At 40.8% G+C, this 101085-nt stretch overlaps 8 protein-coding genes across 18 annotated transcripts; 6 read left to right on the plus strand and 2 right to left on the minus strand.

Annotated features, from left to right (window-relative positions):
• Nucleotides 1–259: 259 nt before the first annotated feature.
• Nucleotides 260–4902, plus strand: emilin3a (elastin microfibril interfacer 3a). Of its 2 annotated transcripts, XM_042097969.1 has the most exons (5): nucleotides 260–611; nucleotides 974–1093; nucleotides 1593–1732; nucleotides 1775–2332; nucleotides 2488–4902. In XM_042097969.1, exons 1-5 carry the CDS (start codon nucleotides 466–468, stop codon nucleotides 4464–4466), a joined length of 2943 nt encoding a protein of 980 aa, XP_041953903.1. In that variant the 5' UTR covers nucleotides 260–465; the 3' UTR covers nucleotides 4467–4902. The 2 variants fall into 2 exon arrangements, with proteins under 2 accessions (XP_041953903.1, XP_041953902.1); XM_042097968.1 differs by having other exon boundaries at nucleotides 1593–2332.
• Nucleotides 4903–9046: 4144 nt separating this feature from the next.
• Nucleotides 9047–13498, plus strand: LOC121713606 (phospholipase A and acyltransferase 2-like). 2 transcript variants are annotated; one of them, XM_042098300.1, is made up of 5 exons: nucleotides 9047–9164; nucleotides 9902–9965; nucleotides 10247–10367; nucleotides 12528–12829; nucleotides 12951–13498. In XM_042098300.1, the coding sequence occupies exons 2-5, from the start codon at nucleotides 9948–9950 to the stop codon at nucleotides 13017–13019; spliced, it is 510 nt and encodes a 169-aa protein (XP_041954234.1). In that variant the 5' UTR covers nucleotides 9047–9164; nucleotides 9902–9947; the 3' UTR covers nucleotides 13020–13498. The 2 variants fall into 2 exon arrangements, with proteins under 2 accessions (XP_041954234.1, XP_041954235.1); XM_042098301.1 differs by lacking the exon at nucleotides 9047–9164 and adding an exon at nucleotides 9295–9398.
• A 602-nt stretch (nucleotides 13499–14100) lies between these two features.
• LOC121714124 (phospholipase A and acyltransferase 2-like) lies at nucleotides 14101–16168 on the plus strand. Its single transcript, XM_042099323.1, has 4 exons — nucleotides 14101–14180; nucleotides 14608–14728; nucleotides 15326–15624; nucleotides 15732–16168. The coding sequence occupies exons 1-4, from the start codon at nucleotides 14163–14165 to the stop codon at nucleotides 15798–15800; spliced, it is 507 nt and encodes a 168-aa protein (XP_041955257.1). The 5' UTR covers nucleotides 14101–14162; the 3' UTR covers nucleotides 15801–16168.
• A 61-nt stretch (nucleotides 16169–16229) lies between these two features.
• On the plus strand, nucleotides 16230–23235 carry dedd (death effector domain containing). 2 transcript variants are annotated; one of them, XM_042099320.1, is made up of 5 exons: nucleotides 16230–16436; nucleotides 17634–18361; nucleotides 18715–18825; nucleotides 19360–19497; nucleotides 19897–23235. In XM_042099320.1, exons 2-5 carry the CDS (start codon nucleotides 17770–17772, stop codon nucleotides 20325–20327), a joined length of 1272 nt encoding a protein of 423 aa, XP_041955254.1. In that variant the 5' UTR covers nucleotides 16230–16436; nucleotides 17634–17769; the 3' UTR covers nucleotides 20328–23235. The 2 variants fall into 2 exon arrangements, with proteins under 2 accessions (XP_041955254.1, XP_041955255.1); XM_042099321.1 differs by having other exon boundaries at nucleotides 16231–16436; nucleotides 18715–18819.
• An 89-nt stretch (nucleotides 23236–23324) lies between these two features.
• On the minus strand, nucleotides 23325–27221 carry ugt5e1 (UDP glucuronosyltransferase 5 family, polypeptide E1). Its single transcript, XM_042099314.1, has 2 exons — nucleotides 27060–27221; nucleotides 23325–25082 (listed from the first exon to the last, which is right to left on the minus strand). The coding sequence occupies exon 2, from the start codon at nucleotides 25073–25075 to the stop codon at nucleotides 23444–23446; it is 1632 nt and encodes a 543-aa protein (XP_041955248.1). The 5' UTR covers nucleotides 25076–25082; nucleotides 27060–27221; the 3' UTR covers nucleotides 23325–23443.
• A 2849-nt stretch (nucleotides 27222–30070) lies between these two features.
• Nucleotides 30071–59418, plus strand: LOC121714119 (plasma membrane calcium-transporting ATPase 3-like). 5 transcript variants are annotated; one of them, XM_042099313.1, is made up of 23 exons: nucleotides 30071–30614; nucleotides 32762–33436; nucleotides 36093–36290; nucleotides 37295–37552; nucleotides 37956–38081; nucleotides 41005–41139; nucleotides 42219–42287; nucleotides 42729–42767; nucleotides 43009–43173; nucleotides 43494–43708; nucleotides 45330–45572; nucleotides 45848–46089; nucleotides 46449–46683; nucleotides 47255–47434; nucleotides 47633–47720; nucleotides 47968–48074; nucleotides 48507–48698; nucleotides 49824–50037; nucleotides 50937–51148; nucleotides 51622–51729; nucleotides 52367–52549; nucleotides 53551–53637; nucleotides 58883–59418. In XM_042099313.1, exons 2-23 carry the CDS (start codon nucleotides 33208–33210, stop codon nucleotides 59291–59293), a joined length of 3936 nt encoding a protein of 1311 aa, XP_041955247.1. In that variant the 5' UTR covers nucleotides 30071–30614; nucleotides 32762–33207; the 3' UTR covers nucleotides 59294–59418. The 5 variants fall into 5 exon arrangements, with proteins under 5 accessions (XP_041955247.1, XP_041955245.1, XP_041955243.1 ...); XM_042099311.1 differs by having other exon boundaries at nucleotides 30073–30614; nucleotides 53551–53704; nucleotides 58883–59041; XM_042099309.1 differs by lacking the exon at nucleotides 53551–53637 and having other exon boundaries at nucleotides 30073–30614.
• Nucleotides 59419–60026: 608 nt separating this feature from the next.
• LOC121714123 lies at nucleotides 60027–63946 on the minus strand. Its single transcript, XM_042099322.1, has 12 exons — nucleotides 63419–63946; nucleotides 63152–63204; nucleotides 62863–62913; nucleotides 62672–62752; nucleotides 62169–62279; nucleotides 62003–62083; nucleotides 61752–61829; nucleotides 61473–61562; nucleotides 61346–61384; nucleotides 61121–61189; nucleotides 60998–61030; nucleotides 60027–60882 (listed from the first exon to the last, which is right to left on the minus strand). Exons 2-12 carry the CDS (start codon nucleotides 63198–63200, stop codon nucleotides 60821–60823), a joined length of 744 nt encoding a protein of 247 aa, XP_041955256.1. The 5' UTR covers nucleotides 63201–63204; nucleotides 63419–63946; the 3' UTR covers nucleotides 60027–60820.
• A 30966-nt stretch (nucleotides 63947–94912) lies between these two features.
• Nucleotides 94913–98284, plus strand: si:ch211-150o23.3. 4 transcript variants are annotated; one of them, XM_042099318.1, is made up of 8 exons: nucleotides 94913–95626; nucleotides 95729–95839; nucleotides 95973–96008; nucleotides 96117–96413; nucleotides 96517–96813; nucleotides 97144–97458; nucleotides 97986–98138; nucleotides 98216–98284. In XM_042099318.1, the coding sequence occupies exons 1-8, from the start codon at nucleotides 95599–95601 to the stop codon at nucleotides 98254–98256; spliced, it is 1278 nt and encodes a 425-aa protein (XP_041955252.1). In that variant the 5' UTR covers nucleotides 94913–95598; the 3' UTR covers nucleotides 98257–98284. The 4 variants fall into 4 exon arrangements, with proteins under 4 accessions (XP_041955252.1, XP_041955253.1, XP_041955250.1 ...); XM_042099319.1 differs by having other exon boundaries at nucleotides 94914–95626; nucleotides 95734–95839; XM_042099316.1 differs by having other exon boundaries at nucleotides 94915–95839.
• Nucleotides 98285–101085: the final 2801 nt, after the last annotated feature.

The following is a 101085-nucleotide window of genomic DNA, read 5'->3' on the forward strand; positions in this document are numbered from 1 at the left end:
CAGGACAGCACCAAAATTGGACATATACAAAGAACCGCCCCCTTCCCACCACACACACACACACACAGTCACACAACAACACTTACACACACCACACTCACATACATACAAACATACACCCTCCAAAGTCACACTTGTGCCACCTCTAACTGGCAGTGTGGGTGGGGCTACACCAATAACCACAGCAACACTGCCCTATGAGAGAGCAGAAGCTGGCTGTCAATCACCCAAGCTGACCACATAAACATCAGACCCACACCAACCAGAGTTCATGTACAGCAGTGGAGCACTTGCTAACCAGTGCCCTGAACCGACAGAGCTCAGAGCTTCAGCAGGATCTAAACCACACAGAGGGACTTTTGGTGGTATGCTCTTGGACCTAAAATAGCTGAACAAAGGACCTGGACTCCCTTTTTGGTCTGTTTTTCAAATCTCTACTGTATGGGAAACAGGAGGCTTTAGAAGATGTTTTTGACAGCCCACCATACACTTTTCCTCACCTTGAGCTCTCTACTGTCCCTGTCCGGTGCTTTGGGGACATACCACTACAATCTTTTCAAGTCTCAACCAAATCCCCAGCATCATGCTGCAAAACCCATGGGTCGACACAAGTGAGTACTTCAATCCATAATGGATTATTATTCTAACTGAGCTAAGATAAATATGTGTATATGAGAAATACATGCACTGTACCACTGTAACTCAAAACTTAGAAGTGTCACCACTGATCAAATCAAAGCTGACCTCATCTATAATGAATCATTCATGGGGGGAACAAATTTGTTTTTCAACGCAAAAATAACTACATTCAGGAGAATACTGTTTAGTGTGATCCAAGTCATCATTTAAAATGCATTTTTTGGATTTATGTCATACTTTCTATTGTTGTAATGGAAGTCCTGATCCATTAATATTTATTCAATTGATATGTTATCATTCAGTGACATTTTATCTCCTTTTGTTGATTTCACAGAAACCACTGTGCTTATGTTGTGGAGAAGAGTGTCTCATTCACCGTACAGGATGGAGTAGCACCCTACGTCAAGGCAGAATACAACAAATGTTCCTGGGGTCAAAAGTGTCCTACACTGATGTGAGTTGAACGTGCTGGTTACAATTAAGTTACAATAATCAACGCTGACTTTTAATCATATGAGAATGACTATGGTGAACATTTTTAGTACATTTCAATCTAGAATATTTCAATCATAACAATATAAACATAGAGGGCTCTTTCTCAACTCAAGGTCTGAGACAAGACTATTAAGGCCCATGCAGCATTGGGATTAGCCCATAGCCAAACCTTTTAAAGATAACAATGTGCAAATGTAGGATACTGTATGGACAAAAGTGATCTAAAATCCACAAAATGTGTTGGTTTCACTCCTAGATGAAGGCTTGATGGCGAGTTTTTAACATTAAACATTAAAATGTCCAAGTCATGGAAATAAAGGCTTTTTAACTATTTAAAAAGAGAGTGCCTTGGAGTTCTTTTTGTTTTGGATATCCACAAAATGTGCTTTTAAACAAAACACGGAAAAGATGTTCACAAACTGTAACATTACGGATCTCTATTCTGTTTTCTCCTATAGGTATCGCTTGTTCCATAAACCCTTGTACAAGGTTGCCTACAAGACAGTGACAGAGCTGGAATGGCGCTGTTGTCCAGGATTTTCTGGTTTTGGGTGTAAAATTGGACCCATGCATAAAGGTCCTATGCCTATGCATAAAGGTCCTATGCCTATGCATAAAGGCCCTATGCCTATGCATAAAGGCCCTATGCCTATGCATAAAGGCCCTATGCTAATGTACAAAGGCCCTATGCCAATGCAAAAGGGACCCATGCCTCCATTCAAAGGCCCAATGCCACCATTTAAGGGACCGATGCCTTCCTTTAAGGGACCAATGCCTCCTTTCAAAGGACCAATGCCCCCATTCAAAGGAGGTCACTGGGGGCAGAACCCAATGAACACTAGACCTAATAATAATTTTGGTCAAAATGGCGGTTCTTACCCAAATCCTTCCTACTCGTCCATCTCAAATCCTCAAGATCCCTTAAATGGTCATCCTGATGGCATCCCAGACCATCACGATTCGTCACCAGAACACCATGATCCCACTCTGGATCATCAAGACCCAATGCTGGATCACCATGAGCCCTCACTGGATCACCATGATCCTTCATTGGACCATCATGATCCATCTACGGACCATCTCAATCCAAATCCAGACCATGATGCTGACCCTGAACCTCATCCCATTAGAGTGAATGTTGAGGCAGAGCTGATTCCTGAAGAGCAAGCACCTTCTGCAGACATTCATCCAAACTATGGTAAGAATGAATACTCTTCAGTCGGTATTTAAGACCTATTGTAACCTATTGGTAAACTATACCTAATAGTTAAATTGTAAGAGACCTAGTATTCTGTTCTATTCCAAGTAGTCAATAGTAATTTATCATGCTTATTTGTGTCTGTTCACTGACAGATCAGGACCTTGATGGTGTGAATGTCGAGAGACTTGACAGGATGGAAGATGACGTGCAACGTCTGTCTCGTGGCTTGGAGACGCTACGAGGCACAGTGACTGGTCTGGAGGACAGCCTCCGCGCATCGCTGCGTGAAGACGCAAACAGGATGCTCTCTGCCCTCCTCTCTGCAGCTCCGGCCGCAGGGCCACACACAGCCGGGGCCTCTAGCGCCTCCACGGTGGGATTTGGAGACCTTCCTGGGGTGGCCCCTGAGGTTGTGGGCCTGGATGGTGTGCAGTTTCCAGGTCTGAGCGAGCTGGTTAGTAAGGTAGCCGATCTCCGCAGCGAGCTCCAAGCCAAGGCAAACGAGCTAGATGAGCTCCGGGGGACTGTGCTGGGGCACGATGTCGCCCTGAAGATGCTGACCAACTCAACGAACTCCCTCACAGGGAGCCCTCTTGCGCCAGACGCTCAAAGAGCCATGGAGAAGATAGTGGACACCAAGCTGAGCGGTGCCCGCACAGCCATCCTGGGTGGCTTTGAAAGGCGTGTGGAGATTGCAGAGTATCGGTGCGAGGAGAGAGCCGGGGAGGTCCGGCGACAGTGCCAGAAGGACCAGATGGATGGGCAGAGTCAGATGGAGGACAATCTGGGCGGAAGCATGGCTGACCTGAGGAAGCAACTGGCAGACCTCCAGGCCCAGATCCAGTCTCTCTCTCCAGAGGATGGCTGCTGCCATGGGGTCTCCGGCTTAACTGAGAGGGTGGTTCTCCTGGAGCAGTCAATGGATGGGCTGAACCAGTCACAGAAACATCTCAAGGCTGAGCTGGGAGGGCACAAGGACCATGTGGAAGGCATGTTGGAAGGTCGTCTGGGTTACGTAGAAGCGAAACTAAACATCACTCTGGACCTGCTGCGAGGAGCAGGACCAAGAGGAGAGCCTCAGAGGAGCTTAGACTCCAGACTAGAGGAGAAGCTCAAGGCCTTGGAGGAGCGTCTCTTTGCAGCAGTGGAGGAGCTGGGTAATGCAACGGCTCCTGCTCTTCTGGAAGGACAGGGGGTGCCGACCCTGGAGACTGAGGTCGAGTCGCTTCGAAAAAGGGTAGCAATAGACGTAGACCGGGTGCAGAGGCAGCTGTCCAATTTGGAGCTCCTGTGCTCTTCAAACTGTGCCCCGGTGCCTGCACTCGAGGGAACCACTAATATACAGGTTACTAAAGAGGACAGCAGTCAAGCGGACAACCACACAAAGATGCTGGACCTGCAGGCTGAAAGGCTAAACCGTCTCAATGCAACCCTGGCACTTCTCCTTCACAAAATAACCGAGAGAGAGGAGGCACAGGCTGAAGGCCTTCACGGGGAGGTAACGCTGCTCAAGGTGAGTGTGCGTTCAGTGAACCACACCCTGCTCGGCTTGAGGGACTCCCTAGGTGCAGTGGTGCAGGAGGTCAGCCGGGCGAACACCACTTGGCAGGGTCGTGAGGAGCGACTGGCCCAGCAGGTGAAGGGTGTGGTGCAACTGGTGGGTAAGCAGGCCTCGATGCTGAGCAGTGGAGAGAAGAGGCTTGCCCGTCTGAAGGGCGAACTACAGGAGCTGAGGCGCCGGCTGGCCGGTGAGCTCCAGGGTTGCCGCTCGGCCGCTCTGGGCGTCCAGAAGGAGGTGAGTGAGGTGGGTGGCAGGGTGGCTCGCGTAGAGGGCCAGTGCGGCGGCTTGACACACCTTGCAGACGACCTGGAGAGAATCCGCGGAGAGCTTGAGGGACACTCGGATGGGTACCTGGCCCAGTTCAACAGCACTCTGACCAGTCACTCGCTGCAGCTGTCAGAGCTGAAAGAGGGACTGAAAAACTGCACAGGAAATACTGGGCTGGCTCAGGCACTGAGTGTCCTTCACATAGAGCCAACCCACAAGACATCTGAGGAGCATATAGAGGTACCAGCTGAGCCAAGAGGAGACCAGTTTGCAGCGCCGATTCACCCCAAAAAACTACATTAGATATAAGGCACCGGTTTCAGAAAAGTCTTACTAGTAAGCCACAGTAACTGCACAGAATAAGAATAGAATGAAATGATGGGTTTCAAAACCAGTGAATCCAACACCAGCATAGACAAACTTGAGTATGTCAATGAGAGACTGATATGGGAATGGTTGTATGGGGTAGGGATGGGTCAGAAATGTGATGTCATGTGTCTGTATAGAGCTTAAGCCTAAAAACTCTGTCTCATTCTTTCTGAACTCCTATTGTTGATTGTTGTTTTATTTTGTTCAATTTTTATACTGATTTTTACTGATCATAATTATGACATTGGTGTTGGGGAACATGTGTGTATTGTGCTATTATGCATGTCATTTAATGTCTTTTTTGCTGTTGTTTCAATATTGTGTTTACTTTGTAATTACATGTTTATAATAAAACCACAAAATGAACTGACAATTTATAATTGTGCTTAATTACGAAGGTAGGAGATAGACCATTAAACATTAAACATCACAACAGAGGCAGTCTGATGAGATAAGATGTTGGGAAAGCTCGGAAATAACTCACAAAGACAATGTGTCAACATTTCAGATTAGAATCAAAGACCTTTACGCATACATGCAAATTATTTAGGTAGTGCTTGAACCTACCAATAGTTAACCAATTTTAGCTAGCCAGTGTGTCTGACAAAGTTAAAGGGACACCAGGTAACGTTTTCGTGTTAATTAATCATCTTCGTAAGTCGGTATATGGTTAAATGATTCATTACGGGGCGAATGAAGGCTCTCTCGCCCGCCCCTACTGCCTGTAGGAAGAATATCCCACTTGCAAGTTTGGTGTATCCTACCCGCCGACCGAAGCAGGATCAGTTTACAGCACAGAGGCAGGCTAACTAAACGCTAGAGATTGTTGCAAACGTGTGTATAATGGCAGAGCCGGCGAAGAAGCAGCGAAAACCCTTGACGGAAGACGCAAAGAAAAGGAAAAGAGCTTCAGACGCGAGCGAGGGGGAGTTTCGTAGAGAAAAAGCATCAGGCTTGCCTGGTGTCCCTTTAAAACATTTGGTGCGAGGCAAAGGACCAAAGACCACAGTGTTGGTACAGGGGGGAGACCGGGTATGGTTGTAACATGGGGAGAGTTGTAACATCACCAATTCCACCAATCAGGGATAAGATATGAGCCATGTGACAGTTTCTGACTGCTCAGACTTCCTTAACGATCACACATGGACATTTTCAAGTTGTTAGTGCCATTTATCCCGGAGTAAGGAGAAAAATTCAACATCTGAGGTAAGAAAGTAACTTTTTTTTTTTTTTTATTATTTTTTCTAGTGCTTTTACCATTGTAGATACAGTTGTATGAGTTACATCAGGTCAAACTATAGTTTCTCTAGTAAAGAATGGTGTAGCTCTCTCTTGCTAATGTCAAAGCACCATGCTAATACAGCTAGCTAAACAATGGATGATAGTGGTGGGGTAGGTTGTAACACAATTTTTGAATATGTTACAACCTGTGGAATGGGGCTAGTAGACCCATTTAATGTCTGTTTAATTTCATCTTTGTGTGTGTGACTGTTCAGCCCTCTCTCTCTTTCCATGAGAGACACAAATACATACACACACAAAAGTATAAACGCTGTGGTTTTTATATTTAGTTTAAAACGTTTATATGATCTTCATTCTCTATGTGAAGAACGGATTGTATGGTATAAAATATGTTGGTGAATCTATTTTCACACCTTGTGTACCCTGTTTATGCAATAAATCAGTATATCAAATGGAATTCCATTGTTTTTCTGCATTTTTTTGTACCTGTTACAATCTACCCCAATAGGTGTTACAATCTACCCCAGTAGTGGGGTAGGTTGTAACAAAGGTACACACTGTATTTGTCATAATCTCACAAATTCTGTAATATAGTTGAAGAGATTTAAATGGTTGTCACTTGTAGTAGACAAATGTGGTTACTTTGCCAAAAAGTTCCAGAACTGTAGCTTTAAAAGAAATGGTAGTTTTAGGTGCTGAAGAAAAATGTGTTACAACCATACCCGGTCTCCCCTACAGTGCAGTGATTGAAGTGCAGTGGCAGTAATTCCTGGGCTAGCTGGTGGGTCATACAGTTCGAGGAAGGAATGCAACACTGTCATGTCATTGGTGCATGCTAAGATGCATTACTAGCTGTCCAAAAAGGATACGCATACTGAGCATTTTGAGATGATAAGAACCCCATTGGCGAATAATTCCTCTTAATGTTATATTCTTTACTTGCACATATCCGCTATGCTTTTGATTCATATAAATATTATCTACAGCATCTATATCCTCTACAGCATTTAACAGCATCTCCCTGGTGATCTCTTAAGGTTTGTGATGGATTTGTGGATTGCAAGCATACTCATTTTAACTATGGGGCCTGCATGCCAATTGAACCGTGGTACCATTTTCAACCAGAATTTGAAGCTACGGGTTCATGAAATATATACAATACACACATAATTATTATACTAATGCTTTATAAAGTGAACAAAACATGTCAACAGCAACACACCAATCAAGTACATGATTATGCATGATGTAGTTATGTGTGCAACCACTACTGAGTAAGTTACAGTCACATTAAGTATAAGTATAGTATAATATACTCTTTTGATCCCGTGAGGGAAATTTGGTCTCTGCATTTATCCCAATCCATGAATTAGTGAAACACACTCAGCACACAGTGAACACAGAGGGCCAGATGTACGTACATTTGCGAACATAGCGTTATCAGCGTCATGGACAAAGCGCAGATTGGGAAAGCTGTCAGACCCAAGTTTCCGTCGTATTTATCAAACTAGTGTAAACTGGCCTTTCTGCCTTTCTCCGCCCAAAAAACGCAATTTACGAACGTCCACAACTGAACGGCAGAGCCTACACACATACAAGCGCAGTTGAATGAAGTTAACTGATGACATCATTAAAAAGAATCAAACGTTTAGCGATCATGAAATAATACCATACATGATAAGATGTCTACAAGCAGGGAGATAATGAAGATCAGTAGTTTTACTCAAACTACTTGTGCACATAGGCTATGGAAAATTGGTCAAATCTAGCAAGTAGGAAAGTTTAAGTGAATGATGTGAAAGTGAAAGTAAGACATTCGAAAGGCCAAAGAAAGTTAGGGTTGCTTTTGATAGTACAAATACTTGTACTACATTGTGCTCTAAATAGCGATTCTGTTGTCTTTGAAAGGTTCTCTTATTGACGCATTGGACTGCAATTTGGATTAACACCTGCTTTTACAAGGCGGAAGTATTTAGGCGCAGAATAGACGTGCGCTTTCAGGAGCAGTCTTTGTACATACCGAATACATAATTAGGCGCTCTTTACGCTTCCCCTCCCATCTTTTTACGCTAAACTCCTACAGAGAATGTCTAATAAGGGGGAGAACCGCCACTGTCGGGAAACTTCCGGTTTCTGAACTGGTTGCAGTTCCTTTTCTGGTTCCACATGGGGGCGCTCACGAATAAGTGCAGAATTAATGGAGGTCTATGGAGCTGTACCCCTCAAATCCACTTTTCTCGGGATATAATTTTTTGCCCAGAAATTTGAATGTTGCACGCGAAAGAGGGGACAGAGAAAATACACACCGCTGAGTATTATATTTTTTGAGTCACGTATTTGTTCTATAAAGTCTTTTGACGTCATTCATTAGCAGAAAGCTAGTGTGTTGTGGGCAACAACGACCCAACCTGTAAGAAATCGAAAGGACGTAAGTACTCGTTCATTCAACTTTTGACCTATAATCCATAGTGAGCTTGCAGAAACCACAATCAAATCTTCAATTTCTCAACGACAACCAGGTGAAAGAGACAAATTTAGCCGTCTAGCTCCATAGACCCCCATTGTTTTTGCACTTATTCGTGATCGCCCCTAGCGGAACTGCAACAGATTGCAGGTACAATGGAGTTAATAGGGAGTGATCCGGCTCTCTGTAAACGGGCTCTGACTCCCACTTTCCCCTGGATCCTCCCATGAATGCATTATGCATGACACGAATAACGCAATTAGCCCTTTTCAGCTCCCCGCGACAGGCAGTTTGCACTTTTACATCATTGCGGCCTGTTTGTACACACCTCTCAATGATTTTACACGCACGTTGCGAAACAAATACGTCTGACTAGATGCTAGATGGGGGGCCTGTGGCAATGGGCTCCCAGTCATCTCGGGCCCTTATGCAAACCTTTATGAGTTACCTCTCACCATAACTTTGGAAACACCTCTATGAGTTATTTCTTTGTATACCTGTAACCTTGATATTGTGTCTTATAAGCTGAAAAGTCTGTTGAATTATGTCAACATCTGTGCCTATAGAATAATCTGCAAATTATACAATTCATTATCTGTGATATGTAATTATCTTTAGCCTACTTTAAATTTATTTTCTATTTGTTTGATTCATATTATAATTTTGGCTAATTGTGTATTAATTACACAATGTCTCACCTGTAAGTCTGAAAAACAATTAGCAGTAAAATTTGCCAGTAAAATAAACAAGTGGAAATACCTGGTCATAGAGGGGTAATAAAAGTGGTTAAAAATTGACAGACAACCACATACCGGGAACAGACCTACATACAGCTACAGTACCATAGGACTAACTTGAAAACACATTTTGTTTGGACAATTATTCTGAACCACACCACTGAGGGCAATTCACAAAAGACAAGTGACGTAAGTGAAAATATATCTCTCTTTTACACAACTGATCTCTCTCAAAACGGAATGGAGGTGAAAGGGTGATCTCTATGTACTGTGTTGGTCACAATACCTAGATTTTACAACTTGTCATTGTGTTGGTTTTCTATTGTATGATCTGGTCACTGGTCTTTGTTGGGAGTATCAGATTATCCTCATTACTTTGACACGTACAGTCGAAATTTGATTTTGCAACTCTTTATGACACAGGTTGGTATTTACCATGAGAAGTTTCATACACAATAATCTTTTTAATATATATATTTTTTTATCTCATGCTTGCTTGATAATATCAGTGAAATGATCTTGAAGGCTGTTCTGTTGGTGATGTTCTTTTGCTTACAAAGATTGCTTTAGTGGTGATTTTGTTTTTGATGGTAAGCTTAGTTGTTGATTGGCCGCTGTGGGAGTCCCCTTACCAATAGCACTAGAAATATCTCCTATGTTTATCTGAAATTACTCATATCAGTGAAAAAACTGAGGTGATGGAGGTCAATCAAGCGTGTTTCTGGGTCTATACTTGTTTTTTTTATTTTATTCATTACTTCATTCATTAAATTTGTGTGAGTGACAATGAATGCTTAAATTCATAATATTATATTCAATTTTGGCTGAAAAGCTGATATTCAATTGAAGTTCTTGTGAAGGTCAAACATGAAATGTTGCTCAGTTAAAGATTTATAATAATAGACCTAAATGTGTCATTCTTCCAGACGCAAGTGGAGAGACAGCTACTCACGTCTAGGGGTAAAAAGTGCAATGGAATATTACCAGCAGGTAGGCTACAAGCTTTTCACATATACTTTAATTTACAATGCAGCTTTTTATTGTTTATTTTATATTTTCTCTTTTCACTTTCATTCCTTGTCCACTTGCATTGTGAATCGCCTTGCCATCAAAGTGCCACACTAATAGTAGAAAATATAAAAAATCATTGTTTTGTAAACTTGTCAAACTTATAAAAAGCATTGTCAGTGAAGTGGTCAAGCATGCATTAGATAGAGTATGGTCACCGTGAGATGAATTCTCAGAGCAAACTATATTTTGTATTAACACAGATTCAATACATTGAGGACAATGCCCGGTTTGGTGATTTGATTGAGTTCTCTTATCCTGTTGGATTTTCTCACTGGGGTGTTTATGATGGAGAAGGCTATGTCATCCATTTTGCCGTTGCAGGTAAGACTATTGAGACAGAACTTGACCTCTTAAACCTTAAAGATGACATAGAATGGAGGAACGGAGTAGCCTATGTTATCTTGTTCTCTGATGTTAACATAGAAGTTATGCAACTTTGGTCTGTCAAAAACATGCTGATGAGATGAAAAGTAACTAATTAGAAATACTTAAGTACAGTACTTAAGTATGAATGGGGAGTACAGTATCAGTACTTTACTTGAGTTTTTATTTTTCTTCCTACTTTTACTTTACTACATTTTTAAAATTGAATGTATACTTTTACTCCACTACATTTTCATTAGCAGCATTAAGTAGAAGTATAGGCTAAGATAATGTGCTAATGAAAACAAAAGCCACAGTTCCCATTCAGCATGTTTGCTGACCTCATGTCACCACGGGACACAGCAATGAATGAAGACATAGTGACAGAGTTAAGGCCTAGCAAATATAGCTAATATTAAGCCATAGCACACCAAGGCCTATGTACTGCCTGTAGTAAGTAGCTGAATTCAATTCAATTAAATGCCTTTCAAAGCATGTTTAAGGAGTGTAATGTAGCTGCCTTTCTAAACATGTTGGATAAACTTCATCATAGGCCTATAAAAGGAAGCTGCAGTGAAAAATGAATGGCAACCATGCCTTTGTTCAGGCTTCGAAGACATTGTGTATGGAGTGTAGGCACCACGTTTTAAAGTTCTGCATGAACTTAATAGCTTATCCAAAGTTCTGACTGCTTTCTTTTTTAATAAAATGCAAAGGAGAGGGTTGTCAGTGTCACCCCAATTGGCCTTGAAAGCTTGTATTAGGACTTTGTACTTCTACTTTAAGTATGTTTTATAATGGGCTACTTAGATAGATAGATAGATAGATAGATAGATAGATAGATAGATAGATAGATAGATAGATAGATAGATAGATACTTTATTGATCCCTAGGAGAAATTCAAGGTCACAGTAGCATACAGACAACATACACACACATTCACTAACAGCAAAAACTTGTCATACTTAAGTACTGTAAATAATAGATACTTTAAGACTTTTACTTAAGTGGTATGCTTATAAATTACTTTTACTTTTACTTAAGTCATTTTCTGATCAAATGTATGTACTTCTACTGAAGTGTGGGTTTCTGATACTTCATACAACTCTGCTATTGTATTTTACAATCCAATCATTAGGTTGGGGAATAAGCAGATACAGTGCATACGTAAAGTATTCACAGCGCTTCACTTTTTCCACATTTCGTTTGGTGGACTCCAAAGTTGTAGAAGCATCTCAAGGACCATTTATAGAAGTAGGATGCACCAGAGCTCAATGGTGTCATAACAAAGGGTCTGAATACTTATGTAAAAAACAATTTTTTTATATACATTTACAAAACACTCCAAACACTTGCTTTTTTGTGGAGTATTGGGTGTAGATTGATGAGAAAACAAAGATGAGTCTGAAACATAATGAAATGTGAAAAAAGTGAAACGCTGAATACTTTCCGTATGCACTGTACGTGGCACCTACGTGAATAATGAAGTGAGATCTACGCTGATTGGCTGCCTTGCAGCCAAAGACCGTTCACAATAAGCTTCAGTAACATCTACCTGCATCTCTAACTCAAAATGGTAACATAAAATGGTAACGTGATGAGAGAGATGGTGTGCGTCACAGTCTGTATTTACATTACAGTCTGTCTTGGTTCAGATTCGCCTTTTTCAAGTTCAAGCTATGCATATACAGAAGGAAACAACCATGTTTCCAGTTTAAGTATAGCTTTGTGGCCATGCACCAAACTCTCCTTATTCAACAAATCCAAGGTAAAAACAGTTTTCCATTCTATGTCTGGTTTAACGTCTTCTGGAAAATCCATATTGAGACTCAGAATAAGGATATCTCTCATATAGATGTTTTTGTACCGACAAAAGAGTTTTTCACTCTTAAAATAAAGCTCATATTATGTATGGATTTAAAACGACATTTTATCTCTTTATAGATGCAGCCATAGTCCTTTTGATTTACATTGAATTCATGTATTACCTTAGTATTTGAATGTACATTAATAAACAAAAAATACAAAACAAAACTTGGGACAGTGGTGCCTAATTTGCCTTTGTATATACAGTCTGCAGTTTATTCATTCATGAATTGCTACATATGTTATTCCCAGATGAAGGAAAGTTGACGAGAAAGTTTCGAAAGTTAGTCCTGCAAAAGCTGGTCCCTCTGAGTGGAGATATACTGCTGGGGGAAACAAAAATACGCCGGCAGCACATAGCTGACATCAATGTACCGAGAGGAGCCCATGTCACCATCAGCAACAATCTCCATGCCCGCAGGCCATCTCCAGAATGTGACATCCGACAGCGCCGAACCGCTCTTCTGGGCCATGACCTGCACTACAAATTGCTCTCTGTGAACTGTGAACACTTTGCCACATTTGTACGATATGGAGTCAGTATTTGTAACCAGGTAATGCACAAAATGCATCAAAATGAAAGTATTTTAGTATCTCCTGTTTTTTATATCCATTGCATTGTTTTCAACATAACTTGTCATCCCATTTCTCTCTTATATTTTACCACCTTAACAGATCCCTGGTAGAACCAAGAATAAGGAATGTCAAGAGGCAACGAAAACCTTCCAGAGATTAATGTCATGACAGTTGCAGTCATGTTAGTGCAAACAAGATGTAAATAGGCTTTATAGATGTACATGTGTTATACAGTACATATTTTCCCACATCAACCTATTTATTACTCTGTAAATCCTCTAACAACTTTTAAAGGAAAAATAACAGATAGAACAGTTATGGGTAACAGTGACCTCTGGTGGATGTGGTCCAAATTACAAGCACATTTAAAGATTCCTAAAAAAAAAAAAAAATTGAGAAAAATAATAAAATGATACATTATTGATTATATCATGTCACTTCATTATGCTCATTAACTTTTTTTAATGTTATTTCTGTTTTATATAATGTTTTTTAAGTTGCGTTGGACAAACTTATCAGCTAAATTAACTAACTATAACATGTTCAGCTCAACACACACCCATACACCTCACAGGACACACCTCATGGGAGACGAGAGTAGATTTATTGATTGATTTATGTAAAGCACATTGAATGACCTCTGTGTATGAAATGCGCTATATAAACTTGATCTGACTTGACTTGACTATGTATTGTCTGTTTCCTTGCTGGTCCATGATTTATTATTCATTCTGACACTATTCTTTTAAGATTTTACATACAGTAGGGGAATAATGCATCTGAAAAGATTTGGAAATGGTGAGATATGGGGGTGGGTCCTTTCTTCTTGGTGAAATGAATTAACTTCGGACTCTCTATCTCTCTTTTTAGCAACTTGTACTCTATTCACATTTTCTTCTCAAAGAACTTTAATTGTGAAATTTGTGACCAAAAGGCTGACCATTCAATTTTTCTATGCTATAAATGTAACAAGTCATACCACCAACTGCCACACTTCACACTCAATTTCATGTGGTTATTCTGGCACTTCTATATTAAATTAAAACTATTTTGAAGCCTTATAGGTCGGTATTCAGATTCACAGCCTGAATGGTCAGTAAATGTGGACTATACTGTACCACAACTTTTGACTAATTGTGCAGAATGGTTAATGGTTGCTCATGTTGAAATATCTAATTGTTGACAGAGCATTAGGTATGTTACCTAACTCACATCATAATAGGCCCACGGTTGACATTTCCTCTCCTAGACCACGCCCATCCCATGAGTGCATAGACAAATGTTTGAACACGTTACGGGGAAAGCAGCGCAATGGACTTTCAACAGCAGGTAACTTAAACTTAAACAGTAATAGATGACATCATACAATGGCAAAAGTCTCTGCTGAGATAAAACAAAATGATTTTCATGTTTCACTATGTTTGTTTCAAAACTATACATCTGCCTTCAGCTTCTCTTGCAAGGTTTTTGTATCAGCAGAGCTACTTCTTACTATCCAATGACAAATGTATTTTTCTTTGGCTGATTAATATGCAGAAAATATAAATGATGAATGTGTATGGATGTTTTTACATTTGTTGTGCTCACTTTTTTACTTAATAAATTGAAAGCTTTAAAGCATTTCTTAAATGGTTTTCTGCACCTTTTGCGAACTCAATCAGAAACCATGCAGCCAAACCTGTTTTAGATCCTGAACACACCGAGCATGTTTCTTGGTTACTGAAGGAAAGGGCATGTTTACTGGTTACCCCTACAGGTTGAAGACATTATTGCCAACGCCCAATTTGGTGATTTGATTGAGTTCTCTTACCCTGTTGGATTTTCACATTGGGGCGTGTATGATGGAGATGGTCATGTGATCCATTTTGCGGTTGCAGGTGAGACTTTCACCATTTTAAAAAATGATATGCAATTGTAAACATCTAGATCCACCAAATGAGAAATGTGACTAGTGTCATGAAGAATAAGAAATTTTAGATTGTGAGGGGAAAATGACAAAGATGGACTTTAACCTTTGATTTGATACTGTGTTTCTGTAAAATCCTACACTTTTGAATTGACCAAGTCGTGTGTGTGCAGAGAAGGTGTAATGATACAATTATACCGTGTGAGGTATAAATGTGTGTGTGAGAAATAACTGATCGTCTCTTTGGTGCACAGACTTTGCCTCTGTATCCTGATTGCCTGATGCTTATGAGACCTCTCTGCGCAGAGATTAATAAAATACTAACGATAAAGACAAAACCTTATTTTAGACTCTCAGTATTTATAGATCTTTAAGCTAAATTTCTTCCACTCTTAGGTATCCACAATTTCTCATTTGGCAAGCATGGAAGCACTGATATGGTTGATGTTGCACATTTGCATAAAATGGATTGTGTAGCAGTAATGTATGACGGGGCCCTGACAAATTGTTCAGGGCTACTTCTGTCTGTATAATGCAAAATCACAGATTTTCTCTCCAATGTTTCCAGATGAAGGAGATGTGATGAAAAGATTCCGTGGTTGCCTGCAAACAGTGTTCCCCTTGTGTGGAGACTTGCTGCTTGGGGATACAAAAATACGTCGACAACCCTTAGCAGAGATTAATGTACCAGATGGAGCTCATATCCTGATCAGCAACAATCGCCATACCTTTAAGCCATCAGAAGAGCCTATAATGAGACTGCGTAGAAATTTACTTCTGGAAAAGGAGTTACCTTACAATCTATTCAAACTGAACTGTGAACACTTTGCCACATTTATTCGATATGGAAAGGCTGTGTGCAATCAGGTAATATACAGTTAAGTTCAAGTGAGTGTATGATTAACCAATCTTATAGAGTTACCCCTAATATATTAAAAGCTTATATTTTGTTCATAATTTTCTGACATACACAGATCCCTGGCAAGACCAAGAACAAGGAACAAGAAGAAGCAACAGAAACTTTCCAAAAACTTGTGTCCTAACTCGTGTTCTTATCATTCAAGCGTATAGAGCATTTTTATATTGAATTGGTTACTTTTATTCCAGTAGTAGTCGTTTTACAAATAATTTGTCTTTCCTGTAATGTCTCTTCTATTATGCTGATATTGTATGCTTCAATATTCTCACGTGAAATATAAACTAGGCCCACTAGGCCCACACAGAAATTAACTCCTGCAATCAATGTTAGAATAGAACAGCAAACTTACTCAGGCACCCTTAATCGTCATTAGGCTACTTACCATTATGACAATAGAAAATAATTTAAATTACTTAAAATAACGACTAACAATTACCTTGTATTTCATTTGAAACTGTATCCTGGTTACACATTAAAGATGATGGCCCTTTATTTGCCCTTTGCCTTGATCATCGCCTACAGCCGCTTACAGCCAAACTCTTATCATTGCCCGGATGCTGTGCTGAGCATCTACGTCTCCCGGATGTGCCTTCATTTTAGCTGTGAAACAAAAATGGGCATGTTATTGGTTAGCCTCTGGGAGCAAGAGAAAAATACCAACTTTCTAATGTTTTAAGCCTGTGGTTACCAAATTCTTCAAACGTATAAGTTCAAGCTTCAATATACTGGCAGTCTACAGAAGATAAATGAAATCACAAGGGTGAGAAAACAGACACACAGTTGCTAACGATATCCAGTTGTCATTATGTACCAAGCCAACTAGGATAGCACTGTCTTACAATGCTAGCTAATAGATTCGGCAAGCTTGCTAGCTGGCTAACGATATTTCAAGCAAAATGCTAACTAGCTCATTGGAAGGCAGTCCTCGTGAAATTTACAACTATTGATATGTAATACACTAGACTTTGTTGTCACTCTTAATGTGCATTTTTACTGTTGGTGAATGAATACGTTTGTAATATTGAAGCTCTCCTTTGTTTGGAGACATGCTAGCTAAGTGTAACGTCAGCTGTGTTATGATTACTAGAGCAAGCTGATACCAAAGCTAACATTACCTAGCCATCTAGGTGAGGTGAACAAACGGTAGCCAGTGTAGTCTCAGCGTGTTAACAGTAACTTTTGCTTGCCTCTTCTTAGTCATTTGGTTGAGAAATGTTGAAGTGGTTGTCGAAGTTCCATGAAGTCATGTTTTGCACACTTCTTATTAGCTATCTTAGTATGGTGTCATTGTGTTTGCTCGCTACTCGCTAGCTAGCGATATTAGGCTAAGTTAACATTAACGTTAGTGTCGCCAGGTGTTTGAGTTAGGAAACGTTGAGTCAAAGATAACGTTAGCAGATACATATGTGACTCCCCAGATAATCCATTGAATTATCTAGACAGAGTAAAGTTGTTAGTTCTGGTTGGTTGGAAGCTAGCGTCTGGTGGTTCGTAAGATGGAGCAACATCCAACGAGCATTACTCAACTGTTTGTTGGTTGTTAGAGATGTCCTTTCTGGGAATGTCAGGGGTTCTCTTCCCTCACAGAAGCAATTAATGTCAGTACTCTCAATGCTGTTTACTTTTAGATGGATACATTTCATCTAGTCATCTTGATTGCTAATTTATCGTTCTGGAATTACTTAAAGCAGTCAAATCTGACTTAGCCTCTTGTCAACAAGGCGCTCTTATTGGTGCATTATCTGCTATTGAACTTGACAATTCATCATATGACTATAACGATGTCGTATGGTGTTCATATTATGGTGTTGTTTGCTGGAAGCCAACCATTATTATCCAGAGACCGACTAATGTGTAACATAATTTCTATATGGCCCTAGATGTTTTATTAAGCGAACGTAAGCTTCTTTCACATTTTCAAGAACCACATGTACCTGTTTTTTTTTTTTATATATAGAAAAACAGAGGTGAGTTCTGGTCAAGTGCTGGGAGAGTAGAGGTAACTTGAACCTCAGGTTGGACTTCACCTTCAAATTGTTGACAGGGATTTTGCCATCCCCCCTTCCCTGTCCACCACCTTTGGGCGCAGAGTGATGACTTCACATCAGAATGACAATTTCAGCCCTCCCTTGCTTGTACCACAGAACTCTTCCACCCATCAAGGTAGGCCTCACACACAGCCCAACCAGCTGGACTCATCCCACAACAGCAGCAGTGGTAGCGGCAGCAGTAGTAACAGCAGTGTAGCTGCATCCACGGCACATAGAGGAGCCATGGGGGGTATGTCTTCCTCACCTCTCACCCCAAGCACGGTGGCCCTGAACAGGGCCGCCTCAGCCTCCTGTAGCACCTCAGCTTCGTCGAGGAGACCCACGTCTGGACGTTACGAGCCCTGGCCAGAGGAGGCCGTGGACAATGCCTACGGGCTGTACTCGCTGCATCGCATGTTTGACATTGTCGGGGCGCAGCTCACAAACCGCGATGTGCGCGTGCTGTCGTTCCTGTTTGTGGACGTCATTGATGAATACGAGCGCGGTGGCATTCGCAATGGAAGGGACTTCCTGCTGGCACTGGAGAGGCAGGGCCGGTGTGACGAGACCAACTTCAGACATGTGCTCCAGCTGCTCCGCATCATCACCCGACACGACCTGCTGCCCTACGTCACGCTCAGAAAGAGACAGACAGGTGAGGGCAACCGCAGCTAGGAGAGGCTACTCTTCCAAAGCTTACATACATTTATGCACTGTTGCTTCCATGGTTGTATTCTGTAATTACAGGTAATATTTTACAGTTGTGTGAAACCATTATGATAAGTCTAGATCTGACATTTAAGATGCCTGTCAGTATATCAAGCTTAAACCAGCCAACCATCAGAATTTACATGGTCACTGCTTATCATAGGTAAACCCTAATGCCTTGTACATGCAATTTATAAGTGAGCAAAAAAGTTATACAAATCTTTTTTAAAAATCTGAGATACATCTAGTGATTACGATGCTTAATGTGATTCAGTGTAATAAGACTGTGTGTGTGTTCAGTGTGTCCAGACCCAGTGGATAAGTACTTGGAGGAGACGTCCGTGCGTTATGTATCCCCCAGAGGCTCTGGGGAGAACAGAGAAGGCCCCTCGCACAGAAGGACAGGTCTGGGTGGGCTATATATACTCTTTTCCTACTGCATCCAAGCTTGCATGCTAACTAATGTATTGTTGCTGGTAACGGCAACAGACACAGTAAAATTGAATTTGGTAAATGTTTTATACAGTAACCTGCCTTTCCTGTTTTTTTTTTGTTTGTTTGTTTGTTTTCCAGTCTTTACATGTCAATAATTGTTGAACTAGACTTTGTCCAAAACTTTGACTGGTGTTTGAGAGGAGCTACTGTTTCAGAACTACTGCTTAGTGCAGTGTAGTGCTTGTTTACTGTTTACTTTCATCAGAATGTGTTTATTGTGTTATTTACTGCTGAGTTTACATAACTCTAATCACTGTAGTGTTATTCCATCACATTGGCTATGCTCATTGCACAAGACCTCTCCCAATAAGCCCCAAAACATACAATCACCAAATCATCTTCAAAAATGCTATCCAATCCAGAGAGGTTGACAGAAAAGCACAGTAAATGCATTCTAAACCAAACTGACATGCTGCTTCCTGCTGTAACGGTGTTGTTGTTCGTCCTCAGGGCCCCAGCCTCTGATATGCTGCTCCCCCTCGGGTCCCCGCGTGTGCCCCCCACGTGCCAAACCAGGGCCCTCGGCCCCCAGCCGCAAGAGGAAGAGGGCCCACTCCAGTGCAGACTGCAGGGAGAAGCAGACATGTGGTGAGGTCACAGACTAGCTGTTGGGTAACCAAAGTTATTGTGGTAAAGCACAATGAAGTTTTGGAGTTTTGCTAACTGTTCTATGGTGTATGAGGCAATTCTCCTCTCCTCAAATACTTTTGATTTAATATTTGGGAGCCTATTAGGAAGTCACAGTTGTGTTATATTTTGTAAACTTTGTGTGACATTAGTGTTTCCTGAATGAAACCATTTAAATTAGGCAGACAATAATGTGAATAATACTTTAATTAAAACAATAAGTCAAAGCCTTGTTGCAACATAATTATTCTTTTTTTAATCTTGAATATTTCTATGCCTCTGTATTGTAAGAGTTATTTATATGAACAATTGTAAATATGATTTTGTCCACCCCTCCATGTGTCTTTTTGCATACTCCAGACATTCGTCTCCGCGTGCGTGCCGAATACTGCCAGCACGAGTCGGCCCTGCAGGGCAACGTCTTCTCCAACAAGCAGGAGGCCCTGGAGCGGCAGTTTGAGCGCTTCAACCAGGCCAACACCATTCTCAAGTCGCGCGACCTCGGCTCCATCATCTGCGACATCAAGTTCTCCGAGCTGACCTACCTGGACGCCTTCTGGCGGGACTACATCAACGGCTCCTTGCTGGAGGCGCTCAAGGGCGTCTTCATCACGGACTCGCTCAAGCAGGCTGTGGGCCACGAGGCTATCAAGCTCCTCGTCAACGTGGATGAGGAGGACTATCAGGCCGGACGCCGCAAGCTTTTGCGGAACCTCATGGCCGGCGGCGGCAGTAGCGGGGCGGTGGCGGCAGCAGCCGGATCCAGCGGGAGCAGAGAAACGACGTCGTAGTCACCGTGTTGCAAGAATGTTTCTGTTGTGGTGGTAGGAACGAGCAGAGATGGAAAGTGGGGGGATTCGAGTGAAGGGCAGTGTGGATGTTGGCTTCATAGAAGAAGAAGGAGAAGAAGATGAAGTGGGAGGGTTTGAGAATTTTTTCGCACACTGAGGGAAACGTATATGTGTGGTATGAAGCGCAGTGCAACCAATGACTGAAGTATTTTGGGAGGCGTCGTACAAAGTTGAGTGCCAGGTGCCACTAAGCTATGAGCCTTTTAAAGACCCATGGAAGAAGTCATTTTGAGGGATAGTGAAGGGCAATGGAGACATTTGAAGCATGGAGACATTTAGTTTTGGGCTTTCTTTATCTAGTTCAGCGTGATTTTCTTTCGTAACCTAAATCATGAAACATACTTATTACACATTTTCATTGTGTACTGCCCAGTCGTCTGCTTTTACAACTGTTCCCGAAGTGATTTTGTTGGAGGTGGAGATGTTCCTGTTTAACTGTTAGATCCAGAGGGGAGCTTGCCACAGTATTTTGGATTTTGTATACGGAAATAAGTTTTTACCATCTTCAAATGGGTTTATATCTAAAGTTTATATTCTCATAAGTAATTACTTGTATAAACTCCAGTTAATACCCAGAACAAGTTATAATTTCAAGCAGTCATAGTTTTTGTTTAAGGAAAATATGGAAAGACATGTTCTTTCGAGGGTATGTTGGAAGGTTCAAGGTTCAGAGCAGTGTGTTTCTAAGTTGAATAACTAATGCCTTCACATGAGCCAGAGGCTATTATTCCCTGTTCAGTTTAGTAGTTAACCAGTTAAGTGCACTGAATGATCATTATTTGATTTTAAGTTTGGGAGTAGTGTATGTGTACTTAAGTTAATAGCAGAAAGAATTGACTTGTCATGGAACATATTGTAAAATAAAGCCTTCCAGTTGCCCAAAGGCCATTTTGAACAATCACTCTCAGCAAGCAGATTATGTTAGCTATATAATGAATGAAAAGGCAAATGGCACCAATTCCATATTATTTAAACAATCAATTTATAGTGTAGGGAATAAAATTGAAGGTCAATTTTAAAGGACAGTTGTTATTTGGACCAAATCCAACCTCGTTGTAAATCTTTTATTTTCTGTCTCCTTTTTTAATGGACAGTAACATCTTCGAGTCATGTCCAGTTTATTTTCACTAGAAGAAATTTCTTTGTCAATCTCACTAAACCACATTTTCCTAAACAGTCATAGTTATACACAAATAAATGATGAATTCATTTAAAAAGGACTATTTGTTAAATAAATAAGTCGTTTTTATGGTTTATTCACATCTCAACATGTAAATCAGGATATGGCTTAAACAGAACCATTGTCTATTGATGCGTTGTCATTTGGCCATTTAAACCTCTCGTCGTTTCGATCAAACGGCACCACAACTGGCCATCAGAGATTCTGCATAATACTACAATAGTGTAAATGTTATGGTTGTCATGACTTTAGCCGTTTGTCACTGGCGGGACTTTAGACTGCCCTGGGGTGCTACTTGGGCAGCTGTCTTGAATGGGCCCGTATGTAATGGAGAGCATTTGGTTTTAGTGGTTGGATTAGCGTGCTTTAGGACGTTGCCCTGATTTTTATTTGTACTTCTCACCACCCACATACTCGCATACCTACTTAAATGTGTGTTACACCTCTTCTGACGTTACACTTGGTTCTGATGTGTGCACCTGAAAAGGTTGTTTTTTGGGAGGGGGGGGGGGTTGGTTGTTTGCAGTCCCATGTGCTCTTTGAGAAAATGCTGTACACCTGTATGTGGTCAAATTGTGTTCACTCCCCCAAATAATCTTCATGATCTGGATAATCCCCAATTTATAGCTATCTTTGGAGGTGACCATATCACTTGTGTGGTGATTTCTGTTTCATTTTAGCTCATGTTTAGTTTTTTACAATTTTTTGACCCCCCCCCCCCCCCCCCCCCCCTTATAATTGTACCTAGTCTTTCACTTGTGGAATCGACTTGTTAACAAACAAATTCATCGGTGTCTTATGTTTACCCTTACTAAAACAAAATGGCAAGAATCTTTTTGAAATTTTGGAGACAAGATGGGCTGTTGCACCTAAAATACCAAAGCTGTTCTCTAAACTAGGACTAATGGATGGTGTCTTTCTCCCCAGCCTTTTTCAAGTTGCTTTTCGATTTCCCAACAGTTGCTCGTTAACTTGTCAAAAAAAAAAAAAAACTGAATCTGAAAGAAGAGAAAGACTGGGAACTGGTGTCCAATGGTCTCTTGGTTTGTGGCTTTTGCTGACACAAGGCCACGTGTTAGCATTACTGAAAACTTAACCATACAAAGGAAAAAAATGACTCTGTTTTCCTAATGGAATTAACAAAATGTTACAATCTGGTATCTATTATATAGGTTATATGTTCTATCGATTGTGTTCGAGTGTGTCTTTATAACTTGCATGTATATGATGTTGATCCCCCACAAACACCACAGAGAAAGGAAAAAAAGAAAAGAGAAAAAACATGAAACATAACAAACTGTGTTCTCTGTAGGTTTAAAGATTCTAGTTGTTTCTAACATTTTTATTTTCTTTCCCAAGAGAAAATTTGGACTGCCGTGTTGAAAAAGTGTACTGTCCACTTACTAGAAGAGATCAGAAGGGAGCACTTTATTTTTTACTGTTGCAGATATTCACCTTTAGTATCAATGCATAGTCATATACGTCATTCCGAAAACCTAGGAGATGTTGAGCAGCATTTGCCTTATGTTGCATTATGACTTTGCTTTTTGAATATTCTTATTTGTGTTGACCAAGAAAGAGATTGTGTTCAGTGAATATTTACATACATAATAGTAGACTGATGCATTCAATGTCCGTACAAATCAATAAAACAAGCAGTTAAGAAAATAAAATAAGTGCAGGTTTCATCACTACTACATTATTATATGATTCTTTTTAATTTGATGTCTGGTCTCTTTTTTTTTTTTTCTTTGTATGTTTTTTGTTTTATTTTTATATCTCTATATAAACCCAAATTAAGTGGAAAATTGGCAGAATACAAATCCAACCAACATTTCTAAAAGTACCCCCAAATGTTTATTTCATTTGATACAAGCTATTGGAGTTTGTCTTTTGTCTGCTTTTTCCGACACACAATTTTACAGAGCGCCCTGCAGGTCATCAAAAACAGAAAAACAATTGCGAGGACAAAGCCAAGAATAAATGCTAGCACATCCACGTTATAATAGGCATACCACGGTAACTTGTAGGACTCTGTGCGCAAGTGTGCAGCCCCCTTATGGCGCACTACAAACTCCAGCCAGAAGATGGCAGTGTCCATGGGCTTCATCGGCTGGTCGTGGTGCAGCACTGACAGTCTGCGCATGTTCTCCCTGTATGGTTTCTTTTTGTCTAGGATGTCTCGCAGAGCTTGTGTCAGGGTGTCAACATCCAAGGCTGTCACTTCCAGTGCTTTAGCCACCCCTCTGGATGTCAGACGAACCATATTGTCAAACTGGTCAAAGATGAGAGGCAGCCCAAGAATGGGGACTCCGTGGTAGATTGCCTCGTAGATTCCGTTGGTGCCTCCATGAGTTACGAAAGCTCGAGTCTTGGGGTGACCTAGCAGGTCATTCTGTGGAAGCCAGTCCACTACCAGTGTGTTGTTACCCAGAGTAGAGGGCCTCTCTCCGAGATGCCTCCAAACGACTTTCTGAGGCAGTCTGGCAAAGGCCGCTGCAATGACTTCTGATATTTCTGGCAATAGGCTTCCGAGGAGAGTGCCCAAGGACATAACAATCACCCCATGCTCCCCTGAACTCTGCATGAACTCCTCCAACTCTGAAGGTAGAGGCTTGGAGGGTTTACATTGAAAACCTCCCATGTAAACTACATTAGGCATAGTGGGACGTGGGAACTCAAAGACAAAATCCACGCGCATTAGCCACAAGTCTGCCCCTTGAATCAAGGAGTAAACATTGGCATTTGGATCAATGAACTCACTGATGACACCCTGGTATAGGGGTCTGGTAATGCCATGGTCAATATACTGACCTATTCCATAGTGCAATAAGTTTTTCAGCTTATTTGCAAAGCTCATTTTGTCTGAGACCTGAGAACCAATGGTTGGGATATAAGATAGTGGAGAGGGTGCAATTGCAAAGTGACCTTCAGCATTTGTTATCCAGCGGACATTGAAAACCATGGGCAGATCTAGATAGCGTCCTAACACAACTCCCCCTGCAAATCCAGGATCGGTCAACATAATGTCATAGCCCGTGTTCTTTAGTGACCTCACCAGGTCTTTGTTGTGGAGGATGTCCCGAACCATTTCAGCAGAGGCCTTGTGAGCCTCCATCAGCAAGGTCAGAGTCTCTTGCTGAAGGGCAATGAAAGACAAAATGGACCCATCACCACTGCGTATTTCAATGTTCCTTTTTAAGAAAGCTGCCATGTATTCAGGGTCCTCCAGGTTGCTTGCGTGGGTGGTGGGAATAGTGATGGACGTGTAGTGGTCCGCTTGTTCGGGGATGTACCAGCTAGTGGACGAGCGCACCACAGTTAGCTCGTGTCCACGTTTGTGTAGCTCGTGCAGGAGAATGTTCATGTTTAGCCAGTGGCTGCCATCTACGGGATACACAAGGATCTTGCCAGCATAACACTGAGTTGGTAGACTCATGAGAAGGCACACTACAACGGTACAAAGCTGGCATGGGAAGGGGATGGTCACAGCTCTGCACCACAGCATGGCTTGTCTAAGATGAGATAAAACAAGATAAGATTCAACTTTATTAATCTCCTGAAAGGATATTTAAGTGTTACAGCAGCAGGCCACATACAAAAAACAGACAGAATGTAAATAATGATCACAAACAGCAAACAAATAGCAGCCATTAGTACACAACTAATGGAGATAAAGGAAATGATTGCTAAACAGGCTGAGCATTATTTTATCATTATAATGAGTAATAACTAAGTAAAAGCATGACAGATAATTCCACTGAGGCATTATTTCGTTAAGTGTACTTTTATTTATTTATTTATTTATTTATTTTATTTTGTTCCTCAAATGACCAGATAATGAACATGACCTCATGAAACCTGTTCAGCATGCCCTTAGAGGCTTATGAAAGGATTAGAGGGTTTTTTTCTTCAGAAAGAACACCAGTACCATCTACTACAATCACGAATAACCAAAAAAAAAAGCAACTCTAAAATTAGGCCTACTGTATTAACTGGAAGCATTACTGAATGAAATGAAAACAAAAAAAAATATTGTTCCCCTTTGTGAAAGGTACATTCCTCGGCAAGAATTACAATAAAACCTGACTTAACTTACCTCACATCCATTCACAGTCAACCCTGAATAATAGAGCTATGGACACCACACTGAAAATGACTTCAAAGCCCTTTTTGTATGCCATCACTACCCAAATATCATATCAGATTCATTCGTCAACTTGTGGCAGCAAGTGAAAGAACTTCCAGATTTCCAAAACAGAAAATTGCTTAGATAGTTTGCATGAACTGCTAGATACATGTTCATACTGTATGTATAGCAGACATTATGACTAGACAGGCTCTCATCGGCATTTTGTTTTGCTATCTTTGGCAAAGCCTACATAGTACATGTGGTCAGTCAGTGCCTTCGGTATGTTGGTCATCAGTGCTTCCTTGTGTTCCTGGTGAATGTAGTAGTGCATGGCTGGGGAAATAATGTCACTTAGCAGAATGACAATAGTATGTGCCAATCTCCGAGACAGATCTCTGTCTGTGTTAGGGTGTTTAGCGTATTCAAAATGCTGATGTGAAAATGCTGTTAATGTATAGTTAAAAATATATTTTGATTTAAAATCTCTTTAAATAAACATTCAAATATGCCACCAGGATGTTACAATAAGGCCCCTTTGGCAAGATTAAGCATCAATATGTTGTAAAGATCTCTACTCATTGTGTTTCAGTGTCAGAGAGGCTATTCTCATGTATGTTTTACAAGAATGTGCACAATTGATTTTATTACATCAGTTTTGCTTTTTTCCCTTAAAGATAGGAGTCAGGGAAATCTTATCATGCAAAGAAATATCTGCATTTTCTGGAAGCATTCCCTGTATCATTAAAGTTTTGAAGACCATCCTCTGCCAGGGAATTTACTTGCAAAAGCTACTCAGCATTGCAACAGTCGAGCTTTTGCACTCGCACCGTTAGTTGTAGATAAGAAGAGAGATTGTATGACTCTGGACAAGAGTGAAGGAAAGCAATGCACCAAGTGAACTTAACAGCCTAACTGTAAATGCTAGCAGTTTTATCATCCACCCAAAAGAGATAAACACAGGTACTGTATGTAGAGCAAAACATGCCTGTGCTGGAATCATCATAGCACTAGATGTTATGTCATTAGACCTGCATGGCTGCCCAAGATTAACATTTTCAAAGGATTAATAAAAAACAAAGGTTGAGGAATATTTAGCCTGCGCTGTTAATCATTCACAAAATAATGTTAACAACTTATGGCTATGGCATCAATAAATGAGTACATAATTTATTATGTAAACACTGTTGACGGCTCATAGTAGCAATCCATTACACAGCATCTATAAATCTCTGAAAACTGCTACCTTATTTATTATTAACTTCTGTCCATGAATCTGAGTAAACTGACTATAGTCTTCCAAAGAAGAAAGACTATGTACACCTTTGATACAACACAGAAGAGCAGAATATAGACACTGTACCTGGGTCTTGAGCAACTGCTGCAGATCTGCTGTCGAGTCACTCGTTACTTTGCCAAACGTGGGCCTGCCTCCAGCAAATTAGAGCGTGTCTCGCTGGCAATTAAATTCAGACGTTTGTCCACCAAAATGGGTCCCTCACTGCTCAGTGTGTTTGGATCCACAGTAACTATACTGTATGTCCAAAGGAAAAAGGCAATGAACTTTGACCCAGTCCTTTACTTCCTTTAGGTGTTTATATAGCAGGGAAAAGGGGGTGGGCTTGATCTGAAGCATGTGTTTTGAGCAGAGCCAGTCCAAAGAAACTGATTATGTGCAGTGGATTATTTCCAATGCATTCCTCTCAGGGTAAGCCGGTTGTGCTCCTATATGGGTTACCTAAAAGAGCATTGTTGCCTAGCACAATGCCCTCAGTTACAACATTACACCGTTTATTAACTACATAGCAACCAATAGGAGCATTGCTCTGTTAATGTACAGGAATCCCCTGGCCCATCAACAAGGTTATGCATTCCTGATTTCAACAAGTAACTTTTGTTCAGATGTCCTGCCCAACCTTGAAGTCACATATCATATCCACATAATTTTCCGGGAAGTGGGCACTGACAACTTGCATTTTCTCTGCACTAATGTTTCAAGTGACTGAGACTGACACATCATACAGTAGAGATCAACGAGTCACTGACACATCATACAGTAGAGATCAACGAGTCACTGACACATTGTAAGTAGAGAATATACCCTTACTGCCATTACCTTTTGTACTATGCCAATACTGCATTATAAACAATACACTGATTGATTGATTGATTGATTGATTGATTGATTGATTGATTGATTGATTGATTGATTGATTGTGACTTAATAATGACAAACTTCTTGCCTTATTTTGCCAACACAGACTTGTAAAGCCAATCATTTCTTTGCTGCTATTGACTGTACAAATACAGGGTGGCCAAACAAATGCACATGTTCTAGTTATTAAATTATAAACATGCTGGTTGTATTGTGTTTCAATTGTTAAATAAATGGAAGTCCTTTTTCAAGGGCATGTCAAGTTCAGGAGTTTAAATATGTCACTAGAAATGTACCTCCAATGCACCATCTATTCATTTACATCTATTGTGTAAAGAGCAAGAGCAATTTCTCTCACGGGATCAAAAGAGTATATATACTTTAAGAGCACCACCACTGTGAGAGACACTGAGCACACTGAGCTAGTGTGAAGTTCACACTGGATTTCTACCAGGAATCCTGCTACAGCATCAGAAGTCCTATCCAACCAAATAGTGTTTTTGTCTGAGTCGAGAAACCTCCAAACCCAACGCTACTCTCACCTTACATGATTGAAGCATATATATGGAATGCTCGATTGGAATGATTCATTGAACATAATAATACTGTGTTTAATACACTAGATATAAATAAATAATAAAAGTAGACTGGTTTATGTAAATGTAAGCTAATATGGTTTCAGAAATTGACCAGCCCTTTTTATAGCGTAATGATAAATGGACATTGCCGATATTTGTCCAGGGGTCAAAAGTCATCAGTCATAGCTTCTCAACCTGAACTCTCCCATGGATTGGGTGTAACCAGACACTCAGGGCCTGAACCAGTGGCCACCACAACAAAGAGGAATGACTGACGAATTTGTTGGTATTTTCTGGTAAGACAATCATGGAGCGGGATGGGTCTGGGATGCCAGACAGCACTGTTGAGCCTTCTGGAGGTGTCGTGGTGCCTAAAAAATTAAGCACTGAAGAAAGGTACCTGCTTGATAACCCCAGTGAAATGCTCACAAAGGCTGCTCTGTTTTTTGTTTATGTTAAATAGGCTTGGTTGCTGATTGGCTGCTGTGGGAAATCCCCTACCTATAACACAAGGAATTTGTCACCTCCCATGTGTATCTGAAATGTTCACATCCTGCATTCTTTGAGTATCTAATTCCTGGATTCAGACATCTCCCCTGTGACAGAGAGAAGCTCCAAATGTCTGGGATTCCCAAGTATTTTTATGCCTATGAATATAACATATTCCTGTTTGGATTTTAGATGGATTTTGAATGGACTCTTTGACATGGACAGCTGTCTGATCACGGTTTCATTGCAATCTGAAGTAGGCTACCAGCAACACCTGGGCATTCCAAGATGTCCTGGATTGGTGGGGTAGAATGTTATCTGAGCCCATCAGGGGCAGAATGTGGCCGTAAGTACACAGATCAATTGACATTTTCCAAAATATTCATGATTGCCTTCTACTGTCCCATAAAGTTCTGACAACCGTGACCCTTCCTGTCAGATGTTTCCTGTCTGTTAACATGTTGGCTGGTAACATGTTGGCTGTCCTTACAGTGGTCTTGTGGTTGAACCAGATGAAGGTCACAGTCTCAATCACTTCCAGCCGCCTTCCTCCTGCAACTCCTGTCGAGTGTGTAATGTTTTATTAATGTCCATGTAGCTGAATGTACGCGCAGGCTTTATAATTAATGCCCGACACTAGCCACACACGGAAGAGGTCTTGAGAGAGAGCAGTTCGGGAGAGCTGATTAATTTCATTTCGGCCACTGATGGATGACCAGTGCAGGTATGAGGCTGAAGGAGTAGGAATGGTCAAAGCTAATGTCAAATCTTCGTCGTAGGCTACTGTATGTGCACTGACGCAATACATAATTTGAAATCTAATAATAATAATAATAATAATAATATCACTCATCACAACAATTATTATTATTATTATTATTAAATGATTATAATAATAAATTAGGCCTGTTATTATTATTATTATTATTATTATTATTATTATTATTATTATTATTTAGGTAACTGCATGTCTATAATATTATTTTGTTAAATGCAGGCATTCATATGAAAACAATGGTTTATCAACTGTAATCTTCTGTTTCTATCTGCTGGTAGGGATGTGAGCTTTCCGGCCCTCTGTCCCGGTGTGTACTGTGGTTTATCATGACTGTGCGGGCAGGCCAGGGGAGGGGTTGAAGCGAGCGGAGAGAGGAGAGGAGACAGAGAGGAGGGGAGCGTCGAGCGCGGCGGCATCCTTCCACCCCTCCCCCTCGCACTCGTCGCAGAGAGCAGCCCCGTTCGGATGGTGCCATCATCCTAGTCGGCGCGTTACGGGCTTCCAGCATGTAGAACCGAACCGCGCATCACCTACTCAACCGGAGCCTGGTTAGTCTGATCAACCCGCGAAAAAGAGACATTGCAACAAAAATATGTCATCGACACCGGCAAACGTGACAACAACTTGGTGTTGGATTTGTTATAATGTATGCGGACGTGTTAATATGTAATCTGCATCATTCATTTTCTTCCGCATAAAATGAATTCCACACAAACGTCAGCTCAGTTTTAGCCTAGGCTACTATTATAACACGTTTTGATTTATAGAGTATCAACTGATGGAATATTGCGTCGGTCGACTCATCCCATCATCCAGACGGACTTTATCTGCCGGATTTAAATTAAAATTGAAGAATAAAACGCTGGATTTCCCCGGTTTTTCCAACCTAACCGTTAAACGTCCTTGGAGCATGGCCTGGTGAGTGGGTACATTTTATATTAATACACGGCTCACATCCTGTGCATGCATGCAATCTGACCATATTTCTGCTCCCTCACACCATCATTTTCAAATTGATGTAGCTTAACACTATATCTTGTTTACGTTTTGTAGGCCACAGGTCAAACTATTAATCTCCTAAGCATCACTATTAATATATATTGTCTGACCTAGCAGTTCGCGCCTAATTTGTTACACTGAATCACAGTTTTAACAAACATGATGATACCCAATCAGTATTTGTCTTCTTATGGGGGAGAAAAAAAGACTAAAATCCTGAACAACCTTGGGTCTTGGTAAATGTCTCTTCCTACGTGACGTGAACTCATGCAGGATTTAGATATCGATAATTGACACTTGGTATGCTGTTGTGTCAGCACAAATACTTCTTATGATTCAGTGTTTGGACACCAGCCGGTTTTCATGTCATGCAACCTACGTTTGCGTGCTTCAGGGAATAAAATAGATTCATGCGTGGACGCCAACATCAGATACTATTAGTGCACTGTATTTGCGAAATAAATTTCGCTCCATGTTGAAATAGCTGTATATTGATAGATTCGTTAGGTTATAAATATTCAACACGGTGTCCATTAGTAACCTTGCAGAAGAGGCAACTCCTAATTCACATTGGTGTGACACTCTGTCCGGCATTCTGCTGAGATCATATTTAGCAAATTTTGTGAGAGTGTAAAAAAAATGCATCATTCCTTGCAATCACGTTGATGCACTCTGTATGTGCGTATCCTTTTGCGCATTCATGCCATGCATTTATTCTTTGACAAAAGCTGCAAAATACACAAGACTTAATAAACCAAATAGAAAGCTAAGTACTAAACCCTGATATATATGCCTAGAGAGTTGGGTGAATCCAGATTGAGCGAGTTGTGGACCAAGGTGATCTTTGAAGGTGACAAGTAAAGGGCATGTTTTATATGGCCCATCATTTGAGGTCAGCTCGGAGCGAAATAATAAGCAAACGGTGAATGGCTTTCAGATATGCTATTGTTATATGTGGATGGGTAATTTTCGTGCCATTTATGTCTATGCGCCTCCGAAATTTGCGTAGCAAACACCAGGAAAGGTACAGATGCTCAGTTCAATGGTTGGGAAACGATGCTGATACCCTAAATTGTAGGGCATGATGGTAGTGAGCGTCACCTTCGTAAATCCTCTCCCTCGTTGGGATTGGCTAATTCTGTGTAAACGTCAAGTACGGCCCCTCACTTCTATTGGCGTTGGGCATTTTTATTCGCTCAGAAGGCGGCATTGTGGGCAAATCCGACAGAGGTGATTGAAATGTCCACACTGGCCACTGTGACCAATCAGGGCCCACTGTGCTATCCCTTTATGGGGTGTTTCGTGATACCATTAATTAATTGTGGCTGAAATCTGGGCTAAGTTTTTATGTCTCTATACTGAATTAAATGTCTATCCTGAATACATAAAGGTTCCTTTCTCGGTCGTTTAAGGTCATTTGACATACATAATGTTAGTTTTAGCCTATTCAGTAGTTTAACATCCAAGAATATGTTCTTTGAATTGAATCTTAGAATTCTTAAAATTCTTATTTTCAGTGGTTAACACATTACCCACTTTTGTGTTTTTATTTGTATTTAACTAAACATCAATCAGTGACAAATCTCTCCAAACCTTATGACAAAAACCAAATGATTTATGCATGATAAATTGGTGTGCTGAAACTAAAATAACTGCTAGATTGACAGGCATAAAATATCTGATGTCACCATGTAATTAGTGCTGAAACTTGTCATTGCATTCTATGAAATGTGAGCAATCATGATTGTCGGGTGTCCCTCTTTGTCAACCCTCCTGCCATGCTGTTTAAAGGCAAAGAGGCTTTAAACTTCCCAGCTTAGGCAATCAATACACTCCACATCAATACAACTCATACATAAGTTATGCTGTTTGCCATTTTTGTCTCACTTTTTTCCTCCCCTTGGGTGGTCTGATACATCACATACAGATAGTGAAACCAGGCATCCTCCGTCCAAATATTGCACCTCTTTTGAAATGCTAAGTATTGTTATGAATGGAGAAGGACTATGTTCTAAATTTCCCATGCACTTGTAGAATTGTAATCGCACATTATTTGTCCTCTACAGATTCTATGAACCCTCTCAGCACTTCACGCATCAAAGTCCCACCTCTCCACTGTCAAAGTCACACATAATAATTTAATTTAGAAGAATAGTAATATTTTCATTGCTCAGCTCAGTAGATTTCAACTGCAGATGACTTGGTATTATGTCCACCATTCTGGGGAATACACGCTCAGAAGGAGATAGAAGCCAGCACTGCACTAACTTAAACAACAGGCTAGCGCATCAGCCACAGACAACTCAACTGGTTCCCGCACACGGTTCCTGAAATGGCGTGCCAAAGGCAAGGTATTGGGGGGAGTGGAATGGGGGAAGACTAAAAGACAGAACCCATTAGAACCGACCAGTTCATGTTCTCTCCTTATCTCGCACACACTACCACTCTTAGATCCCTTTACATACAGTACTCAGTATAAGGAGCCAGCCGTCTTCCATCTCCACACGGCACCATGGGGGACATAGCGAACAGCTCAGTTCAGTTTTACCCCAAGAAGAAGAGAGTCAGCGGGGCAGCTGGAGGCGGAGGAGAGGTTAACCATGCAGGGGATTTCGGGGCCACCCTGGAGGAGCTCCGGGACCTCATGGAGCTCAGGGGTCCGGAAGCTCTGCAGAAGATCGAGGAGATCTACGACAGCACTGAGGGCCTCTGCCAGAGACTCAAGACTTCACCCAACGAAGGTGAGCAGTACAGCTCTCTGTGGGTGGGTGTACTAGTGAGTTAGAAGACTATTCAAAAACTGTTTTTTATTGAAACAGAAACTTTACAGGAGTTTTTCTTATCTCCTCCTGCTTACCTCTATATACCTCCATTTCTACCTGAACTTTGGATGTGTTTGCATTGTTGTCTAGTGTGAAGTATTCACTTGCAGTCTGTCAGATGTGTCTTATGTGACACATAGGCTATTACATGGTTTTAAATGGTAACATCATGAGATGAACCTGAAAGGCTTTACAGTTAAGGCATCTGTGGAGTGATATATTTTCTTCCCCTCTGTTCTGATCTGGAAAATTGTATGCTGTTGGATTTGCTCTCTGGTCACTCAAGTGCCCACATATCTCCACTGGTGCTGCCACAAGGTCAAGAGATCCGTTTGGTGAAGCACATACAGCTTCCTCCAATTACGTGCCATATCTCTATTATAAGCAGCATTGCGTAGCATCCATATGTTAGATGATAAATCTATACTAATCCATTACACGTTGCTGTCTAGTTCCCCGGAACAGTGTCCATGTCCTAGCTGACCTCAGTGTCTCGAACACAGTTGTATGTCAGTCCATTCAGCGGCTCATGCGGTCCCCTTTGACTCCTGTGTTCACCACTCTGCTCCACCCCTCGCGCTGCCATCTCCCTTTGTGTGGGGCATCATCAGCTAGCAGTCCCCGACTGTCCACACGCGCTTTCATGTCATGTTGCTAAGCTACAGAAGCGCGAGTGATCTGGTGGGTGTGAGAATGAGAAGCAGACGCGTCCTCCTGTTCATCAATGAAGCCCACAGTCAAATCCACACTGCTAGAAAAGACTTTCAGTGGAAGCAGTGGAGTCTGTAGGGACATATCACATTTCAATATGGGCTTCTGGAAGCAGGGTATATTAGAATTAGTCAGTGTCAACCTAAAATCAATCTGCTTGAAAGAAACAAATGTTATTGTAAAGCTGTTGCATGTTTGAGGTATGATGTATTTATTGCAATTGTGGTATAAATCATAGTGACAGTCAGATTTTTAATTTGATAAGTGTCATAAAGATTAAAAAAAAAACGAAACAGGTATTTCTCTGAATGTGGTACAAAGCATTTATTCTTAAATCATAGTGCTAATTTTATGAAGAATTAGACTTGTACTGTTAAAGTGAGAGGTTATTTTTTCAGAAGCAAATGATTTAAACTATTCAATGAACATGAAGATAAACAGTTTGATTAAAGAAAAGCCATTTGTGCATGAACCTATATTACCATGGCAACTGTTGGCAAATTATGTGAATGAGTAATACGTAAAGGTGACATCTTGGCAAGAAATGGCCTGTTTTTTTTATTGGATCTTTTTTGTCTTATTTCTTATAATTTCACTCGCATTGTTAATTTCTTCATTTTTGCTGTATTTGTACTCAGAAAGTTTATTCTTAGACAATACTCTTTGATAAGAGCAAACTTAAATGAAAATGCCTGTACATATTTAATGATTTTAGAGGCCGCATTAATCATACATTTGTGAGAGGTTTGGGAAGGTAAATTAAGTGATGAGCGAGAGTGTGTGTGTGTGTGTGTGTACGTGTGTGAAAGAGAGACAGTGAGAGGGGGGGGGGGTTGAGAGATAGGGGCAATGCCAGCAGCAGCAGGTGAGGATTGGCAGGGGACGACATGAGAAGTGTGTGACAGTCTGCCCAAGCGGCACTGCCAAAGCTCCCGCCCCAGAGAGAGGCAAACACACGCTGACTCCGCCATCTGCCCCGGGCCCGCCCCTCCCCCACCCCCCCCACCCCAACTCCTCACCGGTGAGCCGAGCCGAGCCGAGTCGAGCCGCACCTTTGTCAGCATTAGTACTCTTTTCACTCAACTGATCCTTGTGATGATGAATGAACATGGCCGAGAACCATCAGTAAAATGAAAGCTGCCCCAAGCTGCCCAACCCACTGGCCGTCTCCCTGCCGAATGAGATTAAATGGCATATATATCCACACCGTGACAAACCCAGGGAAGCTCTTGGGTGATATTATGTTTTAATGGTACCAGTTGTTTATACAACGTGGCAGAAGACGGCAGGACTCTGTTTTCAGCATGTACACTTTATGCAAAAGGGATTTGTACAAAAAGAACAATAACACAGTAATGCTGTATTTTCATTTACAGGAAGAAGTAAATGATCTACTGATCTATACTAGGGCAATTCCACACAAAACTGTCACGTCCATAACGCCAACACAATGCTATGGCATGGTATGATGTGAATGATGATTACTTGAAATTTGAGCATTCACTTCTTGGTTGTAGAACTTAAATGAAAAAAAAAAAACTTTTTACATAATCATTCTCATACAAATACCATCGCATTTAGTTGGCGTTATGGACGTGACCGCTTTGCATGGAATTGCCTACTAGTATCTACTATACTATCCCGTTTACAGAAAATGAAAATTCTTAATTGTGCTGTGTTTAAATGCAAGCAACAATGATTCTATTACAATTTACAGTTTGGTAAAAGGTATTTGTGATCCCTCCACCTCTGGGTATCCATGAAACCATCAATAGTGTATGTGTGGGGTAATTGCCATTGTTGTGTGTGGGGTAACTGTCATTGGTGGGTGTGAGGTAACCATGGTCTGCTCCTTACCTGAAAGGTCTGTCGGATAACGCTGTGGATCTGGAGAAGCGCAGGGAGGTGTTTGGGCAGAACTTCATCCCACCTAAGAAGGCCAAGACGTTCCTGGAGCTGGTGTGGGAAGCCCTGCAGGACGTGACCCTCATCATCCTGGAAGTCGCCGCTCTCATCTCTCTGGGCCTGTCCTTCTACCAGCCACCAGGGGAGGAGAGTGAAGGTAAGGGGAGAGAAGGAGGGGGGGGGGGGCGGCAGAGTGAGAGAGAGAGAGAGAAATATATAGATGGAGAGAGAAGAAAAAGAAAAGGAGAGATAGAGATAGAAAATGATGTAGAGATGCAGAGGAAGAGAGAAAGACAAACAGAATGGCAGAGGCAGAGATGGAAACTTAGAAAGAGTTCCGCACACTGACCATTCTGCAAGCAATTATTTTTTATTAGAAATTGCAACGTTTCGGTCTTAGACCTTCATCAGGTAAATCTACAGGCAGAGATGGAAAAAAATAGTGTAAGGAAGATTAAAGAAGCGATGGAAGAGAGAGAGAGAGAGAGAGAGAGAGAGAGAGAGAGAGGGAGGGAGGTAAAGAGAGGAGACCTAAATAACCTGTGCAGAGGAGTCAGAGCGAGGAAGAGCATGAAGATAAGGCCAGGATAAAGCAGGGGGTGAACAGCCCAGCACACTGTGCGGGGATTACTGCTATCATCTCCCCCAGCCGCTGACTCCAGCAGCACCCTGGAAGCAGGGTACATTAGCGGATGAGGGTGCATGGAGGGAGTGAGAAAGAGTGAGAGAGTGTCGAATAAAAAAAGGAGTACTAAATGACAGGTTGAGGTAAAAAGGAGGAAAAAGGGGCAGTGAAAAGCCAGACTGATGTAGAGCATGGATCAGGGAAGAGAGGAAGGGAGGAGGCAGTGGGAAGGACAGAGACTCTGGCCGAGCAGCAGGCTCTGATCATAGAGGATGGGCACACGATGGTCCACCCATGTGATTCTGTGTTAACCCTAATCTCTGGTTATGTAGCTCATACTGAGAGGCCAGAGGAGAGAGAGAGGCTACGTGGACCAAGTGGAAATAAATATGTTGAGATGATCAGAGATCAGTGATGTAGGCAGGCAGGGATGAGGAGTGCACACAGATGGATTCCTACTCCCCCCCCCCCCACCTCCTTTCTTTCTTTATGCATGTCTTTCTTCTGTTCTCCCTCCCCGTCGTTCCCTACTCCAGCCTGTGGGAATGTTGCATCCGGTGCGGAGGACGAGGGCGAGGCCGAGGCAGGCTGGATCGAGGGGGCGGCCATCTTGCTGTCGGTGGTGTGTGTGGTGCTGGTGACGGCCTTCAACGACTGGAGCAAGGAGAAGCAGTTCCGCGGGCTGCAGAGCCGCATCGAGCAGGAGCAGCGCTTCGCCGTGGTGCGCAACGGGACGGTCATCCAGATCCCCGTGGCTGAGCTGGTGGTGGGGGACGTGGCTCAGGTCAAATACGGTCAGTCTTGCCCAGTCAATCGACCACTGTTATATTTTATACTGGGAAAAATAAATAAAATCAGTGCTAGTAGTATTATTTAACAAGACCTGAATAGACTCTCTACTACACCGCTGTGTCTTGATTTTTACAGAGTCCTTTGTCAACTAAAATATGCATTTAGCTGAGCCACAAATGTAATGCTGTATACTAGCTTTGATCAGTACGTACGCCATGTGGTGGTATGCCCTGCTGTAGACCTCATGTGACTGCCTTATAAGCGAGGTCATTTTGGGTATATGTATTTTTTTCTTCAAAAATAAAGAAGAAATAGAAGAATTGGCTGAAATGGCCAACTGTACATTTTCTTGTGCATGCAGAGAACTGCAGTCTCATTTGTCATTCTCTTATATTTCTACTGTAGGTGACCTCCTGCCAGCCGACGGAATACTGATCCAGGGTAATGACCTGAAGATCGATGAGAGCTCACTGACTGGAGAGTCTGATCATGTCCGCAAAGATGCCGACAAGGACCCCATGTTGCTCTCAGGTAAATGTTAAAAGAGGAATGAGTACCGGTACTAAGACAATGAATGTGTATGAATTACTGTGTGTGTATGTGTGTGTGTGTGTGTGTGTGTGTGTGTGTGTGTGTGCATTCTGTGGTGTGTGCATATGTGCATAATTAGGTAAGCATGTGTATTCATATGGTTACATAAAATGTATTTAAATGATGGTATTTGTCCTGTTTTTGGCCTATTGGTCTAGATGTGTGTCTGTACTCGTAGCTCTGTATTATGTGAAGTGTCAGTGATGTGTCACTATATATGTGTACTGTATCCATGCATGTTCATGTTCTATACAGTTCTAAAGCCTAAGATTATCTTAGCCTGAGCCTGTTTATGTTGGGAATCCTCATTGGGTTTCATAGAGATTAAGGAAAACTAGTCTGGGTTTGTGGGGCCGAGGGTTGCTTGCAAACAATCATCTGGCAATTTATGATTTCATATCATATTAATGATCATATTCAGGTGTTAGAGAAAATACTTAGAACCCCCCAGCTAATGCACATTCTGTATGTAAGATTAAACATACTTCACTGAACACCCAGTAGCTATTTATCAGTAGAAAAGCTTTTCTAAAAGTGGACGGAGAGAAAAGAAGAGAAAAGAGAGGAGCTATGGAGTGGGGGAAGTTTGTCTTGCTGGAGTAGACCATGTAATGATAATGATTACCATAAATTTCATTATGAGGAAACAGGTGGTTATCTGGGAGTGAAATGGCTTTTTCCTGGCAGACTGCTAATTGGCTAAAATGCATTTGGGGCCATACGTTATTCCTGATAGACCAACACTTGTCACAAGCTTTCCAGTGTGAGTTATGATTGTGCAAATTAGCAAGAGAATGTGACCCTGTTTTGTCATTGAACAAGCTATATTTTATGACCGTCCTCTCCAGTGTCAGTAAGTTGCAGGATCTTGTGAGGAATAAATCTTGATGTCCACCTAAACTGCTTTCATAAGTCAGCTTAAGATAGATTGCACTTTAAGTTTGTTTATTCAATCTATGCGGTTTTAGAAATCTTTAGACCCACACAGCACAAATGTAAATCCAGGGAAGCCCTTTGTTTGCAAACTCTAAATCACTGCAGTGCAAGAGCCAACTGCCATATGAGACAAACCTATGCAGTGCACAGAAATGTGTGTTTAAAGTTGACCATTTTGTCTCTGTTTAATGGTCACTGTAGAGGCCTTTATGGAACATGTTTTATCTTGGGACATGTCTATAAAAAGCTACACATTTACAAATAAGCGAGCAGCCATTTTCTAAAAGCACTAAACTTCATGAGCTCCGTGTTCATTATTCCACCGGAAGCCAGGCGTGATCCTTCAAATATTAGCTGGATTCTTTGTTGTTGGCAGAGTACCGGGCCCCTCTTTTTCCTGCCCCGTCGTCCCCATTTTTCATCCGTTTTAAAAAATATTACTGTGGCAGGTGGCTCTCCCAAGCCTAAGCCCGTAAATATGAGCCTGTGTGTGTGCGAGTGTGTATATCTGCGTGTGTGTGTGTGTGTGTGTGTGTGTGTGTGAGCTGGTGATGGAGGAGCCGTCGCAGTAAATGCTGTGTCTGGTGTGTCACTATGTCTCTCGACGGCCGGGGTAAAATCTCATTGCCTCAGCCTGTGCTCTCTGACTGACTGGCTCCACCCTTCTCCCCAGTGCATGATAATGGCTAATCAGATTCAGGCGTCCTTTACCCCCCCCCCCCCCCCCCCCTCCCCAAACACACACACACACACACAGACACAAACACACATACACAGACTCACACAGCCCCTGTCCATCCCCATTTTGGTTTCCTGTGGAGCGGGTCACTGCTGCGTTAAGCCCACGAGGGACCCTTGCTCATCCCTTTAATGACAGCCGCCCTGAAAAACACAATTTGTCCTTAGTCTGGGCTGCACTCGTTTAATTGACTGACCACTGATGCCTCCTGGTGCAGTGAGAAAGGATATGCAGCACAAACACGCACGCAATAATACATAACTCATTTGTTTGGACTCATTTGCTTGCGGGTAGTTCTGGTAATGTTTTGTTGAATGGGATCAAATCGAACATTGCAATTGCATGTCAGACAGTGGTATACGGGATGTGAAGCTAGTGGCGAGGGTTTAGCTTTAATGCCTTTGTGAAGAATGTCTTAGAGGCGTGTACCCAGGCTGCAGCCAGCAGTCGTGGTATTTTTCCTGCCCTTGATATGTCTCTGGCAAATGTCCACCGAAAAATCTCCCGTCGCCCTGGCTCAGTCACGTGGCCCCTGAAAGGTTCTTAAATTCACATTGATCTCTGCCGGTTCAAATTCCCCTATTTCCTCTGCAGCCAAATGATCGGGAGAGAGAGAGAAAGAGAGAGAGGGAGGGAGAGAGTGAGAATGAGAGAAAGAGAGGGAGAGGACAACAGCACTTCTACCTGGTGTGGATCCATGTTTTCACTGTCATGTCCCGTTCTCTTGCGTTCTCTCAACACATGGTAGCCTTAATTAATTAAAACCACAAAGGAGCTTTCTAGCGCACGGTTAATTAGATCACATGCTAATAGCACTGGCCAGAGAGAGGAGGGATTGCTTTTGGTCCTTATCTGAGAACCTCAATTAGGAGACTGCAAAATACATTATAGAGTTAGATGCATATCAGTGTGTCATTTATTGAAATGTATAACAGGCTGTAATCCTGTGTGTAACAACTTCAACTCACTTATGTCGTCCTGAGACATGTGTTGACAGAACTTGTTTGTGTACTTGAATTAATACTGGGATACAAGTTGTTTTTTGGTATGAAATGTTTCATTGATTCATACTGGTATGAGAGCTGTCTCTTGTGAAATTCGTGTGTGATGAATGTCTGGCTTATTCTTAATTCATGCATTCATTATGCGTCTATGAGTACATACCGTATGTATCTGTGTGTCTTTTAGGCACTCACGTTATGGAAGGATCCGGAAGGATGGTGGTCACTGCAGTGGGGGTCAACTCTCAGACCGGCATCATTTTCACTCTCCTGGGTGCAGGCGAGGCAGAGGAGGAGAAAGAAAAGAAGGAACCGAAGAAAGGTAAAAAAAATGAAAGAAAAATACAATGTGAAAAAAGGCTATTGAGACAGGGCCTAGTGGTTAATACCTGCGTCTATGTGCAGAATATGCATACTGACTCACAAATTATACCTTCCACCATTATAAACCCTTTGCCTCTCTTTAGCATTCATCTGACTCATAGTCATTCTCACAGCTTATTGAAGGACTTCAAATTCTCCCACATGTCTATTGAAGTGCTAATGGCGTGCGTCGGAGCTGTGCATTTGGACCTGAGCAATGCAGTTGTATGTGGAAATGTACTAGGGATATGTACACAACACAAGGGCTTGCTGCAAGACCAGACCTATTCCTCTTCAGCCTCTGTCTGTCTCTCTCGACTGTCTTGATGGAGGGAGAAGGTGGCTGCTGAATAATTTGCGCCAGAGAGAAGCGCAGCTCCACTGCAGCATATAAATCTCAATTATTGAAAAGGGGGGGAAAGGGCGTAGGCAGAAGCGAATGGCAACCAGATTTTGTTGAAGCAGAGTCTCTAAGTGCTCAGTCTGTCTGAAGTTGTACTCAAAAAACAGTATACGTAAACAGTATTTATGAGCAATAATAAGTGGCTCTGCAGTCAGGAGAATGGCGAATAAAAGCGAATAATAATTATGTATTATAATGGTGTAACAGGGATCTTTTTTGCAGTTTGACATGATTGACAGGACTGTTGACCTCATACTCCTGAGCTAGACCACTAACTGCAGTCGAGGTTTTTCAGTTCGAGAACTGATGTGCAATTATGGCATAATGGGGTTAATTTCCAATGTAGATGTAGTAAGAATGCTCATGCATTGTTCCTCATGTCATTATGGATATCGTGTATCTGTGGATTGTGAAAATAAATCAGACAGCTCAGCATCTAGCTGTGCTGTATTACAGTCATTCATTCATTTTTAGTCATTCTCCAGTCATGTTGTTTTTGTTTACTTTTATGTGGTTGGTTTTTGGAAAGAATTTATTTGTTCATTCTTTTCTTCTTATTATTATTATTTTGTTAAAAACTGTCATCGCCCCTCTTGTATCTCCCACCTCCCCCCCCAAACTTCCAATCCCTTCAGAGGGCAGTAATAGCTCATCTATGCTGTATCCCCCTGCAGTCGAGGCCAAACAGATGACCATCACCAATGGTACGTGATGCCTTCACCAGGGGCTCAGTGTGCTACTCTAGGCTAGTCTCTGTCCAGGAATAGTCCATAGGTCTTCTTTGGGATTATGGTGGTTTTTCGCTTTTTTTTTTTTTTGTCAATTCCACTCTAGTCTTCTTCTTCTTCTAAATGCTAAATGCTCAGGCATGTGCAAGTGTAGGATTTCTGGTCTACACATCACACAGCTCATCTGTTCATACTCATCTGTGATGTGCCACTGCTTCGTCTTTCTCACCTCTCATCATTTTGCCCTGTGGTGGTAGCTGTTGGACACTTTTTTTCTTTTATTTTCTTCCTTCCTTCTTTCTTTTCTTCCTTCCTTTCTTCCTTCCACAGTATTATTCTGTAATTCTAGAAATATCCCTTCAAAAGATCATTAATTCACTTGAATTCACACAAACAACGTCATGTTTCTGATTATAGGAAAGCAAGATGGGACTCTGGAAAATAACCCTAATAAAGGTAATGATCATAAAACAGACAATAACAGAAACATATAATGCCAACACCTTTTCACAACATCACTCCTCAAATATGATTGAGGAATAAGCACACAGTACTTTTACATTTAGGCCTATTCATTTGGCATACTTCTCGTTGTTAATATCTACCTGTGATGGGTAGAATTGCGGAGGATTAAAGCAGAAAGTGCTTCCATTCTTATCCCACCTGCTGAGTAACTTTGTGACACACCCTGCTCCAGCCAAGAAACAGGATGAAGCCGTCGCCATGGAGATGCAGCCTCTGAAGAGTGCGGAGGGCGGAGAGGTGGAGGAGAAGGAGAAGAAGAAAGCCAACGTGTCCAAAAAAGAGAAGTCTGTGCTTCAGGGCAAACTGACTAAGCTAGCGGTGCAGATCGGGAAAGCAGGCAAGAAAGCCACTCTCTCACTCTTGCAAATTTCCACAGTGCTGCCATATAGCATCGCGCCATTTGGAGTGACAAATCATGGGGACAGTCATTCCCACATTTTTGGAATTAATATAAATAACCGTAACTGAAGAAAAAGAGTATTAATTCACAATTCTGTCTGAAATACTGGTTATTTGAAAAGTATAGCCAATTGTTAAGGCGGACAATATGTAGGCCTACCATTCTGGATATTTTGGATATTTCTGTATCTTTTGTTCTCCATCCATAGTTAATGTAATCCCTCTTCATGTATGTTAATATGTCTTTTCCTCACTCAGGACTGGTCATGTCGGCCATCACGGTCATCATCCTGGTGCTGTACTTTGTGATCGAGACATTTGTGGTCCAGGGCCGTGAATGGAAGGCCGAGTGCACCCCGGTGTATGTTCAGTATTTCGTCAAGTTCTTCATCATCGGCGTGACCGTGCTGGTGGTGGCCGTTCCAGAGGGCCTGCCCCTGGCCGTCACCATCTCGCTAGCCTACTCCGTCAAGGTGAGCGCCCAGACAACATCATCATTTAAAACCTCGGCTGGCATTGCACTGTTATTTTCTGAGGCGTGAAGATTTAGGGTGGCAGAGCCCAGATTGCAGGGCTGTGGCTGTCTAATTTCTCAGTGCCCATGAGCAAGGCTGGAGCTGATAGTTAACCCTGGCCCACTGGCAAGCTTCATGGAGCTGCTGCAATACAAAATTGTTTCAGATATATTCAAGCATCCCACACAGTGTGTGTGTGTATGTTTGTGCATAAGTGTGTGTGTGTGTGTGTGTGTGTGTGTGTTTGGATTAATACTAATTTGACAAGGGAGAAAGCAGGAAATATTGGAAAAGCAGCACGTTTGGATAAACATGTGTGAAACACTTTGAAAATAACAGTGTGGTAGAATTTCCTCAACTCTTCTGGACCATTCACAGTTTTTGTAATTGTTGTCCTTGATGGCTGCTGGGCCTTGGACAGCCCTCTGAGAAACCTGAAGGTTTCTGTCAATGCAACAGTAAGCCTTGCACTAAGTGGCTAGACTCATTCACTCTGCTGTTTGGCACTGACTTCAAAGGATCTGTGCTCAGCTCCTCTCTGTACTTCAGCTCTCCAAATACTGGAGTTGTTGAACCTCCAGGCTATCCCTATGACAATTTGTTTGGATGTCTCTGCTGTTCCCTAATTGCTCCTGTGAGGATAGATAATAATTTTTTTTTTGTTCAGATTAATTCATTACAGTGACTGTGTGGACCGCTGTTATGTTTGTTAATAGATTTCAGAAATTCATTGTCATTTCCACATTTTATATGGAAGACTAGTTATTCTGAATAGACTGTTTCTGACAAATTTGTATGTGTGGAAGACACTTGGATCAGAATATATATCGAGAAATTAAAATATAAGCAGAGAGGGTTGAAGCGGAGCGAGAAACTGTCCCGTCTTGTATTGCTCTATCTTGGTAGTAATCAAGGATCGTTGAGCCATAGCATAAATTATAACCACTGAAACAGAGTGAAAGAGCTGAAACTCACCAAAAGCTGAGGTATGCATCTGGTCACTGATAAAAGCCACAATTGTGGTCTTAGGGCTTGTGTTGGATACAATTTACATGTGCATTAGGGAAAGTGTGTATGGTGTGTCTGTTGAACCCTAGGAGAGCTACCCCCCCCATTTACAGAATAAGAGGAATGTGTGGTGCTCAAATGGAAGCACTCATGTATGCATGATTAATGCTTTACTGGAACAGAGTTCTGACCAGACAGTCTGTGTGCCTACTGCTATTAGTAAACCTTTGTAAAAATAACCATCCCCACTCTAAATAAAGTTAAATAGAAAAGAAAATCATTGAAAATCCAAATATTTTAATTTACAGAAAACAACTATTTTGAGTGACTTGGTGTTGTTAGTATATTGACATTGTTGATAAATTGGTATTAAAGGGTCATTAATATAAGTATATTATATCTTAATTTGATGAGGGAAATATGTTTGTTGTACTTTTTGTACTTTGACCAATATTATATACAGTATGTATGTATATATATATATATGCATATTCACAGATATGGATTGCCAATTGTTATTTCCCAAGTCTCTGTTGGTCTCTGTTAACCCATAACCTTATCTTTTTTATAGAAAATGATGAAGGACAATAACTTGGTGCGCCACTTGGATGCCTGTGAGACCATGGGCAATGCTACGGCCATTTGCTCTGACAAGACCGGGACCCTGACGACCAACCGTATGACAGTGGTCCAGGCCTTTGTGGGTGACCAACTCTTCACTGCGGTTCCTGACCCCAACCAGATTAACTCCAAGACCTTAGAGCTGATAGTCAGTGCCATTGCTATCAACTGTGCCTACACATCTAAGATCATGGTGAGAGCTCTCAATGCAACATCTTTGCAGCATCTAAAGTTAATGTGTTTGGACTTAAATAATATCATACAGAACAATTGATTTTACATTACATTACATTTTTATCATAGGTTTCAAACATAACATTTTGATGCATTTTATATTGCTATACAAGTACAGCATACTTCATACGTCATATAAATACAGTCAACGTTACATAGATGTACAGATGTCATGGCTCCTAATGTTTCTCACTGTTTTATAATACAAATGTGTGTCTTAATTCCCTCCTCCAGGCGGCTGATCAGGAAGGTGGTCTGCCCAAGCAGGTGGGCAATAAGACAGAGTGTGGCCTGCTGGGCTTTGTGTTGGACCTGAAGCAGGACTACGCCCCTGTGAGGGAGCAGATCCCAGAGGAAAAGCTCTACAAGGTCTACACCTTTAACTCCGTCCGCAAGTCCATGAGCACCGTCATCCAGCTCCCCGACCGTTCCTTCCGCCTCTACAGCAAAGGAGCCTCCGAGATTCTGCTCAAGAAGTGAGTTAGTCGCTCAAAACGTCTGTTGATGTTATGTTCTGACCTATAGTGTGTGTGGATATTCTGTGAAGTTGTATTTTGGCCTTTATTTAGCATACAAATCCTTAATTTCTTCATTAATATGCCATGTTTCAGCAGCTGTACACATCTCTATGGACGCAGCATTACTGCCAATGGTGTAAAGCTAATAGTTTAATTTTCCTCAGGTTCCTCAATTGAATATTAAGTTAATAGTTTAATTTTCCTCAGGTTTATTTTTGAGAGCAGATCAGGTCAGATTTATTTCAAATGGCAATTTCTTTTTGGTGTTCTCTCTCACTTTCTCTCTTTCTCTCTCTCTCTCTCTCTCTCTCTCTCAGATGCGCGTCCATCTTGGATGCCGGGGGGGAACCGCGCAACTTCCGGCCGCGAGACCGGGACGATATGGTGAAGAACGTGATTGAGCCCATGGCCTGTGACGGCCTCCGCACCATCTGCGTGGCCTACAGGGACCTGCCGGCCAGCCCGGAGCCCGACTGGGAAAACGAGGCCGACATCATCACCAACCTCGTCTGCATCACCGTGGTTGGCATCGAGGATCCAGTCCGCCCTGAGGTAGCGCACAACCCCAGGCCACAGTAGGAGTCATGAAATGAATAGGAGATAGGATGCATTTTGGAAAAACAGTACAAGGTTTCAAGTTGTGCTGTAATACTATATATAATAGAAGTTCAGTAATTATACTAAAATGGAAATACAAAGAATATTATGAATACAATAAAAATAGAAGGAATATTATACCCCTACTTATATGGGCATCTCAGATTCTATTTGACCTGAGGCACATGGAAAGCCTTTAAAAACACTGCAGATGTGGATGGTAGTGAGCTCTACTTGTATGATACACATGTGCTGAATTTACAGTATGTCGTCAGTGTCAGGGGTAGTCATGACGATAACGATTTGTGATATGATGTGATATAATGTAAATATATTGGCAAGGATATGTAAATGTAGCGCATAATATGATAGTATGTCATAGCCTTTGACACCTAGTCAAGGACTCAATACAAATAGTGCTGGATGATATATGATCGGGGAGAGAAATTGCTGGGTGAACTCAGTGGCCAGTGTGTATTGATGGTATTGATCCCTCTGTGCCTCTCTCCTCCGCTCTGTCCCACAGGTGCCTGATGCTATCGTGAGGTGCCAGAGGGCAGGCATCACAGTGCGCATGGTGACAGGAGACAACATCAACACAGCGCGCGCCATCGCTGCCAAGTGCGGCATCATCCAACCCGGAGACGACTTCATCTGCCTGGAGGGCAAAGACTTCAATCGCCGAATTAGAAACGAGAAAGGAGAGGTACACATATAATGCAGTTCAGGCCACTTTAGCTTGGCTGTAGAAGATGAGGCCACACACCAGGTTCATAGGGGAATATGAATGAAATGAAACGCAGTGGCTTTTTTGACACTTACACTTATGTCATCATTAAGGCTTCAAAGCTCCGAATGTGGTATTGTGTGGCTGATCAGGATGCTCTGTCTAAATGTTTAACAGATTGAACAGGAGAGAATTGACAAGATTTGGCCCAAACTGCGAGTATTGGCCCGATCCTCTCCCACAGACAAACACACACTGGTCAAAGGTGGGTCAACATTCCAAAAGGTTTTTGAAATATAGCATATATATATATATATATATATATATATATATATATATATATATGGATATATGGATACAATGAATATCCTATTTAATTCATGTTTTAGCAGTAATTTGCTGATACATTAAACGTAGTTAGTTCAGAGGGCAGTGTATTACTCCATTATTTGTGTATGTTCAAATGATTTACACTTGATTAGTGTTTACAGGAGTATGTTTTGTTTCTGCAGGCATCATAGACAGCACTGTATGTGAACAACGCCAGGTTGTTGCTGTAACAGGAGATGGGACCAATGATGGGCCTGCACTTAAGAAGGCTGATGTTGGCTTCGCCATGGTAAATTGAACCCTCTGACTGAGCGCCATTACATACTGCTGGTTTAAAGGGGCCTTACAGAAAGAGAGCGAGAGAGAGAGAGAGAGAGAGAGAGAGAGAGAGAGAGAGAGAGAGAGAAGAAAGAGAGGCTCTCTGGTGTTTATTTATAGACCCATATTGTAATGAATATTTTTGTTTTGCATTCAGGAGGTCTAGCTCTTAATGGTATGCAGTGTAACATTACTAAGCTAATGGGTTTGATTCTCAGGGAGCACTAACAATAAAACATGTAGACATACTCTGCATTCTATTAAAAGTGTTTGCTAAAAGGCAGTCTGCTGTTCCATGTGAAGCTTTTGTCTTGGAATCTGCTAAATCAGAACAGTTACTCTGCAAGACCTCTGGGACGCGTTCCTAAAACTCACCTTGTCTTCACGCTGTTCCATTTTCTAGGGCATCGCTGGCACTGATGTGGCCAAAGAGGCCTCGGACATCATTCTGACTGACGATAACTTCTCCAGCATTGTGAAGGCCGTGATGTGGGGCCGCAACGTCTACGACAGCATCTCCAAATTCCTGCAGTTCCAGCTCACCGTCAACGTTGTGGCCGTCATTGTCGCTTTCACCGGAGCTTGCATCACACAGGTACATCAGTAGGAAAAAGACAAATGACCGAAGTCTGCGCACTACCGTATCATTTAACGAGGACACAACAATGCTGTTTGGAGACAGACCCAGTAGCCCCTAATACTTAGACAAGTACTAAAGGTATTTTCTATGGATATTTAGTTTTGCAAATTGGAGTACCTGGCAAACGAAGCTTGAAATTGTGCCTGACTCAATGACAATAAGAGGATAACCCAAAACCTAATAACCTTGACTTGAATGAAGTCAGTAAGTTTGCTTTTCAAAAACACCACTACACAACTCCAAACTGTGGGTTGTTAAAATGATCCACAGGCAGCATTGGTTCAGAACATTATGTGTTGCCAGAGCTACAACTCACCCAGCCTTGTCTCAGTGTGGTGCTAGCAGCAACACCAAAGTAATGGGCCAAATTACCACAGCAGACAGGTAGAGGTGATATAAATGCCTTTCACTGCACTACAAGTAATGAAGTAATAAAACCTGCTGCCAAATGACTCTATATCACGGTGTCTTTTGCCAGCTCTCACACTAAAAGCTGGTATGAAGTTATTATTTATTGTTTGTTGCCATTATTATTATTATGAAGTAGGTACCTGTTCAGTGATGCCTCTCATTAAGGTAGGCTCATTTCACCTTTGCTACCTTTTCTCCCTGTCTATCTTTCTGCCACTCTCCCCTTTTTGCCTGATGCTATCGCTCTCTGTCACTCTCTGCTTGGATGAGGACCTGCCACTTGAACTAATGTAGTGTGTTTGTGCCGCTCTTATGTCTATGAATAAATAAAGCCATTTCATTTGCTCAGCAGGTGTCTCATGCCGGGTCCCCCACAAACAGACATACACACTCATACATGCACATGCGCACACACACACACACACACACACACACACACACACACACACACACACACACACACACACACACACACACACACACACACACTTCCCACTCACTGTCCTCCTCTCATTCCTCACACAGCTGTGGGCATTAGGCATTACAGATGCACTGGGTGCATTATTTCCATTTATTATGTAGATAACAGTTTAAGGTGCCATTATTGAACAGTCACTCTCTTGTTTTTGTCTCTCTCGTTCTTTCTCCCTCCGTCCCTCCCTCCATCAGGACTCTCCTCTGAAGGCGGTGCAGATGCTGTGGGTGAACCTGATCATGGACACCTTCGCCTCCCTGGCTCTGGCCACTGAGCCGCCCACCGAGTCCCTGCTGCTGCGGAAGCCCTACGGCCGCAACAACCCGCTCATCTCCCTGACCATGATGAAGAACATCCTGGGCCACGCCATTTACCAGCTCATTATCATCTTCACCCTGCTCTTTGCCGGTACGTCACTATGGCAAGGGGTGGTGGGCCAGGGCATTGGTGGACCAATTGGTTGGTCTGTCTGTAGGGTGGCAGGATGTGACAGAGCATAAATGCTGGCCTGTTGTGATCAAGGCTTGCGGTTCACCTCAGACAAACATACGCTCCAACATTCCACTCAAACAGTCAGAAAGCAGCCTTCTTGTCTCTCAACTGATTTTTATATTAAGCACGTCATGATGTTAATGCAACTGTTATTATTAATATGAATGTTTATTTGATATGGATATAGCAATTACATTGGACAAACCAGATGCATTGTTTGAGTGTTTTAGCACAGGTGCTAATTCGCAACACTTGTCCATAGGCGGCTTTTGAAAAGATAGAGCAATTAAAATATCAAGAAAGGAAAAAGGAAAAACCAGACAAAGATAGAAAAAAAAACAGAAAGGAAAAAAGAGATCAAAGAAATACAAGCCATTTTCAATGTAAGGAACATAAATAAGGTACAGAGCAAAGGCAATCTGAGCAACCGGTTAAGGGACTATTCATGTGAGCACTGTTGTTTAGACTTTAGCCATTGTTTGAGTCCTTGGTAAAAGCTTTTCTGTTAGTTTCTAACTTTAGCTCAGTGGGTAGAGAGTTCCAAAGTTTGGCCCCCTTTACAGAGAGAGCAGACTGGCAGAAAGAAGTCTTGCATCTAGTACAGTACAGTACTATACAGTATATATCCATATATCACACATGCACATGCATATGTGTTGATTCATGGTGTGGTATTGTGAACTCTATCGAGGAGTCTGCTGAGTAGAACTGGTAGAATGCATGCCTGTCTGTCTGCCTGTCTGTCATTCTTGTTTCTAAAATCAATGGTTCACTCTGATCATACTCCGTTTTCCCTGACTCCTTTTCCATTTCAGGGGAGAAGATTTTCAACATTGACTGCGGGCGTAATGCTCCCCTGCACTCTCCCCCCTCTGAGCACTACACCATCATCTTCAACACCTTCGTCCTCATGCAGCTCTTCAATGAGATCAACGCCCGCAAGATCCACGGTGAGAGGAACGTGTTTGACGGCATGTTCTCCAACCCCATATTCTGCAGCATAGTGTTTGGAACGTTTGGAATACAGGTGAGTCTCAGCTGTTCCTGTCAGTGTGCAACTTCGTCTGACATAAAATGTCCTATGTGTTGCTAATCTGTATCTAACTCTAGAAAGTTACTAGTTCCCATTTAGAAAATAGATCTGTAAAAACTGAATGATAAATCTGTTGTCTCTATTGTCTATGAGAGGGTCCATTATTATGTATACTATAAAGTTGACTAACATGAATATTCTAACATAAAATATTTTACAGACCTTTCCAACATGGGTTGTGTTGAGAGTAAAATAATCATAATTTATAAAAAAGATTTAAAATGCTGAAATGTAAATCATCATCAAATGTAATGTAAATCAAATATAGTAAACCAGTAAATAATTGTAGGGTGACATTTTCTAGAGATCTACCTTTAACAAGATGTTATTACTGACAATAAATTCTTATATCCTGCTGTCTCACTTTAATAGCTGCTGTTGTGCCTTTCTCATTTCCCTCCTCTCAGATCGTAATCGTGCAGTGGGGAGGGAAGCCATTCAGCTGTGCTCCCCTGAATGTGGAGCAGTGGCTGTGGTGCCTGTTCGTGGGACTCGGGGAGCTGCTCTGGGGACAGGTGCTGCTGCTGCTAATGTTCACTCTCTGGAGCCCAGTCCACCTGTCAGACACATAAACACCCACCCAGCCACACGCCTGCTGAGTTTGGTTGCAGCTCTGCAAGAGAACAGTTGGAGAATTGATATATAGATACACAGTAGATACAGAGAGATAGAGTGTGACAGTACAGGGTGGTGGGACCTGGATTCCCACCCTGGTCTTGTGTTTAGCTGCAACTGTGCTCAGTAACTTAACTAACTCCAACATGTTTTAGTATAAAGGTTGCATGAACTTCATCAGAGTGGCAACTAAGCTCTATGAGATGGTGAATCTTCCAGAAATGGATTGGGTTGTCCTGTGGTAGCTACTTTCGATCCATTTTAACCTGTCCTCTTCAGGTGTAATATACCCTGACATAGTTAAAACCTCTGGCCTCAGGTTATTTGCCAGTGTTATTTCACCGACGTGTCCTCCAAGGTTCATTAACCATCTGGTCTTGGAGACTTAACAACATGCACATTTGACCAAGACCTTTGCCTTCATAAGTACTATAGGCCTATCCCCTTAAGTTACTCTCCATAAGCTGTTTATGTGCCTCCATGAGCTCATGTGTTGTGGTGTCGTTTTAACCGAGCTGGAATGTATTGGGGTCACAGGTCATTGCCACAGTGCCCACCAGTCAGCTAAAGTTCCTGAAGGAGGCCGGCCATGGGACGGGCCGCGATGAGATCATGGACGAAGATATGGCAGAGGATGAGGAGGAGATCGACCACGCTGAACGCGAGCTTCGCCGTGGACAGATTCTCTGGTTCCGAGGACTCAACCGTATTCAGACTCAGGTAGAGTTTATAGTTTCTAATGTTTTATCTGCCATTTCAGCAGAGTTGTCTTTTTTTTTTAACTGACTTTTTTCCCCACAGGAAGAAAAAGCTCTGAATGTACTGAGCACAAGGTTGTGCTTATTTTTCAACCAATGTTTTGTTTGACAGTATTGATTTTGTACCGACTGCCGAATTCAAGTCCAATGCTAACCTATCCCTAGTATGCCTTATAGCAAAATATATTTTGTTATTTGATACAAAATAATTATAGTAATGTCTGATATGAAATCTTAACCAGTTCTTTTCTACATTTAAAATCCTACCACATCCAATCCCCTTTCGCCCACCATTCTATGTGCCACCATTACATCTCCCCAGTCATTGTATTTATTTCAGTATGCCTTAAAAAAATCACCACCACCACACACCCCTTCCACCGTCATGCCATTGTCATACTGACCTCACAGATATCGACCTTGTTATGTTTCACTGACATCAACCCAAGGCACTTTGCCTGTGGAGGAGAAGCTGCTTCCATAGATGTGTATTTAAGGTGTCCAAAATGGACGACTGGTAAACAAATTTGACAGTAGTGCTACAGAAACCAGACACTGATAAAGCAGTAGATACGAATCACTAAAACGTTATATGTCTGCTATACGATAAAATATACTGGAGTTTATAGATATGAATCTGAAGGCTTTAAATGCCCGCTAGCGAATAGATACAAATCACTATGGCTTTGTGTGCCATGCTAAATGGTGAAGTATGCTGCTGCTTATATTTAAGTATGCCCAGCCTATATAAACAATGGATTTCCACTGAACCGCAGATATCCACTACAATAAGTAGACCAAAAATACAGATTGTTTAGCACTACTTAACACATGATCCATGTTTGTAATTGTGGGTGAACTTGACTACTGAGCAGCCCTGTTTCCTCTCCCACGTATTGAGACTCATTACGGTATGTGTGTGTGTGTGTGTGTGTGATGTTCCTCTCTCTCTCTCTCCTGCAGATGGAGGTAGTGAGTACCTTCAAGAGAAGTGGTTCCTTTCAGGGGGCTGTGCGCCGCCGGTCCTCTGTGCTCAGCCAGCTCCACGAAGTAACCAATATTTCTACCCCCACTCACGTAGTTCTCTCCACTGCCAATGCCACGGGTGCCCCAGGGAGTGAGTTCCAACTTTGCATTAAATGGCGCCCTAAACGTATAGCACAAATAGCACACTTAACCGTTCAGTTAGAGTCGGACATTAAGGACATATTAGGTGCAGTATATGTACAACTAGGCATGCATGTGTGTGCACACACATATAGATACATCTATATCTATATACAGTACTCATACCCACACATGTACGTAAATTAATTTCCTACTTCATCGCACACACACACTCACATACACACACACATACATACACACACTCACATACGCACACACACACACACACACACACACACACACACACTAACATACACGCACACACACTCACATACACACACAGAGTCCACCAACATGCATCTAGATACTGTCCGAGGAAGTGGATTCACACCAGGTGCCTGTGTCATCCTCGTTTTTGTCTTTCCATCCCAGTTTCCTTTTCCTTTTTTCTAGTTTGAGCTTCATGTTTCCGTTGGCTGTTCGGCGCTCTTTTTTGCATCCTCCCCCCTCCTCCTCCTCCTCCTCCTCCTCTTCCTCCTCCCCGTTCACTACCTCATGTTAATCTGAAGCTATTTCTTTGTCTTGCTGCTTCGTTGGGCTTTGGTGCTGCCTGTGATTTGGCTCGCTTTGCTCCTCTTGGTGCCTTGCTCCTCGTTTATTCAGTTGATTTCTGACGGTCCTGAGATATTCGTCATAAAACAAAAAAGACATTGATCATTCTGAAAGGCACAATCCATTCAGTCAAGTTTGTCGATTCCCACGAGTCATTTTCAGAAGGCAAAAGTTTCTTTCAAAACTGAGCAAGTTCCACTTTCTCTGTTTGAGAAAGGGATGTTGCAGTCATTCAAACAAAACAGAACACAACAAAAACAGATGTTAAAAATGGACAAAGAAATTTGAGATGTAGTCCTTTTATTTCTTTTTTCATTGTAGAGTCGTAGTAAACCTTCGAGTATAAGGCCATGAGCATTGTGTTGCATCAACACTAATTCTTTTCCATCCCTCTCCAGGAACGCCTGGACTTCCACAAAGAAGCTTCCAGTGTGTCTCGTGTTGTATTACGAGTGTCCTGTTCAAACTCAAGTCATTCTTATTTGTTTTATGATGTGCTGTGTTTTTCCTCTGATTATCTGTCCTTTGTGAGCTTGTTTTGTTTCTCTTTCTTGCCTCTTTCTCTTTCCCCTCCTCTTTTTCGCTCCTCTTTTTCTTTCTCTTTGTAGGTTCTGAGTGTCACATAGGGGCACATCAGTGTTACTCTGCCACGCTGTTGAATCCTGTTTCCTTTCTTACTTGTTAGTTATTTTTGACTAATTGGATTTAGTTGGAGCTACTGAATGTTGTGTTTCTTTTCTTTATCGCTTGTCCTGGTCCGTGTGCTGCCGTGATAAAGAGGAGAAACAGGAAGAGTCGAAAAATTAGAAATGAACTTTCCAACTTACACAACTCTGGAAATACATGAACATAATTGTATTTAAGATAATAATGAGATCCGTAGAAGGTCATGTTAAATGGACATACAGAGTGTGCATTGCCATGCAAAGGCCTGTTCTGCAGCTGCATGTGTGCATTTTAGCGTTGGGATGCTGATTGAAAGGTGATCTTTTGAAAGCCAACACATGGAGCTCCTCAATACAGGTAAACACAGCAGGCTTTTGCATCTCAGTGTACCTGTCCTGTATGTCAAGGTAAATGTACACAGGATAGACGTGCTTACATTTACCCATCTATCTGCATCTTAAGTTGTGTAGAATTATTAAGCCAGATATTCCTAACCTTAAACCGAGACACATACTCCTCTAATCCACTAATTATCATTCTCTTTTTTTATTTTATTATGTTTTAATACCACCATCCGCAGACATTAGAATAATTCAAGTGATTTAGTTCCTTATAAAATATAGACCCACTCTTCTTTTTCATCTCCATTTGATATGCGTGAGGTTGTCAGTTCAGTAAATTGTCTTGTCACACTAAAACTGGGACAAATATAGCAGTATATTTGTTTCTCTCTGTCCCCCGCCCTCTCTCTCCCCCTCTCTCTCTCTCTTTCTCTCTCTTTCTCTCTCTCTCTTATCCTCCTCACTGTCTGTCTGCTTGTTCTCTGTCCCCATCATTTCTGTGCTTGTCTGTCATCCAAAGCCAAATACATGTAATGCCAGGTAGAACCTGTCATATGTATCATGTAATTTGCTTACAAAACACATAAAACAGTCAATGGACAATGCTAAATGTAGTTTTGATCTGAATTTAAATATTACACCCATGGTATACCCCCCCCCGTAGTGATTTAGAGTAGTGTGATCATTTGGGACAGACAGTGTTTTTTGGTTTTGATTTATTTTGTTTTTCCCTTTTACAATATACTGTAATCCAAAATGATATAATGTCAAGCAAACTTAGTATTTCTGATTGCTTTGCCCTTGAGAGTAAAAACAGTAGCCAGCAATGTTGCAGAAAAGCCTCCATTTATTTAAACATCTCTAAATAAAATGGCATTCAGCCTCAGCACTCAGCAGGCAAGGAAGATGGTAGGGTCTTAGTCATCTAAGACTCTAAGGATCTAAGACTCTTTTGATGTACATAATTCTTTGTTTGACTTTATGTTTTCCATAAAGCTCCTACAACAGCATTGTGAAAGAACAAAATTACGTTTTAAAAATGCTCTTGTCCTCTGTGCAAAAGAGCATAAATTTTGCATTTCCATACATTTTGTGCAGTTTGACAGCTGTGGGCCTTATACTCGAAAGTTTACAATGTGCTATCCAAAGTGTTGAGGAAAACATTAGGAGGCTACTTTATTACCAGTGTTCTCTTAATGAATGTTCACAACCTGGCTTCTTGGAAAAACAAATCCACCTAGGTGCTTCAAACCGTTTCTCTGTGTTCTTTTTTAAGTAAATTTCTTCTGGAAGATTTTAGTCAGGCAGTTGTGTTGCTTCCTGTCCATTGCTTGGAGAATTTTGTTGCACATGCACCGCTGCAAGCAACTTTGCAAAAGAATGTAGCAGCACTGTATGCATGTCAAAAAGCACACCATTTATTAATCTGCTTCACTGCAACATAAATATATATCACCGGGACCATCAGACTTCCTTATAACATTATGTACGCAAAGCCCAATGATGGGCTTTCCACCCAGTAACTCACTCAGATGTTTATCTGCCTGCATAGCACACAGTGCTCATAAGATCTTGGTTTTCCTCATGAGTAATTTGAGCATGGCTGACTTTGGCTGATATCCCTTGTGCAATTTTGCCATTTTTTTAGACGTAAACAAAAAAAAAAGGGAAAAAAAGACTGTTGGTGCTGAGAAAAACAAAACTATATGTGATTGGGCAGCATCACAGAAAAAAAGAGGGGGGGGGAAATTGCTGGTGGCACCACGTGTTCTGGGCTGCAGTCATCCCTGGACGCACTCCAAATATGCACCGTACCATCTGTCAGAAACATGGATTTGGATGAATCATCTTGTGTCACACCCTGCCATTACTCTGTGGCCACCGCCGGGCATACTGGTGGTTTGTGGCCAGCAGCCGTATAATAATGACCTGCTCAAGAGTGGAGCTCCTCACAATGAAAACTCAAGATCCACCTTTTAAATATTTTTTGTTTTTTGATAAAATATTGATTAAAGCGTTGCATGCAAATGTTGCCTTGAACCCAGACAAAAGCCAGTAGGTATCACCAACAGGGAGTGTAATGTCTCATCACTTTCTTATGATGGTTTCTGTCCATTAGAGTTTTTAGACCAGCCTAGTTTTCAGGAAATCTTTACCCTATTTAGCCATCTGGCCTACCCCACAGTAGTAATCCTCCCAAGACCATTGGCAATAAAACTAGTCTCTATATATCTGCAGGGGCAGTGTAGACTATTCCAAATGTAATGTACTTGGTTACTCACTTGGTACTTGGTGACCTTTATCAAGTATGCCCCCATAAATAAGCAGTACTTATATACTGTTCCACTGTGAACAACATGCACAAAACACATTGGTTTATCTATACAGCCTCAGGTATGGTTGTGGATTAGTGGGACAGATGATGAAACCACTAGCTCTAGTGGCTCTTTTACAGGAGGAATACTATGATAATTACTGCAGACACATTTCTTTTTACAGCTTCTAAACACAATAAATCTCCATAATACCTTACTCTGCAGGCTAAGTTAGGTTGTTAATAGATATTGATTGACTTGTTAAAGCTTTCCGTTGATTATGTTTGCTCTGCATTATACCGGTAGTATGCTTGCTTTGCTTGGCAGATTGTTGCACTTTGCCTTAATATGTGCATTTTTGCTTGTATTTATTTGTTTGCTTTGTGTGCTATTGCATCCCATAAATGAATACCTGCATTTTAAGATGGGTGCCTCATTCATGATTGTGCATGTTTCTCCCTCCTGTATTTCTTTTGCCACTGGAATACAAATCATCATATTTGATTCGGAGCCTATCTGTTTACTGATATTACAGATCATGCCAAAAAGATGCATTTATATACAATGTTGTATACAACAAATAGCATAGCATTGTCAGTCACCACAATTTATCACTGTATTGTTTCTTGTGTCAGCGTCTCTGTGTGTGTGTGTGTTTGTGAGTGAGGAGGGCGTGGTGATAGGAGTGAATGTGTTTTATGTAAATGTTTAAATTCAATTTTCCATTGTTATTGTTGATTTTTATTTGCTCATAAACCACCCATTTTATTGTCCAACTGTGAACTGACAACAGCAAAAGTTGGTTTAACATTTTTGTTTTAAATTTATTTTTTGGTTCTGATTTTTATATCATTCGGTTTGTTTCCATGTTTTTACGTAATTACATCCAGAAGCACTCCTTGGTTGAGAAGCATTTTAAAGCTGCATGAGGGAGAGTGTGCCTTGCAAATGAAAGCCAAAGCAACCTGTATTGTATCAGGCCTGCATCTCCCAAGACTGAATAGGATAAATATTGGATTCTCAAGTTCTTTTACTCCTCAAATTGCCCTGCATTAGAGACGGAGAGTGGCATTGTCCAACCGTCACGATCTCCCCACTCTCTCAGGTAAAACCAGAATGGGTTGTCCTTCGCCACTCCTTGAGAAACTAAATTGCCCTCTGCTTTTCTGTTTCTTCACAACACCCCCATCTTGTACTCCCGTCCCCTTTTTTTTTTATTGTGTCCCCACCTCCCACCTTTGCATTGTTCTTTAGATCCGGGTGGTGAATGCCTTCCGTAGCTCTCTCTATGACGGCATCGAGAAGCCAGAGTCCAGGAACTCCATCCACGACTTCATGGCGCACCCTGAGTTTATCATCAACGACTCGGTGAACAGCATCCCTTTGATTGACGAGACGGACATCGACGACGAGTCGGAGCGCGCCAACCACAACCATGTGCGCCTGGCTCTGCGTCACGGAGCCCCGCCTTCCCAGGTCCCCCAACGCCCACCCCGCTCCCGCCCCCCAACCCGCCCCTACCGACAGCAGAGCCTCCCCGTGACCCTCAACTGCAACAACAATGCCGCCGAGAGTGACGTCTTTCTCACCCCGAAAGATGCAAGAAAATCCGCTGATTCCCCGATCCCAGCTAGCCCATTGCACAGCTTTGAGACGTGTTTATAATTACTTGGGAGGGAGGGAAGAGAGAAATTCACACTTTAGTTTTAAGTCAGAAAAGGCCATGAATGACCTTATTAATGGACTACCAGTGGATCTCAAAGAGATGGACCAAGGAGAATTGACCTAAAGCAGTATTATATAACTGAGAAAACTGACTTTGACACTACTGAGTTACAGATGTTTCTATCCTCCCTCACGTCCTCACCAGAAACACCTCTGTTGACCTTCCCTCTCGGCTTTCCAACATCATCATGGTATCTCCACTGCTCTTCGACCCAACAACTTAACCCCAGTGGAACTGGACGGAGAGGATAACTTCAGAGAATGAAGTGTATGGGGGTACAACAGCAGAGTGTCTGAACTGGCAAGGAACATGGACTTATAAAGGGGTTTAATCATTCCGCTTTTTAATTATTATATTACTGTTCCAATTATTATTATTATTGTGGTTACTACTGCTAAAATTACAATTGCTACTACAATTACTATATTCCAGTTAAGATGCTTTATAAATTAGCTTTATATATCCATGTATGTTTGTATGTATGATGTATGTTTGTATGTATGTGTTTATCTGTTTGTTTGTTGCTGAATTGTAGTTAATGTCTTTTTTTCTGTTTGGTTATTTTGGTTCCCATAACCTTCCTTTACTCCTGTCCACCTCACGCTTTTTCTGTGTTTGAGTGTGTAGTGTATGTCTTTAAACAGGAAAATGAAATAAAAACATACAAATAAATCAAATAGACACAGGTACATTTAATCACAGTTGATTATATCTCACAAATAAAAAGAGTATATTCATAATAAATATACAGTACGTATATAGCAAAGCCTTATTTATGGCAACTATTGACAGTGCCATTCAAATATCTGTTTGTGTGTGTTTGTGGGAGAAAGAGAGTGCAGGTATGCATGCCTGTTTAAAGCACATTACGTACATTATTTTAACATACGCACATTTTGAACCATTTTTCAAGGTAACAAGTTTTTATAACACTTTCAAATTAATTGGTAATGCTATGTAAGATTATGACAGATTAATACACCTGCCATTCCCACTATCTGGCTGGATCTGGGTTGGAAACCCCACAAAAATGTAAGAAAGTTTTTTTGCTGGGCATCACCATATTTGTTAATTGTTTTAACAGTTTAAATTAGTCATATAGCCTATACATGTGGCACTTTGAAACTGATACCAGGAGGTCTGGTGGAAGGATAAGGAGGAGAAACGTTAAAAAGACTATACATTATTTAAAGACTATTTATATAACATTATTTATTTATATAAACATTACTGAAAAGCAAAGAGGTAACTTTTCATAATCATTGAAAGTCATAATTGACGTTGAAACTGAAATTTATTGAAAATTAATTGCGCAGCCCTTTACCCAATTAAAATATGAATGCTGTAAGCTACCAGTTTTATAATTTATTCATAAAGCCTGTTTGTGTGTGTGAGAGTGAGAGAGAGTGTGTGATAAAGGGAAGATAGAGGGCATACTCCTACAGTGCTTCCAGTGATTTTCCCTCTCAGGACTTCTGGCATTTCACTGAAGCAGATATGACATTGTGGAAAAAACCAACGAAGATATCTGGTGGATATTAGGAAATGTTGAATGAATGTCAGTGTCCACTCCGAAACCCTCAGGTGGTAAAGCAACATTAGTAGGGTAAAAATACTGAAATATAGACCTTCAGTGAACATACCTTTGCTTTTTCGTTTCATCCATGCTGGTGTACCTATAAGACAAAGTCAATTTAATAAGTAGGTTATTAGTGCCTTCCACCTAGTCTAGTTACTGAATATTTGAACTTGAATAATATATTTACCCAAAATACGATTCCACATGTTAATGCAGTCTTCATCCGGGTTTCTCATTGCCGAACATTTCATGTATACTTGAAGAGACAAATGTATTAGGAAAAAACAGTTGAATATGGCTTATATGCATTTACAAGGTCTATTTAAGATGAATGTACTCTGATATTTTAACCAGTTGAAAGCAATAGTAAATTGGCTACATACAAGTCATTGAAACTAGTTATTTTGCCTACCATACGTATTCCTCTGTGCTTCCATTGCATTGTTCCATGCTGTTGGAAAAAGAACATTATTTAAGTTATAAATAGTTATTTAGTAAGAAGTTGCACACATTTAGTTGTTAAATTCAACAATTCTCACCCATTTGTTCAGCATAGTCATGGTTACTTGTATCAGTTGCAAGCGTGACAAAAATTCTCCCGATGTGAACAAACCAGCATGCCATATAGGCTATAGGACAGAACAGAAATTATAGATTTATTCCTCCAGTAGAATTCAATTCAGAATTTAATATTTCAGCACAAACAGCTATAGCATATTAAAGATATGAAACTGGACACTTGATATGCTATGTACAATTATGACATATTGATTCTTTGTGTGAGTGCCTTATAATAATAACATCAAGTTCATGCTTACCTGGATCACTGAACAGTGTAGAGCCAAACAGAGTAATTAAAGGCTCCATCTTCTCTAAGAGGTCATCAATCACACAGTCTAAGGCAGATATGCACAAATCCAATCACTTGTTACATACACATACAGTAATAGATAATGTCATGCTGTGTGCAACTTTTTAGTAGTTGTCATAAAACTTCCTAGTGACTGATGTTGCACTGTAAAATTTACATTGTGGTGGCAAATATTCAGTTGAGCATCCACTTTCTCACCAGTGAGTTGAGTTCCATTGTGAGTGTCAGGCCTCGGCCAGCATTGTAGGTAGGAGTCAGAGAAAAGGTCTAGGCCAACATCTGTGCCAACAAAATGGTATCAGGTCCCACACTCATACACTTCCTAAACAGTCCGAACACCAATTAAATGAAGATAGACACGAACCAGCATACTGTTCAGCAGTTTCTGCTATGACTTTAGCATATGCAAACGCATCCTTCGGGATCTGTTTCACACAGAGTTTTAGGGCATTTTTACAGTCGCGGGCAATGCAGCCTGGAACACAAGCAAAAAAAAACATAGAAGTGACATACACTACTCACAAAAAGTCAGGGAGATTAGGCTTTCGGGTTAAATTTCAGGATGAACCTAAAATCCACTATAACCTTTACAGGTGAACTTGACCTTCTCTAAACTTTTGAATGTGCATGCCAACAGTTCAGTATTTCAGTACTTTCTGTACTGAAACATTACATTTCACCAAAAAGCCAGATATCCCTAACTTTTTGTGAGTAGTGTATTCAACTTTCCAGTTAGACAATGGCACTGCTTTGAAATCTCTGTCTTTGCAATTACTCATGGCACTGAAAATTACAATTCATAAAATCCAAAATGAACTCCAAAACATACATCATGGCCATGTAACAAAATATTCAAAATGAACACACCTTTGGCTTTGCCTGTAAGTTCCCCCTGATTAGTTCTCAGGCAGGATTTCATCCGTACACCACATTTAGCTTCCATGCAATCTACAAAGAACATACATGTGTACAGTAACATTTGGATTATTTAGCAAAATAAACACTAAACATGATGCTCATTCAGTGACTGACTAGGACTTTCTATGCTTTTTACCTACCAGATATTAATTGGAGACCTGGAAACTGTATGGCTTCACTGGCACTCAACACTGGAGACAACACATGTAGGTTAGAGCTCTCTGTCAAAGATGACCACTTCATTTCACTTCACTTTCACTTCATTTTTTCGCATCATGCCACTTGCTGTAATGGCACTTAAAATTTGATGGAAAAAAAGCTGTGTTTCTGTAATTACTGTGTACTGTAAGTCAATGGTGTCATGATAAGAACCGCTAAGTAAGTGATTACATATTGCAGTTTAGCTTAACCAGTCAAATATAAACATACCTATGAGCACGAGGCAAAAAGCAGGGAGCTTGTACTTTGTCATTGTCATCTTTCTAGATAGACCGTGCAAGATATAAGAAATTGAATTGAATTAGAATGAGAATAAAAACAGACTTAATTGTCATGTCAAGCACGAAAATTGTTACCGATAAAATAGATAGTATACATGCAATGTGTATTGACACAATTCAATACAAGTAGAATCTTAAAATGTCCACTATGAAAAGATGTACCCAATGTTCAAAATGTTAAAAAATGATTACTAACCTTGTAAAAACGTCAAGGCAGGAAGATCAGTGCTTATTTGTGTTTGCTTTCATTTTCATTCTCAGAGTGAAATGAAAATTCTGCCAACTGCACATGCACTCTGGCATCAAGGCAGGGACACTGTTAAGGAAATCACGTGAGTTACTGTTAAGTTCTGCCCCAACTGGCCTGGCAAGATTTATGGGAACTGTCTTATTCCAGCAGTGGTACAAGAAAAGGTGAAAGTGGTTGCTATAATATTCCAGTTAAGATGCTTTCTAAACTAGCTTTACACTATCCATGCATTAGTTTTGAGATTTTCAAAAGGTATTCAAAGACTCATCTGTTTACCTTGTATATAAGTCATTCTTATTCTGTTCAAATAATTTAGTATTACTATTAATAGTATTTTTACAACCCCAACACAGAAAAAGTTGAGAGATTGTGTACATTGTGAATGATAACAGAATCTGAGACAGAAGCATGCCAACCACAACCATGTGCGCCTGGCTTTTGTTCCCATTATCTTCCTTTACTCCTGTCCACCTCACGCTTTTTCTGTGTTTGAGTGTGTAGTGTATGTCTTTAAACAGGAAAATTAAATAAAAACATACAAATAAATCAAATAAACACAGGTACATTTAATCACAGTTGATTATATCTCACAAATAAAAAGAGTATATTCACAATAAGTAGATAGCAAAGCCTTATTTATGGTTTATGGCAACTATTGACAGTGTTATTCAAATATCTGTTTGCTTGTTTGTTTGTGTGTGGTTGTGGGAGAAAGAGAGTGCAGGTATTTGCATAATAAGCACTTTATACATATTTCTTTTAACAGTTTTTGTTAAAGTTCAACAATTTAAAAGATGAGGAAAGGGTGACAAAAACAGCAAAACATCAGATGTGTAAAAAACTATATCAACCTTTACTGCTTTTATAAACGGAATCTTGGTCAATTTAATTTGGATTTTGTTTACAGTGTGTGACTACGTTTACTGTGGCTTATAAACATGGCAATGCTACATAGAAAAATGTCCCATTCTAGCTGAATTATGTGTGTGTGTGTGTGTGTGTGTGTGTGTGTGTGTGTGTGTGTGTGTGTGTGTGTGTGTGTGAAGAGAGTGAGCATATTCCTTTTCCAGTGACTTTTCTTCTCAGGACTTCTGACATTTAACTGAAGCTGATATGACATCATGGATAAAGGTAACAAGGATATCTGGTGGAGATAAGAGATTAGAACATGTTGAGTGAATATCAGTGTCTGTAGACTTTAGTCCAAGTGTTAAAGCAACATTGGTAGTGTTCAAAATTACAGAATACAGAATATACCTCAAGTGAACATACCTTTGCACTGTTGTTTCACCCATGATGGTTTATCTAAGGGTACAGAGCAAATCCATGTATAATCACCTCTCCCATTATCATGTAAATATTAAGTGTCAAACTTGATTTTATCTGTTATAATATATTTACCCAAAATTCGATTCCACATGTTAATGCAGTCATCCATATTTACCCTTGAATAACACGTTATGTATTCTTGAGGAAAAAATAGATTGGGGGGAAAGTAGAAGTAAATATGCCTTCAAAACATTTGAAAATTAAGAAGAGAAGAGCTAATGACAAAAAAACTATTACCATAGGGTTTCCTTTTTGCTTCAGTTGCCTCGTTCAGCACTATTAGGAAATGAACAATACATGTTAAAAAGAATATAGTTGTTTGATATGGCGTTACAGTTATTTAATCATGATCATTAACAACAATTCAATAACAATGCTCACCTATTTGGTTAATGAGGTCGCTGTACTTATCAGTGTCAATATATGAAGCCAACACTTTCCCGACGTGAACAATCCAGCATGCCATATAGGCTATAATAGACATTTGAAACATTATTTGTAGCATGCCATATAGGCTATAATAGACATTTGAAACATTATTTGTAATTCCAATTGCAGTTCTTGATGACATTTCTTTTTTTTTTCATTTAAACATTTAATATTTCAGTGTATTGTGAATAGCTATACAATAATGAAGATATGAAACGATTAAATATGTCACTGTTTATGCGGCGATATAAAATTAAGACATTGCGTGTGAATACTGAATAACAACTGCATGCAATGCAGGAAAAGGTATACAGGTTGATGTTTTACCTGGATCACTAAACAGGGTAGAGCCAATTAGATTGATAAAAGGTTCCATTTTCTTCAAGCCATCATCAATTACACAGTCTAAGGGAAACACACAATCCAATCATTTGTAACACAGTCATGTAGGCCAGATTGCAGCATGCTTGCTTTTAATGAAACCTGCTATTAACTTGATATTGCATCTGGATAGAATGTGAATCTACATTGAGATGAGAAATATGTTAATGAGCATCCACTTACTTACTCACCAATGAGTTTAGTTCCATTGTTAATGTCTGCGTTAAGACAGCAGAGCAGGAAGGAGTCAGAAGGAGTCAGCCAGAATAAAATCTGTATTAACAAGGGAAATGTTATCAGAGTGATGTGACAGTCACAGTCCTTTGGGACACTTCAGTCTTTAAGGAATACCCAAAAAATAAAGAAAGGCACAAACCAACATATTGTTCAGCTATTTCTGCCATGGCTGTGGCATATGCAAGCACATAATTTGGGATCTGTTTTACACATAGTTTTAGGGCATTTCTACAGTCACGGGCAATGCAACCTTGAACACAAACACATTCACATACACAGTTAGGTAGTAAGTTCAACTTCTCAGGAAGATCTGCTTTGCAACCTCTGTCTTAAATTATGCACGACTCATAAAATAAAAAACAAATGAAAAGTTTATAAAATCCCATATTATATCCAATACATACTGTGACCATATGAGAAAAGGTTCAAAGTTAACATACCTTTGGCATTGGCTGTAAGTTCCCACTCATTAGTCCTCAGGCAGGACCTCATCCGTACACCACATTTTGTTTCAAGGCAGTCTAAGAACCACATGTGTACAGTACATAATATTAATTTACACACATTTTGATTGTTCGACAAAAAGAAAAAACTAAGCAAGATCTTCATTGAATATCTGGCTGATTGGAACTTAATTGTCTGTTTTTCACATACCAGATAGCCTATTAATAACTCAAGCCCTGGAAACTGTAGGCCTATGGCTTCACTGGCACTCAGCACTAGGGACCAATAGAATAGATTAGTTGCATTGGTCAGACAATATTGTCTTTCAAGCATTACTTTCACTCCATGAGCTAACGGTTGTAATGAAGCTATACATTTTGCAAACTTCTACTTGAAAGAAATAACAGGAAAATATTTAGTAGCATAGCATAAAACAAACATACCTATGAATACAAGGAAAAGAGCTGGGAGGCTGTACTTAGGCTACGTTTATATGGTGACGATGAAAAAAGAAGACGCAGAAGTGGCGTCTCGTCTTCATTTTTTATTCGCGTTTAGACGAGCATTCTCAGGGGGAAATCTTTGTTTATATGAAGACGCAAGACTATGTGATATTCGATTGGATATGCATTCCAGACCGCTGGGTGGTGGTGTGATAGAACCCGGTACGTCACGCGCAGACATTCTAATTTGACAGTTTAGCCAGAGAGGTAATCAAGGATCTTTGGTTTAGCCAGAGAGGGTTAAAGCAGAGAATTTCTAATAGGAAGATAATTGGCACTGTCTGGTTACTTCCGGTTTCTGGACTGGGTGCAGTTCCTCCTCAGATTCCACTTGAGAGCGCTCGCAGGCGAGTGCAGAATGCATGGAGGTCTATGGAGCTTTACCCCTCAATATCCACTTTTCTCTAGATATAATTTTTTGAGTAGTAATTTGAATGTTGCATTCGCTAGGAGAGGCAAAGAAAATACACACTGTTGATTGTTATATTTTTTGAAGTCACATAAGTCTTCTAAAAAGCCTTTCAAATATGTCAATGACGTCATTCATTAGCACAATGCTAGCGTGATATGGGCAACAACGACCCAACCTGTAAGAAATGAAAAGGACATAACTACTCGTTCATTCAACTTTAGATCTAAAATCTATATTGAACCTGCATAAACTACAATAAAATCTACGATTCTTCCACGAAAAGCAGGTGAAAGAGATACATTTAGCCGTCTAGCTCCATAGACCCCCATTCAACCTGCACTCGCCCGCGATCACCCCCAGTGGAATTCTAATGGAACTGCAACCAACTTCGATGCAATGGGGCTTAATAGGAAGTGCCAAGGCTCTCCGTAGACGGGCTCTGGTTAAAGCGGAGCGAGAGGCGCAAACGTTCGACAATTTCCGCGTTCGATTATTGCAAGGGGGAGGGGGGGAAATCCACGGAGAAGTGTAATTTCTTTGAAATGACAACTAGCTGAATAACATTACTGACATTAGTTAAAGTGGATAGTTTATACTCAAGTGAATTTGCAATAGTATATTAAGTTTAAGCGAAGTCCTTCAACTACTAGTCACTTGTTAGCGCATAGCTGTATTGCCATAGCTACTCCCATCCACTTGTATAGCATTTTAAGCTAGCGTTAGCTAACTAGCTAGCTCGGTTCACATGACTAATTAAATTATTCATATCATGTCCTAAAGAATGATTCATTGGTATCATACATGATTATAGACAATAATACTGTGAACACAATTATGTGTATCTGTTCTTATTGCTTATTAAGAGAGAAAGTTTATTTAGTGACGTAAGGTGACACTCCCACTTATGCAGACCGGAACTGTCCCGTTTTGCTCCCATAGTAACGAATTACGTTGCTCTATCTTGCTTAGCCTGGCTAGCGCCACCACTTCTCAATGAGACGTGGTCTGGGAACCAAACGTTCATTTTCTCGTATTTGAAAAAAATGCCCAGATCCGTTTATTGGGTGCCACGGATGTCTATCAAATGCGTCTGTGCATAGCTCATCATCGTCTTGCTCTTCCCCCTGTTCTGTGATTGGTTCCCTATCTCAGGCGAAAATTTGCTCCATGGTCTCCAGGCTGCCTTAGCAGCGTGAATCAAATCGCGCGCAAGGCAGCATGGGAACACCCAGGCTACTATCTTGCTAGTAATCAAGGATCTTTGGTTTAGCCGTTTAGACGGAGACACAACCCGGGTCATCTTCAAAACTCTACACTTCAGATTTTTGCGTCTTCAAGCCCCGATGGCGGGGTCGCCGTGTAAACGAAAGGCACTTATGATAAAATATTTTGTCGTCTTCCTTTGCAATCGTTCTCGTATAAACAGCCCCTTAGTCATTGTAGTCTCTCAAAAGGTGTACAGTAGACACACATAGTTCGAATTACAGGGGGTACTGGGGGGTATCTGTGTTTGTGCATGTGTGTATGACTCTGTCGGTGTAGGATACTGTAGTGTTGCTGATACCCAGCTTGTTCTGGTTATCGGATTCTTGTAGGTTACCGCTCTGTAGTTCTTCTGTGGTAGTATGGTTTTTCATAGCTCCTTAATCACATTAAAGATTGCTCAGGTTTCACATATCTCCAAGTAATTGTGTTGATTTGACACTGACTACCATAGACTATAATGGAAAATTGGTTTCTGTTTATACAGTATATGAGAGGGTTGGGTCTTACCTCCAGGTCTTATGAAATCTAAAAATAAACCAAATCAATATTTCATGAAATAGGCAATAGGCTTCTTGTAAAGGTATTACTAGTAATTGTACTTTAGTAGTAATTAGAATGGAATTTCAGTGCACTTAACTTCTAACTTTTGGGAGTTCTGACAGTTCTCTTTTGGATAGGTCTATATAATAACAATGAGATATTCTGTAGCCTACTGATTATCAGTTTGTCGCATGTTTAGAGTATGTGTGTTGCACAACACATGTTGCACTTGGCGATCATGGTGGGGATTGATATGGTAGTGGACCATGATGGTCATAGAAGAAGTGAAGGAGCAGTACCCCCCAATTATGGTGGGGTAATTCGCACTCTGTAGACACAGTATACTAAGAAATTGAATACAGGGACAATAACAAATGACAAATGTAAATAGCCAATCATATAACGGTAAACAGTTAAGTAAAAAGAGATTACTGACCATGCAAGGTCTTTGAGACAGGAAGATAACACCTGTTGAGTTGAAAATCAAGGCTTTTGCCATATGATTTACTTTCATTCTCATTCTCAGAATGAAACGGACCTTTTGTGCTGGTCACTGTTGATATGTGACCATAGAGGCGGGGCACTGTGGCTAAGATATCACGAGTGCTGCTGCCCCAACGGGCCTGGCAAAATTTATAGGAAATGTCTACTACCAGTGGTAAAAGAGATTGAACTGGATTGCTTAGCATTCATGTATTTTCATTCCCCTCTGAGGCCTAGTCCACACGTACCAAACCGACCTTTTTTTCCTCCATCTTCCCTTGAACCGTATCAAGAATATTTACGTCCAAACGGATCCATCTCAACACGACTCAACACGTTACTTCATATCCCAGGCCTATAGGTGGCACTGTTTGAAATTGAAATTGACCAAAGCTTGCGCGCTGTGTAGGCCATACAACAGACAGAGTAGGCTACAACAAAACTGGGTAGTGCAAGGAAACCAGAATTGTTTGTGTGGACTTATAGTGAACTGTCAACTGTAGTCAACTGTAAAACTAATAAACTTAATTTTTACGGTTTGTGAAGGGTGCAGTACCGTCCTTTATTTGGCTAACGCAGGTACAAATAATCTCCTTTACTTTCTTTGGTTGTAGGATAGTCCGTGATTCACATTAGTTTTGGTTATCACCGCAAGTGCAAAGGCTAGGCGTACCAAAGTTCTAGGCTATTCCGCGCCACATTTATAATATTGCTATAATACCTTTGTTAGTAACAGTCGATACTTTTGCTTGCATCAAATCGCGCATTCGCATTTAGTGCGCATCTATAGGCTTAACATGAGTTCTAAGCGTCTTTGTAGTTAATGCACTATGCATGCACTCATAGTAAATGCACTATGAATGCATTTATTTATGTTGTAAGACATGTCAAATAAATGAATGACACTGGCACTACGCACAAATTAATGTAAACTTACACCGCACTTCCCTAATAACTTGTTCTCTCGCGTCACTGACAGTAGCTAGAATGCATAAAAAAACACCGGGAAAAACAGTGTTCAGTCCACCAAGTCATAAGCTATCGGCGCTGCGCAGTACCAGGTGTGATATTTATCCTACGGAGTGTAATCGTAGGTAATGTCATGTATGAAAACTAGTATTGTTAGGCAATACTATAAGGGCCCATCCACACGGAGACGCTTTTTGGGTTAAACGCAGAGGTTTTGCTTCGTCTTGACCGAGCGTCCAAACGAATCCTGTAAACGCACTGCCCGAAACCGCACTTTTTTGAAACCTGGTCCCAGAGTGGACAAATCTGAAACCGTAGCCCTTTTGAATTCGTTTGGACAGCGAAACCGCACATCCTGCGTATCGATGATGTCATCGCCACACCTCAGCTGCCCTGGACTTGACACTGGAATGATGGGATAAGATTTTTAGGTTATCCTGGATGAATTTAGCCTTGACTTGGTTTCACAAAAGAGATGGCACATAAGTTACCATGGGGATTTATTCTCTGCACCTAGCCTGGTCCCGACCAGGCTAACAGCCAAGCTAATAAGTTAATTCATAGCTGTCATTAACATCAGACCTAACTTTACTTCATTATTGCTATTATGACGCTATTTTCCGCGTCTTTTTTATTCCAACCGTGGGCACTTTGGAGCAGAAACGAGAACACGCACACATCCTGAATTACATACACCTGGCTTGACATAGTCGCTCCTACTCATCCTGGATTGGCATTAGTGAAATGAGTTGAGCTAGGATGACCAGACAAGCTATGTCAAACCTCGCTTTATCACTTATCTTGGATGTCTTAATTCTGCCTTTGTGAAATACCTCTCAGGTAGGCTATGCTGAACCACTAATTGAGCGGACCTTTAGTTGTAACGGTGCAGAGTGCAGGGGCCTGTTGCACAAAAGCAGAATTAAGACATCCGGGATAAGTTACTGAGCTGCGCTCAATGAATCCAAAACAAGAGCGTACAGGCTTAATTGGTTGCACAACGAGCAAGCCAGGATGAGCAGACACGGATTCATCAAGCCAGGTGAAACCTATCCTGGATAAGTGCGCGCTCACGGCTCCCTCAAATAGACCCTGCCACCGATCACAGATTCACCATGCCAACTAGAGCGGCTTCATTGCTTCTTCTACGGTGTGAAGTAGGTAGCGATAGCCCTTTCACAACAGAACAAACAGCAACACCTCTGTTTAGGAGAATATTGCAACTAGTGCCGCGACCACCACACGCGAAATGGTTAGGCACTCCTGTGACGTCACATTGTCGCATGACAGGTCGGGAATGGCGATATGTAAAAGTTAATTAATGATCACAAACGTTTAAATAATGACAGTGGGTCTAGTTATATGTGATAACAATGTGTAGTGGGCAGTGGAATAACGATTGGTTTCTGTTTGTGGTGACTGCTGACTGAGCAGGCTAGCTCCACAGAATAAATCGCCATGGTGATTTATACCATAACATATCCTGCTGCCCCCTATCCCGCTTTTGTGCAACTGGATCACGGATAAATTGAGCCAGGATAACCAAGATATCCTGGCTTAATCCCTTATCCTAGTTTTGTGCAATAGGCCCCAGAGCTGTGGTAAAATAATAATAATAAATAATAATACATTTTATTTAGAGCGCCTTTCATGTCACCCAAGGTCACTTCACAAATAAACAAAAACAAAAAGGTTGTAAAATTCAAAGTCATCTCAAAAATGTTTAATTAAAAGTAAAAGTAAAAATCAGTCAGTCAGTCCATAAGCCATCTTGAAGAGATATGTTGTAGCCTACCTATTCATTAGTAGCGGCGAAATGACATGCCCGGGTCACTTCCAGGCTAACGAGTTTTGACTAAAAACAGTAAAATCGAACTTTCTCAAAACACATCCGAATGACATGATTTTGATGTCAACTTAACGTATGTACTCCCAATCATCCGTAAATTGATCTAAAGTGCATTTTACTCCGGATAATTCCTTTAATGCTGGTCTTGGTTCAACAGGAGTTTTGTGATGACTGGCTGGCCCAGGACACAGAGAAGGCGCATTTCATGAAGCGCATTTTCAAGCACAGCATGGAGGCTTGCAGCAGTGTGCGGATTGAGAAGGAGCTGGTGGCGGGCCAGGGCTTCATATCTTGCGACTCCTATGCCCTGGCGGCAGCCATCGATGACAAGTTCATACTTGAAAGTGACGAGGTACCAATCACTGTGGAACTCTCTGGCAGCTACGCCCGTGGAATGATGGTATTGGACACACTGGACATACTGAAGAAGACTCACAAAGCTAAGGTCATGACGAAGGTGGACCTGGAGAAGTTCAAGCAGATGCTGATGGACTCTCTAAAATAATAAGACCTCTTAATTTGTAGAGCCTATTATGTTTCAGATTGTGGCCTTGCAATTTCTCTAACACAGCCAGCTCTGTCCAATGTGTATGTTGTTTGTGGTGAAATGTGAGAACAAGCACAATTCAAGATGTCCAAGCACTTCCCATACATTTTCAAATGGGAGCATTCCGTTCACTAGAAATAAGATAATAGAATCGTTTTGGTTGCAAATAGTTATTTCATTGCATATATACACATGCAAACTAATTATGGATAACTGACCATCATGACATTCACAGTGCTGTAATTTTATCTACATTAAGAGGAACAGAGTTAATATTTTTACTGACTTTTTGATAAGGAGTTTTGCAGAACACAATAAATGTAATTTTACCATAATTTGTTCACTGCAACTTATTAAATAAACTATATAAGGATGACATGACACAAGAGTTATACAAAACATGATAGTTTTATTTTCTCAGTCTCACTGGCATTTAGCCTACTATTTACAATTTTGCATGACATTGCTTCAGATTGTGGCGATTACAAGCTCTTGGTCAGTAGCCCTTTCTGCCTCTGAATCGAGACCTTGTGTCCAGCTAAAACGAAAAAAGGACAGACCGTAGATCAAATGGTTTAGTAATCGCGGACTATCCTACAACCAAAGAGATTATTTTTACCTGCGTTAGCCAAATAAAGGACGGGACTGCACCATTCACAAACCGTAAAAATTAAGTTTATTAGTTTTACAGTTGACTACAGTTGACAGTTCACTATAAGTCCACACAAACAATTCTGGTTTCCTTGCACTAGCCAGTTTTGTCGTAGCCTACTCTGTCTGTTGTATGGCCTACACTATGTGGCCTACACAGCACGCAAGCTTTGGTCAATTTCTGTAACAAACAGTGCCACCTATAGGCCTGGGATATGAAGTAGGGCCTAACGTGTTGAGATGGATCCGTTTGGACGCAAATATTCGGTTTGGTACATGTGGACTAGGTCTAAGCCATCATTAGCTACAACAAAATGCAACTAAATCCGAACAGCAACTTAAACTCAAAATATTGACTGAAAATAGTTTTGGCTGCTGACTTTTGATTGGCCGTTGTCACCTTGTTGTGAGCCAAATAAAACTGCAAATGCTAGCAAATGTGGCAATTCTTGAGATATTGAAATTCGGAAATTGCAGCGCCCCTGAACAGAACGGAATGAACAGAATTTCACAAAACTTGGTGTGCATCCAGACCAACCAGTCATGGTGATCTTAACATGTCAAATTTAGCGCTGTTCGAAACATCTCACAAAATATTGGCAATTGAAGCACCACATTTGCATTAAAAAAAATAGAAAAAAAATAGAAATAAAAAATGTATGACTGTGCTGTGCTAGCCCTGGTGGTGTTCAAAATTCCTATATTTCAGTTAATATGCTTTATAAATTAGCTTTATATATCCATATATATTTGTGTATGTATGTATGTATATATGTATAGCCTACATACTGTTATGTCTTGTCCTTGGGGTCCAGAACATGAGCAAAGATTTTTGAGATGGAAATGCAAAAAGAATGCAAAAAGACCACAAAGGGTAAAGTATTTAAAGTATTTATTTGACCAAAAAATTTAATAATATCAAAAAAAGAAGAATGAATCAGATATTAACACTTTGAATCCCGCGCTGTTTTCGGAAGCTTTGGCTCAGAGTGCCAGCAATCTAGATAATTGTTGATGATTTTTGTAGATCCACAGCGTATTCTATGTTATAGCTACGGACACATACTATGGCTCGTCTGAAAGGTGAGACTTTAAGCTCTCAGTGGGTACCATTTATTTCTACATGTCTCTGTTCCTGAGAAATCCCAAGCTAAACAGTGGCTAGTTTTCATCAATTTTTTTTTTCTAGAAATGGAGATATAGCGTATTTTATGAAATATGCGCTGTTTGAGCCTGTCACTCTTCTGACACTTAAATTTCGGTCAATGAACTTGTGTAAGATAAATATAGTTTTTTTGTTCACAAAACCACCTTTCTACTGCTGTCGAGCACCATAAATCCTCCTCCTCTCGGTCGGTAACGTCTGTGTCGCTATCACCGACATATTCGGCACTCTGGCAAGGACGTGCCCTCTTGCAAGCACGACTGTTGGAGATGGAACGCCCTCATCCGCACGGTGGTCAGTTACTCTTTCTAATGTTTTTGACCTGGCGTGTGGTGCCCTAGCGAGACCTGGCGAGACTGCCACCTAGTGATAAACCCACGAAAATAAATGGCCTGGTTTTGACCTGACGTGCATGCGTCACTGATTCGACCCAAAGCGGCAAACATCAAAAGCCGAGTTATGATAAAATGTCCACATAAAATGTAATATAGTTCTATTCACCATAGAGTTCCCAAAATTATTTAAAAAAAAGCTAAAAACGCAATATTGCGTTTCTGGCACTCAAAGTGTTAAGGGCCCTATCTTACATCTGACGGAAAGTTTGACGCAAGGCTTAATCTTATCTTACACTCAATAGGGTTGAATTTTTTGCTATGCACTCCAATTTTATTTAACCTTGCGCCCAGGGGTGTGGCAATTAACGACATAAAGTGTGGTCTGGCGCATGATCTACAAATTGCTATCTTACGCCCTCTAAAAATCATTACTAAAAAAACCTGGTCACAGGCTATAAAAACCCTCTATAGCGAAAGGTGTATATACAGAGCTGAAGACGCGCTGTCACAAGATGTAAGCAGCCCTTAGCAATCAGTCCCAAACATCTCCTTTACAGGACTATTTTGTAGTTGACTATGGGTGTGTTCGAAACGGGTAAAGTTGCTGCCTTTTAAGATATCTAACTGGGGAGCAAGGTAGCGAAACCGAAAAAACAAATTCTGATGCCTTTTAAGATATCTTAGAATTCCCAAATAACGGTCATTTTTGGAAGCAGCATCGATGCACACTTCATGCTCCCTCCTACCCATAATCCCTTGCGGCAACGTCTGAAACAGCTGTGAAAGGTAAACAAACATGGTGGATGACATCGGCAATGGCTGCTGAATCTGTTTAAAATGTCATTTGTGTGACCTTATTTTGCTCAGATATGTAGATTAGAGATGAGAAATAAACAATTTACTATCTGATTATGCCATTGTTGTAACCATTGATGGCGTCTGGTCTGATATATCTGCCGGCCGTAAAACTAATTTATACCGTTAGCCTGCTAGCTTACGTAAGCTAATTTAGTTTAACGTCATACCGTAGTGTTAACCAAAGATTCTAGAGTGCTACGCTCATTTTTAAAAGATGCATTTAATCCAAAGTCATGTCTAGTGAGACAGCTCTCTATGTAGGGAGGGAGGCAGTAGGCAGCTGTCTCCCGTTTCGAACACACCCTATGAGTCCACTGTGAAGTTAGATGTCTTGTGTGAAATTCCGGAATTTTTACCGTCTAAGACAGAAAGGTTGTATTCTGTAAGGGAACGGCCGCCGAGGTGTCCTGTTATACGGAGTTAATGGACTAGGGCGAGGGGCAAAGAACTCCCCGACGGGCAGCGGAGTCCATTAATTCCGTAACTGGACACACCTCGAAGGTCGTTATCCCGCTTATAGTCAGGGGGCCTATGTGGTTTCTGGGGGATTGAAATGTTAACTTTTGGAGAGTGGTTAGACTGTCTTTAGAGGTCATTGAACATAGAGAAAAATTATGTCTCCATTTTTTTTACCTGTTTTAACCCTATTTTTGTGAAATTGTATATTTCACTATAATTAACACCATACATTTCGCCTAAATCACTGGCTATGTTGAATAAAGTTCACAAAACAGTTATTTTCTTATTTTCAACAGTATGATTGTATGTCAGTTTTATGATTGTATGTCAAACAATTAGAGATAAGATCAAAAACCAATCAGTTTCACCAAATACACATACTCCATTGCTGAAAGCTAGCAAAATCACAGAATCACAGATGAGACCTCAAACAATATTTAATTCATTTACATATACACAACATATTAGATCTCACCTCCACAATTCCCTCATCAAAATCTACAACTAGTCTACTAAACCCTATTTGTACTCACCTTCTTAAGACTGGTCTCCCCTTCCTGGATAATGTTTTGCTCTAGATTATAAATAATTCTATCAGGGCATGTACCGCAGTCGTTTAAGACATCTGTTATTAAGCCCTCCCTCAAAAAAACTAGCCTTGTATCGATACTGGTCCTCCTGGACCCCAGCGCTGCCTTTGACACCATAGACCATGACATACTACTTAGGCTTGAAAATTTGATAGGCATCAAAGACTCAGCACTTGCTTGGTTTAGATCATACCTTCCTAACCGTCAACAATTTGTACAGGTCCATTATAAACCATCTACCCAGATTATGGTAAAATATGGAGTGCCTCAAGGCTCAGTACTGGGGCCCCTGTTGTTTAGCAGATGATACATAACTATACCTCTCCATAAAACCTGATGAATTAACCCCGTTAGCCAAACATGACACATGTATAAGAGATATAAAGACATGGATGACAAATAATTTCCTGCTCAGATAAAACATTAGTCATGGTTTTAGGTTCTAAAAAGATGAGGGATATCCTATCCACATCCCAGGCTACATATAGTGATCTTCCACTGACCTCATCCACAAGTGTTAAAAACCTGGGAGTTATAATTGACCAGGACCTAGCACTAAGTAATCACATAAAACAGATCACCAAAACTTAATTTTACCATTTAAGGAACATTTCAAAGATAAGGAAGTCCTTATCCTTACCAGATGCTGAGAAATTCATGTTTTGTTATCTCAAGGATAGACTATTGCAATGCAATATGAACATATTTCCCCCATCCTAGCATCTTTACACTGGCTACCTGTTAAAAGTCATTGACTTCAAAATATTACTTATAGTTCTTGATTGGTTGCCTGCATTGAAAGAGGACACCTAATGAAGACACTCTTTTGTCTGCTTCTGACAGAAGAAGCACTTATCTATGCTGCCAGCAGCTGCTGCTGAACAAGTGTACAAAGTCCCTCTCTTATCTATGCTGCCAGCAGCTGCTGCTGAACAAGTGTACAAAGTCCCTCTCATTTGCAGGTGTTGCTGCAGGTTCAGAAGATGGTCTACCACGTCTTTTCTGAAGACACTGAGTCCTGCCTGCTTCACATGATTTCTAGTAGCGAATCTTGCATGCTGCAGATGCTCACTGTTACAGGTGGATTTGTAGCAGTTCCTGTGCCAAACTGCTTTGTTCTGTTGTAAAATAACTGCACTGTGACAATGTAATCGTTGGCTGATCTGTGATCCCCATCTCCATACTCGCTCATGGACAAAAACAAGAAATTTGGCATATGTCTCTAGTGATGGGTCATTCACCAGTCCACACATATCTGCCACTGGATACATAGCCCAAAATCTGTTTCTTTTAGAATATGTGTGCCATCACCTCACTAACAGAAAGACACACCTCAGAATATAACCTAACTAGACTGTGCCACCATGAACTATGAAAATGTGCTTACTCAAATGTAGAAGGCTAGAAGGTCACTAATATCACCAACCATGAAGAACAGAGCACTATGTGCTTCAGGTTAAGTATAAGTACATATAAGTATATACTTTTTTGATCCCGTGAGGGAAATTTGGTCTCTGCATTTAACCCAATCGGTGAATTAGTGAAACACAAACAGCACACAGTGAACACACAGTGAGGTGAAGCACACACTGATCCCGGCGCAGTGAGCTGCCTGCTACAATGGCGGCGCTTGGGGAGCAGTGAGGGGTTAGGTGCCTTGCTCAAGGGCACTTCAGCAGCGACCCACTGGTCGAGGCTCGAACCGGCAACCCTCCGGTTACAAGTCCAGAGTGCTAACCAGTGGGCCACAGCTGCCCGTTATAGGTTATTCGATATTCTAAATTCTATCAGCTATCATCAGCCAACTGTCACTGGTAGTCAGGGATGGATTACTGCACGGGCCTACCGGGCCTAAGCCATTGCATGGAATCATTGCCTCAATATCAACACATCATATCAACACATAGGCTATGAATCTGATTGAATTAAAGTATTGGCCATCCCCAAAATGCACCAGAATACAGGAAATCACATCAAATAAATTTTAAAAAATGTCCCCAGCAACAATTAGTGGGGGGCCCTTAATACATCTGGGCCCAGGGGCCTGAAAGTTCATAATCCTTCCAGGCTGGTAGTGTCTCTCTTTCTCTTTCTCTCTCTTACACACACACACACACACACCTGTCTGTTTGTCTATCTGATCCTTTACCCTTTCTTTTCTTCACACTTACATAGGCTACGGAAGGCCTTTCAGACTTCAGCTGGTACTATGTAAAAGTCTATTAAACTTGATTTAACAGAGATCTCTGCACTTTGTGCTCTGAATGGGTGTAGACAAGAACTGACAGAGCAGGCTAGGCCTACACTCAAGCACACTAATAGGCATGAATTAATAGTATTGATATTGAAGTATTATTTTTTTTAAAGGTGCCATGTGTAATGTCCGCCAAAAATCAATTCATACTCCACATTCCATAAAAGATGGGGGCAGTATACCTCCAGAAAGTGAGCTGGTTTACCCTAGAGTAACAACCGAGACTCGTGTATTGCAGTTTGGCTAGCGGTTATGTTGTCCGCATACTGCCTCCCATGGCCGAAACTGGTATTATGACACCTGTCGGGCTGTGGCTAGTAATTTAGCATGCTAATTCAGGTTGATATCTCTGCAGCACTATACCTTGTTATTTTTTTAATGACATCATCGCCCATATTTCTACTCATTCTTTTGATGCGTGTAGTTCATCTTTTGGATATTTTTACCTCAATTCTTACACATGGCACCTTTAAGCGGACAATTTTGAGAATTTTAGGCACAATTTCTTGTTAAAGAGATCAATCATCAGCCTAAAAATGTTTTATAATGTTGTATTGTTTATGTGGCCCACTTTTGCACACTACCTTGTAGAATATCTTTGCTTTTTGGCACCAAACCCTATGCTATATTACCAGCAATGTGAGGTTTATGGACAAAACACCAAATCTGACCTTTTCTGAATTTGACCTTTGATTTGGGTCCTTCAAAACCTTAAAAAAAAATGGAGACATGTTTTTTTTTACTCTTAAGAACCCCTAGAACAAGGATATAATACAATATAATACAAAAATTAACATGCGAATCCCACAAGCTCCCAAATTAGACACATAGGCCCCCCTACTATTATCACCTGGTTGCCACTGTAAAGCAAAGGAAACACGCGGTTCCGTTTAAAAGGAAGCTCACTAGTTCAACTTGTACAACTTTTGTTGGCCCTATAACAGCATGGACAGTTAGCTTGTTTACAGTTGATTCCATTGTTGCGAAGCCTGCCTCCAGGCTCAACTGTCGTCCTACTATCGTTGTTATAGTTACCATTCATAAGCATTGATATGGAACGGCGATTAAACTTTTTTTTACCAGATCTACTTCATATGTGTCCCGTTATTCAGAATTAAAAGCCACCCCACCAGCCAATCAGAAAAGAGTTTTTCTTCTCTCCGGGTGATAAAAATAAATAATTGCTTGCGGAACGGTCAGTGTGCGAGATTCTTTCTAAGTTCCTAATCTGCGACCTTTGGTCATATATTACATTACATTACATTACATTACATTTAGCAGACACTTCTTGACCGAAGTGACTTACATATGTCAGCTATATTACAAGGGATCACATTGTCCCCGGAGCAACTTGGGGTTAAGTGCCTTGCTCAAGGGCACAACGGTGGAAGCCGGGAATTGAACCGACAACTTTCAGGCTACTGCACGCTAGCCCAGCTCCTTAACCACTACACTACCACCGCCCTGTCCATATCCAACACACCTGCCCGACAAAAGAGGTGTGCAAAAAGCCTTCCGCCACTCTTAGAGCAGGCAAGAGTGGTGATGATGGCATTGACTGGAGAGCGTGGCAGAGCAGCATGTGTGTGTGTGTATATGTGTGAAATGAAAACAAAAAATGGCAGATTCCAGTGACTTTTCCTCTCAGGACCGTTGGCATTTTGCCAAAACTGATATGAGATTGTGGACTCCAGCAACAAAGAAGTCTGGGGGAAAATGAGAGAAAGTTCAAGGGAGTCCATATCCTACTTATAACCTAAAACTGCAAGTTGAAGCAAACTTGCTATTCAATTCAAATTGTAGGCCTACACTACCTATAGAAAATATACTTAATGGTAACATACCTTTGGTTTGTTGTCTCATTGGTGGAGTACCTAGTGATTCCATCACACAGAATAAAGTCATACATAATAATCTCTTCCACAATCTTATAATTATCAAATATTACTTTAAATAATGACTTGGATTTTTCCTTAATAACATTCTCACCCATAATACGATTCCAAACATGGGTACAGTCAGCATTGAGGTTATTCATTTCATAACACCTACAGTATATTCTTTGGGAGACAAAAAGAATGAAGGGCATACTGGGTTAAATTTGGCTCACAAGGCTGATGTACTCAGATATTTGTTACCACACAGAATCCACGATTCTGATGAAAGGTATAATGATATTTGAGCTGAACCACCGTTCAAATTATACCCGTCCCTACTGTGCTGCTTGCAAAATGTGAATTGGCTTGGTCTGGGCCACTTTGTTTCCTCTTACAGAGCCAGGACAGTGTACAAACCCCAGAGGCTTTTTGAGTGCACATGCAGAACAAACAGCTAGAGGGCCATAGGCATTCTCTGTCTAAAATGCACCTTTAAGTCTTTAACACTGTTCCAAAACAGACTGTTACAAGAATTATAAGAAATTCTGCAATCAATACCATAGAGATTTCTCTGTGCTTCAATCTCCTTGTTCTCCTCTGTTAAAAAGTTAAAAAGTTGGTCCATGTAATCCGTAGGGATATGAAAGATGAACGACAGAAATGATTTTGCAGAGTGGACAATCCAGCATGCCATATAGGCTAGAAAGAGCAGTTAAAATCACAAACAATGTCATGTTCACACATTCACAGTAAGTTACTTTTCTAAAGTGAAGTTTTTTTTGTTTTTTTGCTTATTAATTATTCTTTATTTTTAAATAATTTCTACCTTGTGTGTTTTATGTTTTCTTTTTATTATGATCTTTACCTTTTGAACTATTCTTTGACTATATTGTCCTTCTATGCTTTTATTTGTTATTATTGTTTGGTTTTGTTTATGTAAAGCACATTGAATGACCTCTGTGTATGAAATGTGCTATATAAATAAACTTGACTTGACAGTCATGAATGTTTCAAATATTTCAGTGTATGATATGGATATTATGGAGCCTGAGATTCATCTGGACACTCTCCAATTGAAATTGATACCCTAATCACCGAAATACCAGGAACCAAACACCAATGGGGCAGGCTATACCATGGCAGACCAAGGAGCACCACTGAATCACTAACCAATGGCTGGTCTGATGGAGTCAGTGTTAAACACAAACCTGTATTGCCTATAAAAATGATGAATAAGCAACTGCATTTAAAATCTTTGTTAAAAAGGAGGATAACTCTTCAAAGAGTTTGATGTGTTAATGTGTTTTGGTGTTCTGACCAATTCTTAAATTGGTCTGGTGTTAGTCCGGCCATTATGTAGATATCTAGCGCATGAAATATATGAAATGGTGGGATATTTCAGTGTTTTGTGCAGTGCCATGCATGACTAAAATTGTGAAGAATGAGGACATAATTGATAGCAAAAATGATGTATTTACTTACCTGGATCACTGAACAGTGCAGAGCCAAACAGAGCTTAGAAATAAACACTAGAAGTCGCGTTGACTACCAAGGTCTATTGGAACGAATGCGTCAACAAAGCCGCCATCCTAGTCAGGCCTTAAAAAAAATGTTGCAAAACAACCATTTTCCATTAATTTCCCAAGTTGTGGCAGATAAAGTGGGCCTGACATGGAGATCCCTGATTACCCGTTTACTTACCTGCAACCACCACAATCTCAGGCACACTATACGCAAAAGGCATTTGTAGAGAACTCCAGACAATTTACTGTACACAATTAATTTTCCAGGCAAAGAATCCTATATCTTAATATAGTAAAAAAATAACATCTTTTTACCTACTTTAAAAAAAAAAAAATGAAGTAGAAAGGACTAGTCTATAGACACAGGCATCTTGTACTAGCCTAGAAATCTAGACGCACCCTAGCGGCGGCAAATTAATTTGCTCAGCCTATACGTCTAGTATCAAACCATAGCGATTTCTAGTGGCTGACGCCGTGGACGTCATCCAATCACAGCGCTCTATTTTGTTAAAGAGTCTTAAGGCGGGCTTAACAGGATAACGACAGTCCTGCGACGGTGAACAACAAGGAAGGTGGCTGTTGTTTGAATCGGCGTTGGCATCAACTTTGGAGGAGTTGGACTTGTGCTTTTCTTTGAAAGTTGAGCAACACAATGCACTTAAGTCATTCCTTTCGAAGAAGGATGTATTTGCCGTTTTGCCGACCGGATACGGATATGGTCGTAACGCTGGCCTACTGCATGCCTAGGCAGTTTGAAAGACAATTCTCTGCCCGCCCCTTAGATTAAGCGAGGTGAATGGTTCGATTCCAGACTATACATTTCAATGATATAGGATGGTCCGCCAGGCTAATCTTGTACAGCTTTGTAGAGACATTGAATTACACAATACATTTTCCAGGCAAGGAAAATACTTTCCACACGTTCATGCTGTTCGTTTTTAATCAGTTTTCCAATTTTTGATTTTGACAGCCTACACAGCAAAGTGCAAACCCACTCTTTGCACATGCCCCAGGGTTTTACATGTTTTTGAACAAGTGCAAGTACAATGTACATGTTTTGCAAAACACATACTAAATCATTGAAAATATTTATATTGTAGAGGTAAATATAGTAGCAGTACTGAGAAGTATTGTAAGATACAATATTATGGACAGGTACTGTAAAATCATATATATTAAAAGGATATTACTGTAAATGGTTTATATGTGTAATGTTAATATACAGTAGTAAATGAACTGTACTGCAAATACAGTGTGTACTCTCTCTCTCCTCAAAACCATCTCCTCTCATTCTTTCTCTCCACCATACTCAAGTCTCTCTCTCTCTCTCCCTCCCTCCCTCCCTCCTTCCCTCCCTCCCTCCTTCCCTCCCTCCTATGTCTTCTATGTTGTGGGACAGAGGCTCAGTGTCTAGTATTAATAGCCTTGTAACAATACTATCTTACACAGCTTCTTCCTTAAACTACCACTTTGTAGTTTTAAAGTATGCACTCTTGCCACATGGTGCTGTCTCAACTTGTAAAAACAAGACACGATACGTGAAATTAAATCGTAGTGATGGTTGTCAATGCCATCTTGAGTTTCAGTACTGTGTTTGCCAAGATTAAATATATCCTGAGAGCCTATATCTGCTTTCACAACTCTGTTCAGCAGTTTCTCTGAACACTGACGTGCTGCTGATGAGATATTGGAGGCCCGTCTGATGCAGTGCTCAGCTGAGCGAATCACCTTTACTGTACCATTGCTCGGTACAAACAGACCTCCATGGTTACGCAAGGTCAGCAAATGATAGTGATCACCGAGAGATGAGGGCTCAGCTGTACTAACCAAGCTACTGCAGCATACATCACACTTCAGTTTCTTTATAACCCGCCTAACAACAAATCCTGCGATATACACCAGAGCATTCTCAGTTAGGGCCCCAAAGCTGGTAGGTAGGTAGCTATGGTCTAACACCACACCAGTCACTTGCTCAAAAGGAGAGGGTGCAATGTCACGGTCATCATCCACTAGGGCTGCAGCTATCGATTCTTTTTGTAATCGATTAATCTAGCACTTTATCGATCGATTAATCGGATATTTTTTTTTTTTGCATTTTTAAACAACCAAAACAAATAATGCATAACGAAAATGACATGGCTGTAAAATGATCTAGCAATTGGCACAGAGGTATTTATTCTAACTCCAACATTTGGCTCCAAAACTAAGCCCATTTATTGCAATTTACCCATTTAGTGTTTATAAGTGCCAGTGCCAACAATTAAATAATGTTCAAAATGCTGTCTGTAAAATTGCAGCCTCTTGTGCATGACTTAGCTGGGCCAACAAAGCTGTCCATACTATGTTGTGAAGTGCTGGGAGGGAGAAGAGGGAAAGCAATTTAATGTATTGTAATATGCACAACAAGTTTCATGCTGTAATCTAGACCTGACATCAAAGTAAATATCTGTTTTATGTAGATTTCTACACCTGCAGCATTTACTATTAAGCTACTAACAAATAATTTTACCATTAGGCTACTAAAATAGCCTACCATTAGGCTACTAACAAATAATGTTACCATTAGGCTACTAAAAAATATTTCTGGGGTGAGTGGATGTTTTCGGTTCAGATGCTTGTTCTTTACTTGAAAACTTTAGACATTCTCTGCCATTTATGGACATCTTGACTCCGCCATCGCGTCAGCTAAATTCAGAATGTAGGCCCCATCATGATTCACGCGCTAGTGGTGTGCTTCCTAAACAACGGTCCGTGTGGAACAATCAGATCCCTGCGCGTATAGTGCGCGTCATAGGTTAACGAGGCTTCGAGCCAGGGTTTTTGCCTCGAGTAATTTTTGTAATCGAGTTATTACACAGCTGGCGCCACTGAAGACATGTCAATAGCTGACAGGCAGTTGGTGGTGTCCTGTGCTTGTACATTGCGGACCATAATGTGCCTGAAGTAATTCTGGAAGCTAACAACACTCGGGTTGTTATTCCATCCTCCTGAAATAATAATAAAAAAAGAGAAAAAGACAAAAGCAGGGTTGAACTTTTGAATGTTTCATGTCATGGTTCAGATGCATTAAGCGCTGAGCAGTGTTCAGTGTAGCACATTTTTACACTACTTTTCTGATGTAAAAGACCAATAAAAGCCAGAATTTATCAGTTGTGTTTGTATTTCTATCCTTGCCTGTTTAAGGGTTAAGTAAAGACATTTTGGTGTTTATAATTTCCACTTTAAATGAGTGCACATTTCAGCCTAGACCTTGTTGTTATAGGGTTTCACATACTTTCATTTGGTACAAACATGACAAAAACCTATTCAGAAATGACCAAGCTAACCTGTTAGGCTTAGTTCAGACTGTCAGCAGAAATCCGATTCAGATATCCGATCAAAATCTGATCTCTCTGACTGACCGATCGCATTGCATAATGAAAGTGCTCAGATCCATGTTGCATCTCTGAGATGCACCTAGGCTACCATAACAACTAGACGCATCATGCCCAGAAATGGTAAACAAACCGCGGAAGGTAGAAATAGTTATATGTCAATGACCGCATGTGTGGGTACCTGATCTGCACGGGTTACCAGATCTGCATGATTATGTCATAATAGATGATCATTCGTCGAGAGTAGAATTCGGCTGGGTTTGAAGCGTAGCTGCTCAATGCCTGAGGTAAAAGTTTTAATATTTAAAGTGGACCCTTTCACAGCAACATTGGTGTGATTGGCTGGTTTGTGTGACGTCACCTACGACTGCAAACAACGCTGTCTGATTAACCCTGCTGTAATCGCGGGAAAATAAGCGAACTTTAGGTTATACTTCTATTTTTATGTTTCTTAAGTGTAACGCTATTGCATTGCTGTTTGACAGTAGTGAAATCAACCGTAAACTAGCTCATATTTGCGAGTTATTTAGCTAATGCTATTGTATTGCTGTTTGACAGTAGTGAAATCAGTGTGTACTGATTTCAGATCGTATTGAAAGCATTTCCCATATCGTAGCCTACTAGTTAGCTCGCAACAACAGCAAAAATGAAACATGGAGAGTGGATGTCTCCGCAGAGACACCACTGTTACATTAGATGCGCACTCAATCGCAATTCGACGCAGGAAAAAAAAGCAACGACTGGTAGAAACGAAGGTAAATTGGATTAAAGCAAAACTTGGCCAAAAACATTGTGTATGCACTTGCGGTGAGCCTAGTGAATAGCGGACTATAGCCTAACCAACGAAAGTAAAGGAGATTTGCACCAAATAAAGGCAGTGTTGTGGGTTGTGTTTCTACAACATGTTGGCACCAAAGTTAATTTCTGTCATAAACGGAGTAAGCTAAGCGTTTTCTCCATTGTCCACTCGATTTTCGCATAGACCTCTGTACCAGGCAGCCACAGCACCACACTCTTGGGGGCATGCTCATGAGCCCCCATGTTCATGCCCCCAAGACGGTAGTGCTGTGGCTGCCTTGTAACCTTGTAATATTGTTTTTATTTTTTCCCTATTATTAACACTATTTTTTCCCTATTATTAACACTATTCCGAAATAGTAAAGGGGAATTCCTGCGATTTTCGCATAGACCTCTTTACCAGGCAGCTACAGCCGTTTCTGGGATAATTTTTATATGTCTCTCATTGAATGTTTAGTATACCTTACATACATGTAGTGAAATCTCATTACCATCCTCTTACTCTGAGCCTTGTGCCATCTGAAACCCCTATGTTGGAATGTTTTGACTTAGGAAAGCTAAGATAACCCCTGTGTCACCGAACTGTGGGTAACCCTCAGGATGGGGGGTCGTAAACATTTCTTATCTCTGTTAAAATACCAGATGGTTAGGTGATCACTGGATCAACTTGTGATTTCCGTGGGTGTGTGTTAAGGGTATAAAAGTTGGCTTCACCCACAAATGTGTGGGCTTGTTACTTTGACATTTCATGCGGGTAACATGCTCCCGGTGTCGTGAATAAAGCTGCAGTCTCACACCAGTTGTCTTAGATTCATTTTGACCACATTAATGGCGACGAGGATGGGATTACCTATCTATGAGGCATAATGAGGAGGACCAAAGGCACAAGATCCCAACCATGTCGACTGGAGGGAGATCTCTTTGTGATCTTGGGAGAAGGCCGTCATCGGCAACAAACACTGCTCTGCGGCACCCAGCCTGGCCAGAGGGAATCCTCCTGTGTCTCAGATACGGTAATGACTGGATTTGGTGGTCACAGACAACATGGTGGTGAGTCCCTGATTTTACACTTTGAGGTGGTAAAATAGGGATGGAAGGCCTGTCCTACCCAAGAGAGGGGTAGTGGTTGAGTGCACTGTTTTTGGTTATGCGCATTATATTTCCTACCAGTGATAGTGGTAGTGGCCTTACTGCCTATGCGTAGGTAGTAAACTGAGTGCTCTGTTTTTGGTTATGCGCATTGGTAAAATAGGCCTGAGAACATTGGGTATCTGATAAGATTGTCAGCACATTTTGTTTGTTTTGCTCTGACTTTAGGCGTAAGGTAATTGGAAATAAAAACATTTTTTGTTTTTGATAGCTGTTGAAAACTGCATGGAACTGACAGAGATGTTTTTGTTTATTAATAAATAAATAAATAAATAAAAATATAACATTATGCTGATACCTTCTGCTTTTCCCAAATACAATGTAGCCTACAGGTGTAAGTCATACCTGTCAACATTTAGTTTTCCAAAAACGGGAGATTTTTTTTTCGGGGGGGGGGGGGGGGGGTCAGTGTTTATACCAGATCAGTGTTTGCATATTTAATACGTTTCATACACGTGTTTCAACACTGCATTTCGGTCGTTGCTTTTACCTTACCATTACCTTATTTATCCACCAGCTGCCTGCCTGCAGCCTACTTCCAAAACTCCAAAGCTGCTTGCTGTCAGATTTGGTTCCGAGGACACAAGTTCAGTGTATCAACAACACTCAATAACAGTTTATGATGTGTTAATCAATTGAATTCCCAACAATTTCACAACAGCTAGTTCTGGAGTATGCCATTCAACCAGTCCAGTTGCTTACGACGAGACTCAGGCTGCGCAGTCGGCACCCGCTTCCTTATTTGGGTCTTGGGTTGCCAGGTTTTAGCCTATGACAAAACGGTTGAAATTGAAACTAAGTGATCGTGTATGTGTAGGGTGTATTTCATACACCATCTGGCAACCTAAGAGATGTCAGACTAGAAAAAATGCATGGATCAATGATTTTAAAATGAAGTTTGATGGCTTTGCAAATTACGGGAGTTTTCCGGGAGAAATAACAAAACGGGAGGGTGCCGGGAGATGACCTTGAAATACGGGAAAACCCGGGAAAAACGGGATTGTTGACAGGTATGGTGTAAGTGACCTTTGATCAATCCAGTTGCAATGGATGAACTGTGATGAACTGCCCTTCTTGTGATTGTTTAGAGATTTTAAAGGTTTTATAACAATACTACAACTTTTTTGGCTTTTCTACAATCTATTCACCTTTGCAGCGCCAGTACGCTACTTTCTGTGCAGCCGCACACACACACACAGGCACGCCAAACAAGCATACACAAAAGTTTCAAGAGTGGGGGATGGAGTAAAAGATGGATACAAATTGATTAGTGTGATTTATTTTTGCAGAACGGATGTACAGGACTGAGCGGTCATATTTTGTACCGCTATGCGGTACATCTAGTTTAAAAAGCAACTGCAGCTACATTGTGCGTCTGCCCTGATTCTGATACCATGGCGGTATTAATTAAACCGTGGTGGGCCGCCATGCTGAAATAAACGTAGAGGAAACACTGTTATGAGACCTCTTTGCACAGAGATTAATAAATTACTAAAGAGACAAAAACCTTATTTCAGACTTATTTCAGACTCTCTGTATTTATAGACCTTTAAGCTAAAGTTCTTCCACAGTTTTTAAAACCGGTTTAAAACACTGATTGTTTGTTGGTTTTATTTTCACAGGTTGACAGGCCTCAATGGACAGTGAGACAGTGATCTACCTTTGGACTGGCACCGACCAGACATGGACACTGAAACTTGATTTCTCATGAATATCTTTACAAGATGCAACACACATTGTGGAACACTTTAGACACTAATAAACATGTCCACTGTTTTCTCTGGAATTGTTTTGCTTGTCATTTGTGGTAATGGCTTTCCAAATGTATGGACAAGCTTCATTTTACTGTTTATGTGTGTAATCAGCTGATATTAGAAATTATGTATTTTAGAAATGTATATTTAATTAGAAGCAAAGGTAGCCTAGACATCATATTACAAGAGTGGCGAGTTTAAACTTAAGAAAACATTGATTTAAACTAAAGGTACTTAAAGTAAGATTCACAGAAATTAATTTAATTTGCTGCCCATTTTATTCACACATGTATAGCTCGTCAATTTCTTTAGTCTGATTTGGTTTTGTCAAGGGTTGGGTTAACGACGTCAATGTTTCCGGTAGTTTGCATGTAAATCATATTACAGAAATTGTAATGTCCGATATATCGAGGGTCTCGTTTTAACCTTATGTCAGGTAGGAGGGTTGTGCCCATAAAGATTCACTGACGAATGTTGTCGGGCTGTAAGCGATAATATATATATATATATATAATTAGGTGGCAGTGCAGGATAAGAAATAGAAGAGCCGTATATATTAACAGGCTAGAAGTTTGCAATTTAGGAACCTACTGCAACAAATGTTTTCTTTAAATTATAAACAGTAGGCAAGACTGCATGTTTTGGTGGCTAGCTGGGTAGTTCTGTATTTCAAGGTTTGACAGGCTAGAAGTTCGCAATTCAAATTTCCACTGGAGCTCCAAGCGGATTTCTACACGCAGCCTTCAACACTGTTTACAGCTCTTTGAGTCACGGTAACATGTATTTTTTGGTACATAGCTAATTTAGATACACGTGTGGGTGCTTGTGTTTCTTTAGGAATCCGCCGTCTTGGTTTGTATAGAAATAAATATTAAGTGACACACGTAAGAGATTGGAAATACATACATCGATGTTTGATGGCTAGCTATTAAGTGACATAGTCTACACTAAAAGGTTGGAAATACGTTCCTATAAGTAAGACAGTACATCGATGTTTGGTGGCTAGCTGGTAGTTCTGTATTTCAAGGATTGACAGGCTAGAAGTTTGCAATTTAATACTGCAACTAATGTTTTATTTGTTTATATTACAAAAACGGTAGGTAGGCCTATCGGTGTTTGGGTGTTTCGGCTTGCCGGCTAGTTCAATATTTCAAAAACACTTGCGTTCCTTCCTGTACGTTGGGTCCTTCAACAGAAAACAATAAACTCAGGTGAATTATCGAACAGCAAACAACATTCTGACCAATGAAATTCTGGAAGTGCAACGGCTAATAGACCAATCAGAATGTATTTTATTTATTTTGTGACGTAATCATGCAGATCTGGTAACCCATGCAGATCAGGTACCCACACATGCAATAAACATCTGCATCTAAAGCAGCTTAAATTAAGAGTTCGGGAGCATAGCATTATAGGCTACAATACAATGGTACCACGCCAATATTTTAACATCTAGTGGCAGTACAGTACTTATAAATGCATTTTATTCGTCTTTAATTTCCTTCACAATAACACAAACGAGTCGTTTCAAATGCTAACGTTAAGGTTAGCTCAGTTTGCCTCAAGTTCATTTCATTAGGCTACTCGGTTGTGGACCATAGCTTGCAACACCATTATCAGATATTACTTTACAAACAAAGCCGACAAAAAAGTTTCTTACCACCTTTCCAAGATTTTGATATCATACATCTAAATAGTTATCAGGGGTTTGCACAGACGTCACGTTCTGGCCGGTAACCATGGTAGCCCAGCACGCGCGGCCATATTGGCGATACTCAGTGAATGAAGTACAATGGAGTATTATGCACTTTGGATATCTTACGTGATTGTAGCCGTGTCTAAACAACAGAAAAGCTCATCAAAATGCGTCTAAGATGCAAAGCCATATAGGACAGGACTTGGACCACAAGAAAATGCGCGATGTTTCGAGAAATTACGGTTTATTGGCAGCGCAGATCCATATGAGTTGGGTGAGGGAGACGAAGTACCAAGTTCAACCACAAGCGCCCCTCTTCCTCTGATAACTTCTGACATTATTCTCCTTTCTCCCTGGTTTTTTAATAACTTTTGGAAGTCGATACCTACACCAGATGTTTTTCTCAGTCGGACCTATTGGTACAACCTAAAACACGGCAATAATTAATCCTTTTCCTTGACGATGTTTGGGATTTACTTCAGTGTCTAATGAGGCGAGTATCTCCAATATGGCGACGTCCAGATCTGATGACACGCCGTGCAAACCCCTAATGAGGCGAGTATCTCCAATATGGCGACGTCCAGATCTGATGACACGCCGTGCAAACCCCTAATTGGTTTTCTTCCATCAAACGTGATACTAGTGCAAACGCTAGCTAACGTTAACTGTCAAATGCAATTGCCTAACGTTACCGTGTGGATAACGTTATTTTCATGAACACAAACAAAAAACAACATTTAATATCATAGTCCTACAAAATAAAATCTTACCTATGAAATGTTATGCCTTTCTCCTTTGTCTTCTTGTTTTGCTCGTTTGAACAGCCGGCGCAAAAGTCTGGCATCTTTCCCTCGCAGGCGTAGTCAAATGACTCACTGAACCCCTGCACCAAGATGGCGGCCGTATCGACGCATTCCAAGAGGCTCAACGCGACTTCTAGTGTTTATTTCTATGCAAAAAGAGTTACAAAAGGCTCCGGTTGAGGAGTTCATCCACAACACAGTCTAAAGGAAACATCCATAAATCCATTCATTTTTGATACACAGGTAAACATAGCAAAATGTCTGTGTCTTGTTGTATTGCATACTGCTGACAGACTCTGCATTGTTATATATAGGAAATTAGAGGTTCATTCACTTACTCACCACTGAGTTGGGTCCCATTGTGAATGTCTGTGTTGATCCAGCACTGTAGGTAGGAGTCAGAAAAAAACATCTAGACCAAAATCTGAGTTGACAAGGAAAATGTATCAGGTCATAGGTCCCATAGGTATAGACTTCCTGACCATTGGTATCTTTGAGGAACATTGCAAAAATGTATGAAAGGCACAAACCAGTATATTGTTGAAAATTTTCTGCCATTACTTTGCCATATGAAAACGCATTGTTTGGGATCTGTTTCATAGTTTAAAGGCATTTTTACAGTCACGTACAATGCAACCTGGAACACAAACACATTCACAGTTGCAGGTGATAAGTTACGTTAGTTAAGTAAATTAAGTGGACAATTTAAACGTCCCAGTCAGACCACTGCTTTGTAACTCCTGTCTTTATAAATATGCACAACTCTGGAAATAAAAATCCCACAAAATCCCACCTTAACTTGAATACATCATCCATGACCATATGATAAATATTCAAAATACAAGTTAACACACCTTTGGCATTGTCTGTAAATTCCATTTGATTAGTCTTCAAGCAAGATGTCATCCGTCCACCACATTCCATTTCTATGCAGTCTAAGGAACACACACAATGCAAACAAACCCTTTTGGATTATTCAACAAAATAAACACTAAACATGCTCCTCATTCGAGACTGACTGCACTTATTTTGTCTGTTTTTTTTCACCTACCATATATCAACTGGAGCCCTGGAAATCGCATGGCGTCAGTGGCACTCAGAGCTAGGGACCACATACACATGAGTTAAGCAGGGTTCACATTGCACGCGCAAACGGCAGCGCTGCCTATGAAACACATTATTTTTAACGGCTTGCGCGCACAAGAACTGGTCTGCCGCTGCGCCGAGCAAAGCGCAACGCAAGCGGCATTTTGTCGTCTTTGCCGCTCCTGTGCATGCCGCAGTCAAAATTCAACCATGTTGTAGGTCATCAAAGGCACTGTAAATCATAGGTCTAAGCCTGGCGGCAACCACAACAAAGATCTTTGGGACATTACCTCAATCAAGAGCAACCTAGCAGCGAGTGAAGCGCATGCTGTGTGCAATGTGAAGTCCCCTTTAGAGATTAGTTTCTTTCAGGAATAGCCACTATTTTCACTCATTTTTTTTACATCACGCCACTGGCTGAAGCTACATGTTTTCAGAACACTGCAAATAAAAAAACATACCTATTACAAGAGAAAAAGCAAGGAGGTTGCACTTAGTCATTGTAGTCTCTCAACAGGTACAGTAGCCTGAGAAATTGAATAAACAGAAATAGGCAATATAATGATGAACAGTTAAATAATAATAATAATAAGAAGAAGAATAAAATTACTGCCTATGTTTACTCTAAACAGGAATATACCTGATGAGTCCTTAGTCAGTGCTTTTGTCAGATGACTGAATTATACTTTCATTTTCATTCTTATTAAATGAACCCTCTGGCAACTACTGCCCATATGTTGCCATGGAGGAGGGACATAGTAGTTAGATGACACAGTAAATTACACTAGTGCTGCTCCAACTGGCCTGGCAGCATTTACTGGGAATTTCTTCTACAGTTATAGCCTGCAAAGGAGGAAAGGTTTAGTGACCTTGGGATAGAGGAGTGGTTTATAAGAGACTGGATTGCTTTACATGTCTGATCCCGCTGGAAATACAGGAATATTCCACTCAAGCATAAATAGCTTACCTTGTAGTGCAATAACCATGGTTAATTATTCAACATAAATAGATACGGTTTCTATTAAGAAAGGTGTGAACAACCAAAGGGCAATGCAGGCCAAAGGAAAGTGCAATCAAGCTGCCTGGCAGCAGGCTTTCCCTCTGGCCCTTTGTGTGAGTAGAGATGGCAAATCCAGACAGAGAAGCAATCAGCACTGACTGTAAATCAATATTTCAAAGCTGTTAATTATTCCAATCCTGCCACTCAATCCAGTTGACAGGATCTGGGATTGGCTCCTGAATTACCTTTAGCCTAAAAACTGATGCATGCGTAACAAGTTATTTTAGCCTGTACCGAGAGAGACAATTTACTCTTAAAACAGAGTGCGCCTTTCATATAGTGTGTGTTTATTAAAATAACTTTCTTAAAATACATTTGCAGTTCTAGGTGAAGGACATTTGAGCTCTTAGAAATGTAAGTATTATAACATCTGTCCATTCAAAGCATGTATTAATAGGGATGAAAATGTCCTGTAACAGGAAGGACATTTGTGTATACACCATGTGCATATGTGTCCTTTGTGAGATTAATGAAAATTAGACATTTTTTTAATGCAAGGTTACCACCCTCAAATGCCACCATTTGCTAAGAAGGACCCATAAACAATAAACATATAGGGGCATGACAAATCCAAGCTAGGCTACATCATATCTGTGCAGGTGCAGGACACAGGTGAAGATAGGAGCTGCGGAAGGAAGCTTGCTCGTGATTTACTTGGCTACAGTGTTAGGACAAGAAAAGAGGCATGTGAGAATGGTCTTTTCTCAACATGAAGGGTATGATGATCAGAGTAAGAATGGAAATTGGAGTAAGCCTACATTCTGGAATGCAACTAGGCCTACAACTCCAAACATTAAGCCTACTCGTCTACCCTGACTGCACAGCAACATGACTACACTAACTAGCAACTTACGCAGTCAATGGTAGTACTTAACACAAACACAGGGCCTTTTGCCTTTCTTTTAGACTGCTATGCATTTCATCCTTGCGCCTACATGCTCGATTATGTTGTCCAGTAGATGGCGGTATGCGCTTTGCAGGCGTAACCCGCCAACAAAAATCGACGAAGAAGAAGTAGAAGACAAGACGCAAAGCATATTTTCTGTGGTTTGTACTGCATTTGTCATTTGTTGTCATAGTTTGGGAAGCAACAATAAGCTGAAGCTCGTCACAAAACTGCTGATATAGTACGTTACCCTGTTCAGAAGGTTACGCCGAAGTGACTTTAACCTTGCTGATGACATTTCGAAATTTGACGCAGTATCCTCTGACATTTCCCGCAATTCCCTGTGACATTATGAATCTCAGCATCAGGACTGACCATGACGAGCAGTCGAACACAACTAATGTCACATGTGACTAAACATGGTTCTACGACGACCAAGTATCGAGAGTAAGCGACGCCGAGCAATCTTAGCTGTTGATGTACAAGTGTTTTTTGATTCTGTAAATGACAAACAATTGTTTGTCTTTCATCGGACAACTTGTGAACAAGTGAGGGATCACAGAGAGATCTGGAGTTCATTCATCACGTCATTTGGAGTCATGGAATCTGCAAAAATACCATCACCGATAGCGAGGATTGCCCTTGTTCTTTCAGCGCTAGGTCTGGAAATGCTTGTTTCTGATACAATACTGTTAGTGTAGCTATAGTAGGGTGATCAATTGAGATGTATTAGGTATAGTCTAGGTCAATGTATGATTTATGCGATGGTCTTACGTTATTTATTGTTCTGTAGGTTGCAGTATCGTATATGTGAACGTTGAAGCTTTAGGTGAGTTACAAATGGTACTAACGTTACAATTTATCACTATCAAGCGGATATTAGTTATTTTTTTTCTTCATGTGAACATGTTCAGACTAGTGCTGTTTAATTTTTCAGACCTGGTCACAAAAGTAATCGGAGACGGTCATGAGTGTCGCGGCAGGGTGGAGATCAATCACGAAGGACAGTGGGTGACCGTTTGTAACCGTGGCTGGGACATGAGCGATACCCGGACAGTGTGCAGGGAAGTGGGGTGCTGGCTTGCCTCCCTGCCCAGCGGCTTCAAATTTAGCCCCAGCAGAGCCGTGTGGCTGAACCATGTCAGTTGCACAGGTGAAGTTCCCGACCTGACGCACTGCTTGCATTCCAACAGGAATTGTACCATCCTTGAAGAAGCCATGATGGACTGCTCAGGTAATAATAATATAAGTTTGTGGTCGAGCTAGAGCAGTGTAGTTTCTATGTAAATCACAGAACCTTTTAGAAATTGACATCAGACTTCATCTCTCTCAACCAGGGAAGCCTGTACTGTCCATTCTGTCCCCATTCACTGCCTTCCAAGTGGGTGAGGCCATACATTTCAGCTGCACGGCCCCAAGTGGGCCCAAGTTCCTCAACTTCCACCTGTACAAGAAGGGTGTCGAAACTCCTCTTGTGACGCAGAGGGCTGACAACGGACAGAGGAGAATGGAGCTGACCCTTACTGATGTGGAGGTCGGACACCAGGGCACGTATAGCTGTGTCAACAGTGATCGGAGGAGCTCGCACCCTCCCAAGCGCATGTACCACAGTAACTACATTGACATTGCAGTAGGTGTGTAGTATCCACTGTGTGTGAATCTGTCCTGCTCTGGCTGTTTAGTAATTCATGTTAAACATTATGCACCTAAGAGTAAGTGTCAGTTTTGTTTGTGCTGTGGATGCTATTTGTTTAATTAATATGGCAAAGGCACATTTTCCCATATGAATGGTTGAAGTTGGTTGAGTGCATGACGTACATGTTGTTTTCTATTTGATTTGTGCTTGACCTTATTTGAGCTCCATATACCATGTCTTTTCTTTCTTTCTTTCTCTCTTTCTTTCTTTCTTTCTTTCTTTCTTTCTTTCTCTCTCTCTCACTCTCTCTCTCTCTCTCCACCACCAGTGGAGCTTAACCGGCCACAGATCTGGTACAACACGTCCATGGAAGTGCCCTCTGGGTGGGTGTTCAAGGGAGAGAGCTTCAGCATCACCTGCTCCACCAATCCCCTGTACCCAGGCGGCTCCTTTCAGCTGCGGCTGATCCGGCCCAACGGCACCGTGCGCCACTCTCTGCCGGCTCTCACATCCGCTGTGACCTTCAACTTCAGCAACGCGCAGACCCTGAACGAGGGCTACTACTGCTGCCAGTACAAAGTCCAGATGGGCAAGCGTATGTTGGCCTCCCGAGAGAGTCAGCCTCTCCCCATTTCTGTCAGAGGTGAGGTGAGGGTATCGCACTGTAAATGATAATGTGTGGTGTCGTAGTCTTGGCAGCCTGGCCATGTAAGGGACATAATTTGAGTCGAGATATTATGCCCAGGGGAATTTCGTCATGGATTTTCTGCAACCTTCTGCGATGCAGAAAGAAAACATAGTGCATAATCAATGAGCAGTTTGCATACCTGCATTTTATCTTCTATGTTACAATGTAGACCATATTCTAACATCCCCCATTGATAAAACGGCAAATTTTATGTCAGGGGAGCCATACAGTATAGTAATTTGATGTGTACTTTTTACACTTTCACTGTTATTCTACATTAGGATGTAAGTAATTTTACTCTTATGATCCTATTGTCCTTGCACAATGTGTCACCTGCAGCATGCTGCTCCTATATACCTGTCATACCCATAGGGTTCCGACCCCTGCTATTGGTAATACTGCTGGTGTTGATAATAGCATTACATTCACTAATTACATGCACTTACTTTCCTACTGAACTGAAGTGTGTTTGTGTGTGCTAGCAGACACAGACCTGGCCATGAGTCCTGTGATGATCAGTTTGCTGGTATCAGGGTTGACCTTCGTTGTGGCCACCTTTATCATCCTGATTGTGTTCAGAATACTCTCCAAGAGGAAGAGAAAACTTACAGAATTAGAAAGAGAGAGCAGAACTTGTAAGTACGTGTGTGTGTGTGTGTGTGTGTGAGTGTGTGTGTGTACACTTAGCATTCACATACCTTTTGTTCAACAGGTGTAGACAATACATACATCGCACTGACAACTATAAAATAGCAGGACAACGAAACAGAACGGAACCAAACAAAAACAGACAAGGTAAAGATTGCGTAACTATGTATTTTTTCCTGTACTTTATACTCTTTACTTTTTCTTTTAGTGCATGCACCTCACTGCACCTCACTGTGCATTCTGAAGTGTAAATTACACTGATCTGAAAGATGTTCTGAGGTGTTAGTTGTCTTTGGGAATAATGAATCATGGGGTCTGAAGTAAGAGGGGATTGTGGGACTTATGACTTTGTTCTCTTTGCAGAACTGAAGTGAGGAGTCGCACGAGAACCAGCCCACAGAAGACTATGGATGTATCTCAACTCATGACCCTTTCTCAGGAACAAGACGAAGAAGATGAGACAAGACAAAGACCAAAACTACGGAGAACTACATATTTTCCATGTGGAATCCATCCATCCATTCAATGCAGGTTTGACTCCTGGGAAGGTCAGCTTGTTTGCAGGTATTCAAATACATTTCTCAGATAGGTCTCGTTTGAATACCAGAACCCCCATTTGCCTTGAGCGAGTGTAGCACCAAAGTCCTGCTAAATGTGTTAGCTTTAAAAAGTTTGCTAACTCCATTTAATTGTGTACGAAATGCTGCTAGGTTGTAGTTTTGAAATACAGTGCTTAGTCCAATACAATACAATACAATACAATACAATACAATAATTTTCTTATCCCAGTATTGAGCATGTATGTCTAGTTATATTCAGCTCATCTTTTTGTCCTGAAAAATAGAATGTGTTTTGTCGCCGTGAAAAAAATGAAAGTCAATGCAGACATTGTAAAAAAGGAAATACCAGCGACAAAACCTGAACCTTGCAGTGAGGTTATAAGTGCAGGCACAGAGGTGTAAGATTTAATTATTCATTCTGTGAAATTCAGAATTCTTTGGTAATGAATTACAAAATCTTACACATCTTAAATAGTTATGGTACAGAAGTAACAATATTATTTCCAGTAAGCAGTTTGTTACACATATCTGTACTTGGCCATGTGGGAGCTATTTATTAAGAATTATAGACATCTTCTCGGAGAGATATTTTCCACAAGCTATTCTGTGCTTGTCGCCTAGCCATGCTGACGTCAACCATATACTGTAAGTCTACTGTTACATTACATTACATTACATTTGGCTGACGCTTTTTTAACCAAAGCGACTAACAACATGGTACAGTAAGACAGCAGTAAGTTTTAGAACAATTCTCACAATTTTAGGACAGTTTAAAAAAAAAAACATTAGAGTACAGTAAGAATAAGTGCGTCGGTGAGTGCTGTTTTTAACAGTTACTTGTCAGTTTAAAACGGCTGGTGAGTGCTAGGATCAGTAAGACTTGTTGTAAGTGTTGCTATGAGAGTAGATGTTCTCTAAAGAGCTGGGTCTTCAGGAGTTATGAAATGGTATTCCCAATATCACATGAAAGGGAAGCATTTACAGTACAAACTATCGAGATGAAAATGTGTGATGTGAAGGTGCAGGTGAAGCACATTTGCATAGTATTAAGACATATTTAGAGGTAGTGTAGTGGAGGCATTGTGTTGTGTATTCATTCATAGTGAGGAGTAGCAGGAATAGAATCTAAGTTTGTTAAGCACTTTGATCGAAGAGTTGCATTGTAGCTCATCCCCTATCCCCCCACACTACTCTACTGTATGTTTAGCTCCCAAAAGGACACACCTACATACAGTTCAGTGTACATGAAAGTTCTTTGCCACTTTATACCTGCAAAGATGCAGTTTGTATGGTTAGTGTACGGTGTGTGCTGAAATGGTCTTTGTTTATGGCTTGTGTGCTTTTGATGTTTCTGTAATGGTTTTTCATTCAGTTGCATATTTTACTGCTCGTTAGAACTGGTTGGGGGTTGTCTTGTGGACTGCACTCATGTAAAAAGAATGCAGTCAAATGGGTCTTAAAGACCCTCTAATATGGAGATAGTGAATTGTAGAGAAACAAATTTTCATTTGGGCTTGACAATCCCTTGACTGTAAAACTGTGTTTCTTTTGTATCAGAGGTATATTCTTTTTTTTCTTGGTTTATTTTTGTGTCATTTTATATTTATATGCGTCAGCAGATACTTATTAATGTATTTAAGATGTGTTTATAGTCATTTATTTTTTAACAGTATGAAATGTTAACATTTCAGTTGCTAAACACAAACATACAAACACCATCCAATGGACCTTTCCAATCTGTTTAGTATATATACTTTCATGGGATAGAGGCACAGTATTTCCTTAACAGGATGTACAAACAGGTGAAATAATATGGTACTTGGATGATATTGTGAATAAGAAAAAGTTTATTTCAATGCCCAAGGGCCTGGCTATCAAATGGACATCCCAAGTGTAAACACTAGCCTCACATGATGGGATCAGAGGCATAACAATGCTGCTATTCAACTCCCCTAAATGCTGGCGTGAAATGCATAATGTCCCAACAGTGTGCGAAATAGAGCTACCTGAGACCCTTAGCACTGGTAAAAAGTAGTGACCATCGATTGTACTAGATGTCAATCACAAAGTGAGAACATCTCTTTTTGTTAAGATGTAACTATTTCTTTGATCATTAAAAGTCTTTATTTGAAATTTGTGATTGAATTCATATTCTGACAAATGGCATTAACACACATACGCATGAAACTGCCTGCCTTCCTGTATGAATGTGCAGTCAGTATGTTTAACAATTTAGGAACATTTCTACAATCAGAAGTTTAATATTAGATCCATATGTGAAACATAAATTACAACATAAACAAGAACAGTAAAGCAATTATGTATTTTATTTATTTATTTATTTATTTAGGAAAATGCCCTTGGATATTGTACA

This window comes from Alosa sapidissima, chromosome 7 (assembly GCF_018492685.1).
Source record: "Alosa sapidissima isolate fAloSap1 chromosome 7, fAloSap1.pri, whole genome shotgun sequence".
NCBI classification, from domain to species: Eukaryota; Metazoa; Chordata; class Actinopteri; order Clupeiformes; family Clupeidae; genus Alosa; species Alosa sapidissima.

Coding starts and splice junctions, on each gene's coding strand:
- ugt5e1 (XM_042099314.1), bottom strand. CDS start 25,075: ATGCTGTGGTGCAGAGCTGTGACCATCCCCTTCCCATGCCAGCTTTGT.
- dedd (XM_042099320.1), top strand. CDS start 17,770: ATGACTTCACATCAGAATGACAATTTCAGCCCTCCCTTGCTTGTACCA. Junction 18,826..19,359: donor GCACAGAAGGACAGGTCTGG/GTGGGCTATATA, acceptor GTTCGTCCTCAG/GGCCCCAGCCTCTGATATGC. Junction 19,498..19,896: donor CAGGGAGAAGCAGACATGTG/GTGAGGTCACAG, acceptor TGCATACTCCAG/ACATTCGTCTCCGCGTGCGT.
- emilin3a (XM_042097968.1), top strand. CDS start 466: ATGTTTTTGACAGCCCACCATACACTTTTCCTCACCTTGAGCTCTCTA. Junction 612..973: donor AAACCCATGGGTCGACACAA/GTGAGTACTTCA, acceptor TTGATTTCACAG/AAACCACTGTGCTTATGTTG. Junction 2,333..2,487: donor AGACATTCATCCAAACTATG/GTAAGAATGAAT, acceptor GTTCACTGACAG/ATCAGGACCTTGATGGTGTG.
- LOC121714119 (XM_042099313.1), top strand. CDS start 33,208: ATGGGGGACATAGCGAACAGCTCAGTTCAGTTTTACCCCAAGAAGAAG. Junction 48,699..49,823: donor CCGGAGCTTGCATCACACAG/GTACATCAGTAG, acceptor TCCCTCCATCAG/GACTCTCCTCTGAAGGCGGT. Junction 50,038..50,936: donor CTTCACCCTGCTCTTTGCCG/GTACGTCACTAT, acceptor TTTCCATTTCAG/GGGAGAAGATTTTCAACATT.
- LOC121714123 (XM_042099322.1), bottom strand. CDS start 63,200: ATGACAATGACAAAGTACAAGCTCCCTGCTTTTTGCCTCGTGCTCATA. Junction 61,830..62,002: donor CAATGGAACTCAACTCACTG/GTGAGAAAGTGG, acceptor TATCTGCCTTAG/ACTGTGTGATTGATGACCTC. Junction 61,031..61,120: donor CATGTGGAATCGTATTTTGG/GTAAATATATTA, acceptor TTTGTCTTATAG/GTACACCAGCATGGATGAAA.
- LOC121714124 (XM_042099323.1), top strand. Junction 14,729..15,325: donor GATCCATTTTGCGGTTGCAG/GTGAGACTTTCA, acceptor CAATGTTTCCAG/ATGAAGGAGATGTGATGAAA. Junction 15,625..15,731: donor GAAAGGCTGTGTGCAATCAG/GTAATATACAGT, acceptor TGACATACACAG/ATCCCTGGCAAGACCAAGAA.
- LOC121713606 (XM_042098300.1), top strand. Junction 10,368..12,527: donor CATCCATTTTGCCGTTGCAG/GTAAGACTATTG, acceptor TGTTATTCCCAG/ATGAAGGAAAGTTGACGAGA. Junction 12,830..12,950: donor GAGTCAGTATTTGTAACCAG/GTAATGCACAAA, acceptor CCACCTTAACAG/ATCCCTGGTAGAACCAAGAA.
- si:ch211-150o23.3 (XM_042099316.1), top strand. CDS start 95,599: ATGGTTCTACGACGACCAAGTATCGAGAGTAAGCGACGCCGAGCAATC. Junction 95,840..95,972: donor CCTTGTTCTTTCAGCGCTAG/GTCTGGAAATGC, acceptor ATTGTTCTGTAG/GTTGCAGTATCGTATATGTG. Junction 98,139..98,215: donor AGAAAGAGAGAGCAGAACTT/GTAAGTACGTGT, acceptor TTTGTTCAACAG/GTGTAGACAATACATACATC.